This window comes from Caloenas nicobarica, chromosome 3, assembly GCF_036013445.1.
Source record: "Caloenas nicobarica isolate bCalNic1 chromosome 3, bCalNic1.hap1, whole genome shotgun sequence".
Classification (NCBI taxonomy): Eukaryota; Metazoa; Chordata; class Aves; order Columbiformes; family Columbidae; genus Caloenas; species Caloenas nicobarica.
Window position 1 is genome coordinate 47726365 of NC_088247.1, and position 113958 is coordinate 47840322.

The 113958-nt window shown below is 45.6% G+C and overlaps 1 protein-coding gene across 1 annotated transcript; it reads right to left on the bottom strand.

The window, feature by feature from the left end:
• Positions 1-25971: 25971 nt before the first annotated feature.
• On the bottom strand, positions 25972-69994 carry SCML4 (Scm polycomb group protein like 4). The gene is made up of 8 exons (XM_065632679.1): positions 69839-69994; positions 63053-63182; positions 60103-60303; positions 56700-56894; positions 55492-55494; positions 39460-39726; positions 31303-31448; positions 25972-26097 (listed from the first exon to the last, which is right to left on the bottom strand). Exons 1-8 carry the CDS (start codon positions 69992-69994, stop codon positions 25972-25974), a joined length of 1224 nt encoding a protein of 407 aa, XP_065488751.1.
• Between the last annotated feature and the right edge of the window lie 43964 nt (positions 69995-113958).

The following is a 113958-nucleotide window of genomic DNA, read 5'->3' on the forward strand; positions in this document are numbered from 1 at the left end:
ATCTCTAGTAAAATCACAAAGGAAGTGAGTGTAGATCTTTAAACAGCAGTTCCCGCATACTTCTTTGGGACTCTGTCTTTAAAAACTGCTGTAAAGTTTCTTTCTCTTTAGCTGTACTCCTGTTTTAAATATTATGACATGAAATTGAGTTTATTACAAATAATTAATTTTACTGTTAATTCACTTCATTAAAATTAATTAGCTAGATATCAGTAACTATTATCTTTGAGAGAGATAAAAAGAAAAAAATTAATTCATTAAATGGTATTCCAAATGGGTCAGATGGAACACTTTTCTGCACCTTTTTTCTACAGGAATCCTTTCCAAAAAGAGTACAAGAAAGATTTGGGGTGAAAAATGGTGATGCTGTTTCTTTGAAACCCCTTTATTTTCCAGATCTCACCCTGATTGCCTGTCCTGTCTGTGTCCATGACAGTCCCGTTAGCTTCATGGCTCTCCCTAACTTTTTCTGACTAAGGGGAGAAATGCGTCTGATCTTGCTCTGGGAGTGACGGTGGGGAAAATGATGTTGTGGCCACATTCATAAAGGTGTGTGCATGTTTGTGGACATTTCTAGGGGAGGCTCTGTCCCATACAGAAGACACCCTTCCTCAGCAGCTGTGAGTAGCTTCAGAGTGCTGGGACAGAGCAGGGCTAATGAATGGCCTGCTAATGCCCCATCCATGCTTGTGACAGTTAGTAAAGGCACCGGCGACAAGGTAGTTTATTACAGGATGAACGGTGTGTCAGAATACTAATAGGCCACTAAAAGGAGTGGGTTCCAGAGGAGTCACCTCATTGCTCAAGTGAGAGAGGGGACTATTCCCTCCGGCCCTTTCCTCAGAGGACTGTCACCTACAATGATCTGAATCCCACAGCCTCTTCTGAACTTCTGCTTAATTGGGAAAGTATTTCAGAGAAAAAAAAGAGCCAATCCTGCAAGCCACCAAGCTTCCCAAACCGCACTGAGCTTAAATTAAGCTCTGCTGAGTTTGGTTAGACTTGGAGGATTCAGCTGGTTAATGGTTAATTATTTATGTTGCCGAAGTAACCCCTACTAGTGACTGAGCCTCTCAGGGTCACAGAATGTCTAAAGAGTAGGACAAGGCAATCCTAGTGCCAAAGAGCCTGTTGGCACAATGGCAAGATGGATGGCATCCCCTGCACATAGACTGGCAAGGGAAAAGTAGGAAATAGTAAGTCCATGATGTTGTTGAGCTAGGCCTGCTTACCTGAACATAACTGTGGGAGGAATGAGTAACAAAGATGGGTAGCAAAATTGATGGGAAGTATGAACAGGCTTCCATGCAAAGAGAGGGGTCGAAGGATGAGGAAGAAAGTTGCACAAAATAATGGGATGCGAGAAGAGGTGAAATACCACTACTTGCACCTCACAATATGGAAATAAATTTAAAAACCTGTACAAGGATTTTTAAACATTCCGTATTAACCTGAGGATACTATCGCCACAGGACTTCAGAGCCAGAGGAATTTTTAAAACAATGACATATGTTTACAGAGGGAAGAACATTCAGAGTTCTGTTTTCCAGAGCACACGCCAGCTGTTAGCTGATAGTGACTGGCAAAACATCTGCATATATTTGTGGTCTTTGCGTCTTCTTCTGATGCTCCCACTGAGTGTTGATCAGGGAGATGTTACAGTCTGAAATGGACTTGGAGCTTCTAGGCAATTCTGCTGTGGCTAAGGCAACTACGTACGTGAGTGAAAATCAGATCAGTTCAGTCCTTTGACTATACAGTGGAAAACTCTGAACGTACACTCAGTTTTTGGCATTTTGTGAGCCTTGTGCACTTATTTTTAACCCATCAGTGCATTAAATGCAGGACACAAGAAAGAATGGCAGCGGCACAGTTATTCCCTTGTGTAATAGTAAAAACATCATATCCCGATAGGACTAAGTGTGTCAAGGACTACTCCATAGAAAAATGCTGTCTGCTATAGATCACTGGTTTAATAATGAAAAAGAAACACACTGAACCCTCGTTTTGGAAAAGCTAGTAAGTTTTACTGCAAAAGTGCCTGAAATACACTGAAAAAAATGTGTCCCAGTCAGATTTTTTCCGAAGAAACCTTGCAATCTTCACTTTTGCAAGAAACCCCACCAAAATAAATGGAACTATTCACTATTAAAGCTTATTAATGTAAGAGCACATTTACTTTACAGAAACCAGCTGCAAGAGTCCTCTCTTACCAAGCAAAGATTTATCTACCTAGCAAAGATTTATTGCTCTGAAGGTTGAAACATGTGCATATCTGTATATCCCTGTAATTACAGTATGTGTCCTTTCAAGTGCTTCATATATCTAGGTACTCTGAGTGGCCCGATAGCTGTATGTCAGAGAGATGTTGTGAGCTGATCCTTTAAGAGCCTTTGTGCTTAAATGTAACGTTTTCCAGGCACATACCATCACTGATGTTCCTGGTTTTAATATTAGTATAATCCTGGTCACAGGTAGGGTAGTTAAACAGTAGCCAGTCAGCCTTTTACAAATGATAACTGTTTTTTATTAGTAGTATTTAAAATTTCCCTCTAACCTCTGCCAGCAGCCCCAGCTGCTTGTTCCTAGCCCTCCTGGAAGCTTTTATTCCTGACTTGGGCTAGCTCTGCAGAAATTGCTGTGGCTGTTTGGTTCCTCCTGAGGGAGGAAGGGATTTGGAGAAGGAGAGGAGGCAGAAATGAGCAGTGAAGTGGGGGAGGCAGCAGCCTTGTGTCAAGCAACTTCTGACACAACAGAAACTTTCACTGCCACTGGTAGATTTGCCGTTAGATGAACATTTACCTGTTCTTTTCCATGCCTCAGTTGTGTTGGATGCAAAATCAACTGTTTGTCTGGCAAGCTATGGGGCCAGAAACCTCCCTCTTCTAAGGGGAGAGGAGGAAGAACACACAAACAGTTGTTTTTTACTACTTTCTTCCAAATCAATGATCCATTGCATTTACAGAGCAAAATTAGCAGCTGTCACCATGGGTCTGACTCACTCCTGACTGACAGACACCAAAAAATACATGTGTATTGATGTAGGTCAATACTCATCTGTTGATGAGACAGAGATGCAAGATGATGATAGAGATGCAAGAGTTACATGGATATACAGGTAATATATAGTACATGCACATATGAAAATATAACCAAACAACCTCAGACCTCAGTGAAGCTCAGGGGCCCAAGGGCCAAAAGGACAGTATTTCCTTCTGCTCTGCCTTTCATTAACATGGTCAGGAATTGCATCCATGGTTACCAGTCCAGTGACAAGATGGTAATTTGCCAGCTACCTGGTTTAAAAAAAACAGGCCTGCTTTTACTTTGGCCTCAATGGTTGCCCGAGGGCTGTGGTGTGTGTACAGATTGCTCTGTGCCTGCGTTGCAGCCCTTTTGTTCCAGAAAGCTGGCACAAAATTTCAGGTTCTGATGGTGGAGAGACCAGAAATTAGTGGCAGTGGCTACTCAGGCCTCCTTCAGCTCAGGACTGTGCCTGCCTACCCCAGCTTTGTAATGGCATCCCCTCTAGCTGTGATACTGTGGGTGACCTGCTGTGGTCCCTGAAGACTGGGCAACAGGACCCTGTGCAATGTGTGGGTAGAGAAATGACCCCCAAGAGAAGAAAAGGTTCTCAGCATCTTCATGGGGGAGCCCATCACTTGGGCACATTGGTGACAGGGGTCCTTCACCTCTCAGGCACTTCACCAGTAGGAAAGTGTGCTAGTTCTCTTCAGAGTCAGCCTTCAGGCCTCTTTTGAAATTAGGCACATTATAAGACAATTAGATGCATATTAAGAAAATAATGAAGAAAGCCCTTTTATTTGAAAACTTCAGGTTGAGCAGCATTGAAACACTGTAAAAGTCTAAACTGAAAACTAATTATTTTAAATGAGAAATAGTAATCCAACATCTAGGTTTTATCAGAATGAGACTCACAGGTAAGGGAGTCTCAAGCGACGGTGAGTAAAGCACTGAATGGGTTTTGCTCTCACTTGAAGCCACTGGAATAGTGTTGTAGAGTTTCAAGACCATATAGTTGGTGTGGATTGCCAGTGGGCTATAACCTAAAGCACATTTTGGCTCTACAAACCAGCCAACACAGCAGATGATACACTATGAGCCTTTCTCAGAAATGCCAGATGGGCATCTAGAGCAAATGCAGAGATTTTGGGGGCCAAGGGTGCTCCCAAAGGCTCTGCAGCCTTCTCCCCGCTCTGTGGGAGTGCTGGCCCCGACATGGTGCAGCTCTGTCTCCTTGGCTGTGGTGGGGGAAGCCCTGGTGCACCCTTTCCTGCTTGGCTGCCCCATGTGGGAGGCTGAGCTGGGAGCCGAGGGCTGTTTGTCTGGGTCTCCAGCCTTGCTGGGAGTCCAGAGGTTTAGCACACAACATCTCTGTCTCCTGTTGGGTGAGGCTGAGTGTCCTTTCCATGGAAACTTGGTGGGCAGTGGGATGGCAGGTCCAGGGAAGCTGTCCAGAGCAGCACTGCTGGTGCTTGAGGGGCACCAGACAGGATTTTCTGTGAATCAGGAATGCAGAAAGCTCTTGTCCTGGGCAAGTTGTCGTGGCATCTCGTCTCCAGACAAGTGGATGAAACCCTGGCCAGGAATAGCCTTCTGATTTACACATGTAAGCCCCTTCCAATATGGGGCATGTAGGTGAAAGCTTGACTGGTGCAGATTAACCTTGTGTCCAGGAAGCCTCCATCAGGTGGCTGCAAGGAGAAGACAGGTGCTGTCTCCCACCATTCTGGAGCCAGCACAACATGAAACATGAGGGTCACCAGGGTGTCCCTGCTACCGCCTGAGCACCCCTCTCCATTTTGGGGGGTTCAGCCTGCCTTGAAACCACGGTGAGGTCAGGAAAGGTCCTCACTGGGTTAATGCATCTACCCCAGCCTTACTTCAGGAAAGTTCTCATTAGGACTGGAGCACTGGTGACAGCTACAGCTAAGGCTGCCAAAGTGTTTCCATTATGTTATATGTCCCTGTTTTCACTTGGTTGCGACTATCCAAAAGTTTCACCTAGAAGGCTGAAATTTTCCAGGCCTCCTCTCTAGCTGGACGTGAAGGGCTTTTTGGAAAGTTGCAGGGGAAAAAGAAAAAAAACAGAGAGAAGAAAAAAAAATTGTTCTGCTCTTTTTGAAATGGCAACATCCAGGCAGAGGTGATAATTTAAGAAAACAAAAGTTAATAAAAGCAAACAGTACTATTGCAACCTCAGAAATTACTGACACTTTGAATTTTGGATGAATCTTCAAATAATTTTTGTATGTTAAGAGATCCAGCTGAGTTTTACTTGGACTTTTTGCTGTGTCCTTCACTTCGGCTCAGGGCGTCTTCATGGCAGCGCTGCCTGCCTTGCGCCGCTCAGCCCACAGCTCCCTCCTCCTGCTCCCTCTGCTCTCTGTCCACAGCTCCAGGCTTGACGATGTCTCTATGACATGAAACCCACCCTGAACCCACTGAGCAGGGGCCTGGGTGGTTCCTTTTACCAGCAGGACTCTTCCCCCAGTGCAACTTTGCTGTCAGCCTAGTGACTATTTTCGTCACCTGAGCATAGATCCGGTGAAATTTGGAGGCCTCTGCTGTGCTGGACTCTGCTGGGGTGGGTCTGGAAGTGGCAATTTCCTCCATGCAGACCTTCAATGCAAGTATCTGTTCTGAACCTGAGGTGGGCTGCAGACAGTAGGCTGTTAAACCACATGGCCACATAGCATGAAACTCTAGGTAATAGATTTTAAATGTAAAAATCAATTAGCATTAATAGAGTTTTTATTAGCACCCAATGTAGGTACTGTGATTTCTCTGGTAAGTGTGCAAAGCAGAGAAATCTGAAGCTAAATAAGCTGCAGCAATTAATCATGTTTTTAAATTCAGTTTACTTCTTAAACTGGAGAGTCTCTTCTCCAGATTGCTCATTTCAAATTGTTTCTGAGCTAAACAAGGGTTGCAATTCTAGGTATCTGCAGCTGGTGTATGGAGCTATACATTTGGCTTAAAATGAACCAGTTCACATTTGAAACCCCACGCTTCACAGCTCTCTGCAAAAGAAACAACCAGTCATCTCATTAACATTTCCAGTAACCACGAAAGGAAACCCAGAGTAATCCATTTGCTCTAATGGAGGTTGTTTTTTCTTCTTATATGACACATGTTTGCATCCTCTTTTGGGTAGTTTTTCTCTGAAGAAGACCGAAGCCCACTGCTGCCCATGGCTATTGGTGATACTTCTTGCACACAGGCAAGTAATGGGACATAGTTTCGACTGTGGAGGACCCATTCTCAGTCCCTGCTCATGACTGATGGTGGAGCCAACAAAAACACCCAAGTCAATAAAATCAAGACCAAGTTGAAACACTTCAAACTGGGTAATTGAAACACAGGAGACAGACAGCTTCATGTGTGGAAGCGGAAAATCAAGATATGGAAATCTGGGAAAGAAAAAGAATAGAGAAAAGCTCTTCTCTTCCTGCCTCCACCATCCCTGCAGTCCACTGTCACTGTTGTTTTCAGATGAGGGCTTTCTCCCAGCTCACGCTGGGCTTAACTGTCTCTGCTAACTACTCAGGAGGAGATTTGTAAACCATCCATTTCATAACAATACCCCAAACTGTAAGATATGGCTTTATGTGCCTGGTCACTGCACCAGATTCTGGCATCCCTTCAATTCGTGGGCATGTGAAGGCAGAGATCACCTGAAACTGCCTGATAGAAAACAGTACAGACAAGGGCTCATCTTAAATTTTGTGCCCCTCCTCCCTCCCCCAGGGCGGATGAAGTCTGCGTGCTGAGGGAGGTGCTCCATTTCAATCAGGGTTCACAGCCCTAAACTTTCTGGAAAGAAAGGCCAAACCCTGGTGGTTTAAAAGCTCAGTCTTTCTGAAAGATAACCTGCTGGCAGGTCTTTGATTTGTCAGGTTGATGGCTAGATGGCATGCTGAGGCGTGGAATAAGCCAGAATACATTTTCAGCCCCAATGAGATGATTAAAATCTACATCTCTCAGGAGAAAAATTTAAAAAAGCCTGGCAGACCAGGCCCTGAAGGTGAGATAAGCCAGAAAGATGCTTATTTTGTGTATCCTGCAAGTATGATTAAGGTGCAGAGTCCCACCCTCTTGAGGGCTTAGGATCTGCTGCCCATGCCCAAGACCAAGCTCTTAGGGTTTCCAGAGAACTACCCTGGTGACAGCTAATGTCCATATGTCATGTTTCTGTGGAGGTGGCATTAAAAGAAAACTCTGAGGATCACAGTTTGGGACCCTTGTCCCTAATGTAGAAGTAGATGTTCATGGCAATGGAGGCATCAGTCATAACAACAGCAAGGCCGGTTCCCTCACAGAGAAAGGTCGTTGTGTCAGCATCTCCATGGGTAAAACTTGAAGGGTCTCAGCATCCCTGACCTTCTACCCTCTGGTGTCAACTGATCTTAGGGCTAGCAGGGAGAAGGTCAAAAGGAGATAGACAGGGAGACACTGTCCCTTCGTCAGGAAGCCAAGCTGGAAAGAATTTCGCTGGCATGCGGCCGACTGAAGCTCTGTCAGTGCAACACATGGAGGCAGCGGTTTGGGGAAGGTGAACACCTCGTAGATCACCTCCAAGGTGCTCAGGGAAGACTTCAAATACAAACCAGGCTTATCTCCTGTCTCTCTGGGATGCACAGTTTGCTGTATGTGGCGGCAACTGCTCAGGGGCTGGGTGCAGACAGACATTTGTGTGTGTGTGTGTGTATGTATATATGTGTGTATATATATGGGTATATGGGTGTCTATATAAGACAACTTGTACTGCTTCGCTGTGCCTTGTTTTAAGCTTACGGCAGCTGAGACTTCAGAAAATAACGTGTAAAATTACTCATCAAGAGAAGAATTGTTATTAACTCTCCTTTGTGGGTGGTTGGACTGAGGCAAAGCTGAGGTAACGTGGCTGAGGGAACATCCTGGGTATCAGGAACAGAAAAATTAAGAACTGCAGTGGAGGTTGCTGGCCTGCTCTGAGGCCACATAGAGCCTTTCATGTTGTACAGGTGTGACAGAAAGTGAGTTCCCAGCTTTCTAGACCTGCTGCCTGGAACTCGAATTTCATGCCTGTCAATATTTCCCATTTTGATCCGGTTTCCTATCTACAGAGATCCTGAAAGAAGGATCCACCTGGAAGTAGATTTTTCTGGTGGAAAATACAAAGTTGCAAGAGAAGAACCAAGCCGGTCTAACTGGTGAGAGCGCAGAAAGGGACGTAATGATTAGAACAAGGTTAGCGGCGAAGTGAAGGAAAGATACAGAGGTGCAAGCGAAAGTGAGAAAATATGTGCAGAAAATGTAGAAAGTAGAGCACGGCCAAAAAATACAGAGTTCCACCCAACAGGAAACTGTACATAGCTCTAAGACATACCAGAGAAAGCAGAAGATGTGTTAACAGAAAGGCAAGCGATGAAGAAAACACCAGACATCACCAGCCGGCATCATCTTGACTGCGAAATTCACAGGCAAGTTTTTCAGTGCCAAGAAAACACAGCACCAGGGATTCAAAAGGCACTTTGGTATCAGGCTCCGACTTTCTGGTCCTGAGCCCTTCTCAACTTCTGACATGCGCCACTCGCCACAGAGAGGATACCATGGCACACATGACATATTTTGTATTCTCCTGGGCCGTATACGCTTTTTCTTCAAAACAACTGTTGTCTTTCAGCTTTTTACCCGTGAGGGAATAAGCTTCCCTTGGACCAAAGCGCAAGATTTCCTGTCTGCTGCCTGAACACCATTACACCATCTCTCCTTCCCCAGGGGGCCACAGCTCTGTGTATGCTCCAGAAAGGGTCTGCCCTGCAGATTTGGAAAAAAATGGGGTTTTGGTCCTGAGCACAACCCTAGTAGCACGAATAGGTCACCAGGGAAAACCCCCATCACCACCAATACTGAGGATTGCCTGCCCGCATCCCCCCTCGGCACAGAGGCTGAACGATGTGCTCCACAGTCAGAACAAAATCCACCAGGGTGAAGCGGGACCCATGGTCAGTGCTGCAGGGCTGGCATGTGTCCGTCTGGATGTGTGCATTTGTCTCTATGCAGAATTAAGAGTGCAGGGCAGAATCCCACTCTCACCAACAGCTGAGTAAGTCTGGAGATGCTGCTGGAGGTCATGGAGGGGTGCCAGATGTGTAGGCACTTTCATATGAAGTGGTCAGCAGAAGTGATGCTGATGCGTCCCTGCAAAGATCATTTGGCACTAGAGGAAAGAGCTTTGCCTAAAGCAGCTGAATTATGTATATCTGTCCCTGGAAATGTAGATAAAGAACATTTTATACTGGAAAAAAACCCTGCTATTGGTGCTTTTCATCTTCCATTTCCAAGCAACTGGCTGGATTCTGAATTGGCTGTGTATGGGACAAGGAAAGCAGTACAGAGGGGATTGGTAATCAAGGAGCGCCTCCAGTTTTCTAACCATAATAAAACACATTCTTGTGCTCTTGTTTGGACACTGATGGCAAAAATCCTGCTCTCTAGTGAGAGAGTTGGAATCCGGAATGACAATTGCATCAGTGGAAGGAAGCCAGGTTTGCAATGTGAGCAAAAGATTTGGCTGACAATCGTGATACAACTTTATAATGAAACTTTTTGGGTTGTTTGCTTTTTAATTTTGTCCTAAGTGACTGGGCCACATTCTGATTGCACTTACATTGCGCTATGTCTGACTTTAGGATGCCTTTCAGGCAGGAGCAGTGTGTCTGAGATCAAAACTCAGCCCTCTAGGTTTCCATTCCCCTCCTAAATCTAAATTTCAAGGTGGTAATAAATACTGGAACAAAAAAGATATGTAATTTTAGTGACAGAGAAGCAAATTGATGCTGAATGTATATGACAGTTTTTCAATTTTCCTGTTGTTTTTTCCTGATGGTGTTTTGTGCTAAACATTACATTTACAGATGCAAAATTTAAAGAACACTTTATCTTCAGCACTGAGAAAAATAACATGTAATTTGCAGCTTCAGCCAAGAGTGATAGCCTTATTAGTAATGGGAATTTACTGATTAACTGCTGTTAGCAAAACATCATCTTCAAACCCGTTAGTCTCAAACTGGCAGCCGCTCTGTCGGCAGGAGCTTTTTTATTTCATCTCCGGGGAGTTCTGTAGAAATATTTCTCATTTAAACAGCTTTAGCCTTGGCCTTTCAATAATTTTTATGGTCTCAACTAATAGGTTAACAATTAGTTAAGAGCAACTATCAGCTTAATGTCAAGTCATTCACAGGGAAAAGTTCAAGGAGAGAAGTAACGCTATTTCAAAAGATGGCTGATTTTCAAACAAAGAGCTCCCATCCATTTGAAAAGCCAGAGGGATAAAAATGAATGGAAGAGAGAAATGGAGAAATCGAAAACGGGGATGAAAAGCCAGGAGAGGGGTGCCGGGGAGGGCAGGGGGGCTGGTGGTGCATTGGGGGTTACCTGTGCTGCCGGCCCCCAGCCGCGCACGCCGGCATGGGCAGCGTGTGTTCACAGGGTGGCAGGGCTCAAATCCCTGCTGCAGCCACCCCGAAGTGCTGGGGCGGGGAGCCTGCACTGCCGGGGTTGCTGCTCTTCACCCATGCTTCAGGTCCCTCCAGTCAGTCCCAGTCTCTGCACAGTCATTGCTGGGTTTAGAGTATGTGCTTTACCCTCCCGCCTCCAGCATCTCATTCACTCAGACCATCACGGTCTCCTCTCACCTGCTTGTCCCACATTTTCTTGTCTCTGTTTTGTTTTGGTTTCTTTGTTTCGGAATTTTCCCATTTTGTTTACAATTCCTGTCCTTCCTATTTTCTCCCAGTCAAAAGGAATACCATTAGCCTTCCACCAGCTCCCAGTCTCTCATTTAGCTCCAGGCTTTTGTCCATTCTCCTACCACCCTGGCCCTTAGACTGAGTTTTCCACTCCTGCTCAGGTTGTGTCTTTCTTCTTGCTGCTCTCCAGGCACTAGCAGGGCACTGTGCAAGTCTAGAAAGGATATGTATGTTCTACCTCTTAGCTGCTGTGCCAGATGTCACAGTGGTCTGCACGCAGCTGGGAAGGAAAGTCCTACTCAGCTGGCAGTGACATGTGTGCAGTCAAGATGCCATTGCCAGATAGATGTGTTCATTAGAATGAGTTTCATTGCCAGAGCATGAATGGAGGTTGCTTTTTTCCCCCAAGAGCTCTCGCACAGACAGATCTTGGAATTATTTACAGGGTTGGAAAAGTGCGCATGGTTGCCTCCAGAGTGAATCCCTGTTAAACTGGAGCTCTCTAATCCTTCTCCTGGATGTGCAGAGTGAGTCACGGGCATGGGAAGCCACTCCTGTCTCCCAATAGCTTCTTCCAGCGTAATAACTCATCTTGCCTTAACATAATTTTTAACCAAAAGTTTTCATTAAGATACAGTCAAACAAAAGTCCTTCTCAGGCGTGTTCAGTGTAAATGAGCATGGCAAAGGTGGGCAGGGCTTTCCTTGCAGAGATCTGAACAGGCCAAAACACCCCTGGCATATTACACTCCCTTTTGTCTGATCGTACCGGATAAACAGTCTGTTCAGGGTGCTGCATGAAACTCCATCACCTGCCACATCCCTTCTCTTGGACCACAGGTTCCTGGCAGAGGTATGAGAGTAACAGCTGTATGAGCAAGGGAATGACTGCTCTTATACAGGGTGAGTTCTTACATGGGGGAGAACAGTCAGGCTACTGTTGCCATCACACCAAGTAATTAGGGGAAGAGAGGAGCCTGCTATATGTGCAGAACGATTATAAAGTGCATCCTTTTTTTTTTTTTTTTTTTTTGCTTTGCACTACCAGTTTTGGCAAATAGATTGTTCCTCTGTCTCTATAGGCATATATATATATTTATATATATATTTATATATACATGTCTATATATGCATATAGATATATATATTCATCTGTTCCCTGAGACCTAAATTCTGGTCTGTGAACTGTACAAGGCAGGAATGCTGGTGGCTTATTTCCATGCATGACTCCTTATGGAGCTGGGATGTGAGCGCCAACTGGGACCTTTAGACAGAATAGTAAATGAAACTGCAGCATGGTCCATGTTATTCAGTGGTCTTCAAGATCGATGCTGGCTTCCTGAAGTCCAGTCTATGCTATAGACTTCTTATAATCAAAGGAAGGAACTTTCTCCCTCCCCCCAGTATTTATTACAGACAGTGTCTGAGCTTCAAACCAAGGCGACAGAGAACTTCACAGACACATAAACCAACAATGAAGTTAAATCACTTCATCTCAGAAACCAGGCTCTAAATGACTTCAGACAGCTTCTAAATATATTCAGTCTGAAGGAAAACTTCCTCTGGCTTTAAAGTCTGGAGATACAAGAGCTGTCTGGCGAAAAAAAAAAGGCAAACTTCTCCTAGTCAGAAGAGCCGAAGTGCTGCGATCGGTTGTTTAGCCGCACAAGGGAGGTATACGGCTGAGGTCAGGCTTGATGTACGAACTGGGTCCTAACGCAGTGACCCACTGGGGATGTGAGCACTCATGCCAGGGGAGAGGATTCTGCAGTCGTCAGCAGGAACTGGCCCAGGACTTCATGCTTGACTTTGCTCAGCACCCAGGACATGCACTTTCCTGCTCTTTCTCCTGTCCCTTGCATGGAGGCAGAAGCGACAAGCCGCAGCTGGGGATGAACAGCAGATGGGTTGCTACATATCTCACAAGCTTTCATTTTTGGTCTTAGCGTGGGAAGGAACAGCATAAGGGGAAACAGCTTTAAAACATTTATTTAAAGTCTACCTTAAATTCAGAATTCATAAAGAGGTGCCAGAGTCAATGAAATCAAGGGGTGACCTGACCCCACTTTTCTTCAGTGAAGTCTCTTGGATATGTTCATCTACCTTTTCTCTGACATTAAGTTCTGCAGCTGATTTCTATCCGATTACAGCGAGCAATAAGAAGATAGCACCCAAAGACTATTATCCAGGGGTGTATTCTCATTTTCACTGACATGGATGGCAAATTGACTTCAAGGGAAACTTCATCATGCTGTAGTGTTGATAGCATCATAGAGGAAAGCATAATTAAAGGGCAAAAAAGAGGGGAATCATTCAATGCAATGTATTTCTTGGATAGCTAGACCCAACTCTACATTATAGGGAAAGCATTTCTTATTTTCTAGGGGAAGTTTTTTAATGGTAGTTGAGCTGAGGTTTTTTTGGCTCTTTTTCAGGCTTTTTATTGAGACATAGCTAGAGTATTCCACTGGCTACCAGCATGTAAAGTGGGCAGATCAACCTTGAAATATTATGGTCTTGGGAGAAATTTCGCTCTTGTTTTCTACCCAGTGTAAATCCAGAATAACAGTAATGACTTCAGCTGAGCCACTTCAGATTTACATCAGCATAAATGAGAGCAGGGTCTGCCCGTGCAGATGCAGCCTGGGGTATTAGGAGTCTGCCCATGTGTTGTATCCTGGCTTCAAATTGACACTCTACCCTTAATTCAGTGGAGAACCAAAGAAACTGTTTGCCCTACAAATAAGCACTGATGCTAATGTATTGCAGTGGGGATTTGTCAGCAGGCTGACACCTCAGTATCCATCTCGTATTTGCATAGCAGAGAAATGTGAATAAAAACGTGAGATTAGCTTTGCACTGGTCAGGATAGGAGGTAATTCTGGCATTAGCAGAGCTGCAGGCTCGACCATAGGGTATTTGGTATGTAAAATTGCTTTGTGTGTCTGTGAACACTGCAGGTGTGTAAAGACTGAGACCAGGCACTCATTTAAAAAATACCGTTTATTAGATAAAACATACATAGAACGAAGTAAATTCAATTCTTTATTAAAAATACAGAAATAATTTTGCAATAGTAAAAGAAAGTACTGTCTTTTCCTATGAAACGTAAATCTGAAGGTTTGGGACCTTTTTGCTTTATCACAGCTGGTCCCTTTCTATGCTACATTCTTAAACGTACTGCATCAAATTGTGAAACCCAAGCAAAAAGTCTGTTTTACAAAATTAAGAACGTTTAGACCAGTAACACTCAGTTTAATTAAGATGCAAACAGTAGCATACAGCACACGGAACAGGCAATATACAGCTATACATTAAAACATGCCTCTAAATAGTGACAGAGAATCCACTGGAAGGAATAAGTCACAAATAATAAAAAACAATGTCTGAAGAAATAAAAAAGGAATCACAGTTTGACACTACATTTTTTAAATGGTTGCGTATGTATCGAAACAGTGTACATATTATGAATTAATATCTTGGACCCACCCATACAGAACATGCTAAATCGATGGTTATTATTTTGCTTGGATGCGTGAATGTGTACGAGGGGTACAGATGGTGGGCGGGTGCATATCCGTGTGTGTACATCAGACCTGTGCGTACATACACATAGAAAGGCACACACCTCCACAGCTGAAGACAAATCACTTCAATAAAACCCTCTGAGACAGGGTGAGAGCAATACCAATACACTGTTTGTCATAATCATGCTGGTCCCGGGACTCCAGGCATTTTATTCGCATGTTATTCTCACCCGTAAGTTCCACATTCATTTTACCTCAGCCCTCCCTTGTTTGCATATTTGCAAAGTGAATACAAAACTATTCAATATAATACAATGTTCACTGTTGGAGATGATTTATTAGGGGAGGTTTTGATAGCTGAGAAACAGCAAAGTATTAAAGGATTTTCATTGCTTTTCCAATAAGTGGAACTAAGGGGCAGATGTCTTTTCCCTGATTATTGTTAGCATCATATGGTAACTCTGGCAAAATTGATAATATATCCTAAATGTCATCTTTAGTAAGAATTCTTGATCGAAAATGGAGAAAGCTTGCATTAAGAAAAGTCACAGGCATCTAAGCTGTTTCTATAACCCCAAATGGTTTAGCACCTCCTGACAACGACAGAAAAACAAAGTAATGCTGAAATATTGTGCTAAGTAAAATGAACAGACAGTAGAATGAACATTACATGAAAGAATTACTCAGGCTTCAGAGAACTAGAAATTAGCTAGATTCAGAAAAGCACCTTGAGCAACTTGAAATCCTGTGCAACCTACTCTAGGTGAATTTGCTTTAGCAGGTGGGTTGGTCTAGACGATCTCCAGAGGTCCCTTCCAACCCCAACCACTCTGTGATTCTGTGAAACAACGCTCAAGACTCCTTGCAGTGATACAAAGTGCGCCTGGCATCAAATGGCACACAACCACATCGCTGCATTGGGACCTTCAGGTGGTCACAGACTAAGATGCCTTTTTGTTTCTCTCTCATTGAAAGAAAGCAAAACAAAACAGTGCTAAGCCAAAGATGTGTAAAAGATGAATACAGAAGTCCTGACCAGTGGCTGTGACATCAGTACCCTCTCACTGACTTTGGTGGGGATGAGGGTGGTCTAGATTTATACCAGTGTCTGAAATGAAGCAGCCTAGGAAGGATTACACAGCAGGACATGATGGAAACACCCTGGAAAGCTGGATGGTGGTGAGTGCTGGGAATGGGGCAGGAGACATCATTGGAAGATGGTGGCAGATGCCCTGAGGGGAGCTGACACAGTCTTCTCTTTCCAAGGGGACACCCAGGCAGCATCACTCGTGTTGCAGCCCATGGGTCTGCTGCTAACAAATTTTATACTGCCAGTGAAATCAACCCAGCTGCCTTTTGTCATCAGGAAGAGAGCGGAAGCCTGGTGACACAAGCGTGGCAGCGCTGGCTGGAGTAAAACCAGGCAGAACGATGAAAACAAGTCAGACAGTCTGAGCCAAGGACTTCCAAAATACATCACCCTTATGTATACCTCACATCAAGACACAAGATCTAAGACTGAAGTCAGCACCATTCAAACCCATAATCTCACGACAGCACATTTTTATTGACAAAGAAACCTCATTATTTACATCCTGTTTTTAATACACACGCTGGCAGGTGAAGGAAGCCTGGTGAGCTAGTGTATGCAAGCTGATTTCTCAGTTTTGGGAGCAGTCACAGAGGAGAAGTCTGTGTCATGGGCTAGACAGGCTCCTGTTAGCTCCTGTGGGATTTGGAAAAGAGCAGTCACAGACGCATTTTTCTAATGATGTGAGATGTGGTGATGTTGCATCTATCAGTAGTAAGTGGTAGAGGTTATAATGAATTTGGGAGTGACAGAATGCAAGACGGTGCGAGTTTGAGCTCCTGATTGTAACCAAATTGTATTTCAGAGGCTTTTTTCTCTGACGGCAGATTTTATATATGCTTGAAAAAAATCAAAATAACTATATAGTCACTTGATATCTGATGTCCCTTGCAAAATGTCTGTTCCTAAGGTTGTACAGTACCAGGGAAGAGACATCATTCACCTTTCCAGGAGGGTGAGATTAATATACAGTAGATGTGTAAAAAAGATTGTAAAATACCTGCAAGATGTGAAGAAAGCAGCACTACTTATACAGCTGTTTCAGAAATTGAGGCTTATCTAGCAAATTACAGAACATTAAAAATCAAAGCTAACACACTTTTGAGCCCAACTAGCAATACAAAAACTGATAGCTGCACATACATCACAAAAGCCTCGTACATGCTTCACTAGCCTTGGAAGCTAATGCTGAGGAGCTGGAAGGGAGCTCAGAGCAGCATTAAAAAAAAAAAAAAAGTGTGAGCAGGAGTTGTGCTATTTTGTGGCCTGATTTAAGGCTGCCACTTTCCAGCTGGATAGAAACTGTTCTGCTCTCATCCTTCACACTGTTTGGAAACAGAGACCCAGAGCCAAAATCTGATCTCATTCCCACCGGTAGAAGTATGCAGTAGCCCCACAGAAGCTACAGTCATTACTCCAAACTCACGCTTGTGCATCCGTGTGTGAATCTGCCCTGCGTTATTGCACGTATTTTGGTATGAAGGATGATGCCGTAAACATTGCAGTGCCAGTTGCCATGTTGATTTTCTCACAACGCTTAATGCAGGCTTACAAGCCTGGCCTTCCCTCGCTGCTGGTTTTGTCTGTCCCACCACCACCTCCCAGCTGGCCAACACCATTTCGTTTCTTCCTCCAGCCAGGTGGAACTTTCCTACCTCCTGTTGTCCTTATCATTGGCAATGGGCAGCTCTTCTTTCCAACCAACTTTCTGATGCTGGCTGAAAGCAAGCTGGACCTTCTCCAGGTCTGGGGGAGTGACGCTGGTGGCTTTGTGCTCAGCACACATCGATGCTCGCACCTGCCTAATAGTGTGCCGTTCACAGGGCCAGGCCCGGTCCATGGGGCCTTAGCGTGCCTCAGCGACAGGGCAGGAGCCAAGGATTCGTTCCAGTGAGCGGTGTAACTGGGACTGTTCAAACCAATAAGCATTTAAGCAGCCTGAATATCAAGAGGCATCACAGGAAAAGGTGGAAGGCAGAGGGAAAAGCTGCACTCACCCTGTGTAAAAGTGCTAAGCCTTTAATGAGGTATTTATTGCAAATAGTCATCAGCCAACTAGTTTAAAACCATCTTCAAAAAATGCCTTTCATGCTGGTGAATGAAAGCAGTGGAACATTTTTTGTGTGAGATAAAGAGTATGTCAAAAAAAATACAGACAATCTAATTCAAAGATGTCAGTACGTGGTAGTCTTTGCTGCAGCAGAACTGGTACTAGACTTCCCTGTGAAGGGCACTCGATTGAAAGGAAAGAAAGAGTTGCAGAAAACTACAGAGAAAGAGAGAGGGGAAACAGAGAGAAATGGAAGAGCAGGGAAGAGCCACAGGGTAGAGAAGAAGTTGCAGCAGGGGTGAAGGAGACACATATGTGGTCACTGTAAGATGGAAAGGAAGGAAAAAAAGAGATGCTGCAAGCAAGGAAAAGAGGAGAAAAAATGGAAGTAACTACAGTGGAAGGATAGAAATGGAATGGGATGGAAGTTCCAGGGGAAAAGACTAGAGAGCAGAGGAAGACTAAGATGGAGAAGAATGAGGACACGGTGAAGGACTGACCTTCAAAGGCCCACTTAGCTGCTATTTTTCAGGTGCATAAGGAAGAAGTAGGCAAGGGCTGTGCGAGGAGTAAGTCAGATGTGGACAGCACAGGGGGAAAGGCTGGAATATGGTGAGAGCAGATGGTCTGGTGGGTAAGGCACTAGATTCAGACTAGGAGGTCTGGGTTCAAACTAGCTTCAATGAAGGTCAGGTTTAACAGTTTTGGGAAGGAGGCAGTACAGTTCATCTTCGTGGAAGTGTTGCTTCATTCTTCTCAGTGTTCTGCTATTTCCCTCTCACGTGGTTGTGGGAAATTCATGCCATCGACTTCTATCAGTTTTCAGCCTTCATCTGCAACAGGGAAGGAAAACTGCCTCTGGGAAACCCTTCTCCTTAGGTTGTCCCTTTTGCCTCATGAAGTTGTCAACTCTGTAGGGCAGGTTGAGTGTCTCATAGTTTGCCTGCAGAGCACCAGACACAATCTCTACATCTCGTAGTGACACAAATACTGATAGTGAGTTTTGATAACAGCAGCTGAATATGCTTGTATTTGAACTGTTAGTGTTGTCAGAGGGTAGCACAGATACTGATCTCATTTACACTGGTAAAAATGTGGAATAAATCTACCAAATCTCCAGCAGGGTCAGTGGAAGACTGGAAGTTAGATTGGCTTCTTGTAGCATATAGACTGGGTCAGCAAGAGAATTTCTTTACCACTAGGTTTCTGAGAGGCCTGGAATGAAAAGCCGGTGCATGTTGATCTGCTACACAGCTATGGCTAAAGGTGCTTTGTGAAGTCTTTGTACCACAAGAAGAAAGTTTTTCTCTAAATACTGACTCTTACCAAGCTGATCAGAAGCCTTCTGGATGCTACAGCACATTAGAAAAGCCATGAAGAAGACAGATTGGTGTTAGAGACAGTCATTTGGTTCCAGGGGAACCTGGACACATGGATCAATTCACAATCCTGCCACTGCAGCAAATGCTCAAGGCCATAAAACACATTACAGATCAGGAAACCATCAAAGTGAGGGATAAAATTAATCATGAGTCTTTCACTGGCTTAGATTCACTGCAATTCAGAAGTCATTTTTCTCCCCTTCTCCTCTGTTTCAGCTGAAAGACACTGAAAGCTGTGAAACTGCTCCACTCTGAAATGTCCTCATTCCCATAGTGCTTGGACTTCAGGTTTTTCCCATTACCCACTCTTTTAGAGATCTCCGACAATAGGAAATTGGTTGCCCATATGTCATGTTCAAAAAGAAAAGGACAGCATGATCCCAGTTGTATATAACACCAAGGGAAAACTCTGGGTAATGAAGACACACTCCTCTGTGCAGGGAAAGTTCAATATGAACCAGGAGACAGAGCACAAACTCCACGGGAACCGCAGCGAAGCCTGGGACTTGCCTGTTGTTGAAGCCCATCCTTCCTAGCTGCTCTGCCCTGCTCTCACTTTACTCACTTCACAGCCTGTGTGTACAGCCAAGAAAGCCTCTTTGAGCAACATACACGCTCACGCATTCTCCTGTCCAGCCTCAAATGCTGCTTTTTGGCAGCTGCCCATGGACCAAGAGGAGCAAGGCTCTGTAGTCAGAGATGGAGTCTCTTCTGGAGTTCTGCGAGCTATTCCTGTCCGAGTATGGCACTACCAAGAGACTCAGCCGTTTGAAGTATGATGAAGTGCCGTGGATGCTGACAGAGCCAAAAATTGTGGGTCACTGGGACTGATTTCGAAAAGTTGTATTTTTAAATTCCACCAAGGGCTTTGCCTCAGGAACGTGTGGAAATCTCCCGGTGAAGTCATGTTCAAATCGGGACGAGTTTCTGCCTAGTGGCACGGCTGAAATCCTCAGCGCGCAGGCTTTGGTTTGCTGCGAAGTGGAAAACCCAAACCAGCCTCCATGAGATTCGTTGCTAAAACACAGAGCTGACTGGAGAAGGTGTGGGGATCAGGTAGAGGTGCAGCTGGAAGAGCTCTCCACCAGGAAGCCAGCAGCTCTCCCGGGAGCAGGGGAGAGGGGCCTGGCCAGCGGCGGCTGTCTCCACACTTTGTAAGAGAGGATGAAATCGCTTGTTAGGCTCTAGTTACTATGGGACGTGGCTGAAGCTTGACCTGGTTTATGAGCCAAGCCCGGGTCTTATGAATTCAATAGAAAAACTTATGCAGACCTCAGTGGGACCTGGGTTTGGCCTGACATGCTTTATTTAGTATGTTGAGTGAGGGAAACATTTTTCTTTAGATTACGGTTGAAAGATTCTTGGGTTTCAGCTTAAGTCTTATGGTGGCAGTGTATTGCATACTCATATTTCTTTCTTTTTCTTTAATAAATCACATTTCTCCTACACTTAGCCTCTGACCAAAACCTGTCTGCTTGAACTGCAATAAACCTGGTCGGTCAGCGATGTCTCTGCTGCAAGCAATTCCTTCCAACTACACCATGCATCTGCCTCATGCATGTACCTCCTGACCTCTGGGTACCACACCTATACACATCCCTCCAGCTCCAGGCACCTGGAGGGGAGTGGAGGCTTCGGGAGCGAAGGGAGACAGAGACCGTAAATTCACGTTTGCACAGCCGTACTTCTGAAGCATGGGGATTTGCTGGAGCTGGGGCCAGAATGAGCAAGTTGTGCTAGAGTCTATCAGATTTGTGAAGTACAGATGTGATAATACCACTGCAACCACGAAAGAATTTACAACAGGAAGCGTTGCAGCTGTTGCTTATTAGCATTAGTACAAATTACACAAAGCAAATTGTTAGCAGACATGTTTCCATAATATTTAGCTCATGGCAGTGAATAAAAGTGATGCATTTTCAGGCAAAATTTTAGATTTCTGAGGGAATCAGTTTCCAGTTGTTCACGAAGGGAGCATGGATTAAACAGCCTTCTGCAAGTATTGCAAGGCATCAGAGGCAATGTGTGCAGCAACTTGCCTGCTTTCTGTGGCAAAGGTGTGCATATTTGGGACCATATTTCTTGGTGAGAAAAGGAAGATCTGTATGGCTCCGTATGGCTCCGTATGACCCAATTACCAGTGACGGGGAGCAATGGTGTGTGGACCCCGTTCTGGAGGTGCCACAGAGAGGTTCTGCACGAAGAAGTGCTTGGAAAAGGAGGGAAGCTCTTGCTGACCTGCCATTTCCCTGAATTTTTTGCCCCCAAACTGCTTATTGTGATTTATTTCCCTAGCAACCTCAAGCCTGTTGATGTGGAAGCAGCCTGTGCCAGCAGAGCAATCCCCTAACACAAGCTCAAGAGGGTGGATTTGGAGACAAAATCCTCACAAAAACAGACTGAATGTGCAGACTGAAGCTCTGGGGTGCGACCTGTGGACAACTGACGGCAAAATCCTCCAGACTGAAACCCTGGGCGTGACACCTCTCTCCAGCCAAACCAGTTTCAAACCAGTGTAGCAGCTGATTTTGGTCTTGCCATACCTCCTGCCCCGCTGGGCCAGCCAGCAGCAGGCAGCTCATTTGGGTACCTCCTCTGCCTCATTCCTTGCCCCATGGGGAAGAGTCGAGCAACCGGCCCTGGGGAGGGAGGCTGCAATGCAGAGAGGGGGAGTGCCTGTCAAGTATTTAATTTTAATTAATAAAAAGGAGGCATTTAATTATCTCCTCCCTCCCCAGTGCTAAGGCAGGACCAGTTGCATCCTGGCAGTCTGACCCCAGAGATGCTTCTCCATGGGGTGAGCTGGTTCCTGGAGAGGCCTGGGGGATCCCCCTCCTGATGTCTTTTTCCACATCGAAGCCTTTCGAAGAGAAAGAGAGAGAGAGAAAGAGAGGAGGAGGGGGAAAAAATGCACTAACTAATTAACTGAAGGTTTTAGGGTACGTTTTGGGGAGGTAAGAGCTGACAAATTCCTCCCTGAGTTTGTTCAGCCCCTGAACAATGCAACGGGGAAAGGGACGGCAGGAAGGGCCATGGGGTGTTTGTGCCAGGGCGAGAGGAAGGGCCACCCGTGGCTGCCAGAGTCGGGGCCAGGCTTTGGAGCTGCTCCCTCCCTAAAACCCAACACCTGCTCCCACGCTGTCCTTTCATCCTGCCTTGCCCAAGCAACACTGTTTGAACCAGAGGATGGTTTATCCTCCTGCCGCTAATCCAACGGAGGCATCTTTTCACGGCAAAACTTCAACAGTAATTTTCTTATTGTTTTGCTGATTATTGCTGGTTTTGCTAATGATGTTCTACTTTCACAGCCATCTTTTCTTTAAAGAGGAGGGAAGTGTAACTGATGAAGCCTGCTGACAACCTATAGAAATTCAGCGATCAGTTTAAGGGCAATAACAGCCCAGAGTGACGCTTTACATGCCAGTCCCAAGGGTTCCTGCCTCCATTAATCACTCTGAGCAAAAGCTGCCAGTGCCGCAAAGGCCGCCGTGCTCCTCAGCCCGCCAAGCAAGACAGTGGGTTTGGGGAGGTGGAGGCATTCCCAGAGGCATTTCTTGAAACTCAGTGAGGTCTGGCTGGGGAAGGAGGCGCTTGTCAGTGCGTGGGAAGAGGCCGTGGCAGCAGGTGGGTGGGAAAGCGGCGTGGCTGACTGTCGCAGCAGATGCTGGGCTGGTCAGCTGTGCTAGATGCAAGAAGATGGAATGCTTGGGACCACTGGCTCTGTGCTCCTAACACACTGCAGCCAGCACCTGGCCAAGGGAGAAGCTCTCCCCAAATCAGACTTTGACTGCTTGCTTTTTTTTTTTTTAAAATTACAGTATTGAAACTGCCTGAAGCAACCAAAGTGCCTTTCAATGCAGCTGTGAGTGCTTGGAAGTAGAGAAGAGGCATGTGTATTGCTTTTAAGGGTATGCGCATCCACCCACCTGTTGCGAACAGTTCAAAACCACAAGAGGGTTGGCTGCAGTCTGAAGCCAGAGCTATGAGGGGATTAGCAAGTGAAATAATTTGTACAAGCAATGTCTAAAGCAGCGGCTGATGGAGAAATGGCTGACATGCATGTTCTGGCTTTTCAGTGCTTGTTCTGAGGAAATGGCCTGACACCCTCAGCAGGGCAGAGCTGCTTAACTACCCTCACTGACAAGACTTTAAAGACAAAAATTAGTTATAATTGCAATATTACTACAGTAGTGTTTGCCTCTTAATTGCATTTCAGTGAAACAAACAAAACAAACAAAACCCACAAAACAAAAACAAAGGAAAACACCAAAACCAAAGACAAAACCAAATAAACAAAACCAAAAGCAAAACCATGCAGTGAGGAATTTTTGTTGTAAGCATAGGTGAGGTGCTCAGGGACATGGTTTATTGCCAGTGTTTGGTTAACGGTTGGACTCAATGATCTTGAGGGTGTCTTCCAACCAAAATGATTCTGTGATTCTATGATTCTACTTATATGTAAAATGAATTCACTAACTACCTCCCCTGTAAAAGCCAGAACGTTAAATATCATGACCTGGACAGTCCTGTCATACCTACAAGTGTTGGATCAAATGACTGTGTATGTCAAATACATACATGAAAACTATTTCAGCATATTAAATGCAGAAACATCGTTGCCACTAAGGAGTCTATAAATACTGCATTGTTATTATCATCTCTCTGAGCTGTAATGTCCAGAGTAGGACAGGTGGAGGGAAGGGGTGAGACACAGACCTGAATGAGAAGGATTCTTGCTCAGGAAAGTCTATAGCTGCAGTGGTTTTTTTCTTTCTCAGTCTGAGAACAAAATGTGAGGTTACAGATTCTCCAGGAAAATACAATAAAATGCAAAAATCTTCTTGGAACAAAAATGTTCCATTTCCAAAATGTCAAAATGATGTTTTGACATAACCAAAAGCTGTAGTTTCAGTTAAATAGAATTTTACATTAGAAAGTGACATGCATTTATGAAGAGTTTTGATTTTGACAAAGTGGGATTTTCCAGCATTGAAGCCATCTGATACATTCTAACCAGCTCTGACTACTGATATACTATAGCTAGGTGGGTTTCCAAGTGGAAGAATTAAAATCTCCTTTTGAAAAAATGAGAGGTTAACTAAGTTCAAAATTGGGGAGGCGGGGGGAGAAGATTGATTGAGAACTTTCTGAAGGTAGCATTACTAATACAGCAAGATTTTTACATGTTTTGGGGATCTTTGTGGGGAAAAGATTAATTTTTTAAAAGATGTATGAGTGAAAAATGAACTGTACAGGTTTGGTGTTGCTGCGAAGTCATCTCTGCCTCAACTAGACAGCTGACTGAACAGATTTTTATTCTCTACACCATGGACACAAAGTGATACAGGTGGGTGTTGCCTTCCAAGAATTGATATGTTTAGGGTTCAGTATATTACATCGCTGGGTAGTATATGACTATTCATTTAACACACTTGTTCAGCTGTTCCTATTAAAGATGTTTGAGCGTGCAGACAATTTGCTGAAAGCTGGTCAGCCTTGTAAAGGTCCAATCCTACAAATGTATGCAGGCAACTTTTTAAATTTGGGGGAGTAGTCCCCAAGAGTCTAGCGAAAGTCTTGTGGGATATGATTTCTCAGATTATTGAGGATTTTCAGGATTAGGTCTTGAACCAGTATCTTTTTATAGGACTTCTAGTCTAGCAATGTGCATCAAGTCGAATTTTATTCCATGAGGTATTTTTTGTTCTGCATAAACAGGATTGGACAGTATGACATCTTGCATATTATCAGGACCCCGCTTCTCAGTTCAGTTAACCTGTACGATTTATGAACACTTGCTCCTTGTCAGACACTAAGGGTTTAAACTGTATGGACATGTCCCTTTGTCATCCTCCTTTGTGAAGGATGAAAATGAGGGCATACCCTCGCCTCTAATCACCTCAGCCTGAGACCTGTCCTCTCCCAGCTGGCTACATGGAATAGCAGTGAGCACTTTTTGGGTTTGTGTAAAAGGCAGAAGAGCATTATTTTTAACCCACTTGAGAGGGAAAGCCCAGCACAGCTGCATATGTGCTGAAAGCCACAGCGCAATCAGGAACCAACCCTACAGCATCCACCCTGGACCTGACCGTGGTTGCAGAGATGTGCCCTGCATTGCCAGCTCTGCCTGGGGAACGCTCTCCCCCCCGGCTGCCTCGCTTTTTAAAAAAGCAAACAAAGCTAAACCCAGAAATTCTGCTTTTTCTTAGAGTGCCACAAGCTGTATGCCAGACAGACACGGCTCAGGGAAGGGAGCTGACAGCTGAGCACGCCAGACACTGTGGGAGCCATCCACCCCCTCTCCGGCGTGATGGGAAGCATCCTGTCAGAAACACTCGCTGCATTTGGGCTTTTCTTGAAGTAATTATCTGTAAACAGTGACGGGCTTATCCTGCTGGGAGCCTGCGATTCCTTGTCGGTGTTTATAGATGTGCTCGATAGGAGAGTCGTGATGGTCAAAGCTCATCAGACAGAAAGCACCATGGCACCAGAGCTCCAGCCTCAAGTCTGTTAGGGGTGCTCCCTCTAGTGGGAAGAAAGTACTTTAGCTGCAAAAAAAAAATCTTTTTCCTCCTTTTTTTTGAAACTTTCTCTTTTTTTCCTTTAAACTTTCTTTCTTTTTCTTTTGTTCCTCCTGTTTTGTTTTTTTTTTTTTAAGTGAAGAGTCAAGTTTTCCAGATAGTGCAAGACATGGGGCAGTTCCCATCAGACAACAAGTGACCAAACGCCATACTTTTCCAGCCCTTGAGTATTTGGTGGTGGAGCTGGAGCCCAGTCGGTGCAGATCTCCTCCAAAATGAACCCGTGGCAAGTGAGAGACTCTTTGTTAGTCTTCCAACAGTCCTCAGAGTATGCCATAACTGTGTTTGTTATTGATTTCCCACTTCTGATTACAAAAATAGGACTTACTATAATCATAATAATATTAATGATACAAAATAATTATAGTAATTATATACTTTTTGGCAAATTATTAACACATGGCAGCCCAAAAGACCCCATTGGATTAAAAAAAGGTGACGATGCACAAATGTTAAAAAAGAAAGAGTCTTTGTTTAAAAAGAGGGAAAAACAATCTGCAAATGAATGCATTTCTGTAAGGCAACGTGTTACCTTTCATTTTCCGTCTAGATTTAAGTCAGGTTCTGTTGTTGTTCAAGAAATTGTTAGAACTTGGCTTGCTTGAGCTTCTCAATGTGGTAACACAGTTTCAGCGCAGGTCCCAGTTTCAGCCCCAGGTATTTCATGATCATGTCACTTTTCAGCAGCAACAAAGCATTGCCATCAATCTCCTGGTTTCAAAAGAGAGAAAGAGAATCAAAATGTGTTAACCCCCTTCCAGTGCTTCGTCCTGACACATTAAACAAGGTGAATCAGAAACAGCATGTCTTTTAGAGCAGAGGTAGCTGAAATGTCCTGCATGGTGAAGTTTCATTTAAAAATTTGAAATCTGAGGTATGATTGAAAGAAACTCTAAAAGAGGGGTTAATCAAATAGTACATTTTATTCTTCAAGGAACTGTAAGGTTTGTCTAGGTTTTGAATTACTTTACCATTAAAACATGAATATTAAAAAAAAAAATTCGGGGTTACTCTAAGCCCAATGCTGAGAAAAGCCAGTCAGCCTTGAGAGAAAGGAGTGAGTGATGGAGGGAGGGAGAGGGCTGTGGCCTCATGAGCTGCTAATACTGCACCTCTGAATCTCAGTTCCAGCTTTGTCCCTGGTTATTGGCATGTTTCACATATTCCCGGTGCACTTATATCCAATGAGATATATATACACACACACGTTTCTTTTTCATAACGTAAAGATAGCGATAACTTGCTTATTTTATTACATTTACTAACAAAATTTGTTTGAATTTCATTTAACCTTCATGTAAGTCGAGGAAATTACCACCAAGTTCAGTTTTTTTATCCCAGACGTGTTGGCTTGAAAGTCTTCTGAAATCACGAAGTGAGCACAAAGTATGGTGGGTGCACAGTGAAATGGACTGTTTTACTATGGTCTGTAAAACACAGAAGCTTTCAGCTACACTGTCCTTCCTTGAATCCTGAGCTTGTCTGTTTTTTCCCAACTATATTAGTGATTCTGCTAAAAATTACTACCCCCTCCCCACGGTCTTCCACCACACTTACATACTCAGATCATCAGAGCTAAAACATAACGAGTGCTATATGTGTGTGCATAGGTACACACATATACACACATACTGATGCTGTATATGTCGTATTCTGGTTTTGATTGTCTGATCTTTCCTGTGTGATCTATTACCTCCTAATTAAGCAATACCATAGATCCTAATTTGCCCTGATCATTATTATTCCATTCAGTGGGTGATTTAGCTGATGAGCAGTTAAGGTCACTTTCTGATTAACTCAATCAATTAATGCTCTTCAATTTGCAGCCCCCACTCTATCCATAATAGAAACCCACTTCACCTTCCGTCTTTCCTTCCCATTATATTAAGGAAGCTAAGGGAAAGGAAGAAAGGAAGAAAGAAAGAAAGAGAGAGAGAGGGAGGGAGGGAGGGAGGAAAAGTATTACATACAATTAATATTTGCATAAAAAAGAAAACCAAACTCTTGGAACTGTGGTGCTATAGGGTAAAAACACTGTCAAGGGTTTGGTGCAGAGGCAGCTGTTTCTAAAGGTTGAGTTTGGTATTTTATTATTTCCTTTCTTATTACTGTGTAGGGGTCAAAATTAAACTCCATGACAAGAGTATGCCAAAGGGCACATTCATATCCAATTAAATATCCCATATTAGTAATGTCCCTGTGCAGATTGTTGGCTTGACTTCTGTGCAATATTACTGTGTCAGCCCTTTTAAAAAAATAATTTTTAAAAGAAGGATTCTATAGCATGGTCCGCAAATCTGCAATAGCCCACCAGAAGATCTTGAACCAGATCTGGAGCTGGCAAAATTCAGTGCCAACAATGCAATTAGCTTGTTTCACGTGAGTTGAGTTCTGACCCACTGCAAGTTAGAATGTTGCAGGAGATCATTGCTGTGCTCCTGCAAAGGGAGTGACACAGCAAATGTATGGGCCGTGAGGTCACGATACAGTGACTATAAACATACAGCTTCCACCTGCAAGAATGAGTATTATTGTGCTTGTGCTGGCTTCTTGAAGTACTTCTTCTGAGGATACTCTTCAAAAAAGCAGAGTAGCCCCGAAACAAGCCCTGTGCCATGCAACAAGAGTTGCACCTGGTGGTGAATGTCCCCCAGGGTGAGGCTTTTGATGAGAAAGATTAAAGTCCCCATCTTCATGGCTGTTTAGGAACTAAATTCTAAGTAAAATGGAAGACTTCAGGATCTATATTCTGCTAGGATATACATGTATATATATATATATACTTTCGTATTCTGCAGTCTCATGAACAGACACCAACCCTGGTAATGCCACCACCTGTGACAGGAGTGCAGCGAGTGGCAGCTCAGTGGTCAGTGCTCAAACGCTTGAGATGAAGAAGGTCTAGGGAAAGATGCACGCTCACAAGTCTGATGTCTAGCACTGGCAGAGACAGGTTTCTGTTTGAATAAATTGGATTAATTATGTTGAACTCAAAGGTTTTTGTCTCCTTCATACATGCATTTGCCAATCACTGGCCATTATTAAACTGTCAGACCATAACATCTCTTTAATCCCATCCATCTTGAGTTTTCCACCTGCTAATTCCCCGTGTAACTCGTCCCCTGCTCCATCTCCCTCCTTTCGTCTTTCTACTAAGTCTTTTTTGCTGAGAGAACATTGCATGAGGATTTCACTCAGTGTTGCTACAAGGTCCCTGCCAGGCCGATGGCTCCTTCACATGAAGCCAAAAGTTATGGGCTGGGCTTTTCTCAGCAGGTGCCTCTGCCGAGGGAGCAGGGAATCGCAGAGAGGAGGTAGTAGGCAGTTTCATGGTCTTTGGTGGACAACCTCAGGAGCCACCCGTACAGATCTCCTTGGGTGTCTTGGTAAGAAGAAAAGCTTGTGCTTCTGGTGGGAGAGCAGAGCAATGGTCATCCTGCAATGTGTTTGGCAGCTGTGGAGGATGGGGGTGCATCTCCTCACTGCACCCTGGGAGAACCAGCTTCGGGGACTGTGGTCAGCACCTAAACGCCTTAACATAGCAGTGGGAAAGAACACCACCTCCACACAGGATACCCCCACAGCCTTTTCCTCCTGGCAGTCCCACCACCCTCTCCCTTCCAGTGTCATAGCTCAGATGACTTGATTGCTAAAGCAACAATTTCAGGTGATAGCTGGGCCTGGTCAATGACAGTAAGTGCTTCTAAGTAAATTATGCACCTGCTTCATAGGAAGATTGAATATACAGGAAGATATGACTAAGGTTAATGGACTAATCACTTGTCTCTCACCCCTGGGGTCTCTGTGCTGATCCAGATGAGACTTGAAGGCTGAAAAATTGCAGGGACATATATAACTTGAAGGCGTAATTGAATTGAGTTGTGTGGCAATCTTACCCAAGATCTCACACCTACAGCATATTTTACAAGGAAACCAATGATAAGTAGAGCCCATGGGTGCTGGGTGTTCAACAAAGGATGACAGGGACAGTTTTTAGTGGCAATTCAGCTTGGTCTCCTTGGCCACAGAGCAGCTGCAGTATTGCGGCATGCTCCAGTGCAGCTGGCCCATGGCTGTCTGGGTCGTGTCACTGCCCTGATGCTAGATAAAAACACACTGGGCCATCCTTTGCTGCAAGTGGAAACTACGCAAAACTGGTGCTTTTGCACTGTCCATATTTACAAGATGAACTTCAAATGTTTCTCTTCTTTGGGATGTACCTGTGTGTCTCAGACCATGGCAATTCTCTCTCTCTTGCATGAAGGGTTTTCTCGTGATGCACAACCCCTTCTGATAGTCTCAAAAACTCAAGCTAAAGCAAGTTCCTTCAAATCTGAAGGTGGCTTGTTTATCTGCCTGGTTCCTCACATGGCCCACATAGGCCACGTTTTCTTTATCAGCTTATAAGGCAGATCTGACTGCTCTGCAGAAGAAGGGGAAAGTACACTGCCACCTGACCTACAACTGCAGATTTGGTCCTAGCACCACTGTGCTTGCTCTGCTGTCCTCATCCCACCGGCCTGTCTGCAGAATGGCAGATGGTCTCAATACCTGCTTAGGGTGAACAGGCATCAAGGCCTGTCTTCATCTTCACTTCATCTGCTCCTCAGCCACCTCCTCTCCTCTATCTGGAAACCCGGCATCCAGGGTGTAGCTGGAAGTCCATCACTTGTCTTCCTCAGCTCTTGTCCGCAGCCACACATTCCCACCTGTCCTCGCTGGCCCACAGGCAAGGAGTGGGACCTTGTGTTCAAGGCCCCTCTCTTGCTTTGTGACCTGATGTGCTGATCAAGAGTCAGGGCTGGGAAGCTCTTCTTGTTTAGACCTAGGTCCAGACACTTACATCCAAAGCTATGACCTCCAGCTGAACACAAGTGAGTCACTTTTAGGGTAAAACCCGTTTTCACAGCCAGACTGAATTGATCAAGGAGGGATGGAAGAGGAGGAGGAGGCTGCTAACAGATGCATTGGTGCCAACTCCATATGCAGCAGCAGAACAAGAAACTCCAGATCAGATGTGTGTTTACAGTCTTACCCTTTGAAATTAAGGATAATATAATTTTCACTGCTGGAGATTGCCTAGCAAAAGCAACTATCATATTCTTGAGTGAGTCAGCAGGTCCATTAAATTTGGTTATGTAGTTACATAATACTGAGGGGAAAAAGATTAAAAGCTTGACTGTTTTGGGTTTCTCTTACTAAATATCTAGTGACATATAAAATGCTCTTCAGAGAAGAATTATAGGTATCCTGGGAAAAAATTGTCATTGAGATGAGGCTTTTTTTGTGACAACGTGACATGAAAAATGAGCACCAGATTCTCTGTGCTTTCTCTTAGGCTTGGCATAGAAACAATTTATACTGGCATAATTGGGAACACATGGTGAGCATTTTCTCAAGACATTGTTAGGGTCTCCCCATTGTAGGAAGAATAGAATAGAATAGAATAGAATAGAATAGAATAGAATAGAATAGAATAGAATAGAATAGAATAGAATAGAATAGAATAGAATAGAATAGAATAGAATAGTTGAGTTGAAAGGGACCTACAACAATCATCTGGTGACTGTCTGACCACTTCAGGGCTGACCAAAAGTTAAAGCATGTTGTTAAGGGTATTGTCTAAATACCTCTTAAACACTGACAGGCCTGGGGCATTGACCACCTCTCCAGGAAGCCTGTTCCAGTGTTTGGACACTCTCTTGGGTGATAAGTGCACCTTTCTTTAGTGCAACCCCCCCAGCGGTGCTGAACACCTTGCCCAGCCATGCATTCAACCTGGCTGAGCACAAACACTGCCTATAGGAGCCAAATGCAGCTTAGGGTGGGTGTGTGGTGGGTACTGGCTGTCTCTTGGGAGTGCCCATGCACTTGGCTTAAATCATCCAGAAGCAGTAAGGGCAGCCTTCTACATACATGTTTTCTGAAGAGCTCCACGTGGGGACCTAAAGCGTGGGGGTCTGCATCCTTCACAAACCAAATCACGTCATCCACTGTCCAGGTCAAAGGATTCTTGCTTGATGGCCGAGCCACATCTTGTCGTTCTGGTGAAGGACTTGAGGCTATCGGTACAAAAAAGCCCACAACAGCTCGTTACAATGGCACACAGCAGTTTTCTTGGTTTGTGAGTGTGCAGTAGTACAGCAGCCTCATTGCGGCGTTGGATCTATGTGTGCAAGTATCAGCCTGAGAGGACGGGGTGGGGAGAGAAGGGGACTTGGAGCAGTTTCTGATCTGAGTGCTTATCGGGAGACATGATCCCAGCTGGCGAATTGCGTTAAAAAAAAAAAATGAAACCTTCAGGTTCCTGCTGAGGAGACAAAAATGTGCCAGCTACCAGGCTCTTAAACTGAGCTGCCCCTGCTGTCTGATCTGCAAGCAGCGGGGATCTTGGCTCAAGAAGACACCACCCTCCCACCTGGAGAGAAAGTGCTTCAGCACCAAACAAAGGACTTTGCCATTGAATGCGAAGCTTAGAGGATAAAATCAGGATTTAGCAAATAGTTTTCTTCCCTTCACATTCAGATATTCAGACTAATCTTAGAGCTTAAAGGACAGTTTCTAGTCAATACCTTCCTAATCTTAGGCTCTCACAAAACTGATGATCCCCAATTAATGCCCATTTGGAAAACTACTAAAACAAGCAAAGATGAACATTGCACATGTGACTTTTTAATGGTATAGGCCCTGGATGATTTAAGGTCACTTCAGCTTGCTGCAGCTTTAAATCAAGTGAATAAAGGCACGTTGGAATGAAAGTGCATTTATGTTTTTATTCTTAGTCTCCTCAGAATTATAAATCTCAGCCTCCACATGAATACAATTTGCACCTCCACTTATGCCGCTTCACTATTACAAGAACTATATTATGCTCGGTTACAGGAAAGCTGTTTAAATTTGTTTATATCCACACCAAGCAAACTTTGCATTAGCAGGCAGCAGCACACAGGTATATAAAATGTTGCTTGCCCTGATCTGCTAATTTCTTTCTAAGGCCCAGTTTTTAATGAGAGGTACAAATGGAAAGCAAGCAGGCACTACAGAGGACAGAAAAGGAAACAGAAGAGTGCAAGTAGAGGGAAACCACAGATACCTAAATAGGAGCCTGGAGAAACCCCAAGTAGCCAACAGGGCAATCAGAGCTGCTAAGCAGAGAAGGGCTGAGCTCTCCAGAGGAATACTGAGCTTATAAAGACAGAAGAAATGTATGATAACCCCCACGTGTGACTCAAAACATGATCCTAATGTGTAAGAACAAATGTAGTGGGCTGGGTTTGTGGCTTATGTAGATTGTCATTCCATTGACTTCAATAGAGCCATGCTGATTTATATTAGCTGAGGATCTGCCCATATATGCACAATAAAGGCTTTATGTGCATATTGGTCCTTTTTTTCTCGATGCCATGCTCGTCTTATGGTAGAATGTAATGAGGTATATTTTGCAGTTATGAAGGATGAACTCCAGTAAGCAGAAAGTGCTACGAATTTGCAAATCTGGTCGATGGGCTTCATAATGGGATGTGATGTAAATATCATGATAATTACACCCTCATTTGCTAAGTCGCTGCTCTGGATATAAAGGACAAGGAATAGCTGCAGGACCTCTTAATTAGACAGTGAAGGACTGGTGTTTGTATGGACTCAGGTGACCCTTGTCTCCTCTTACAAAATAAATGCAATACACAATGGTGCAGACATCATCTGGAGCCTTTGGCATGAAACGATGAAGACAAAGAGTGCAAAACAAGCAGGGTAATCTTGGCCAACCCCTGGATCATCAGTTACACCGAGTAACTTTGTCAGAGACAAGTGGGAGAACTGAGACTTGTCTTGGACGCAGAGGGGTGAGTATTTCTCCCCTGCCTGATCTGCCAATAATCTGGGTGTCAGCTGATGTGTGGAAATATTGAGCACCTTGGCATCTCAAACCAAAGGCAGGGAGAAAACCAGGGTTTTGTAAACCAGCTGGAAAATAGAGGGGGGAGAGAAACGTTTGGCCGTACCCAAAGGATTGCAGATGTTTCTATGCTGCTGCCATAATGTGGTCGAGGGAGAAGTTGTGCCCCTCCTGAGGATCACATTTTTTCCCTTAAATTTGAATGAATGTAATGGAAGCAGAGGGTCTTAGTCTGGGATTCACACTGGGCACAGAGAGAGCAGCCCATGGCCCAGTGATTCCTGCCTGCAACCTGCTGCTTCCAGAAATGCCAGGAAAGGGCAAAGGAGAATAGAGAGCTCTGAGAGCAGCTGGGAGTCTTCACAGGTATTGGAAATACCTGTAATGAAAGGAATGGGGCTGAGGAGAAAAGGTTGAAATGACAGGAGAATTCTATTCACTCCTTTGCAGTCTAGCGATCAATAGCATAAATCTGATTTTTTAAAGACAAATATATAAATGACCTTTCTGAAGAAACCACATGGCTAGAACTCTTCCAGACTCTAGCAGGTGAAGATAACCCTTTCAGATCCCAACCTGAGGTATAATATAATAATATAAAAACAAGAATTATGTGTAGATACTAACTCTTCAAAGATAGCTTCATTTTTATTTACCAACCTAGAGTCAAGTCCTGCTGCTTTTTCATGAATTAAGATTTGTTATTTTACTTGTGTGTAAAGGGCTACTTTAAATGTTGTTAGTAAAACTGGGATAAAACCACCTTGCAGACTACTATCTTGAACATATTTTGTAGCTGGTGAGTCCAGAAACAATCTGGTTTTCCACGTATTTTTAAAATGTATATTGTTGTTTAATTTACTCTGGTTTTTTGTATCATATTTTACATATTTAAGTGTAATTTCTCTATTTATAAAAGAAAATAAATCATTTCATGTATACACAAAAGCATAGGGTTTGTTTCAATAGCATCACTTTGCTGAGTGATTATATTAAGCACAAAAGTGTTTGATGGCAGCAGGGCAAGTACTATACATTTTTTCTTATCTGAAGGTATTCACACTTAACCTAAGAATTATATAAATGAGGAATTCTCATGTCCCCTGGGTATCCTATGCCATCCTGTCATCAGAATTAATCAAGATGATAATGAATACTCAGATTACAAAGAGATGGGAGTGCTCACCACCAATAATTATTTTTCGAGATCGTAATCTAGGTCAAATCCAATTTCCTGTTTTTGACAGGTGGCAAAAATTTGTCAAATTAATGGAATGGGATATGGAAATTTAAGTAATCGGAGAGAAGCGCTTCCCTCTCCTGCCTGAAGCAGTGTTGGAGAAGGAGGGTGAAGAGGTTCCTCTGCAGGGAAAGGTCTTGAGACATCCCAGATGAGACCATTGCCTGCACAGAAACAGCTGGAAATGCTGGGTCAGTGGCCAAAGCCCAGCAAAGTCAATGGAAAGACACGGTCTGTCTTGGTCTGAGCTCTCACCCCATGCAGGATTTTCTCTGTCCTCCACCTCTGGCCTCGGGACCTTCTCGAGAAGAAGGATGGAGAGAGAGAAAACCAACAGCCAAACGGCTGCAGAGCCGTGACAAGGAAATCAAATGCTAAAATGGCGTTAAACCTACGAATGAAGGAAAGATAAATAACAGAGTCCCTAAATATGTTCTTGGCAAACATACAGAGCCCAGAGGGAGTACGGTCATTGATAGATAAGAGTGGAAAGGGAGTGACAGATGAACTTTAATATTGCTGCAGGACTAAATGATTTCTTTACCTCCAGGGGAAGGGGTGGGAAAAAAAATTTAAAAGGTTCTCTGCTTGCAATGGAGCAGATAATAAGGAGCATCAGATCTACAGAAACTAAGCAGAAGTAGCGGAGCCTCAAAGGCACAGAGAAATGGGAATTGTTTTTTTTTTTTTTAAAAAAAACCCACCTCACACTGTATACAAGGACAGGAGGAAGGCTTTGTAGAAGACACTTATCCAAGGGCACATTGAGCAGGAAAAGAGGAGAGACATCAGAAAAGCAGACATGTGGGAGAACACAATTACAGGATATTTATGTGCATGGGGGGGTTTGATGAGCCACAGTCAGCAGAGAGTTCTGGAGAGAAGATTGGGCTCAGCAGGCCGGTTTGCACTGGCAGGCTCTTGCAGGAGATGCCGCCGTGCATCACCTGGCTGGTGGCCTCGGCCCCTTGGCACAGCAGGGTAGAGTCCCCGTCTCAGCAGCACGGTGGCTGCTCCCGCTGCCGGCGCGGCACACGCTGCGCGGGGCTGCAGCATCGCGGGCGCTCCTCCGTCCGCTGCAAAAGCAGCCCAGCGTCCAACTGTGGGAGAGGAAACTGTGGGCTGCCATTACATGTGTGTTGGGGCTTTTCTTTATTTGCCTTTCTTTTGTAGGGGTGTGTGTGGGGGGAAATAGGCAGCTCACCAAACTCATTGAACCTTTCAGGCTGTAAAAGCCCTCAAAAATTAACAGGCAGGCTGTGTTTGCTGAAGAATTGGTACCCAGCACTGAGCCCTGCAGTGCTGGCAGCAGCTCCTTGGTCAGTGCCCTGGGGAGGTGGGGGATTCAGCCCCCTCAGAGTGTTTGCAGTATTATTCTGGAAAAAGAGACACTTCAAACCCTGGGTCCCCAAATGTTTTCAGGAAATAAATGTATTTGCAACCAGGATTGCCTCTTTAACAAAGGCCCTCAGGTGATAATAATTAACTGCTAATATTGGGTAATAAAATCTACATAAAAATAACAAGCTACAGGGCAAGGTTAAGGTTATTATGTTGTGGTTGAATACGCAATTCTTCATACTTGGAATAAAGGCTTTGTTTGTTATGTAAGGAGGCTTGGAAAGGTTTATGATGTCCTTGACTATTCCTTCCCTGATTTAAGAGCTTCAATTTGGCAAATGATGACAGGAAAGTGCATGTTTATCTGTTAGCAGCCCCAACTGGCTTTCTGAAATGAGATTTTTTTTTTTTTTGGTATTTTTTTGGTTTGGAATTTTTTAGCATAATCACGGAGATTTAGGCATCAAGCTTCTGATCGCATTAATGAGAGCTTTGAGGTTTAATCTCATCCATTCCGCTTGAAAGACATGTTCTGCTATGCACTGAGATATTTTTTTATGGTTATGGTTTTTTCCACGATATTTGCCCACCATGATAAATAACGCAAGCTATTTTTCAAAAATATCCATAAATAAAGAGGATTGGTTTGAGGTTTCAGAGAGAAATTCTTCCTCTTTTTAATTAGTCCTGCTCATCCCTGCCTTGTAAGTATGCAAACTGAGGAGGATAAGAACAGAGATTAGCATGCACCACTTAATCATCTTTGCTCACTTATGATTCAGCAGCATATAAATTATCCCTAGAAAGGGGAAAAACACATGCAGAAGCATCATAGTGACAGTGCAGTTTCCAAAGACCTTTGCAAGCGAGATTTTGTGAAGACAGTAATGAAACTTCAGTGTGGCTGCACTTAAGCATGTGCAGAAAGATGTGCATTTTTAAAGTCTGAGATTGCCAGTAGAAGTGGAAGCAGCATGCTGGGTCAAAGTATGATGGCTGTGGAGAAATACAGTCTCTAACTTTCAGGAGAAGCAGGCAATCTTGAGCTGGCCAAACATCCCACAGGTCCCAGATGAGCTAGTCTTTGCAAGTGTCAAATGCATGTCACATAAAACATGCTCAGAAGTTTTGGGATGAGTCCTGTTACCTTGAACTGTCATATGTAGCAGCTTAATGTCACCTGTTACAGCTTCAAAGACAACCAAACATCTTGGGTGCCGGGTCAACAAGAAATATTTTCCTCTTTGCTCCTCAAAGTGCTTTAATATGTTTCAAGCTGGAGAAATATAGGAACCTGCAAAGCCTATCGCATGGCCACTGTATGACTTTTATGAGACAGGGAAACAGTGGTATTCACAGTCAGAAGCAAGAAGGGAAAGTAACTCAGATGAGCAAGCTCAAGGAACTCTGATTTTTTACACTTCAGTCCCTCGAACATAGATTCAAACCCCTGATACCAAGGCTTTTTTCCACACAACACATTTTTGTCACAGGAACTCTACCACAGTATTTTGTGGATGCTGAAGATGCACGAAGTATCCAATAAGCCATTGGGTAAGTTAGGGAAGAAAAATCTATGAAAGGTTACTAAATATGAATCCACCATTTCTGGTTCAGGAAACCCTCAAGCCACAAATTGCTGAAGGTGGGGAGGGTAGCGAGGACTTATCTCTGTCTTGGGGCTGTGCTGCTGTCTCACGCGGCAAACAGACCTCTGCTCTGTGCTGCTCTGACCCTGCCTGCGTACTACAAAGAGATAATGACTGATCCCAAGCAGAATGATAAAGATTTTCAAAGCGAGTAACAACATTGTTAAATCTTGGCTCCTCACAGCTGCCAGCTAAAGCTTGACGAAAAGGTTCCAGTTCTGCTAAGAGGCTCTAGGGAAGCAGTGGGAAAGGGGAAAATGAATCCTGTGCACAGTAAAGCCCCTTGTCCTCCCAGCACCTGATTATGCTGGCCCAAGAGGCACTGAACAAGATCTGAAAGAAAAGGCTCTTCGTTTCCTTTTCTTTGCAACTGAGGCCCTTGGTTCTTAGTGACAACCTTTTACAAGTTGTTAGCAGTAATGCATTTCTATGCTATCCACTGTGCTTTGAGTAATGCTGACTCTATAACTAAAGAAAATGATGAGAACCGAATGCTTATCTGTGCTCTGTATAATAGACTAACACAGGAGTAAACCAAGGAAATAAGTGTGTGAAAATAATAGCACAGTGAGGGATGGGTTTTGGTAGGTACTGAACATTTAGGAAGGCAAACTGAGATAAACAAAGAAATGCAGGGATAAATACTGATAATATGTATTTTGCAAGAATAATGTTCTAAAATATTAAAGAATGAAAGTTCAGAAACAGGAAATAATACAGGCATTGAGAAGGTGAGGGATCCGAAAGAATTATGCAAAGACGTGCAACTACTGGAAAGGGACTCTGGAATGACTACTGAGCAAGAATATGCGGAATCACTTGCAGTTTCCAGGGGAAATGCAAGGGCAGAAAAACAGTGTAATGAGCTAATGGTAGACAAAGGGGCTAGGGGAACCAGCAAGTCTTCTGCAAATATATCAGGATTAAAAAAAAAAAAAAAATACTAGAGTGACAGTAGATTCCATTAATAAATGAGGAAGGGAAAGAAATTAATGACTTAAAAATGTCTGAAACACTCAACTCCTTTGTTAAAACTATCCTCAAGATGAAAAATGCATAAATGAAGTTTGAATAATTAGTAAGGGGTGATGACACTGTTGGAATCACTACTGATAAAGACCTGTTAATGGAGAACTTAGAAAATGCAAAGGAAGACAGAGTTAACAGAAGTTCAGGGAATTAGCTAACCCGCTTGGTGAACCCAGCTCATTTCTAGAGGGGGGAAAAAAAAAAAAAAATCAACCCAGCAAACCTAACTCCTAGCAGGGTAACTGGACAAAAATACAAAGAGGGGGAAGATGAAGGATTATTGAATGCAGCGGTTCCCATGGCATCCCTTGAATTTGCAGATAAACTTCTTGTGACTTTGCTTCCTGAAGGATAAAAGAACCTTGAGCAGTAAGTTGGATGATTTCTGAAAATATATGTTTTGCTGGGCAGTCTTTTTCAAGCAAAATCTGGCCTGGTTCATGACTAAAGGGGCAGGATGGGCCATGCAGCTAGGAAGCAAACTCTTTTGCTGAAATGCTTTGAGGTAGGCACTAATATTTGGGCTTGCTCTGCATCATATCTTGTACACAGCTGGTATCATACAATTAATTGCTGTAGGCAGTATCATCTTTGGGAGGAATGCCTTACATATTAATATTTATATCTGCAAGTCGATAATAACAGTTGTGATTGCCACACAATTATACATAATACATATGTTTACATAATTAATAACAACATTAGAAAACGTTCACCTTTTTACTTAATGATGAACAGATTGATTTTGTGTTTACATAGATTGTTATTTCTCCTTCTAAATGGAAGTGTGTGTGGTCTGGATGGATGTCAATACAGACCCACCTCACTAGTTTTTCTGGGAATCTAGGAGTGAGTTAAGACTCCAGCATGGCACCAGCACAGCAACACACATTGCTAAATGGAAGATGTTACATTACCACTTCTGTTTCCTTCAAGATAGGTCCCATTCCTTGTTGGGCTGGAGGTCTGATGCCGCAGGCCAGTAGATGAGGACCCCCCTGAAGACACCTGGGCAGGACGATGGCTACAGGAGGAAGAGGAGACTCCAGCAGGACGTGCGTCTGTGGGACTCTGCAGCACGGCGTACACGGAGCCCATGCAACCAAAGGCAGAATCGGCAGGATCCACGCTGTACCTCTTCATGTTTGCAGGATCAACCAAGTAGTCCTCAGGTGTGGCCGTTTCTGCCCAGGAAACCAAGACACAAAAGAAACATCAGTAAAACAGAACAAATTTTAATTCAGCCCTTGAATAAATTTTTTTTTTTTTTTTCCAAAATCTCTTCTTTTTGGAAAAAAGTTTAACACCAGCTTTCTATGCAGACAGCTGGCTCCAGGCAGGATCCTTGCAGAGAACTAATAAATAATGAGAGGAAGCACAACCTCTCAGAAGTCAGTAGACTCACAGCAGGGAAACTATGGCTTGATGTGCCTCATCTGTGTCAGCTTATGGCAACGTTCTCTGTAAAGTCCTGAGCCACTGACTGGAGGGTCTCATTTGCCTCATGGTGCTGTCCAAATACCACCAAGACTGGAGGATTGTGCAGCTATTTTTTGCTCTGTCTTTCATTTAAAAACATGAAGGTTGGAAGAAAGAAGGCAGAGGAGGACAACAAGATAGGGAGTTTGTTGTGTTCATAGCACCTGGCAGCCAGTAGGAGGGAGTGAAGGCAATAAACCTTCTGGCTGCAATTACCGAAATTCATCAGAAAATATCCTCAGCTGCAGACATGCATCAGGCCTGGTATGCCACAAGGAGAAGAGAGTTGGTGACTGATGGGCACACCCAAGGTTTATCATGGGCAGAGGTGTATGAGGGAGTCATTCAGACCTGGCTCAAAAGTCAAAGCTCTTTCTCCTCCTCATTCCCACCACTCTTCTCCCTGCAAAACCAATCCTCCCCTCGCACAGCCCCAGGACCCTCTGCTCGACCACCCACCACCATCACCACCACCACTGGGATATAAGCAGAGCCCCTGGAAACCTCTCTGAGATCCAAACCTCCACATAAGCCCTAAAAATACTGGTAAACTGTGCCTCAGAGATTCCTGCTCCCACTGGGTGAAACAAGATGTTAACATCTGGCAGACAGGGAGCCTTCAGATTGGGAAAGTGCCTCTCATTGCCCCATGATGGTGCTTTTGAGCTGTTGAAAAGGCCACCTCTGCCTCCAGAGACATCTAAGCAGGGTGGAATTACCCCTGTGGTGTCGCACATCTCCTTCTCTGCCTGAGCAACACTCTCCTCCTAACATATTTCATAGCTTTATTGAGTAACAGGAAGAATTTATGCTGTAATTCATGGTACAAGACCCAAACCCCCATCACTAATAGATGTTGAGGCTGTATATAATAGAGTTTTCCTTTTGATTTACATTTTTACTCTTTTCCTTCGGAAAAAAAAAAAAAAAAAAGAAACCTTGGCAGCTGCATACAGTAGTTGATGTTAAACAAACATGATTTAGTTTGACAACTCAAATACTCAAGAGTTGTACCATGCCAGCATCCTGGCACAAACTTTTGTTAGATGATTGCCTGACTATTCATTCATTTACTGCTATCTTTTCAAACTTTCTCCCATTCTGGGCTGAGGCTGGACTCAACATACGGCAAACATCAGATCTGAAGGACAGCTGTAAATGCAAAATTTCCTCGCTTTTGGACACTTGCCTTTGCAACTGCAGGTAGTTCCTTTAGTAATGCTTTTCCCTGTTAGATAATTTGGATTCTTACAGCATGCTTTCAGGTATCCTGTTGCTTTCTGCCAGGGATTTCTGAGCTTGATTCTCACACAAATACAGATAGGGTGGAATTCAATTGAATTCAATGGAGCTCAGCTAACGTAACACTAGCATAAGAGAAATGGGAATCAGACACTCTGAACCTTTCTCCCTAACCTCCGACAGATGCCAAAATTGTGTAGCAATTGAGCTAAATACCTTGCTTTTCAGACTCCTCCCAATAAACCAAAGAAAATCCAATCAAGCCTTCTCATTCAAAGGAATTTAATTACTGTGTAGAACACTTGCAATAAAAGCCTCTTATGCACAGACAGCACTTTCTGCAGCATCCTGCCTGCACTGCATGGAATAATTATGCCTCTTGTGAATCATTACCTCTTTATTCTGGGAAAAGAATGCTCTTTTAATATGATTACAATATGAAGAAGACGCAGGCTATCAAAACAGCAAACAGCACATTAGAAGAGCCCTGCTAAATAAACGGCATACAGCTTTATTACTGTGGATATAAATGACTCCAAAATTTGTGAGCAGACACTAGGGATCTTTCGACTGATGACAGACTCTCTCAGTAGTCTGTGTGAAATTAGATGTGTGCGGGTGAAATCTCCCTGTGGCAAGACACCCATGAGTTGTGCGTGAGACTATGATGAAGAGCCAGACTCTGGCAGTTCTGTTCCTGACCCTGCCTAAGACTCTTTTCTTCCACATGTCTCTGCTTTGGGCTCCAAAGTGGGAGTAATGGTGCCTATTGCCATGGACCAGGCAGGAGTCTCCATTCATTACTGTTCAAAACATGCCCCGCTGGAAGGTGCTTTGGGAATCTGAAAAGTCATATTAATGTCTTCATTGAACAGGGGGGAGCAGGGATTGTCTCAAGCAGCGATGTTTCCAAGCAAGCCTTCTCAGAGCTCCTGATCTTCAAATTGACATGAGCAGTCAGTAGCTTACAAGAGCAACTCATCAGAGTCCCCTCCTCTTGACCAAAATAAGCTCATGTTGAAATACAGATAACAGTTAGATTAGGAAAAAGGAGACTGTGCATTCAAGTATGTGCGGTTACAGGTTTTTAACCATACAGTTGTAAAAGGTCCTGGTCAGCTTTTGTTTGCCTTGACGAGTGCGGGCTCCTTTGTAAAACTGCACGACCTGATGCACCTGGAGCAACCACGTCTCTGTGACCCCATGCCTTGCAATGGTCTGCCCACCCCCACGAGAGTCCTACATGTGGGAGGGAAGAGGCAAGCAAGTTCAGGGGACTTTCAGGGCACAGAGAGATCCATTGTGCCCCTGAGGGGTGACACAGTCCCTGGGCAGGAGGAGACATCTGCATTTCATGATCCCCCCTCCCAGGGACAGAGAAGGAGGTGAAGGTGACCAGGGACAGTCTATCTGGGTTCACCAAGTATCAGTCACACCTGACGAACCTGGTTGCCTGGATTTGTGGACAAAGGTAGAGCAGTGGATGTCATTAGCCCTGACTTCAGCAAGGCTTTCTACACTGTCTGCCACAATATTCTTGTATCCAAGTCAGAACATTATAGTTGAGATGAGTGAGAAACTGGTTGGATGATCAAGCTTAGTGGGTGGCAGTTAATGGGTTGTATGTAGGTCAGTAAAAAGTGGGGTACCACAGGGGTCTAACCTGGCATCCAGGTTTGGTCTCTGCCATACCAAACATGGACAAATGGGTGAGTTCAGCGGAGGGCCATCAAGATGGCTGGGGCCTGGAGCACTTGCCCTGCAAGGAGATGCTGGGGGAACAGGACTTGTTCAGCCTTGGGGAGAGGCAGCTTGGGGGGTAGGAACCTAAAAACAGCCCCACAGGACCCATGGGGAGGTCACCAAGAAGATGGAGCCAGGCTATGCACAGTGGCGCACAGCTGGAGAACAAGTGTCAACAGGCAAAAATCGAAGTGAAAACTTCAGACTGGATGCAAGGAGAAACCTTTTCCCCCTGAGGACAGTGTGGCAGTGGCAGAGGTTGCCCAGAGAGGTTGTGCATGCTCTGGCACTGGAGGTTTTCCAGACCCAACAGGACAAAGCCCTGAGCAACCTGGTCTGACCCATAGCTGACCCTACTTTGGGCAAAAGCTTGGACCAGAGACCTCCTGGGGTCCCTTCCCACCTGAATTGCACTCTGATCCTATTACCGACATGTCCTCCACTCCAAGAAGCAGCTGTAGAGATGGGGGAGGATGGTGGCAGGGCCTCATGTGAGGGGTCCAAGACCCCTCACAGTGGCACTGGAGGCAGCGGGAGAGACGGGCTCCATTGTCCAAAAACGAAAGACTGTGGAAGGTCTCTGTGTTCCTATTTCTCTAGCTCCTTGTTAGTTGGTACCACAGAGAAGCTGCATGAGTTGGGGCTCCACCAGTGATGTGTATGAATATATCTGCATTTTGTAAGCTCCCAGAAGGCCTTGTAAAGTGCACAGCTTCCACAGCTACTAATCCCACTTTGGCCAATTAGGGAAAAACATGTTTTCTAAGACAACAGAAGAAAACACAACTCTCTACTGAGGTTTAAAATGCAACAGTTTCATAAATCTGTAGCTTAGTCTTTCTGTATTCTGTCACACTTCTGTGTTTTATTTTCCAGGTAGTCAGCAGGGGGGCACACACTAGTGACAAATTAGTACACAATGTTTTAAAGCAGGATTTGTGAGAAAGCTGCTTTGAGCCTTTGCTTTGAACACAGTAGTCTCCGTTACAACTGTTCACCACCCGGAGATGTTCAAGCCATTTTGGCATAATCTTCCTTTCCATGAATGGTTCTCAAGCAACTGGATTGAAAAGTCCAAGGCTGTTACATCCAACACACCTTAAAATGCAGCCGAGGAAAGGAAAAAACCAACTGCTTTCCCAATTTAAAAATTCACATTTCTTTAGCTGAGTTTCTTTAAAGTAGCAGCCTGTATGGTTCCTAGCCAAATTATTGAGGATGGGTCACTTGAGAGTTAAAACAGCATGAGAACCTTCAGCTCACATCCCAGGTCTGCTGCAGATCTCTGGAGTGACCTTGGTCAGGTTATGCATCATCTCGAGACCCCAGTTCTCCAATAGGCTGAAGAAAAATATTTGGTTTGTCTCTCACCTCTTTTAACATGTTAAGTTCTTTGCCTCTGCAGTGTCTGTATGCTGCTACAGGGTGCCACATGGATGTGTACACTGCATATCTGAATGCAAAACACATACGGTGGACCTTTGGTAGCATCTGGGAATAGACACACTCCAGAAAGACAAAAAAATTATACCTCCCATTGTGCATTAGGAAAGCAAATAAAAATCAAGCAGGAAATGAGGAAGAGTGTATACCCAGGGAAGATGATCCTTAGCTGTAGTTTTCCTGAGCAGATCTAATCTCTCACTTTTTATTCTTTATCTTAAAAAAAACCCAAACAACCTTAATTTGCTAAAATCTCTCCTAGAGGTAAAAGCTCTTTCTGCACTCCAGGGGCACTCTCTAGCCTGCCTTCTCTCCTCTCCTCCCAGGCAAACACGTCTTGTGCCACTTTCCTCATCTGCTGCTGCTCCTGCATCACTTCTCGGGTCACAACCCTCTCTCCCTTTACTTGTCTCAGGCTCCCTTACCTTAAAGCCTCCACCTGCTCCTTCCTCCATCCTTCCCTGTCATCTCTTCCTACTGCTTCTTCCATCATATTCCCAGCATCTTAACTTTGCTTTAACATTGCTTTTGCACACCAGCAGCATCACCCTTTTCCAATTTTGTCAGCTGTTTTCCCATCTCCCGTTATTCCTTCCTCCTTCACCACTGACCTGCACAGCCATTTCTTCCCCAGGCTGTTCCCCTCCCACCCACCTCACACCCTCACTCATCCAGCTTTCCCTTTCCTGATACCCCCACGCCTTTCTCTGGGTTTGTCCCCAAATTGCCGCTTGGACAGCAGTGCCCAAGGTCAGGGCAGTGAACTGAGACCAGGGTCCGTGTTCCCAGTTAACAGGCCGTGTCCTGCACAGCCATGGAGTGGCTGCACCTGGGTGAAGGTTGCACAGGGCACCAATGGAAACCCACACACTGATCCCCAAACGAGGGAGACCCTCTTTTACACACCAGTAGCTTCCCAGGACATCTGTTCTTCCTTCTAGGCCACTACTTTTATGTCATTTCATAAACTTTTACTCCAGCACCTGCAATGCTCTATCATTTGTATATGCTCTAATTAAACTCCCCATTAACTTCTTTTCCCCACAGTCAGTATGGATTTCTTTTTCTTTCTTTCTTTCTTTCTTTCTTTCTTTCTTTCTTTCTTTCTTTCTTTCTTTCTTTCTTTCTTTCTTTCTTTCTTTCTTTCTTTCTTTCTTTCTTTCTTTCTCTTTCTTTCTTTCTTTCTCTTTCTTTCTTTCTTTCTTTCTTTCTCTTTCTTTCTTTCTTTCTTTCTTTCTTTCTTTCTTTCTTTCTTTCTTTCTTTCTTTCTTCCTTCCTTCCTTTCTTTCTTCCTTTCTTCCTTCCTTTCTTCCTTCCTTTCTTCCTTCCTTTCTTTCTTCCTTTCTTTCTTCCTTCCTTCCTTCCTTCCTTTCTTTCTTTCTTTCTTTCTTTCTTTCTTTCTTTCTTTCTTTCTTTCTTTCTTTCTTTCTTTCTTTCTTTCTTTCTTTCTTTCTTTCTTTCTTTCTTTCTTTCTTTTTCTTCCTTCCTTCTCTTTCTTTCTGCTCATTCTGTCATTCTCTCTTTCTTTCTTTCATTCTCTCGTTCTCTCGTTCTCTCTTTCTTTCTCTCTCTCGTTCTCTCTTTCTTTCTCTCTTTTCCCTGCCCCTATTCTTCCTTTTTTTGTATCATCCCCTATTCCTCCTATCATTTAGTGATGGGCTTTGCCCCCTGACCCTTCCCTCTACCTTTTTAAGTGCTACCATATATTTTCTATAATGGGTTGACCATATGTGAACTCCATATTTTAAGCTGCATGATATCATAGCTTTCTCAGACCTCATCTCCCCACCCCAGACAGGGCCAGCCTCTTCTCATCTCCCAGTCATTTCGAGAGGAGCCAGCCACAGTGTCAAAATCCTGTTGAGACACTCCTTGCACGGTTTTATCTTCACCTATATTTTATAGTTCCCGAACCTGGTTCCAGCTCCTCACACAAGGATGGCATCTGCCCTATCTGGGAGGCCGTGTGGAGGGAGTGGAAGGGGACAGTTCTAAGCAGCTGTAGAGATGAGAAACCCTGTATCTCAGCCTTCATGGAAGGAAAAAGAAAAGTTGGGAAACACAAAAAGCAAATGCAGAGATGCAGAAGGAAATTCTTCAGGTGAATTTAACCATCAGTTTGCTCTACTGTAGGCCAGAGGAAGGGAGCAGAGAGATCTAAAGACTATTTAAGAGTGTGAAAGATATGCCTTGGTTCTGAACTTCTATCTTCTGTTATAACATCAGCTCTTAAAAGATTAAAAAATAGCTTTGTCTGCCAAACAGCCTCACGCATTTCTGTCCAGTCAGAAACAGACCATGGACCTTATCTTGTAGCTTGAGCCTGCACGCATTTATCTAAAGATAAGAGCTTCCTATGATGGATTAAGACTTTCCAGCTCTGCCTGCTGTGATTTACTCTGGGATTACAGCACCGGCCCATTTCTTTTAGTTCTATCGCCTGTCCAGACATGCAGTACAACGAAAATATGATGTCACCCCTTAGCAGGCATTTCTACACCGTGTCAACACCGCTCTCTGGTGCATGCATCTGCACCCCACATGCCTGGGCAAGGACTGGACCTTTTCCACACCAGCCCGTGTCCTTGGCTGGACGAGGAAAACGTTACAGGGAACGGCATTTGGTTTGTGGCAGCGGAGCTGAGCTGCTCGCTGCTCGCCAAGGCGGGGTGGCACGGAGACATGTCCCTGAGGAGCCACAGCATCCCTGAGGCTGCTGCAGAAAGGCAGCGAGCGAGCAGGCAGCCCAGGGCATCCGCCGACAGCGGGTCAGGGCTGTCACGCCTGCGTTGTTTGGTCTACAGGATAACTTTTGCATGGGTTATAGGAACACACAGGGAAAGGGAGACACTAGTCAGTCAGAACAGGAAAATGTAAATAAGCCTCATCCACTTGTGAATGTAGGTTTTATGAACGCTGAAACCATGGCAATAAAACCTGCAGTGAATTCTCCAGGGTTTAGTCGGAGGCTTTACTGCACCACGTACCATGTCGTTGTGTCCTAGCTGCTAAAAAATATTTTGCGGTAACTGAAATGCCAAATTCCCCAATGGGAAGCTGCCAGTCAGTTAACATCAAGAATCTAAATTTTTAGAGAATTTTCCAAAATCCAATGTTGTCCTGATTACAAGGACTTCAGCATAGGCAATTTTTTTTTCATTACTTAAACAATTTCCCTTGAGTATTTGCAGCCCAGACAACAGCCACATTGTGTTTAATGCAGTAGAACCAGGGAATTAAACCAGCTGGGAACAGATCAACATGGTTTTATTGTCGAAACTGAGTAAAAAGGTAGAGTAAATTCACAAGCTAGCTGCTGACAAATATATTAGATTCAATAATAAAAGGTGCTCGTGTGTATAAATAACCCATGGAGGATTTTTTTTTAAGTGCTTGGGGATGATTGAGTAAATGTCTTGTGTTGCAACGGAGAGGTTTTAGTACTATCTTACAGTGTAGGCAAATTGTTTTGGTACTGCATCCCCACGAGTGAAGGCAAAGGGATTTCAGTGACATAGGGATCCAGCCTTTAGAAAAAGTCTTCTTTTGGCCTCTTCCTCCTGATTTCAGACCCGCTCCTCCTTTCTTTTCCCTTCTCCCTTGCCTTTATGTTACACCAAATTGTACATCACGAAAAGGAGATTTATCGGGGTTGTATAATTTTGTGTCTTAGCACAGCAATAGTTCTGCACTGGCAGAGGGAGACGGGAAAGGCTGCAATCGATCTTTTCTGTCTCCAGCTTCTAGCAGTACCTAGAGGAGATTTTCTATCCAGGTAGTTTATAATGTACTCTGTATGCTTATAAATCAACATTGATAAAAGTCACAAAAAGCTGTGTATAGAATAGACTAGATGAAAATGACTGTGTTATTTGAAAATTTCAAGGTGTAACACACTGGGATTCTCTGCAGCTGAAGTACTTAGTGCATTTTGTTCTGCTACCACCATGATGAATTTCCCTGAATTATTTTGCTTAGTTCTGGCTTAAAATATTTAACAGAAATTTTTTTTTAATTGAAAAACGAACCATTTCAGACACAAGAAGTGAGATGTCTAGAGCAAAATGCAGTAACTGCAAAATAAGCTGCATTTGCCCATTAACTAATCTCATGCAGGAGTTTGGTAGAGCACATATAAAACTTGAGTGTGTGCATGTGTTTATAGGTAGGTATAACATCTTTTATAAAGCCTTTGCTTCATTTCTCCCTGGCCAGTGCTGCAGGTCAGATGGACTTTCTGATACTTCTTCTGGGGTTTCTTCTGCCGTATAAATACAACCTAGCTGAGCCCTAAAGCCTTAGTTTCCCTTCACAGATCCTTTATTTTCCTGCCTTCTCTGCTGCTGCTTCTGACATCCCTGGCCTATCTTTGTCCCAGCAGCTGGCAGCTCACCAATTTCCCTTTCTCAGGTCTTTTTATCCCCTCATCTCCCCATGACCCTACAGAGCCAGTTTCCCTTCACACCGGTGTGCTGCACCGTGCCGTGCCGTGCCGTGCTGCCGGGAAGCTGGTCTTGCCCCAAGACCCCATCCCAGAACTCACCCCCAGCCTCACTGCATTTTCTTTAACTTCGGCTTCTCTGCTGAAGTCCAGCAACCCACTGCCACCTTTTTGTTTAAATCACTTTTGTAACCTTACCTCTCCCATGAAGAAACCCACCACAAAGAACCTGTTTTCCCCAAATCTCCATTAGCAGCTTATTTTCAGTGACACGTGGGGACATATTTCTCTTGCCCAGCTGCTGATGGTGCAACTCCTCACCTTCACCCTGACTTTTCCCATAGCTGCCCATGGCCAGCACTGTCCCAGCACAGGCACCAAATTGCACATCGCCAACAGTTTGCTTCTGTTACTCTCTTAATTGCTTTAATCTCCTGCTCTGCACTCATTTTGCCAACAGATAAATGTTCTTCCGGCAGATGCTGTGTGTTACTACTTTCCGAAAGGCACTTTGATGTACTCTGTATAATTACTGCAAACAAATAAATCCTAAGAAGCTGGGGAGCACTGTTGATTAAACAGGGGCCAAGATTTTTCAAGAAAAAAATTGTTGTTTTATCTTTGTGGAACTGGAAATGCCATTGTGTGTGGGTTTCCATTTATTTCATAGTGAACTGGAAAAGGATGGAGAGAAACAGAAGGTAGATAAAGACAGATAAGCGAGGAACAGCCTTTTAATCTAAAGGCTAAAAAAAGAGAGTAGCGTGGGGGAGGAGAAAAACTGAGCTGAAAAACTGAAGAACATCTAAGCAAAAATCAGTAACATCCCCTGAAAAAAAAAATCTGAATATACTTCGAAACCTGTCAAATGGAAATAGCTTAAACACAAGAATCCCTTTTCCCCCCTTCTAGCTGGCTCTGCTTGCTCCCATGGAGGTGCAAGCCCAGGTCCTGCTGCAGGCACCACAAATCAGGCAGTCCCAGAAACAAGGGCCCTCTCGTCCAGACTCACAAAACACGAGCAGGCGTTCATCTCTCTTGCAAAACATTTCTTCTTTTGTCTTTTACTTAGCAAGTGCTGGCTTTGCTAACTCTCATAGCCTCCTCCACTGCCACAGCCAGTCTTTCTATTACTCTGGCTGCGACAGCAATCCAGCAGCAAGAAGCTGCACATCTGATTGCCCACAGCTTTCAGAGGCTATCAGAGCCTACACTGACACAAGTGATGCTATCTAATGTGGCTTGAGCTGGCACAAGGTAAGGATCCTCAGGATCATCTTTTTCCCCCCTTGCATCTATGAAAAATCTGGTGAGTTGTGCTGGTTAATGCATGCAGCACTTGGATAGGGGGTGGGTTTTTCATCATCAGTTCTGGCCTGTGGCCTGCTGATCTGACTACTTGAAATGTGGGTATATTGGATCACAGGTATTTGTACCAATATTTTAGAAGTTTAGGAATGGAAATTCCTGTTTCGACTTTAATTTAGGCTATTTAAAATCAAAGCCCAGACTCCTAACTTAAGACATCTCCTAAAGGAATCATATAGCTCTATGGAAAAGTCTTAACCAGCTAAAACAAAGTTAAAGCTAAAACTGAAGCTAAAACAGAGTTACAATAACATGATTTACCTGACTGGGACTCTAAAAGAGTGTCCATGCTTCTTCCACGTGACTGCACATGTAAAGCTTGAATTAAATGCTTATACCCAGGGGTATTTTTTTTCTGTAGTGGAAACGATCTCATCTATCATGCTTCATGCATTTATGCCCATCACTTCGTCCCCTTTCCTTACGCATACCCTTTGATATGGAAAAATAAATAATCTTTTTTCCTTATTTAAAATCCATTTCATAGCTTAGCTCTCTCTTCTAACTCCTGTGGCTGCAGCCCAGGCAATCTCCAGCACTGTCAGTGCCATGGCTCAGCACATCTGGGGCTGAAGGACAGAAGAGCCTTTGGGCTTCTCCTCATCCACCTCTGAAGGCAGAGTTCCCACCCCCAGGGGAAAGCTTTTCAAAAGGGATGGATTTTCTTGCACCCCCTCAAGACCGTGGAGGTAAAACAGCCCAGCAGAACATGGCGAGGAGGGTTTCCCTGGGGCTGACGGCTGGAGGGAGGTCTGCTTATAGCTCCGCTGCTCAGCATCCATAAGGAGATGCAATTTCATAAATTTAAAGGAATAGAAAGGGACTCTTTCTTCATTTAGGGGTCAGCAAACAGTAATCACACAGCTTAAACGTCAGAAGGGTCAATTTATCAAATTCTGCAAATTCTAGAGTTCAGGCAAATTATATCACAGGTAAATTTCTTCTCTCCCATCCATCTCTCATTTTTCTTCCTGCCAGGATTTGTCCTTTAGTGTCTATTTCGTTAGTTTCTTCTGGTCTAGGTTTAAAGGGCAATGAATGCTAAAGCCTCTACTACCATCCTCACAAACCCCCCCCAACAGGAGCATTGCTTTACTCTCTCTTTTCTTTCACCCTCCTGTGTTTACTTCTTACTCCTGGTACCATCTGAAACTGTTACTGTCCGTCCCTGGGTTTCCAAATGTCAACATGCAGCTCCAGCTGCAGTTGCCTGTCTTTCTTGCTCTGCGACGTGAGTTTCCACCCTGGCCATCTCATTTCAGGAAACAAGTCCTGGGGACGGTGCTCCAGCTGCAGGCAGGACCTCAGTGTGGAGGTGCTCGGTGGGATGTCCTGGCCTGGGGCCAGCTGGGTCAGGTCTGGAGAAGGAGGAGGCACCCAGCCTGCTGATGGATGTACAGACACGCAAGGAAGGAAGGAAAGTAGGAAGGAAGGAAGGAAGGAAAAAATGCCTGCAGCCAACCTACCCCAAAGCCCCAAAGACCAGACAAACATTTTATATTACACTTTACTGTGGCTGGATGGCTCATGCAGTTCCTCTGCTCCCTTTTTAAGAGTGACCTTAATATTTTATTTATTGTTTAAAGGATAATGTGCATGGTAGAGCAATATATGAGGCAATAAATGGCCTTTGCAGGTAATTAAATGCTGAAGAGAGCCGAAGCTACTGATAGCCGTAAAAGCCATTTATTCTGAGTGTGCTGAGAAGCCAGGAACACTGTTCCTCATAGCATGCAACAAGACAAGATTAAACAAGCCACAGTACTAGAAAGGGGAAAGACAACATTTTCCTTGCCCTCTCAGGGCCTGAAATTTCTGAGCTACTGTTTATTTGGTGCTTGAAACAGAAAATATTGATTGTAATAATATGTGGGTTTCTATCATGTTATTCTTTTTTTCCTAGCTGTTTTAGAAGGACTTTGCACATTGTGGTAAGAATTATTTCCCTCCTTGAACAGATGCTGAAATAAAGGCACAGCAGGGAAGGGTGACTTGCCCACACGATCAATGGGGAAGTCTCTGACAAAAGTGTCTTATCTACCAGTCACACTCTTACAGTGCATCACTACAGCGCTTCTCACACCCGTATATAGGGACACTGATGTAGCATAGGATACCTCTATCTCCTGCTGTGTTTCTGCTCCATGTGGGGCCCTACCTCCAGCCGCTGCCACGAGAAGAGGTGCTGTTCTCCTGTCGACAGTGGTAGGGGACACCATATGGTATCTAGGCATACAAGTTTGGCTTGGACATGAGGAGACAAACAAGGCTGGGAATCTTATTCGCAGACCTTCCTGTATTCCCTCATGATAAGGACACATATAGGGTGGCCACAGGAGTCCTTGCATAGAGAAAGATTCACTGCAGCTACACACAGCCATGCTTTGCACAGAGCACAGCAATTGTGTGACAGCACAAAAAAACCCCAAACCCAACGTTCAGGACAGAAAGAGAAAAGAAAGGATTGGCTGAAAGGGGAAAGAAGAAGATACTCTTTAAGTTTGATGCTTCCCACAGAAGAGAAACTACTTCAATTTCTGTATCCACCATCAGGTTCGTAAGAAGTTTTATAGCAAACATGCTTTCCTCTGAAAAATAACAGTCTAACGTTGGATGTGTGCATGTCAACAGTATGTAGGCATTCCAGAAATGTCCCTTTCCCATGCTCACATCCAAGCCTCTGTTAGCTCAGCATGGAAAGACTAATGAAAGCTGAATGCAGAGGGTGTGGATGGAGGCACTTCATAGTATCTCTGTTGGCTTCCCATCCATGTAGCCTCTGACACACTTCACAGGATTTTCTGCAAACTTCACCCAGATCTTGCCATCGTTTTAGTTCAAACTGCACTACCACTCTCATGGAAAATTCTGGGGTGCACATCCAGAGGTCCTTTGAACCCAGGTCCTGTGGGGACAGGTAACATCTCAGGATTTGCTGTAATGCAGACCTGAAGCTGGGCACTTCCAATATAACATCCTGGGAGTCATCCCACAGCTGTTCCTCACAAATTGCTCTCACGGGCCAGAAGTCCCCTCAAAGCTGAGAAAGACCCATGGGGTCTGTCCCCTGACGTGCCAAGAAAAGGCAGTGAAGCCACTGATACTGGGAGAAGGCTGGAGGGGGACCCTCGCCCCACATATGGGGCCGCTGGGTGCTGGTGCGAGAGGCATTGGCAGGGCAGGCAGAGCGCAGGGGCTTAGGTGCAGGGAGGGTGATGCACAACCAGCAAGGCTCACTGCAGAGGCCAGTGCTGGGTACAGCCTGGTGCGTGCATACGTACTTCTTAGACACATAAAACAGACGTCGTAAGTGATATATGCATATATCAACAAATCCCACCTGGCCTGTACGCAGCCATTAGCATCTGGCAGTTTGCTGTGAGCACAGGTGAATAATGGCTATGGGGCATGTGCTTCGGGGCAAGGTTAAAAGGTGACTCCTGTATGGTGTAAGTGGATTAATATGACTGGACATGATGCCGGCTTCTCCTCTCACTTCTGCCAGTGTAAATCAAGAGTAACTGCACCAAAGTCAATACATGTGTTAAAGTAATTGGTACACAGGGGCTGAAAAGCACGTGATTTTAAAAGAAAGAATATCTCGATTACAAGCTGTAGAACAGAAACAATGAAAAATATGGCTGCTTTGCATGGCTTCCTGTGGTGCTTTATTAAGGCCCTGCTCCTTCCATGCAAGCTCTACCCCAACAGGCGCCCTTGAAGACCTGGCAAAGAGAGAGCTCCTGCTGTCCTCCTTATTATTGCCACTACAGGGAAACCCCATCTCTGTTCTGTCTAGCAGAGGTCCCCTCTGTGCTGACCTTGCTGCAGAGAAGTGCTGACTCCCGGGGAGATGGAAGGAGATTTAGGCAATGCAACATTAAACATAGACTCAGTGGCTCAAGCCCCAGTGCCTAAAACTGGAGTTATTCCGCTGGTGCCGATGGAGATGTTGAATACAGCCTGACGTGATGAACAGGAACATTATGTATCTGTCTGGCTCAGGCTGAGCGCAGCGTGAAAGATGTGAAGCCATCATTCCAGTTCTTCTGCTGCACAGCCACGGACGGACAGCTGAGCTGGGGACAAGCTGCCCTGGGAAAGGGGCAGCTTTTCCACCCTCTCCAAAATTCCACATCTCAAGGGCTTTATGTGGCAGAGTTGACTTCTCCTTCTGTGCCTTTGTGTGTGCTCTGGGGCCAAGCAGTAATCTAGTAGGTGGGTTTTCCAAACAATTACCTGGCTGCACTGAAACCAGCTCCCGACTCCAGCCTGCACCCTGGGGCACACAGTGATGCAGACAGTGGGGTCACTGGACAAGATGCTGAGCTCCCCCCTAAACACCCCCAGGCCCATGAACAGGCTTTGTCATAGCAACCTGGCTTCACCAAATTTGGTACACCAGGTTGGGGGTCAGTAGAGTGCTGAAAGCGTCCTCACATCCTTTCTCACTGCATTTCTCTTAGTCTTTGGTGGAAGGAGAGTCCCATTTTGGGGCTGCCAGCTCAGAGAGCCACCTGAGCACCCAGCCGCTCTGGAAATGGCACCGCTCATCACAGCCTCCCTCACTACAGGACCAGGTGGCTCCTCCATCACCTCTCCCACATCCCCACTTCAACAGGGAAGCACCCAAATCTCTGCAGGTCATGCTGACCCACCCTGTGGCTCTCTGCCCAGCAGGCCAGTGGCTATCAGACCCTGGGGTGAGCAAACTGGAGCCTAGTAGGGGAGTTTTAACCTCATGTATAACCTCTGCCCTCAGCTGTTTCACAGCTCACATTCTCCACTGTACCACAGTGCTGCTGGTGATGGAGACGTAAAATCCCCAAGAGCCACTGCCTCTTCCCCCATCACACTCCCAGGCAGAGGGGAGTAGAGCCCAGGCCAGAACCAGCCCTGGCCAGTCCAGGCTGCCCACCCCATGCTGCATCCAGGGGGGCTATTAGTTGCCCCCCAGCAATGGGAGTGCCAGGGAAGAGAAGCCTTCCAAACATCCACGTCTCCTGTCTTGTCTGGGGAAAAATAATTCCTCAGTGACTGAGCGGAGCCAGTAGGAATGGTGTCAGGGACATCTGCGTTGAAATTATGTAGGAAGGGAGAGTGTAAGAGCCACTGTAAAAACTCCAGTTTTGGATTTGCCTCCCATCACAAACAGCCTTGCTGTGGAAAAGTAAATGCAAATGTATATGCAAATTAAAATGCGAACGCAAATGCCAGGCCTCCTGGGCTGCACTCACTCAGTGTTACAGAAATCTCTTGACCTCTCAGAAACATTCAGGTTGCTGCAAAGGTCCTAGTCCAGAGGAAAAGAACCGTTGCTTTTCAGACTGGGTTCCTGCTGTTCATCCCCCATGTGTAAACATGGCGACTGGATTTCTTTGCATGAAAAGGCAATTTCTGCACTGTATGCACAGCCCTCTCCTGGCTTTGGTGTGCAAAGCACACACGGTCTTCCTGGCAAACAAGCAGTTCATGGATCGCAATTGTAGACACTAAAACACCTTTCTTTCAGCTTCCAGCATGTATCTGCTATTAACCTGAATGCATGAGAGACAGTGTGCTCCCCAAACACCCACAGGGTGGTTAATAAAAGAGAAGGAAAAATCATTTAAGTCAGGAGGAAGCCTGCAGGTAAAGTGGAGGTTCAGCGCCATAACTTTGCATCTTTCTTTTTTTCTAAACTAATTTTTGCAATGTCCATAGTTAGTGCCCCAGGGCAGCTTCTCAGCCACCGATTGCAAATGGGGGCTGCAGACATGTCCCAGGTGCACGGGGGCTGCACGGGACCATCACCCCATCACAGCACGTTGGGGTGTGGGCAAGGAGAAAGTCCAGGTGTACCATCCATCCACCTGGGAGCCTGGTGCTGCTCAGGACAGGTGCCCATCTGGACCACCGCCATCCTACCGCCATCCTTGGGTGCATCTTCCTCTCACCACAGCCCCTAGAGGCTTCATCTCACATGGTCAAGCACTAAACAAGAGACCTTGCTGGTGCCCACAGGCATTTTAATCTAGGAGAAATTTCTCCTCTACCTTCCCATCTGCCTGAAACTTAAGGAACTTAATCACTTTGAGGCTTCTACCCCAGGGCAAGGTACCCTTGAGGAGGCCAAAAGTTATGGGAGAAAATTGACAGAAACATGGACAATGTGATCATAGGAGCCTTGTTTCCTTAGGAAAAGAGATAAAAGAACAAATAGATATAGAACAATAAGAAAATTACCCTTATTGCTACCAGGGCTCCCCAACACAGTGGTTCTCACCCAGAAATCTCCTCTATAGCCACTGAGAAAAATACTGCAAGTCAGCTCACTGCCGCCCTCTGGAAAGGTCCCACAGAGACCTGCAGTTCTTTAGCATATACAGTACAGGACCAAAAAAAGACAGTCATTTCTTCAGCCCTATTAAATCTTGAGCCCAAGCTGATCAAGCAGCCTACCTGCCTCCATTCGTCTGTTTTCATACACCTCTGGGCTTTCCGGCGTGGTGTTGTACTGCTGGAAAGGCTGGTTGCTGAAGAGATTGTCACACAAGAGGCTGCGACAGAGCTTCTTCAGGAAACGCAGGACATACCCAATGCTGTTCACTACCAGCAGGCTCAGGAGATGCTGCTTCCCCTCAAAAAAAGCTGAAACTGGAAAGCAAGCAGGAGTAATTCAGTACCTGGGGACACACAGCAGGAGGAAGAATGAGAGCAGGGGAAAAGATTTCACACAGGTATTTGTATGTCTTAAATTTTTTTATATAATTACCCCATCTGAAGGATAAAACAAACTGGAGGAGCTTAAGGAGCTGAGTTTGTGTGACCCTGATCACCTTCCCCCTGGAGCGCTGAAAGATGCCGACTGGCATGGCCAGCAGTGCAAGGATTTCTAATTTATGCATCCAACTGAGAACTGTATTGTATGATTGGAAGGAGGCAATTATGATACCCTGGTCTAAGGAAGGGGAAAGAAAACGATCTGCCAATGATGGGCTATTAGGCTGACTTCAGCAATACCCAAGGTTTTAAAAGATAATGGGGAGACAAGAATTAAAGACATGGCTGTGAATGAATAAAAGGTACCAGGGCTGTATTGGAGAGAGGCCTACCAGGTTCACAATGGATCTTTTTTTACTGGCTTAATTGCATTTATAGGCAAAGGAAGGTGGGCAGTTGTGGTCTACTTGGAATCCAGTAAATATGAAAAATCTTTCATTAAACTGGAAATGATTGCATATGAAAGGTGGGTCAGGAGATGATGACAGGTTCTCCTGGCAGGAGACCCCAGACACTGGAGAGGAACCAGCAGTGGTGCATGCTGGCACAAAAAGGATTTTGTCGATGCTGTAAGCTAGGAGGCATTGCCAATGGAGAAGGAGACTGGGAGATTGCATAGAAAAGATTGGCTGATCTTGAGCTCTGCAAGGATAAAAATGGGGGCGATCCATAATTTTTTGAAGAAGCTCAACATGACCTGATGGGAGGAGAAATTACACGACAGGCTCATCAGATATCCACGAGCCATCAAGGTGACACCGTGATGGAAAAGTCAGGTATATTTCAAGGAGGTATTGAACAAAGGATTTCCAGGAGGGACAGGGGAGTGTCCATTCTGCTATATAAAGTCCTGGTGAAACCTGGGCTGGATTGATGGGCACTATTCTGGTCATCCCAGCCCCAGAAGGCTAAATTCACACTTGAAGAGGTGCACAGGCAGGCCACAGCAATGTTCAGGGAACAGAGAGTTTCTCTGTGGCACTGTAGCCATCACCATCTCTGCTACGTGGGGCTGTGGGAAGACACTTGCGCTTCTTTCCCTAATCCAGTGATCTTCCTCCCAATGTAGAGAGACCTGAAAGAAACTGTGTGTTTCAGTCTAGCAGGTGAGGAGTCTCCAGAAATACATCTTAGATTGAACTCAAGGGTGAGAGCAGAGCAATTAAAATTCCTGGACAAAGCTATCAGGGAATATGTATAGCCAGGAATCAAAAAGGGCATAGGACCCAGCCATGAGAGAGTTGGAGGAGTCATAACAGGCCCACCAGGATCAGTTGTAGCAGGACACATTCAGATATCAATAGGTTTGCAAGGAGGACTACATGATATAGCTGCCTGAACTCTACCACCTGGAAGGTTTTTTCCAGTCCTACAGCATCTAGTCACTACTAACGAGTATAAATTGCAATTTTAGGCTTATACTCTTTGAGATAACTTCAGAGATTTACTGCTGGCCTGAGCTGCTCTAAAGGATCATGCTCCACAACCGGATGAGCATCTGTGAGCCAAGCCATGGGAAGACTGGAAAGCCCACAACAAAATCTGTCTGTGCTGCTGCTGGGCTGGGAGTGAGCTGCAATTTCAGAGCCACACCATGACTAGGAGGCCATCCACCCCTCCTTGATGATTAGAATAGGCATGAAGTTAGGAGCAATGTTGACCAGGAGCTTTTAGCTCAGGTACCTGAAGCTGAGCCAGCTCAGATGAACTGACCAAGGGGTTTGGCAGGCTTGGTGCACAACGTGACTCTCCTGCTTCTAATGAAAGTCATATATGCAACACAGAACCAGGAAAAAATGAAGCCTTGCATTAAATTGCTTCAGTCTTGTGTTTCTGTGAACAAATCTGGATCATTCTTAGAGTATTTCTGGTGTCCCTTAGGGAAGACACACCTGTGACTAGAGAGAAATAGAGGAAAGGGAGGAAGCAGGATTTATATGCTGCACAGAGGGCCAGAGCCTGGTCTCCCACACAAGAGGGTCCCAATGGCACAGCTGAGCTGCTGTGGTCCCTGCGAAACTGATTGGACTTGCGGTCCTTGGCTTCATGTTCATGCCTGACTCATCTATGGCAGCTCATTGGAGACCATTGTTTCCGTATTCTCATCATTGTTTCATTCCCACTGCATCCCCATGTGTTAAACAACATAGTGACACAGAACTCTTGCTGTGATTAAAAGAAAAGTTCATGTTCAGTCTGAGAGCCGGGCCGGGGGATTCAGAATGGGACATGGGAGACTCGTCAGGACACAGCAAGAGGTGTCACTGCAGGAAGATGACGAGCTCCTAGGAAGCTCCCTCTGATCTCTGATTCTCTCTTATATATTTGTATAGCCCTGCCATATGGAGAACTGACACAGGGCTTTTGCAATTCCTACAGCTGAGAGCTGTTTTGGCTCGTGAACTGCAGGCAGAGGACACACCAGCAGCTGTACTCTGTGCGAGTTTTCCTTTAGACAAACATGTGGTGGCAATGTGTGGCACAAAGCAGGCTTGCAATGCTGCTCGTCCTTGTATGGCTGCATGAACAACTGTGCTCACATGTCTGGCCTCAGCAGTTTCAAAGACCAGCAAGCACAGGACTCTGCGGCTGGTCCTGCTCCTCCCCTGAGTCACTGCTGCAGTACTCCTTACCCATACCCTTTCATCTGACACCAAGCCAACTCCTGCAGCAGCTCATTTCACAAAGGCAATGAGGAGGGAAAAAGGGCACAGACTGAAACATAGGAGGTTCCATCTGAATATGAAGAGAAACTACTTGGAGGGTGCCAGAGCTCTGGAACAGGCTGCCCAGAGAGGTTGTGGAGTCTCTTTCTCTGGAGACATTCAAGACCCTCCTGGACACATTCCTGTGTGATCTGCTCTCAGTGAACCTGCTTTAGCAGGTGGGTTGGACTAGATGGTCTCCAGAGGTCTCTTCCAACCCCAAGCATTCTATGATTCAGTGTGATTCTGTGGTGTTCGAAGCTGGTTGCCAGCCTGCTGATGTGAAGGGGACAGCTTGGACAGTCCCGGATTGAGGATCAGGTTAAGATTTCAAGCACTTCCCAACTGGCCACAAACCCCTTACAAAAATGCTTTACCTGACACCATCTCGCCTCCGTAGCCCTGCCTGATGAGGGAGAAGACCGCCTTTTGCTGGAGGGCGCAGTCGATGCAAGCCTGCACAGCCTGCTGCAGGGCCGCCGCCGGTCGCTCTGGCCCAAAGTGCTCTGGGAGCTGCTGCACTTTTTTTCTGTCCAGGTACGGCCCCAGGTTTGCTTGTTTGTTGACATAAATGCAGACTGTAGACACAAAATCCCAACAAGGTTGTTACGAAATGTCCCTGAGAGCACCCTAGCAAATGCTAGCTGTATACACTTCTATTTATTTTGCAAGCTCTTCCCGGTGAATTGCTGCCATTTGCGATGGCACAGCCAGGCTTCCCCGCACTGATCACCAATGGCCTAAGTGAAGTGAGCTTTGCTCTGTGTCACAGGTGAGGATAAAGCTACAGGCAACTCAAGAAGCTCCCGTGTGCCTGGGGTCTGCTGTCTTGCGGACTACCTTGTCCGTGCAGCTGGTGACCAAAAAATATGCCCAAGGAGTGCGGGACAGTGACTAGCAGGGGTGACCTTACAGCAACGGGTAACTCCAGCCTGAGGCATGTTTTGGCTTTGTTTGTTTGTTTGTTTTCCCTATGTGTTTTTAAACTGGTTTGTTGAGAGGCCCTCTGAGAAGCACTGCTCTGAGGTGAATTTTGGGGGACTTTGTTTTCTTGCCACTTCTGACCTTGACAGGACGAGAGGAAATAGCCTCAAGTTGTGCTGGGGGTGGGTTAGATTGGATATTAGGAAAAATTTCTTCACAGCAAGGGTTGTCAGGTGTTGGAATAGGCTGCTAAGGGAAGAGGTGGAATCACCATCCCCGGACGTGTTTAAAAGATGCGTAGATCTTAGGGACATGGTTTAGTGCCAGTGTTATGTTAATGGCTGGACTCCATGACCTTGAGGGTCTCTTGCAACCAAAATGATTCTGTGATAAATGCAGCTGTAATTTCTGGAGGGTTGTGCTGTGCTGAGCTGCACAGTGCAATGGCAGAGACTCTGGTCTTTGGGAGTTTCCTGACCCTCTGTGTCCAACCCAGCACTCTGCAAACTGCATCAGCTCAAGGCGTGCAGTGCCATTTGGGACCACAGGTGCACCGCTGAGCCACACAGGGGTTCGGTGAGGGATGCCCCAGCCTCTCCACAGCCAAGACCTGCGTGCCCCTTCTCACATGCCATTGCCTGCAAAGGCAGTTTTTCTACATGCCATCAGGCCTGCTGACATTAGCCAAAAAAATCAGTGTTCTCTTCTCACTGTCATGAACTTATTTTAAGCTTGGCTGAGACTAACTGCTTCTTGGAGGAAGCGGAGATAACGCTCTGGTAACTAGGGGCGACTAAGACACAGCCTAAAGTCAGGCTAAAGTGAGACATATTATAATAGCTGGCTGAGTGTGCCTGAGCTGTCATCTCTCAGACAATATAACATTATCCTCTGACAGAAATCAGATATGTGACAAAAAAACCCCATCAAGCAGAGTGGAGGACATGATGACAGCTGTGTAAAGCTGCAAATAATTTACAGTTTGCATCACCGTAATGAAAATCTAGTGCGACTGTCACAGCACACTCTGTTACCCCATCCCTCACTGAACAGCAGAAGGGGCTCCAGCAGTATATCCTGGGTAAACAGGAGGATAATAGCAATCATACTTATCATTATGTAGCACTTTACACCTTCCAAGTGCCAAACAAACAAAGGGGTAACACAACTAAAGACAGCAGCAGCATGCATGAATTGCAGGGGGCTGTCAGGGCACAGGTTTCCTGGTGTGCCACCGTGCCAAACCTTGCCAAATCTGCAGGATGTGGGTTCTGCCATGACAAGCCACCAGTTTTGTCCAGGGTTCCGCTGCAGGAGGGACCCTGCAGCCTGCAGGCAGCATGCTGGGTCCCTCGCTTGGGAATGGGGTCACCTACGGTCCTTTCAGCGCAGACAGGGAGGTAAAAGTTGGCTTGAGCCTGCCTCGACCTCCTGCAAGCCCTGCTCTGGTGGGAGCCTGTTGAGAAGGTGCTGGTGGCACGGTGATGGGCAGATGGACGTGCAGGACATTGCATCTGCAGAGCCCAAAACGGCCCACGGAGCATCCACCTCTGCAGCCCCCCAGTGACCTTTTCCTCCTCCAAAAGCGGCCCCAGGCACACTTCTCAGGGCAGTGCTTTGAAACACCACTTGGCTAATGTTTGCCAAGCGCTTTGCAGTCTTTGCATGTGAAGGGATAAATGAGAATAAAATATATTATTATTGTAATCGTCGCTACGTTTAGTATCATTCTGCTACCAGAGCAGATGGAAAACTTCTCCTCTGTGCATCCCAGCTAAGAAATAATGGGATTTATGTGTTGTGTTTAGATTCTAATGTTATCTAATCCATTTCTCTGCTGAAATCTCAGGGTAAATCAACTGTCTTGTTGATTTTTTTCTTATTTACATCAGTTTAAAAGCACTTGCCTATGTTATTTCTGGTAATACAAGCAAAAAAAAGAATAAGCCCATGTTTTCCCTGCCTACGGTCAGAAATGACCAGGTCTGTTGCTGTGATAAGGCATTGGAGTTTATGTGCTGGTAACCCTGCCTACAGTCAGACCATGGCTCCTCTGTCCTCCTTCAACCCACAGCTGTAACAGATGCTTCATGTTCACAGCAGGGTTTAGTCAGGCCATTGCAACACCTTTGATGGGGCCAGTGTTGAGTATAAAATGGCCGCATTCATGGGTTGTTGATGTCTGCATTTCAAGAGGAATGTATCTGACACCTCCACTAAACTTGACCCATGGCAGTGGTAATATAATCTTACAGGACACCTCTGTTCTTTGCCACTGGTGGTCAGTCTAATCTGCAAACACCCCATTTTCATGAGCTCCGCCTGTTCTGGAAAGCACAACATCTGGCTGTCAGCCCCTGGTTCCTGCTAACCCCTTGGCCCAGGAGCACCGGACACTGGTACCTGTGAGAGCCTGTGGGGTGGCTGAGTTGGGTATCGTAGCTGCATCCTGGGGGATTGAACTAATATCTGGCTCCGGTGTGCTTCTCGGTGGAGAGACCGCTAAGGGAGTCATCAGGACACGAGACTTCAGCTGCAAAAAATAATCGGTTGGGTAATGAAAGTATATGCAAGATATTCCAATTTTGTCCGGGTATGTCACTCCCTGTGGACTCCCACTCATTAGCAATCTGCTGTTGCATCACTTTCTCCAGGCCGGGAGCATCCGTTCTACTCCCGGGAGGATACCGGATTCTGAAGCCTGACTGATTCGCAGCAGACAGCAATGCCTTAAGTTATGGGATGCAAATATTATGCCACCCACGGGTAGTTATTTACACCTGAGCAAATTGGGTCTAACAGTCTAACAAATCAGTGCAATGGCATTTTATGGCCCATTTCGTGTGGGTGTAAACAATTCTCCGCAACTCAGAAACACGAGGTCTTTAACTACATCATAATTTAGGGCCAAATTCTGCTCTTGGTTACAGGGGTGTAAATCTTGTGTAAATCCAGTGGCACCAAGAGGCTACTTTGGGCTGACACCCATGTAAATAAGCTCAGACCGTGGTCCATAGTGTGTTGTTAGCAGGTTGTAAATACAAACTGCTGCACTGTTGCACCCAGTAATCTTCATGACCTGCAGCCCAGCTTGGAGAAGTAAAATTTATAGTGCAATATCACTGTGTCTTTATGCTGCCAGTACCTGGTAACATCTCACGTGTCAAGTGATGATCAGGTCCTCATAATTATAAAGGGCTGATGTGATGGATGTGACCTGAAGGTACCACTTTCACTTTTTCTTTGGCAATGAAGGGAAGTGGGGGCAAAGCAGAACACCAAGCACATAGCTGGCGGGTTTATATATTTACATATATTGCACTGAGCTGTTCTTCTGGCAGGTGATTTTGTTGTTGTTTTTCAGCAGCCAAAGGTAAAAATGCTATAAGTGACAAGCGTAAGAATGAAAAGGATTTTTTAGCCCTGTTACATTTGTGGAGTATTACTTCTCTCAGAAATAATGTATAAGGTATACTTTAGGTAGAAATGAAGCCAGACCACTACCTACGAACTAAGCATTGAGCAAGTAGTCTTGGAGAGTAGAAGTCATTTTGGATAAGGATTCATTTTGTCCATGGCTATGATTACAACTGTCTAAAATAATGGCCACCATTTCAGTGTAATGGTAAAAACAGGAAGCTGGGGAAGGGAGAGGGAAGGCTGTTGGACTTGGTGCCATTCAAGTGAGTTTTTAGTCTCTGAATCTTCAGGAGTTTGGATCATTCCTCAGTTACTGGCTTATCCCAGTTCCCGGCTTATCCCAGCTCCCTTTCCAGCCCTTGAACCTTGTACACCACCTGAGTGTGCGCTGCCCCACCAGCACCACCAGCCCGGTGGAGGTGGGACAGTTCTCAGGAGAACCCCTTCTCCGCCTGTTCCCCAGCTCTTAGAGACCCAGGCAGGCTCGTGTTCAAGAGCGAATGAACAGAGGGCAAGACTTGTGTAAACTCTCTAGCTTGGAAGCCACTTCTTGGTAGTTTGCTGTTCTAGCAAACAGTTTACTGCGGACTAAATTGCAGCAGTATGTGCTCTGCAGCCTCTGGGTACATATAAATGCCATTTTGTTAGGGGTAGCAGAGAATGTGCCTTCATTAGATCAAAGTAAAATAATGCCTGATTACAAGAGACAGTACACTAGCAAACACGGCTTAAATACCTCCTGGCCACTGAAACTCTGAGTAGTCCCTGAATATCACTAAGTGTAAATCTCAAAGTATTTAATTTTAAAATGTCTTTTCTTGGACTGATTCTCCTCTATCAAAAAGCCAACCCAACAAACCAGCTGACTGACTGAGAGCTCGGCAGTAGAGAGTGCATACACATGAAAGTGAAAAGAAATACTGAAGAAGAGAGAGAGAAAAGGAGACAGGGAAAAATCTGTCAGAGCACTTTGGGAAATCCTTGTGGTAAGGCATTCAAATCAGCTTTTGAATGTCAAACGTCATAAATTTTAATATGCATAGCATGAGATATAAAAGGCAATGTTTTCTTTAAAACAAGATGTACAACCGACCGCCTGACTCTTATGAACTTTCTACCATGGAAAAGAGATCAGAGAAAGCTGATCAGGGATTTAGGGTAGGAAATAAGTGTGCCTACTTCACCAAAGTCACAGTGCATTAGATGCAGAGAGAACATGGGCTTTTTTGCCATTGATGCTGACTATTGGCTTGTCTGAGTACACAGTGGCCATGGATGGGGAGGACCCTGTTGAGTCCTGGAGTTTCTGTTATGAGTTGCACACCCCTTCGGAGCAGTCAGGATTAATCTAGCTGGTATTTCTGTCATCTCACACCAAAAAAAAAGTGAAAGAGGGGGAAGAACATTTCCCAGATAGCTTTTTTTTTTTCCTCTTCTGAACAAGTTCTCTGCCAGCTTGTATAACAAAATACACAGAAAAAAAAAAAAAAAAAAAAAAAAAGATGAACCACAATGCAAACCTTGGCTGTACTTTTCTTAAACCAGTTAGATCACAGGTCCTCATGTTTATGGCTCCTAGTTCCTTTGTGTTGGTTCTCACTTGTCCTGACAGCACATTTGCTAGAAAATGCTGCGTTTCAACCCATCCTTGCAGACCTGTGTCCTTCCAGCCAGGAGTACAGAGGACTTCCTGGCCATGAAAACTCTTGCTGCTGGAGAGACAATCACCTCCAGCCCCTGCAGATGTGCATGCAGATGTGCACCAAGATGAGTGGAGCTTCCAAGTACATGTTTGGGGCTCCTTGGCTATACCTCGCGCTCTCTGTGCATTTGGCTGTGGGTAAGGAGGCTCAGCACGAGAAAGCCAGGGCTCAGCTCAGTCGCCAGGGCAGAGAATGGTCAGCACCGTGCTGGCAAAGGCAAAACACAGCCCAAGGTCTCCTTCGCCTTTTCTTCTTGTGCCATGCAATAGCTTTCTTCTGCACAGCAAATGATGCAGGCGAGTCTGCCCACAGCCTCCTACATCCACTCAGTGTTCTGCAGCGAATGAGGCAGGTAAACTTAAGAGGAGCATGTGTAACCTTGAAGTCCAAGGCTGTACCACAGGACAGGTGAATAACCAGGGCACTTTAAGGTTGTCTGTGCAATCTCAGTCCCAGTGTGTCCAAATCCTGACTGCTTATTTGTCATCATTAAAAGTGACTTCTAAGGCAGCAGGAGAACCTATGCCCTGTAATGGAAAATGTCAGTCCAGGCACCATCCTGTGCTAGGCAACTCTCACTGCCCACCCACCTGCCAAGGAGCTTGTGAGGTCCCAGCTGACAACTAACCCTGGCCTGGTGCCACCTCCCCAGATGGGAGCTGCTGCAGTAGCACAGGAGAACAAACTGCCCTTGGGGTGCTCGGATGGGGCCATTGCTTTGTTCCTCTCTGGGAGGGATGCGGTGGTCTTTGCTGCAGCGCTGCCCCACAGGCATGTTGCTCCGATGTCCTCTAATACTGCAAATCCTACCACGATGCGAACAAAGCCTTCCTTCCTGTGGGCTTTCTAGGCAGCTCTTCGGGGCTGCCCCTCACTGACAGCCAGAGAAATAAAACCGATCCATCTACTAACCTCTCCCCCGGCTGCCAGAATAGGCTTTTTTTTTCCTAGAGATTAAGACAGTTAGAATATTGTGTTTAGGGAAAATGTAACATTTTATGGCAAATAGCTTCACATCAGGTACAAAACAGTTTCTGGAAAAACAGCTGATGAAATTTTATAACCAAAGCTGTGAAAAAATAAACAGGGTAGCAAGGAAAAGGACTTTGCCTGGTGGTGAAGCATGATGAAATGTCATTTTAGGAAGACATAGATATTTACTTTAATATCAATGAAAACAGGCAATGGGTCATCTGGCTATAAAGAGCATGTGATTACAAATGTCTGTTATTCACATCTTGGTCAAAATAAATTTAAATCCAGGCTGTAAATTCCTAGTTTGCTAAAAATTCAGAAGTATTTTTCCATCTGTTCTGTAATAATTCAGCTATCTGGTTGCTATAAAGAATTTGGTCCTCAGCCATTTGGGCAGGGAGTAATTTTTTAAAATGCATTTAAGTCTCATGGTATCCGAAAGTCATGCAATTAGCGAGCTAATTAAATCGAGCTAGAGTTCCCCATCAAAAATTGTAATCTTTGACTCACACTAGGGAAGTGTTTTTGATGGAGAGGGGTTCACTTCAGCTGAGCGCAGAGCATACAAAGGCGCCTCACAGAAAATGTTGCTTCAGTGTACAAATCCTATAGCGCAAATAAACAGAACCAGATGCCTCGGATGCTGCAGCTCATGAGTGTCAGCTCCAGAAACTTAAGCCATCGGTTATAAAAGGATGTCTTTTTACTCACAGCCACTCATGGAGAAATAACATCATCCCAGATTCACTGCTGAAGAAGGGATGCTGTCACCTCCTTACTGAAACCCTGGGGATGGGGATGGGGAGGAGGAGTGTATGGTACCCAGTGGGGGGAAAAGCTTGCCTTTGGAAAAGGAGGAGGCAACAGCAATCAACTGCTCGGCCACCTAGGTCCAAAGTGCAATGTTACTGCAGCATTTTAGAAAATTTAACTCTCCCTTTTCTTCTTCCCCCTTCTTCTTCCCCCACTTACAAATATGTGGCGACTGGTGAAAGGCTTTTTCACAGGTGGATGGGTGCATTTGGGGTGGAACAAAACACATTCCCCAGCAATTTCTATTTTTTTTTTCAAATTACAAATCAAATGTAAATGCAGGAATAAGAAATGGGGGTCAGCAAGACAAGCAGGGGCAGATGGGCTGGGGTCTGCTGAATCTCTGCATAAAGGTCATTGTGATATTTGGCAGATCATCTAATCATCTCAGGGACTCAATTTCACCGAATCTCCAAAGTAGTATTATCCCAGACTTGGATGGTTTTGTTCTAAAGAGCCTATAAGTGACTCTGTGTTGCTTATAATAATTTAAATTATTGGTAATAACAAGTAACTCAAGTAAACCAATTCAGATGTTTCTGTCCCAGAGTTTTAACCTAATACTGAAGAGAAAAAATAAGAAGTGTTTACATATTGCACATTTTACAAAACACTGGAGTATTTGCCCCAGTGTTAGCTCAGACATGCAGCTCTATTTTGGACTACTGCTTTAAAATTCTGCAGTAATTCCAAGGGGGATACCTGAGCCTGCTGTCAGGTTGGCTCTGCTCGGCTGCTGCTGTTAGATCATTCATGTTACCAAAGCTAAAGCTTTTCAGAAGAAATGGGAAACTGCAGCTGGAACTGTTTCTCAGCCATGAAAGATCTGTTTTCAGTACATGCTGAAACACACTTCAGAATGTGCCTCCATAGCAGAAAGGGGTATGAATGAAGCAGGGAGAGCAGAGAGAGACAGGAGAGGAGGCAGAAGATGAGGAGAACTCATTAAGGGCTGAGGTACTGATGGCTACTGCATTAGGTGTTGTCCAGAGGGATGCAGAGGAGCAGGGGGTTCTAGAAATGGGATGCAGAGGGACGGTGAGGAGGGCTTGCCTGGAAAAGAGAGAGGAGGGAAGATGGAGGTTGGAGGATAGAAGAAGAAGGTCTGGCAGGTGGTGAAAAGGAGGGAAGGCAACAAGAAGCATAGCCTGCTCCAGACAAAGCCCAAACCCAAGGAGCTGAGACGTGGTCCCTGCGCACGGCACCCAGCCCATGGGGCTTTGCTGCCTCCCGTGAGCCGGGAGAGACCCGGGGAAGAGCCGGGCAGCACCCGGGGCTGAGCCCTGCTCCGGGGAAGGCTGGGGCAGGCCCTGTGCATGCACCGTCCCTGTTACTCACATGTCTGTTTTAACATCAGGAACTTAAGCAGCAATTATTTTTTAACAGTCAGCAATTTTCCCTCCTTCTGTAATGGACTGCATGTCTGTACCCCTTCCTATTAAAAACAAGGAACAGGCACAGCAAACACATATGGCACCCCTAGCCAGCTGCGGACAGAGATGGAGAGAATAACCGAGCAATCTACCAACAACAAGACCCCTCACTACAATGAAGCTTGTTTTCACTCCCCAGATTAAATTCCCCTCCCCTCAGCATCACAGTCCCATTTTTGCCCGGTCTGAGGCGCAACTGTCGCCCTGCTCCTACCAGCGCTGAGCCCACCGGGGGGGGACACAGCTCCAGCCCACCAGCTGCGCGTGAAGGGCTGAAGGTACTCAGGGTTTCTTTCTTTCTTCAGCCCTGCCTGCCCACCAAGGTCGCATTGAGAACTGGGCATGATTTTCCCCCCAGGTGAGCAGAAAAATAATCAAAACTGCCTTTCCCTCAGTAGGGGAAATCTCATTATTTTCTAAAACGTCCCTTTTTATTTTCCTTTGGAAATTAGCTTTATTTTCTCCTTTTATTCCCACTCCCCTATATTCCTTTCCTTTTCATTTTTTTTCATTTCTAATAACTGTTAGTGAGAGAGAAGAAAAACATGACAAATGAGAAAGAGACACTTTCCAGAAGGTGCGCAGACATCTCACACAACGTTGTGGGAAACAAGTTATTTTCAAACAGTGCAAATTACAATACTGTAGACTTTAAAAAAATAGATTCCCTCTATTTTGCACCAGTTCCAGTAGAAGGCAAACTGGCTTCTCTTACTTTTCTTTACATTGCTCTGCCCCACGCTTGCACAATTTTGCCTCCATTCCTGCATTTCACCTGAAATTCTGCAGAAAATGCAATAAAACCAGCAGGAGGTGGAGAAGGAGTGTGAGAATCAAGTGTCTACCTTGTACCCAGGTTTTCTCCCTCTCTTCTTTGGGATCTTGGCAACCGGCAAAGCGCCAGCTGGTGCCGAGTAGAGGTTGTGAATGGCCACTTTGATGGGTGCCGGCTGGAGCGGGGGCCGCCCCCTCTTCCTCCCCACCATTCTGGGGGACTGCATCTCCCCGGGGACCGGGCTGGGGGGCAGGTGGCTCATCTTCCTGAGAAGGGAGAGAAAAAAAAGGAAGAAAAAAAAAAAAAGAGCTTTTTATTTATTTTTCATTTTAGGTTTTTCGTCCAAAGGCAGTTTTCTCATGCTGCCATTTTCCCTATTACCATTGATCACAAAGCAGCAAGAAACACTCCACAGATGTGCACTCCTGGGGGGGATTCACCTGACCACAGCTGGCTCAGCTTCTCCACAGTGGGACAAAACCCTTGTCATGCTCGTTTCTCTCCACTGACCATGAATGCAGTACAGGGAGCTGGTCCAGGTGGAGAGGTCTCTATTGCAGATGTCTAATAGGCGAACCCCACAACAGCCACCTTAACCTTGCATCCTGCAGGTAGGCGTGATGAAGGCACCAGCTTGCACCCATCAGTCAGTGCCTGTTTTCAGAAGGGGCTTGGAGGAGATGACCTCCTGAGGTCCCTGCCAACCTGATTTTTTTCCCTGAATTCTGTGGTTCTGCAAATCCTCCCTCACCTCAGAAGTGCTACCAATACCAAAATGGACTTTGCTTCATGTGCAGCACTCCTGAGCAGAGAGGCTGAACTGGACCACAAGGCTGCCAGCACTAGGTAGAAACCTTAGAAGAGAATTGCCAAACATTTACTCTCTGCAGTTTTATAGCATCTATTACCATGCATGTTAGTAGTGGGCTTTTGGATGTACTCCCTCAAAAGCTGTTACTTCACCACAACTACATGCAGCTGATGAAGTTGAGCAGGGGTAATGGAGTGGAATGTGCTCCATTTTCCTCTGTCCGGGTTTTAATAAAGAAAACAAATATACAGCCATACACATAGTACCAAGGGAATATAGAGCATTCTTCACAGCTTCTGGCAAGGGTCACGTGCTAACAAAGGTCAATAAAAATAAAAAAAATCATAAAAATAAAATAAAATTTAAAAAATAATAAAACAAAACAAAAAAAACAACACACACAACTGCAAAAATACATTTTCAAATGTTGGTTTGTTCAGGCACTTGCTTTCCTGCACGTGGGCAGAATACTAGTCCCAGTCCTGCCTGCATGCATTGCTAGACATAAGGGTCTAAGTAATTCTCATGCTTTTATGATAAGCCTTGTGATGGCTGACGTTTTCAATTTCATGCTCCCTCAGGCCAGTGATAACAGAAGGCTCTCTGCTCTCTGTTTTTACAGAGCAGACTTCCAGCCCTCTCAGCTACAGAGAAAAGCCTAAAGATATGGTCCAAGAGCATCCTCTAAGCTCAGAAAACATAGTGCAAGTAAATCTTTATTTATTACTATAAGCAACTGCAACTTTTTACAAAATCTACAAACTGTAAAATCTATAAATTTCTCACTACACTTCAAATCTCACAATTTCAGAACCCAATGTGATTGGACTGATCAGAGCTGACATTGCTGAGAATGAAATCGGGTTTGCTCACCCACATATTGGGAAGGGTATCTCTTGATAGGAGCCTCTGGTGACAAGTGTCTGCAGCTGGCGGCTTCTCTGCTTCAAAGGCAAGTATGTTTTACCTAGTTAAAAGTTTGTTAGCATGACTGACTAACAAGCGACTCACTTCTCTGGTGTTATCTAGTCAGTAGTTTACATGGTCTGCTGTAGGCTAAGAAAAATAGAGAGCTCTCAGCCTTATTCTCCAGTAAATGCATTTCTTTGCAATATATTAAAAACTGGGTGTTTGTTGGGATTTGTTTGTTTTGTTTTGTTTTGGTTTGTTTGTTTCTTTTTTGTGGTTTTTTTGGGGGGGAGGGGGCTATTTGTTGTTTTTTGTGGTTTGTATTTTTTTTTAAACACTAGAGGTATCTGCTCAGTTGAGACAGATCCATTATGGATGGTAGGACATATATTGACTATAAAATTTCCAGTCTTCAGCATCAGCTGCCTAAAACTCTCTTGCAAACGCTGAATGTCTAACATCAGATCGGAGCACACCTGCAGTGCCTAATTCAACATGTTGTCTGGGGCCGCTGTGGTTACACTCTCTAGGCATGCTCAACCAGCTTGGGAACCAGTGGAAAGGCTGCCATAGTACTCTGATTTTTCCCAAATAGAAGCCTTGTGTGACTGCAGAGAGTGTACTTTCAGGGTTAAGACCATGATGCTTGTCACAGCAGGAGTCAAATGGAAAAGCTCTGTCTATCCTGAGCATCACCACTTTCCTTCTGTCTTCAGTGGTATGCATTTTCCTCCCTGTTGTGCTTTCTGAGGGACTCCCTCCTTTGTCTCTTCCACCTCCCAAAATAAGATGTCCCCAAGATGTTATATTACAGGCTGGCTGTGGGCAGGGAGTTCAGCAGGGAAGGGAAATGCAAGGATTACACTGGATTTGGCACAAGACCTCACTATTAAAGCCTAGTGCCTCAGGCTTTGCATCTTGGTCTGCTTTAAACAAAGCCTGGCAATGTGAACTTTCACAGAGGAGCTTGGCAGAGGCTGAGGAGGACAAGCCCAGCCCAGGTCTGCTCCCTGCCTGGGGAAGAGCAGTGGTTCCCATGGCAGGGGCCACTGGTGGGCACGAAGCTGTGAGACAGGAGGTATGGACCTGCATCAAACACCACACTGCGTTGCCTTTATTGTATTCTCCTTTGATGGTAGAGGTAGGTGGTGGCACCTCAGAAACTTTGAGGGTTAACAGCTCCCAAAGCAAAAGGGCCGCTGACCTGAAGCACTTCTCTGAAATGCTGCTTTCTTTCGCAACTGGTAAGGTATGAAACACATGGCAGTCAGGAAACACACTAAATATTAGCTATCACAATTTTTTTGTCCTCTATCTCTGCTTCTGAGACTTGCAAAACTGTGCTTTGGCATAAACCTCTTAAAACTCCTTGCCACATGTGCCAGCACACAAGACCCAACTGGACTGTGTACAAGATAACCTCAATGTAATGTGTTTGAATTGATACAGCAAAGACAAGAAGTCAACTGCGGTATAAAAGCTGTTGTTATTACACTTAATTACAAGCCCAGCTGTGACATGATTCACCTTTCTTGTATGCCAAGGGAAATGAAGGGTGCCTTTGGTGGCATTTACTCTGTTACGCTGCTGCAGATCCTGGAAGGCAAGTATCCACCCCAACAGTGCAGGAAGACAGTAGACAAGCAAAAACTGCCTCTATCATGCAGAGGTGATGGCATGACCTCCTCTTACAGCCAAGAGAAAGCTCTTGGACAGGCTGGAAAAACATGCAGTCAAATTGTGGGTCAGCCAGAGAGCCTGGAGCAACACAAGGGCTTGTCTGACCACTCCCCCAACGAAGTCAAGGTGTTAGCTCAGAAGTTCTTTCCTGGGGCAGCTCTGATCGCTGCCACAGCCTGGGCTTGACCCACAGCTCAGCTGCTGGAAAGCTTGTTGGCTTCAAGGCAAGTTAAGAGAGCTTGATGCAATTTAAGGGCAAATTCAAGGAAGCAAATTACAGGCTACTAACAAAGGCACCTCCTCAGTTCAGGAAATCACTGTGGTACAAATAGCCCAGGACAGTCTTTTGGGAGGGAAATCAGCGTATGTTTGCCCTGCCCTTGTACTTTTCCTAAGGCGCTGCTTCGGATGGCTGAGCATGGTGCAACTTCAGCCTGACCTGGGCCTATCAGTTTCCTACTGTTAGCATAAAAATAGCAGCAGGACACTGCTTTACATTCATGGCTTCTCACCACTTAATGCAGGGCCAGACACAGAGTAACCTTTCCTTACATCTTTCTCAAACGTTGTCATCTGGAAATTTAATTTCCAACCCTGCCTTCCACATTACCCCATCAGATCCCATAGAGGGGGTAGCTGGGAGACACCTGTCCCCACCACAACGCCCAGGCGAGGGCTGTAGAAGGATGAAGTCTTCTCCCTCCGGGCAGCAAAGGTTCTGCTGTGACTTCAGAGGACCCCGAGGAGCACCATGTGCATGGCACTCTGCCCCCATGGAAGGCCAGAGCTGGAGAGAAGAAAAACATGCCCTAGACCAACCCTGGCGACCTGTAGGGTGTTTCTAACAGCCTGTACTTTGAATTGTGCTTGCCTTGCATCATGTGTTCATGACCTGGTGAGACCACATCTGGAATATTGTGTCCAGTTCTGGGCCTCTCAGCTCGAGAAGGACAGGGAACTGCTGGAGAGAGTCCAGCACAGGGCCACAAAGATGATGAAGGGAGTGGAGCATCTCCCGTATGAAGAAAGGCTGAGGGAGCTGGGGCTGAGACTGAGGGGTGAGCTCATTAATGTTTATGAATATATAAAGGGTGAGTGTCACGAGGATGGCGCCAGGCTCTTCTCGGTGACAACCAACAGTAAGACAAGGGGTTCCACTTAAATTTGAGAAGAAACTTCTTCTCAGTGAGGGTGACGGAACACTGGAACAGGCTGCCCAGGGAGGTTGTGGAGTCTCCTTCTCTGGAGACATTCAAAACCCGCCTGGACGCCTTCCTGTGTAACCTCACATGGGTGTTCCTGCTCCGGCGGGGGGATTGGACTGGATGATCTTTTGAGGTCCCTTCCAATCCCTAACATGCTGTGATTCTGTGATTCTGTGATGTGTTGGTGCATATGCTGCATGATTAGCAACACAACTGACTGTGCTGGCAACTGTAGCTGATAGTGCAGGTGGCTACAGTGCGTTTCCACCCAAGCTGAGTATTTTTGATGGACTTCAAAGACCCATTCTTAGTAAAAATTAATGCCTGCCATAAATGCAGCTTTTAACCTGCACTCCAGTAACTGCAAGGGATGAAGGCAAAAATATCACATTAAATTTTATATTGGTAATTTCAGAGTATGATCATTTAAACTTGGTTTACACCAGGTTTCATGCAAACCTGTGCCTGGACTGGGATTAAACAAGCTATTCATGCCTTAAGCCTAAGGAAGTTGCAAAAGCGCAGTGGAGCAGAAAACGTGCCTGTTTCACAGCAGCTGAAGAATGCCCTGCACTCCCGGTACAGCCACGGGTCCCAGCTGCAGAAGGACTCTGACCCAGGAGTCCCTGCCAGCACTTGCAGCCCTGCCTCCAATTCTTGCCTCCTGCAGAGCTTCATGTCTCCTAGATCTACATACCCAACAGGCGTATGTGGGAAAGATATGAACTTCTTGTAATCTTGTCTGTCTTTCCTTCAGCTGTTGTTCAGGAAAGCACACTCTGTGGGGAAATACCATGTTATTAAATGCGAGGGAGGGGATACTTTTCAGCCAGTAACAGGACTATTTTCCCCTCCTTCTCTGTGCACAGCAGGGCAGCCCTTTGACCGTGACCACTCGGTGGTGACGGCCTGCGGAGCAGGTGAGCAAAATGAGAAGCATAGCCTGATCTGGAAGCAAAGCTTTACACCTACGTGCTCCTCTTGGGTGGTATTCTGGGACATGAGGCGTTACACATCTCTTTGTCATGAACACCAAAGCAGCACCACATATTACATAAAAGGTAAGTGTTTAGTGAAGCAGGCAGTAGGAATTTTTGCTAATAAAAGCATTGAACCAGTGTTCTCTGCATGTCTGGATGTGACTGTCTAATGACATTGTATGGAGAGCACCCATCTCACCATTGCTTGAAGAAAGGTCAGGATAATTTTCAGCCACAGAATGAAGTTTTTCTATGGCAATTTGCAAAGCTCCACTCCTTCCTTTCCTATTGCTTTGGGGATTGAAGTGAGAAGAAGACACTTCTCTGAGGGACTCTCTTGCCCATTTTGACCCCAGGAAGCCAATTTCCACATAAAACCTTTGAGACCGTCCAGCCAACAGGATTTGAGTAGAAAGGCCCGTTTTCCCAGATCAATAATTAAAGAAACAAACACCACAAGTATCTGTGGTAGCTATGAGAACCAAGAACGGCGCTTAACCCACCTAATTTCAAACCTCGGTTCATCAATCAGTGTAGGTGCTTCTGGTCATTTCAGATGTGATCTCTCTTACACCCTGTGCCACGTCTGCCAGAATGTCTTGGGCACCTCAGGTCTCCTCAGGTGGCACTAGGTGACTATTTTAGGCAACCAGATTTAGTTATAGAAAAAAAATCCGTAACGAATTAAGACACCTAAATGCCTACATTCACACCCTTACACAGATGTCTCTCCATGTGTGCTTGATGTCTGGCCTCCCGTGGTGTCAGTGGAGATCTAGTCAACGAGGCTGACAGTGTGCAGTCATTCAGCTGCCCAGACACAGGCGTACTTTATGGTGGGCTCCGTGGCTCCAGGGTCCACTGACCAGGTGCAAGGTGACTATCACGGAGTCTGTCCCTTCCTTGTAGACACCTTTATCTAGGTGTCTTAACCCAGAGTTAATCCCATTTGGGACCCGATATTACAATGAGGTTGATGTTGTTAAACATGATATATACATGTTTCTTCCGTTTATAAAGTAAGCCCAGGAACACAAGATCAGATCTAGATATCTGCAATGGCCAGGTGAATCCCACCCTTGGCCACTTACGCCTATCTACAGTGGCCAGTTATGTCTTATCCTGTGTTCAGGATATTTCTAGTTACCAGTACATTGGACTGCAGAAGAAATCATTGCCTTTTTGGAAGTGGAAACTCAGGCTTCACAGGTTAGAAAGACTTGAGATTCTTTGGCCTGTCCCAGACTCCCTGCAAAGTCCCGAGTGAGGAACTTGCTACTCTTCCAGTGTCTCACTTCTCCCACATGTCCCACAGCACCCACTCGGGGAGGCAGGAGGAGAACCAGGCATGTGAAGTGACATGCTCAGGACAAGGCCAGATAATGGCAGGGTCCAGGCTCCTTCTGTTCCTGTCACTGATGTCCCAACCACCGCCACATGCTGCTTCTCAAGGAAAAGTGGGCAAAATATTTCAGTACCTCTAACTTGGACAAAAGAATATGTTTCATTTCTTAGTTCCTAGAACAGCTGAATTTTGCCATCTCTCTCGTGTTTTAAACATTCGCACAAGTAGTTCAGAAAAGGCTGCAGAAAATACAGACACCTTTTTCTTCTGCTTGGAGCCGCTCCCAAGGAGGCTGATCCTTAGGTATTCAAAAGAGGTATTTGTAAGGACTCCCTACACGGAGCAGTGCTCCAGCAAAGCCTGTAAGCGGATACAAGGAAGAGTGAATGTGTTTTTGTTCTGGGACGGATTTTGAACAAGCCATAATCTTCTGTTAGAGCTGGTAGTCATACATCATTTTCTCCCTGCAGCACAGCGGAGATTTAACTTTCCTTGATAGAACTGAAAGTAGTAGTAACATCCCAAACAGCATACATCAGCATCCATCACTGCACAGACTCTGTCTACCTTGCCCTAGAACCACCACGTCAGCCAGAGAGACTATGGGAGAGAGAAATGCGAGGGCGAGATAAGCAAGTTTTACTTCAGTGTCGTCATTCTGTGTCTGAGCCACAGAAGAGGTGGTGTGCATTTTTTCAGCCTACTTTCCTGCAGAGTAAGGGTTCATATATTCACAAGCCCGTGCTCTCCTTCACTCGCCATATGACTTCTAGACTCATTGACTTGTTTCAAAGAGACCTGATGGAGGGACAAGAGCAAGGGGCATGAAGGTTTGCAGGTGCGGTGGAAATGTGTAACAGACAGAGGTGTTTGGCCACCTGTCTTATGAGATAGTGAGAGCAGAAGATACAATACAAAAGTTCCTATGCTGGGAAAAGCTCTTATCAGACCTGACACTCTCTCAGATACCAGAATCAGGCAGCTACAGGGCAAAAAGCTACAAAAAAACCAAGCATCCTTCTCTCCTCTGCTTAGGAAACTCCCTCCTGGGGCTGTTCTTTTAATTGCTCCATGTTTGTCCTCTGCTTCATGGGGACCAAAGGAGGTGCAGCGGTCAGTTTGGAGGTGGCTAGCACACTGCTGTTGGCCATCCACATCTCTGGAAACAGCACATTTCTCTTTGCAGCTAGTTTCAGCCCGTCTTACTTACACATCTCCAGCTGCAGAATATGCTGCAGGTTACACTGCAAGAGCAATCTCATGGTGCTTTATTAAATAATTTGCCGAAGAATCCAAATCAAACTGGGTTCAAATAAGAAAATACCTTTTTACTCTCGCAAACATGTCCCCGTGCAGCAGAAACCCAGCAACATTTCTGCCACGGGTGCTCTGCCGGCTGCTCCAGGCTCACGAGTGGCAGAGCCCGTTCAGAAGGGGCCCTGCAGCAGACTTGCTCTTCAGCTGCTGGCAGCAGGTCCTGCGGAGCTGTGGTTGATATTTTCAGTCACTGCCTTGTGATGGGAAAGGACCAGGCATCACACAAGCAGTGTCTGGTGCTGTACCCTGCCCTCCAGTCCTTTTCATAGTCTGGGTTTCTTACTGAAGGAGCAGGGAGCTGGTAGGAAATAGCACAGGATTTTTCAAAATCCAGACAAAAAGTGTTGATGCTGTCTCCTCCTTTCCTTGTTACTAAAGGTAAAAGAAAGGAAAAATGGTTCCCAGTGTCATCTTACAGCCTGATAAGTATATTATATTTTAAGTTAAATTCACAGCAGCAGTGACAGTGCTGTCCTTGAGGAGGTGTTCTTTTGAAGGATAGCACCCTGGTGACAGCAGGTGGAGAAGTAGCTGCGTGCCCCCTCTCACTCAGGTTTGCTTAATGAGCCAGAAGAACTTGAAAACTCTGGCGAGAATGGGACCCCCAGGAGCAGCCCAGCCCATCCTTGCCTCCTGATCTTACCTTTCTTCATTTGGCATGACGTTTTTGTTGCAGACAAATAGCCTGTGGCGGGGAATTGAGGAAACGAAACTTTATGGAAACTGCGTGAGCATGGGCAGAGCACCAAAGGAAAGATGTGGAAAATGGATGCGACAAGGCCATGTGAGTGGCAGGGGTTGCTCTGCTGAGGTGGTCAAGACAAATGTGCACAAAAAACATGAAAAAACAAAGGCAGTTCGTTCCTTCTCTTTTATGTGGAGCTACTAGCACCACTTCTGATATTGCAGAGAAACAAGAAGAAAAGCAGCACCTGGACTCAGTCTCCCACCTCCAGGAGCTGCAGGAGAGGGTGGAGTTCCTCTGGCAGGTCTTCACCTCAGACTGTGGTTTATCATTTGCAAGACAAGGTGCCAGCAAAACAACTTGAGTCCCTCCCCTCACTACCCCGAGGCCTCCTGCCTCAGCATCAGGGTATGCAGAGGTGCCATTTCAGTTTTCTATAAAAAGTCTCTTAAAATCCCCTGTCCTGAAATCCTGAGGATGGTAAAATGTAGTGTGCTGTTGAAGGAGCAGTCCAGGAGCTGTGCAAAACTCCCTCTGCAAGCCCGGAGAGGCAGGGTGGAAAGCTGAGGCTGTGAGCTGAGTGTTCTAAGTTTGGTATTTATTGCAAAAGCAGTTACTCCTGCAGACTTGCAATCTCGGGATTACCATTTGCCAAGCATCCCTCACCTTCCCCACCTCATCTGAGAGTCCTTCTGTCGGTGCTGACAGGCTGCAGGTTTCCGAAGGAGGTAGGTCCTCTCCCCCATTGCATCTGCAGGCTGTTACACTCCTGCTCAGGAGGCTGACAGGACACTGCATCCCCCACCAGCATCCCTCTGGGTGTAGGGAGGTGTAATGGAGGGTTGCTACCTTTCCAGGTTGCAATCAGCTGAAGATATGTCCCGTGGGCTCTCCACCTGCTTCCTCGCTGCCCTGCCTCTGGCCATCTGCAGTCCAGGACCAAGTGACTTTTCCAGTGACCGAGAGGGCTGTAATGCAGAGCACATCGCTCTTTTCTCCCTGAAATACCAGATGCAATTTCCAACACCAAGATTCTCTAGCCTCAGTTTCCCCAGCTCAAACTCTGAATGCTGGAGATGCAAAGATAGCCAGGATGTCTGTTATTAATTAATAACATGACACTGGAACAAATCTTTCTATAAATACATGAATGTTTGTAGCCCTGATAGAGCTTCAGCCCATAAAACTGAGGCTGTGATTCTGAACCGGCAATTAAATTTAAGTTGGTCCTGTTTCACATATTTCGCCACGTGATTGCTAGTTGAGACGCCCTTGTTTCTGATCACACACACTTGGCCAGTGTAATTTACAGGTTGCTTTCCAGAAGTCCCCTCCTGCCATTAGCTTTGTTACCAGGGAACTTGTGCGGTTAACAAGCTAACCCTCCTTGAACTACAGGCACACAAAGCAATGTCTTATTTATCTACAGCCTTCAGACCAGCAAAGAAAGCACCAACTTCTCTTTTGAATGCAGCTACTTTCTTTCTCATCTCCTGTGTCTCGGGGAGAAGCCAGATGCTTTCATCACTGATAAGCCACAGATCCTTTCTGTTCTCTGTTAAATTTTCAGGGGCAAAGATTCGGAACAAATGAATGGGAAATGAGCAACATTTATATTATGGCCATTTCAGTTCTCCAGCTGAGTATGTAATTGGCTGATACTCGTATCTTTCCCCCCTCACTTGCCTGGCAGTACTCTGTCCTCTTGTTTTATAACTGCTTGCCTTTTTCCTTCCCCATTTTTCTATAGTTTTTACGTTTATAGGATACATTAAATCAGTGTCTGCCATAAATGGACAAGACTCACAAAGCTGCTACCTCACTTTAAAGAAGGATCCAAATATCTAGATAATTTCCCTGAACTGCTTCCAGTGTTTTCTTGAACCAGAAAAAAAAAAAAAAAACACAAACAAAAAACCAACAAAAAAACCCCCAAACAAACAAAAAAAACCCACCTCAAAACCAACAACAAAAACCAAAACCAAACTCCAAACAAATGAACAAAAAAACTCAAACCAACAACCCACATTTGTATGTAGTAGGAAGAAGGAGCAGGTACCTAACTTGGAGAAGGTCAATGTATTCAAGTCAGATGGTGGGAGATGGGCAGGGAAAAGAGCAATGACACCACATTTCTCATTTTTCTAGAGCCTATGTGCCCTCTCACCACAGAGAATCCCTCCAGGGTGCATTTGGGACAAGACAAGTTGAGAAGAGGTTTTGTACACATTTCTATGGAGGTGATGGAGGAGAGCAAAGAGAAATAGGCAGTAGGAGAGTCTCACCAATGTGATACAAACAAGCAGATGTGCAAGGATTTGGGATGCTTGTCCCACTTGCCTGGTGCACACTGCAATGCGGGCTGGCTGGGAGTTTTTGGGAAAAAAAAAAGTGTATAAAATTCTCATTTTTTGGTGACCATTTTGCAGTAAAGAGCAAGGCGCAACAAAACTTTTGTTGGAGAGCAGGAAAAGAGGCTGTGTCAGGGTGGGAGAGCTGGAAAGCAGCAGAAGAGGCAGACTCACTCCCTGCCTGGGGTGCTCTGTTGTGACGAGATGGCCCCTTGATGACAGGCTGTTACCCAATGTGAGGTCCGAGCCTCTCATCATCTGCTGTCACGGCTCTCCTGTGTTGTGTGTGTTCATCACAGGGCAGCTCCATCTCGACCTCACATGCTGGACATGAGGGCACTGGCTCAGTGATCTTCTCCCATGCACCTTGAAATGGCTGTGATTTAAACCCAGGGCAGGATGAGAAAGAACTTTCCACCCCCAAAACACTGGCAGGACAGCAATCTGCTTCCCACCAACTCTGGCTATGGTGCCCCAACCCCAGCCTTTCTCCAACGCCTGCCATGCCAGGGCCAAACCGGGCTGCATGACCTGGGCTGATCCCTGAAACCATCTGGAATTAGCAGAAGAGTCACTAGCACAAAAAATTGAGTCAAGTTGAAAAATTCCCTGTCTTCCCCAGATCCAGTGGACCTCCAGTGGTTTAATAAGAAATACAAGCTGACTTTATAGCAGAAAAGGGAAAATTGTCATGATGAGCAGCTTGAGGTGGTCTGGATGTTTTCCGCTGGCATTTATTGCCTCCTGTGCTACTCTAGGCGTTTCATTATGGCTTTACCTACTATCACCCTCAATTACTTTGCCAAGTAAATACTTTCTTAACACAGAGACAGCCCCTGTTCTGGCTACAACTGCCATCATTTCCCTACCTTTCTTGAGCCCACAATAAAACTTTTGTGCTTCCTTCCTTGCCAAATTATGTCTACTGCATTAAATCACCGGGGTTAATATGCCAATTTCGAAAAAGAGGTGGGACGCCCCCCTTCCCCATTAAAATGTGCTCTCCAGGCAGTCTGAGCACTGAAGAAGCAGTCCACTACTTCTCCTCTCATACATAAACGAAATCCCAGCAGTGTGTTGGGGAACCCCGGTGCGGGGCTCAGCAGCCGTGTCTGGTCCCCCTGCTCCTGCATCACCCCATGCTCTGGCTCCCTTTCTGTCACCATTAATATTCAGCCCCTGACTCCAGGATGATTTCTGTCCAACACCAACACGCTTGGCTGGATTGTGCATACCAGTTGATCCACCTACCACAGATATCAGTCCCAGGAAATAAATTAACCCTCTAAATCTGGAGAAGTGATTTTGCGAAAGTCAATAGGGAAATATCTTTTCTTAGGCAGAGGGCAAGAATTTCATGCATTTCTCACATAAAGTTATCCTTATTCCTTAGGGACCTGCTACACTTTTATATTACATTTTGAGAAATAACACTTATAAAAGATTCATCCTTTTTTGGAATAAACTGGAGTAGCTCTTATGTTTCTGTCTTTAAAGACTTCAGGGGCCACAGCTTCTGAAGAGGCTCAAAGTTTTCACTTCCACAGACAGGAGACATGCTTATATTCAAACTCCATTTTAACACTGTAATTGGACAACATAAATAAAAGGATATTAATTTAATCATTAAGTTCAGGAACAAGAAAAGCATGTGCATAACTTGCTAGAGTCTGCCGTGTTACCCAGGACTGCTTGGAAATGAGACAGTCACCCCACTGCCACTGCTTCAGAAGAAAAACTGTGGTGCCTGAGTGACCATGGGGCAGGCTGGCAGAGGTTGGTGACTGTTCCAGGCCACCCACTGTGATTTCCCCCTGGTTGACCCTGCTTTGGGAAGGTGAGCTCTGGCTGCTCACAGGCTCACTGTCTGCATGGACGCCGAGTCTGCCTTTGGGGACAGCTGCAGGTGGCTCTCAAGACGCAGAGCAGACACATCTGGAATAAAAACATGCTGGGAAACTGCAAAATATCCCGGACGTGTGACTGAACCGTGGGAACACCATGAGGCCAGTTAGCAACGTTTGACTCACTGTGACTAGAGAGCAAAGCTTTGCAAACTGGGACTGGTTACTAAAGCATGCAGCGCCCAAGAGTAAAGTTTGCTCCCATTAATCTGTAATTAATTTTCTAAATAAACCTATAACCTTCACTTTTCAGAGCTGTTTTGATCGATTTCCAACGAACCACCATTTCCTGTTTTCTAGGTGACTTTTACATTGTGTTTGGCAACAACCCTGTTTTCATCCCCTAGAAACTCAATACTCAGAACAAAACCACTCCAGCTGGCTTGTGTGTCATCGCCTGCATACCTTGGGCAAAATTTTGCAAAATTGTACTGATTAAATGTCTGCTTTTGCTGTTCTTCAAAAAAACACATCCTAGATGAAAGGTCCCACGGAATGAATTTTCAGTCAGTTTGTGCTTGCAGGTGCTGGTCAGGAGAAGACACACTTCCAAATCAGCTCCGAGGGCAACTAATGGAAAGCTTTCAGGCATGTTATGGGAACTAGTCACAAAGTTGGGCCTCTATCTAATTCTGACACTAACTGGTGAGAGCAACACTGAGCACCAGCAGAAGGCATATACTCTCTTGCAGTCCAGTTTAAGCCTCCAAAACAGCACTCTGTGGGACCACAGAGGAGCTCATTTTGTGTACTCACTCCCTGCACACGGTGATTTTTTCCCCACAGCACATTGAGTTGTTTACTGGTTCTCGAGATGTCATTATTTTCAGTTTTTTCTGTGTCTGTATCACAAAATTGGCAAGAGATTTCTAGCAGAGAATGGCAATGTCTTTCATTCCTGGCTACATTTTTTCTAACTAATTGGGACAACAATTCGAGCAGCCAAGACAACTCGTCACAGCTCTATGGAAATACCTGGGCCTGCCGAAGAAGAAATGTCTCCATACACAGACTGAGGCACACAGCAACCTGAGCCTGACAACAGCCACCCACTGCCTCATATTCTGGTTTAGCACAGAGGTTTTCATGCTCAGTGGCAGTGGGGACTCCAGAAGATGCTCAGTGTCTGAGGAATGTCCCAGTATGTGAATCACTAGCGAAGTCCTCTGCAGAATCGTTTCAAAATTGTTCAACACAATGTTTCGGCTTTTAATCCCTTTCTTCTGCCAGTGAGAAAGCACAAATGATTATGAAACAGATAAAATATCTGCAGGTCACAGTTTACTCTGCTTGCCCCTGCGCAGGGGATGGGGACATAGGACAGAAGTAAGTCATCCTAGTTTTGATTTGTGTGTGTGACCACATCGCTCAGGGAGACATTATGAGCTCTTTGGGGCAGTACAGTGTTTGAGACAATTAGTATGTATGTCTCCATGAAATCTCTGTGAAATTGCAAAGGAAAGAAAACAACAGATTGAAATGCTCCTTGTAACTCTCTTGGAAATCCAAGGCAGTCTCTAAATGCCAGTGGATTAGGTGTGTTTCAGATACCCACAGCAGAACAGGCAAAGTGCCCCACTGCAAGCTCCTTCCTCTGCACCTTAAGGCCTGAAGTCAGATTTACTCTCTTGTGTTATAATTGACATGGGATACAACACCATCAATATCATCATTATGCATCAAATTCTTTATCTGAAACCATTTTCTCCAATTGGAATTTATCCTGTTTTCCCCCTAAGCTTTCTTTGCTCCTTTATCATCTCTGAGAACAGATGATTTTAACATATTTCACTCAGAGAGATCTCCCACCCTTGCAAGGAGCCTGTGAGGGGCCGTGGCGTGGTGCCATCCACAGCACATGATGAATGGAGCCTCCTGAATACCTGGAGGGATTTCAGACTTTATTTATTTCATTTGCCTTCCACCTTCCTCTAGTTTTGCATTCCCTTATGGACCACGCTCTCCTGGCCTTCCCAGAGCGTCCTTTCTCTCCTGATGCTTTAACACCCCTATGTTGACCAGCCTGAGCTGCCCTCTCCAGGAATCACCAGGCAGCAGTACCATAGTGTCAAGCTTTTCATTGTCCCAAAATTAGCATAAAAACTGTCACACTGACTGTGAGTGTAGGCAAATGTGACCTTTTCAGAGGCTGACTTTATTTATTTATTCTATTGCCATTTATTTCTCTGCTGCCAAAAAAAAAAAAAAAAGTAATGCACTGTCTCCCAGACTTACTAACAATAATCATTAAAATCTCTGACTAGCAACACTTCCTAATCAAACAGTAATTAAGGCTGAAGTCGCAGCATGGGACACAGGCTGGGCACACAGCAAGACCGTAATTTCCAGTTCCAGTTCCTCTGCACTTTTACTCGACTGTTAAAGCACCAGGCATGAGACCTCTGTATCTGTACAGCTTAATATTAATGAGTTAAGGAGAGCACCCCAGATTTCAAATTAATTAGAGTAAGTCACCTACCAGAAGCCTCAGTCAGTCCTGCTCTCCCCATTTCGCAGAGGAGGATGTTCCTGAGTGCCTCTCTCCAGACTGCACACCCCACCACCCCTTGTTTTCTCCTCAGCATGCAGCAGTCTCCTGCCTACCATGGTAAATAAATACCTGCATCATAGAATCATAGAATTGTTTAGGTTGAAAAAGACCTTTAAGATCATTGAGTCTGACTGTTAACCTAACACTGCCAAGTCCACCACTAAACATCAGCCCTTCCCTGGGCAGACCCTCTTGCTCCACACAATCTAAGCTGACAGAGAGACAAAAGCCTTGGCACGAGGTTGAAGGTAGCTCACCTGAACAGATCTTTTCTTTTTGGCAATGACAAGTAATTGAGTTTCTTTGCCAGCTCAGCATCGGTCCCTGTTGTCAACAGAGACTGCCACTTGCTAAGTGTGTAAAAAAAATTGGTAAGGATAAAAGATCAATCATAATTGTTGCCATATTGTCTCCCAGTTTAATAACTTCATTTAATTAGAAATCATAGGTAGAAAGCATTGGCAGGTAAATTTAATATAAGTTGTGAAACACCTGAGACTGCAGGAATTTTACCATCTCTAATATTCTTGCTAATAAAAAATGCCTCTGAAGTTGAAGTTTTCTCCCAGGAGTCTCCCCCACTTCCACACAGCTCAAAACCAACCATCCCAGAGGACCAGCATGGGCCACCAGCACATCTTTATGTCTGCTCCAGGGTGCCCTGACATGCAGGAGCTCCTGAATGCTCATGTAGCAAAGGCACAAACCTGTGGCTATGCAGGGACAGGCTGAGATGTGGCTACCCATTCAGCTGAGCTGCACGGAGCAAACACCCCAGCACCCAAGAGCCTTGCGGCAGCAAAACTGCATTTTTGCTGATGTAGGTTTTCTCAGCTGTCTCTGGGATAAGGGACAATAAGGTGCTGGGTACCCCGACAGGCTGGTGAGGATGTCACGCTGCCTAACGTGATGCCGGGTAATGAGCCCATCTCCAGCATCAGACGGAGATTTGGAGAGATAGCTGTGGCTGTGTGGGAAGCAGGCTGGAATAGTAACATTGTGATTGGTCCCATTACCCTAATCACTTGATTTCTTGTTTCAGAGCAAATTTACCTTCATCTAGTCAGTTGTAAAGAACAGAAGAGTTACATTTTCTTTAGCATCACCCAAAAAGCCCGTATTCTGAGAGGGAAGGATATTTGCACAGGCTTAACTTCAGTGGCCTAGTACAACTACAGCAATCCCACAAGGAACAAAACACGTTAATGCGTGTTAAATAAATGAAATCAAGGAAAAAGCAACAAATGGTAAATATCCCTGGACTATCAGAGCTGCTAGGTGCCTCCTGAGCAGTAGGGCAGCTGTGCCATATGCACCCATGCGAGGGTAAAGATACCGCTGGAGCTTGTTCTCTTAACACGAGGTTTTCGTTGTTCACTTGCCTGGCTACTGTCTTCTCTGGTCAACAGGAAAAAGAAGATGCTCAGCACTGCACAGGGCTTTGTTGCTGAGCAGGGAGGGTCAGCGGGGAGGACAGCATGGCCAGAAAGGTGGGAGCATCTTTTTCACCTCACTGCTCTCGCCCAGTCAAGGCATCCAATGGGACAGCAACCACAGCCAAGGTTTGGCCACCCAGTCCCAGTCATGACCAGTAAGCCATGAGCAGGGCTTCCCATCCCAGCCCCAGGTCAATACACACACCCATGGAAATGAAGCAGAGGTTCCCAGGAGATGAGCTGGACCCAGGGAGCTGTAGAAAGGGCAAATTCAGATTAAAACACACCTCTGAGAAATAGCATGGCTCCACCTCACTGGGACTTGAGGATTTTCAGTTTCAGCACCATAGGCTCCCTCTAACATTCATTGTGAAGCTTGGTCAAAGCCATCAGAGCCCTGGAACAGGCTGCCCCGAGAGGGTGTGGAGTCTCCTGCTCTGGAGACATTCAAACCCCACCTGGACACATTCCTGTGTGATCTGCTCTAGGTGAACCTGCTTTAGCAGGTGGGTTGGACTAGATGATCTCCAGAGGTCCCTTCCAACCCAAATCATTCTGTGATTCTGTGATCTCGCTTCACTTTGGTTTTGCTGGGAAGCTGTAAAGAAGCCCCAGTGCCCAGCCCAAAATCAGACACACAGCTGCAAATAAATAAATCGCTGCTCTTCTCAGCTCAGCAACTCTGGGGAGCAGGCAGGACTGAGTGGCAGGTCAGTAACAAAAAGACTCTCACCCCAGGGCAGGCTGATGGCACCCAGCTTCAGCCTTGACTGTGGACCCTTCCAGCCCCTGGTGGTGCAGAGGGGTTTGAGCTGAGCTGGGGGCCAGTGCAGCAGGGCTTGCACCCGCTGCTGCCTTTCGACCAGATCAGAGAGGTGAAAAATAGACATGCAGAGGGAGAGCAGAGCTGGTTTCTCCCTGGAGCACACCTTGCCCATGTCTGCAGCCTCAGCAGCCCCTGGGGTTCCAGGCTGCCAGCAGCAAAGTTTCCAGCATTGTAGGGGGGACGTCCTTTTTTTTTTTGGGAAAGGAGACATAATACGCCATGTGCATGGGTAGAGCTCAGCCACGCTGCTTGTTGGCCTGCATGAACGTGGCCTCCCAGCCGAGAGAGTAAATGTCAGGAGAGCCAAGCCCAATGAAACCAGAAAGGTCACAGCACCCCCTCCTGAAAGGCAGCAGCATCGGGGCATGCAGCAGGGCCTTCAGGTGGGAAACAGGGAGCTCCTTGCCCAGCTGCACCAGGAACTTACGAGGGACAGAGAAACCTGTCTTCTCCCAGCTCTTGCATCCCACCCAGCAGAACTGACCCCCACTCCCTCCCATGGGACACTACTTCAGCAAAGATTCAACCCTGCAAAAATTTTCTGTCATGTCCCACTGAAGTGTAAGGGACTGCAGCCACCTCCAAACATGTGCCAGCTCAGATGTGATGCAGCACCCTACATGAGCAGCACCCTCCCTTCCCCCATTTTAGGGAAAACTGATTGATTATCAGCACCAGAGCAGTGGTTTAGATTGTTAGGCATCCTTTTGAATGACTAAACAGCAGTGAGTAATATGTATTTACATAGATTATGGTCGATTCCCCCATTGGAAGGCAATTTGTGTAGATAACTTCCATTAACGTTAAAGGGAGTCATTCACATAAATCCTCAGCACATTAATGGCCGACTAGCCTCCTCTGTGTAGTATTTCGTGTTGCTGCATTTAGTGAGCGCAATATAAATGTGGCCAACTTAATATGCAAATAAATTCAAGTATTTACTGAGCCATAAGAGACAGTTACTAGGCACATCTCTCATTCATCGTTTATAGGGAAATAGATGGAGGCTGCCAAATGAAATCAGGAGATAAATGCTATGAAAATTTTTTTAAGGCAACAGGGAGGTATGGAGTCTCCACATATACATAAATAATGATGATAAACAGTTTCTTAAAGACATCTTCTCTTTATTTTTACTCTGTGAATGTTTACTACACATCTGCACCGAAGATCTATTTGTTGCATTGCTGTTCATTGCTGGTGGCACCGGAGTCCCTCCCGTTCCCCAGGGACAGAGCAGAGCCCTGCACCATCCCTACTCACCCAACGCCCCCTTGGCAGCTGCCCAGCTGCAGGAAGGGAACATGCTCACCTTGAAAAGGTGGGCCACCCACTGCAACTCTCTCTTTTCCTGGCAGCAAAATGTGAGCACTTCCTCTAGTGGCATCTGGTGCAGAAAAGGGGAGGGAGATCTTTTGCACCACTTCTTCTCATGTGTGCTCACATGAGAAGCTTCACTTGACATTTGCAAGAGAAGAGCCCTCACCAGGTCTGTGTGCTTTTCCAAGGCAGAGGAAAGTCATCTTCTATGGTAAACAGATCTTAAAATTGCACGAGAAATGGTATGACTTAAGTCCTCCTTCAGTTCCCTGTGTAAGATTTTTAAGATACTATGCCAAATAGATGTGTGCTCCACAAGACATTTCTTCCTAGTGGTAATAAATTAAATAACACTGATTCACTTGTTTACTCTTTCAGATGGAAAACAAGGAAAAATCCTCTATCTCTATTGCACCATTCACAGGATGGTTCCTATGCTCATAGATGTATGCAGATAAATCTATTGAAAGGCCTTATCTACCATTAAACTCCACACCACTTTGCTGTGCTGCATCCCTATTGAATGCCCCAGGGCTTTTCCATAGGAGTCACCATAAACCCCTGAGGTCTTTCCAGCACCCCCATGTTAGCCCTGGGCTGGTGCATCTGCCCAAGCTGGAGGGTGCAGGGATGAGGGCGTGCGGGCATCTCCTGCAGCACCGGGTGCAAGCCAAGACGGAGCAGCCAGCAGCACCACCGTGCTTGCCTGGCTGCCTGGCAGGATGTCCAGGTGTGGAGGCACCTCAGTCACAGACAAAAATGATAGCAGAGACAAAAACTACCAAGCAATCTCTGTCTTTATGGGGAATCACCTCTTGTAATGCTACCCTTTGGGTTTTTCCTCAGCTAAGACCCCAGAGCTCCCCTTTCCTGTCTTCAGTGACTGCCTCGCCTTTCAAAATCTCTTCTGTGCAAGTACTGTCTCCGGCCAGGTCTGAAGCCTCCCCCAAATCTTTTCTCTCTCCCCTGAGACATATTTCTCTCCCCACAGTGCCTGCAGGTGCAGATGGCTGCAAACCTCCGATGAAGACTTTGGAAATCAGACCATTTTACACACCAACTCTATAAAATGGAGCCCTCACCCAAAACCTGCTTGTGCCCGTCCCGGCACCTCCATTGCCTCCCCGAGAGAGCCTCCGCCACCCCTCACAGGGGGCAGAGGTGGCCTCAAGGGTCAGGTGTGCCCACTCTGCCCCAAATCCAGGCCACGCTGTGGGGCCAGGCAGCAGCGGGAGGTACTCAGGGAACAGGCGGGCACCCGAGAGACTGATTTTGTGGCAAGGAGACAGGAGGTGGCAACAGGGCACCCAGCAAACAGGACAAGTGGAGGTCCCTTATTCCCAACTTTCCTCTCTCCCGCCTTGATAGACTTGCAGTGTTTGAGTGACACATTGCCTCCAACCGTGAGTTTATAGAGTGCCTAACCGTTCACTGAAGGTCCTCAGGATGATGATGACCATAATTCTCAATAAATCTGTCTGTGCCACAAGACAAGGCCTCAGGTTAAAAACTTACCTGTCTGTGGCGTCCTCGCTGACAGGCGGGCAGGAAGAAACCATTGGGGACCGATGCTGCTTAGAAGCTTTCATATCACCAAGGGCTTCTCCTGTCTTATGGGGATGTGGCAGCTTCCTCCTGCTAGTGGAAGGAGGCAAATATACACCTCCACCTAGAGACCCTCGCACCAACAGCTGCCTGCAAGCTGGCCTGCTCAACTCGGGGACATCTCAGGGTGGCGTCTTTCTCCAGGGAGATGTTTTGGGAGGTCTTTCCTTGTAGGACATTGTTATTGCAGCCTGCAGGTAGCCCTGTCAGCTGTGGGGAAACCGAATCTCAGGACTCTGCTCAGCAAGGCTTGGGGTATGGGGATAGCGCATCCTCACCTACTATTAAATCTAAATCAGTTTTGAATGCAAAAGCACTCACAGTTACCTTCTGTGTTGAAACATCAGGTGCATGACACCTGCAGGAAGATGAGGTGAAAGAAGAAAGCTTCTCGTACCTTCTCTGCACCTCCCGCCAAGTAAAACACGCCGTATTTTTTGGTACCTTGCTCACATCACTGACATACAAGTGGAAACATGCCCTGGTGAGACCTCATCTGGAATATTGTGCCCAGTTCTGGGCCCCTCAGTTCAAGAAGGACAGGGAACTGCTGGAGAGAGTCCAGCGCAGGGCCACAAAGATGATGAAGGGAGTGGAGCATCTCCCTTGTGAGGAAAGGCTGAGGGAGCTGGGGCTCTTTAGCTTGGAGAAGAGGAGACTGAGGGTTGACCTCATCAATGTTTATAAATATATAAAGGGTGGGTGTCACGAGGATGGAGCCAGGCTCTTCTCGGTGACAACCAACAGTAAGACAAGGGGTAATGGGTTCAAGCTGGAACACAAGAGGTTCCACTTAAATTTGAGAAGAAACTTCTTCTCAGTGAGGGTGACGGAACACTGGAACAGGCTGCCCAGGGAGGTTGTGGATTCTCCTTCTCTGGAGACATTCAAAACCCGCCTGGACGCCTTCTTGTGTAACCTCATCTAGGTGTTCCTGCCCTGGCAGGAGGATTGGACTAGATGATCTTTCGAGGTCCCTTCCAATCCCTAACATTCTGTGATTCTGTGATTCTGTGAAAGATAGAGGCAAGCATCAGGAAAAAGTATTTATATAACAGAGAGGCACGGCAGCTCCCACAGTTCGGTCCCTCGGCAAAATGTGCATGCACACGTGCTGCTCCCACCCAAGGAGCAAGTCAAAGAGAAATATAGCTGATTTTCTACAACTTACTTGTGCTGCTTGACATCATGGAGATTGTTGCAAGCATCAAGTTGCACCGGATCGCACAGGAGTCGCCTGTGGCCGCATGTGCTGTGGGATTAGCCCTTGGCAGCTCTCCTTGGGAATGAAACAAGAGCAACAGCTGACCCCTGTGGGTGCTTCTGTCAATTTGACATTTTGAATGCCGAGAGTGCACTGGCATCCATACACGGGCCAGGTAAGAGGAGCAGGAAAATAGGGGCATGTTCCTGGCCTCACTGCTGACCAGGGATGGAAAGAAAACCCTGTCCCTTGCATCCTACACCCAAACTGAACAGAGCAACAACCTCAAACAGGAGGAGAGCAAAAGGCTGGCATTTATAGCACCATTTCTCCTGTACAATGAGAATCACCTTTAAAGATGGGGTCAGGATAAACTGCAGGGCAAGAGCAAACTGTTCAGTTCAAGAGGAATTATTCATCCTTCAGCAGAACATAATTACACATCCAGACTCTCTCTGGGTAATTCTTTACTCTGGCCAAATTTACACTAGTTCCTAAAGGGAGCAGTCAATCTTAATGAATGACTTACAGTTTCATCATCTTTATAAGGCTTTATTTAAAAAAAAATCAGAAGTTCAGATCTTTAATTAGTAAATTTTAACCCCACCTTTACTAGACATCACTCTTTGTTTTGTCAATTCTTTCATTCTCATCAATAGGAAAACTTGGTGCAAAGAAGCTAGCTTAGATTGTAAATTATTTTCAATTTTATTACTCAATAGCAAATTGAGCCAGTACCTTTAATGCACACATATATCATGATTCTGTTTGGCAGAACAGTGTGTAATCCCCCAATACACAATTTTGAATGAGGTCTTTTAAGGCACAGCAAAACAAAAGACAAAATTTTGCTTCCTTTGCACAGGAAACCAATTCCTTGTGAGGCAACTTGTTATGACAGAATTAATATACATAATTCAATTTTACCTTTAAGGTGAGCCTGGAATATTTTTCTTTGCATAAGCAAACCAATTATTTGTCCATTCTCACTGCAGGAAGCCTGGTGGTGACTGTCACCTACTAAATACTATAGCTGCTGTTAATGGTCAGCTGGAGAACTCAACTGGAAGTATTTTATGTAAATAAAGCTGACTCCTCCTTTGCACCATTTTAAAGCTGCAGGGAAAGAAGTATAGCAGGATTTTAGGGAATTGGGATATTTTTTCTCATTGCTATGGTTTTCTTTTAAAAAATACCATGATGCCATTGAGTATACTTTATGAAAGTAAACTAAATCCCCCTGAAGATAACAGGGCTTTGCTGACTTCAGCATTATCAAATAAAAAGATTTTGCTTCATTCAATTTTTAACAGAAATTATGGCTATCTAATTCTAACCAACTATTTCCTGATGGCCTTCCTTACCTGAACCATCCTTTCATGCCTTGTATTTCTTTGCCAGGCTTGTGTGTGTTCCCTGCCATTTGCAGGAGGGGAGCATACCTTGGTCTCTAGTTTCATAGAATCATAGAACAGTTTGGATTGGAAGGGACCTTCAAAGATCACCTGGTCCACACCCCCTGCAATGAGCAGGGACATCTTCAACCAGATCAGGTTGCTCAGAGCCCCGTCCAGCCTGGCCTTGAATGTTTCCAGGGATGGGGCATCTACCCCCTCTCTGGGCAACCTGTTCCAGTAGTTTAGAGTGCTCCAGATGTTTCTGAGCTAATGCCAGGAATATCGGCTAGTCTTAGTGACGTCAGTTCAATCTGCAGCTGGAAAGAAGCCCCTGGGTACCCCTGGTCAGAGCCCAGTGAGAAGTGGTTACGCTGGGGAATCAGCTAAATCACTCCCTTTTCTACTGTGGGGTTTGGGTCAGCTCCCACCAGACCTGGGCACTGGGGAAACCTGCAAGGGTGCTGACTGGTCCCAGCGTGGCCAGGGATGAGGAGGATGGATGCGTTCCCACTGAGGGGAGCCCACGTCCCAGCAGCGAGCCCCTCACTCGCCTGCCTTGTCCCGGCGGGCATGGGTGAGGGAGTGGGCAGGAGCCCAGCTGGCAGGGCTTGCCTGTCTCCTGTTCTCAGGCTGTGAAGGATCAACTGTCCCACACCCTGCTTCCTAGCTTCACCCTACCACCTGTGCCGTCTCTTGCTTTTTTCCTTTTTTTTTTGTGTTATCTTAAATTCGAGGGAGGTAACACACCAGGAAGACGTCTGTGTAAGGTCACATCTCAGCCTCCAGAATCTTGGAGTGTCACCCATGTACCATGATGGGGTGCTCTATGGTCTTTCTCTCTTAAACTCTTTCTTTTTAATATGTATTGTAAAAAACAAAACAAAACAAATTTTTGCATCAAGCACAGAGCTAAGGGAATGGCTGAGGGAAAAGCATCCTGCTGCAATTTCTTCTTTCTAGGTACCATAGCCACCATGAAGCACCTGTATAGTCATGTGTGCCCAGCAGGTGAGAAACCTCAGGGCAAGGCACTGATTGCCCAAGAAAGAAAATTGCCTGTTTCTACCCACTCTTTTCCACAAAACATAGGAAAGTACTTGTCAAACATTTCCAATAAACAAAATAACAGAAATATCGGAGTTACTGTGCTGCATCAACAAGACATTTATCAAGGTATACCCTCTGTACAGTTTCTGATCTAATTCAGCACATGTAATTTTTCTGTTGGTAGAATTTTTTTCTGTCCCTCTTCCACTCTCTATCATTAAAAAACTCATGCCTCTGCCAGGCTGTCTAATCAGAAAAACACATGCATCAGTTAAATAACTTTTATGATGGGGCAGAGGGACTCTTCCTTACTGGGAAAATCAGTGTGACATCTGAATTAAAATAAAAAGCCACCTGCAGCTGAAGAGGACTGGGAGACACCTCATCTCAATACAATCACAAAACCTAAACTTGCAAATCTCCAAGCCATATCCTCGGCTTGTGTCAGATGAGGATAGAGCGAAGGAAGTTTAGGTGGTATGACACCGGCTGATTGAGCCCACTGTGCTTAGCTGGACCACGGACTGACAGCAAAGGGTGGTGGAGGATGCTGTAAGTACTCCTGTAGCACACAGACACTTTTTAGACTCCAGCCCAGCTCCTGCAAATAACAACATCCCTGCGCTTTCCAAGTATTCGCTACTTAACTCCTCTTTACATGCTTTACATTTTGCATCATGTCTTTATTCAATATGAAAAGCCCTTGGTCTGTCCTTGAGCAAAGTGTCTTCAGAAGCCTCTTGAAACAAACCCAGGATTAGACAGCAATCCCCCTCCGAGCAGAGAACACAACTTTCCTTCCGCAGCTTGCCAGATTAACTTTATGCTCCTGCCACAAGCCTCACATGCACCAAAACCAAAAGCAACTTCTTTCCACCAGACCGCTGCCACCAGACGAACCTGAGGCAAAGAAACCAACACCTGCAGCCATTCACCAGCTATGGAAAGAGAAATGGTGCCCAGATCTCAGAGGCTGAGTTACTCACTGAACCACGCTGGGCTTCACTCTCCGTCAGCGAGCGATGGGCTGGGGTGGCGGCGGAGGCTCCGGGAGTCAGGGAGGGGTGGCAGGGTTAGCCAGGCAGCGCAGGTATCCCATCCCCCTGCTCTGTCCTCTCGCTAAGTTACCTTCAAAACACCTGAAAAAACAAACGTAGACAACTCTGCTAAAGTCTGCTCCTCGGCAACTCTCATAAGCTAGATGCCTGCTACTCTCAAAGGAAAAACCTGGCATATAAAGAGTATCGCTCCCTTCAGTATTCAGTTAAGGATAAAAATTCAACTTAGCATCTGGTTTGAAGATACGAGGAGATTATAATTAAACTAATTGGCCTATGAACTATAGTAAACCCCCAAATCTGTGCTATAGATACTGCCTGCTATGTATATTGCAAAACAAGTTGCTTTTAAAATGGAAGAGGCATTTTGGTCTATGAACTATATTAAACCCCCAAATCTGTGCTATAGATACTGCCTTCTATGTATATTACAAAACAAGTTGCTTTTAAAATGGAAGAGGCATTTACCTGGCAGCAAAAAAAAATCCCTGCTTGGATTCAGGTTAGGAAAAGCCCGAAGCCGCTCTGCATGCCGAGTGCTCTGTAGTCAGAAGTCTTCATCAACTAGTGCGCGCACACACATACACACACGCTGCCACTGCCGCGCAGCACAAGCCAGCAGCACGCACAGATCTGCTGCCCCCTCCTCCCCAAACCTGCTCCCAGGGCTGAGGAAGGGTGTGCTTTTGGTGAAGAGAGCCTCCAGCTGAGGAGCTGCAAAGTTACCGTGCAGACAAGCAGGAGAACTGCTCCAACGAGGCTGAATGACAAACACCAGGCAGAGAAGAAGAAGCATGCTTTCCCCTTACCTATTGCTTAGGTTAAAACACTGAGAGGTGTCTTTAAAGAGCCCGGGCACTGGGACCCAGAGGGCAGAGGACTTTCAGCACAGTCACACAGACTCCGGCAAAAGCCATCTTCTCCCTGTCTCTTAGCACAGTGCGAGTCTCCAGCAGCTCAGCTCTCCAGCTGCAAACATCTCATTAGACTAATGCATTCAGCACAGGCAGAAAACTCGATTTACCATAGCTACAGCAATGAATTTCCATTACGATGACAGCTTCAACCACATCATGTCCGGAAAAGCAGCCAACCACTGCCTTTTAAAGAACACACACGTTTTACACACAGAAAACGAGGCCTGCGTGTCGGCTTTTCTTTCTCTCCACAGCTACACCGAGAAAAAAATGCCATTTCTTTTTATTTCAGAAACTCTACAAGCTGAAAGGTAAAGGCATTTGGATTTTTATTTTACTTCTTTTTTTCCCCTCCCCAAATAGCAGTATCTTTTACAAAAATGTGCACTGGGCTGCGATGAGCAGAAGGGGTGTTCGCAACATTTCTGGCTTCGCTACCCCTCCTCTGTTGCCAAGGAAACTGGACTGTAGCATCAGCCCTTTGTCCCACTCCTGCAGCAGCCCGGACGATGCTGAGCTTACATGATGCCACAGATGCGAAGGACTAGTCACTTCATTTTGGATAATTTATGTGGAAATAAGGGGAGTAATGCTTGGCATCCTTTTGCCAGTGACCCTAGGTGTGCATGTATGGTGTTGTTTGTGCACGCACACACATGCCCCTGTACACAAACACACAGAGCTGGCTGTGTGGATAATATTACAGGTATGGCCAGGCAACGTTATCCGTAATATGCAGAAATATTATTTCTGGCAGCCATGCCATGGCATGCAGGAGTGGCTTTTCATCACATTTCCAGTCACTCATCACAGAAGGCACCAAGTCTTCCCTTACTTAGCACACACAAGCAGCTCTTACTAACAAGAAAAAAAAAATCTGTAACACATATAATAAATAATGATCATAATAATCCTGCCATGCTCTATAGACTGTGCTAGATCAAATTATCCCAGCAAAGGGAGTTGTCACAGTTGTTTGTGAGTGTTGCACAGCTCCCCACTGCCCACTTCACATGCTCACTTATATTGTTACTCAGTATTCATCACAAACCAAAATGTTCTCCTCACCTCTCTTTGCTTCCACGCCTGTGAATGCCTCATCAGATGGGCTTGCAGCTGTGGTCACTGGTTCTGCTGGTTTTGTTGTCCCTACACAGTGGTTTTGTGCTAGCCTGGCTTTACATGTTTTAAGGGAGTTATTTCGACTTGTCATCACAGAAGATGAGATGAGATGAGCATTAGGCTTGTTCTGTTTACATAGGAAGAAGAGGAAAATGGTCCAGGTTCTGGACCATTCATAACAAGAACAGCCAGGGCTTTGCTGGTGCCCTTCCCTGACAGTGGGGAGGAGAGAAAGCACCTGCCCACCAGCGACTGCAAGCAAGGTGAGATGCTCGAGCTCACACCACCTGGCCCTTGCAAGCAGAATAAGGGCGAGAGGATGGCCAGGGTGTCTATTTCCTTCTCAAAATCATGGCTACAGAAAAACTTTGTACATTTAAAGAAAAAATGGAAGAAGTTGGGTAGATCCAGGAGAAACAAAGTGGCGTTTTTCTTCTTTTTTTTTTTGTTTTGTTTTTTTATTTTGTTTTGGTTTTGCTTGCATTGCTATAAATTTGTAGGTGTGAAAAAATGTATTATCAGCACAGAATTGGAACAACTGTTTTCGGTCTTCTAGCACTCACGTGAAACCCATGGTACTTGCAAACACGCTGGGTGAGGAGGTACCCAAATTCTTCTCAACCCAGTCTTCATCCTGGCAAAGTCCTGTAATCCCCTGTTTTCTTTCTCTCTTTTTTTTTTTTTTCTTAAGTTGAGGTCAGTGGGACAGCACTCATGGATTTCTATAGAAGAATAAAATGGAGGGAACTAGAGCACCATGCAAATTCCAGTTTTAAGTTCCTTAATAGGATAAATGGGGAAAAGTAATAGTGATTAAGAAAAGTCATGACAGGATCTTTTAAAAAGCGTGCCTTCTCTTTTAAGCTGTTTAAAATTTTGAGCAGGAGTCTTAGCCATCCCTGCCGTTCCACATCGCCTCAGCAGATGTGTCGCTGCTGTGGCTTGTCGCACCCGGTGCTGTTGGTTGTGTCACACCACGTTACTGATGGCATCTAGCACAGGCGGGCTGGCACAACAGCATGGCTCAGAGGCACCAGCTGCGGCCTCTTGCCAAAAAATACGATATTAATACAATGCAACACAATAGCAAAGTGTTGGGGAAGGGATTGGAACTTTTTCTTCTTTGCTGCTGTTGTTGTTAATGCTACACATAATTTTGCAGGCCTCAAACCAGCCAAATCCCCAGTTTGCTCAGTGAAGGATTGCAGAGTTCTTTGGACTATGCTCTTTACAGGGCTTATTTGACAGCCTTGAATTTAGAGTTTAATTTAAAGAGGCTTGAATTTTGGTTTAAAACATACAGCTGGTCTGTAGGGCAGCTTAACTTACAGCCAAAAGCAAGGGAAGATGAAATAGCATCGGGGGAACAGTTCGAACCATTTACATCTGCTATGAAGACAAATGCAGGGCTCATTTCCAGATCTTGGGCACCACAAGAGAAAAGTGCAGGGCAAAGGGAGATGAGCCAGAGGTGAGGGCAAGAGTAAAGTTTTCCCAGTTATCATAGAACCATAGAATGTCCTGAGTTGGAAGGGACCCATAAGGATCACCAAGTCCAACTCCTGCCCCTGCATAGGACAACCCCAAAATTCACACCATGTGTCTGAGGGCATTGGCAAAATGTTTCTTGAATATTGTCAGACTTGGGTTCACGGGAGCAATCTGTTTGCTTGCTCAGTGCATGCACACACAAGAGATGGGCACCACATGAGCAGCCATGGTCACGTACCAATGTGCTTCAGCCTCAGACTGGCCCTTCCAGCCCAGGGCTTGCCCACGCCACTCTCCCACATGCAGGGAGAGTCGTGCTTGATTGCGGGGTGACAGGGTGAGATGGAAGAGGTGGGGGAGCTTTAAATCCCTGCCCAAGTAAATCTGGCCACCAAACAATACAAACCCAGTTGAGCAAAGCAATTGATCATTTCATTTCCAAATAGAAATGAAGAAGGTGACAAAGCTTGGGGAAAAAAAAATGAGGTCCTGTTTGCCTGAGGCCCTGGGTGTCAGCTAGCATCAAAAACGCTAGAACACTTTCCTCTGTAGGCACAGGGTTTGCAAATGAAGATGACACTGCAGATGAATATGAACGATCTCTGCACAGACAGGCAGGCAATAGGAGAGCAAGGAGCCTGACTGAAGTTTCCTGCCTCCTGTCACTGCTTGCCTGACTATTTGAGCCACAGGACACCATCAAACTCCAATTTTTTGGTTTTTTTTTTTAATACGGATCTTTATCATTTTGTCCTTCAATCCCCCTCTGGGCTCTTTTCATCAGTGTCCAGATATTTGTCTTTCACCTATATTTGTACTGATTATTTTTCAACACTTCTCTCCGCGTTTTGTCCTCACAGCCTCCTCTGAGCAGGAACAGACCCCAGACATGGGAGTGAAGATTTTGTGGCAGGTCGTGGCACAGCGAAGGGCAGAGGGCCAGGGCTTTAATGACCAGCAGGGAGTCAGCCTGACATTCAGGGTTTGGACACGAATTTTTCAGTGCTGGTTTAGCCCTCTAGTTCACCTGGTCACCTGAGTACAAGGGCTTTGTTTGCCTGCCTCCAGACTTGGTGGGTATTTTTCTGTGCCATTGATACAAATTTTACCTTAATTTTACCCTTGGCCATTTGAAGCCACATCTGAAATACCAACAGCCACACCAAAGCCCTGCTCTGCTGTCTGCTGTGGGCTCCTCTTTTACTAGCAGCGTTGGTTGGGGTCACTCATGCCCATTACCACCCATGCGGATATGGGAAACATGTATGGGAACAGCCCTGATCCCTAGGGTAGTCTCTGTCATCTCCCAAAGATGCCCTGAAAGACTCTCAAAGAGGGACTGACCCACAACCTCTTGCTGAGCTTCCCAAGGCATTTTGGATGGAGGACAAGCCCCATCATAGTTTGGGCTCTCCTAGTGAGGCACAAGCATCCCAGAGGGCTGCCACCCATGCAGAAGTGTGCCAGGTCCTGACCTCATGCCATCGACCCTCCCCAGCCACCAGCTTCCCGGCACACTCAGCCTGTATCCCTGTGCCAGGCGAGATGGCACACAGTGCTCCTCTGATCTCCATCCACCACCAACATGAATAAACTCCCACAGATTGTCATTTTATTTCAAGCATTACCCTATAATTTAAATAATTCAATTCTTTAAACAATTACATTCAATTACGTCCAGTTTTTCCGTGAAATCAGAAAGCATTCAGGGTGAGTAAGAAAGGAAATTAAATATCCTGAAACAGCCTAGGCGCGTGCAGCCCTACCTGCTATTTGGGCAGAAGATGAGCAGGCCAGAGCGGGGCTTGGAGCTCTTCTTTCTGCCACCAGCAAATGCCTGGCTGTGGGGGTGATGTTCACACTATCAGTCACCACTGCACAAAAGGCAGCAGCGGGTCTTTGGGGGCAGCTGCCTGCCTGTGTGTGATTTTTCCCTGCATCTTTATTAGGCATTTCAGTTTAACAAGATTTTTACCTATAAATCTTTCCGGATGCTGAATCAATCTTGTGAGAGCCTCCTGACCCTCCTCAACCCCCCCGTGCTTGCAAAGACATAGTTGGTTAAGGTATGATGTGGTTTGGTTTAAGGGACTGAATTTATACAATTACCTTAATTACAAGAGCACTATCATCTTTCAAGCAGGCGCATCTCCAGGGAGGACAGCTGCTGAGAAGTCATTTAGACATGTGAGCCTTTGAAAACAGGGGTGAGAGGGACTGTGACCCCAGCCACCGCCACCACCGCTCCCCACTCGCACCCCGGCTCCTTCCCCAGAGCCCGGCGGAGGGGGCGAGGTGGAAAGGCAGCGCTCGGGTGAGCGGGACACCCCCACACCACCCACCAGCCATCCCCTGCCCAGCCCGTCCCTGGAGGTCACCTTTCCTTTAGGCAGGTTGCTACACGTGAATGAAGCCACGGTGACTTACTGATGTGCTCCAGCAGCTTGCTCAGGAGGCTGAGCTGAAAATTAAGCCCGTGCCTGAGCGTGCTGCAGAAAGGGCCAAGGGAAAGTCCCAAATAGAAGCCTGGCAGCAGCCTGAATGGGCAAGGGGTGGCAGGGCAGGGTTCCCATCCTGCTCAGACCCCCACCCAGCCCAGCCCACACCCACCGGCTGCCCCACAGCCCGCTTTGCCCTGGTGGGGGCTCTGGAGCGGCTCTGCCTCCCCCGTCCCCTGGAGCAGCAGCCCCTGCAAGGTCACCCAACCACCTCCCCACCCTGACTCGCCGCTCACTTGAGGACATGATTATTTCCCAAATCACTAAACATCAGGAGCAGCTTTGTAATTTGCTTGGTTCTTTATTACATTTATTGATTTTAAAATATTTTAACGGCTCGTTTATTGCTGCGTTAAAGAGCTCGGAAAGGCAATAAAGTCATGCGGCATCCTTAGTGATAAAAGAAATAATCCTTCGAGCTGCAGAAATCATGCCTTGTGCCTTCTCCCTTCCCCTCTGAGCTTCTTTCAAGCAAAAAACCCAAGAGCGACAGTACCCAAAAGGCTGAGTGCCTGGGCAAAATCACCACACCCAAAGCAGGAAGGCAGAATAAGGTATAATAAGTCACAGCCAAAACTCCGGAGCACCAAAGCAACCTGCTGCAGCTAAGAAAGAAAGAAACCTTATTCATTCCCCTTAGTTAAGGTGCTTGACATACATAATCATTTTTAATGTGTTTCCTTATACAACTGAGGTAACAGACCATGGACTTTGTCCAGCGTCAGCAGTGATGCTAAAACAGTGATGCACCTCCAGGTCCAGCACAAGGAGGTCGCATTGGTACCAGCTGTGGTGTGCCACACTAACTTGCTTATCTGCAAACATCTTCTAATGAAAGTCTCTTGAGATGCAGCATTCCGTGATCTGCTAGGGCAGAGCTGAAGCAGACAGGCTGCCAGGCTCCTGCCCCACATGTGTCCCCTGTGCCTGCTGCAGACGCGTGGTGCTGCCCCAGAGTGGCACCTGTGTTCCTCGGAGAGGCAGCTCTGGTGCTGGCATATGGAAAAGCTGTGAGGTGTAGGGGAAAGGGTCTTAACTCTCCTCTCTAGCCCCCAGACCCTCTTTCAGCCTTGTGCATGTCACCCTGGGGGGTGACAGCCTCGCTGGTCAGCACCTGGGTGCAGCTGGAGGCTTCACCCGTGGTGTCAGCAACCCCACAAACCCTCCTGTGAACAGGGAGAAGTGGCATAGGGATGGCCCCTCAGGGACACAGTGCCAGCCTTATAGAGTCATAGAACAATTTTGGTTGGAAAAGACTTTAAAGATCATCAAGTCCAAGTGTTAAACTAACACTGCCGAGTCCACCTCTAAGCCATGTCCATAAGAGCCTCATCTACATGTCTTTTAAACACCTCCAGGGATGGCGACTCAACTCGGGCAGCCTGTTCCAGTGCCTGTCAGCCCTTTCCATGAAGATTTTTTCCTGATATCTAATCTAAACCTCCCCTGGTACAACTTGAGGCCATTTCCTCTTGTCCTATCACTTGCTACTTGTGAGAAGAGACCAACCCCCTCCATGCTACAACCTCCTTTCGGGTAGTTGCAGACAGCGATCAGGTCTCCCCTCAGCCCCTTTTCTCCAGGCTGAACAGCCCCAGCTCCCTCAGCTGCTCCTCATCAGACTTGTGCTCCAGACCCCTCACCAGTTTTGTTGCCCTTCTCTGAACTCTTTCCAGCACCTCAATGTCTCTCCTGTAGTGAGGGGCCCAAAACTGAGCACAGTATTGTTCTGCATTGGCAAATGTCGCTGTACAGCTGACAAAGCTCCCACTGGCTCCAGAATCAGCATATCCAGAGGCCGTTCCCAGAACAGGCACACTGCCGTGACACGGCACAGCCCAGCGTCTTCATTCAGCGCTAACGCAGCACATACTGGGCAGAGGGGCTTGCTCCAGGAACACTGAAATGGATGGCAATTACAGCATCTCGTTCCATGCAAAGATGAAGAAATGGTTAGGTTTCATCATTGCATGACTTTCTGCTGTTAATTACATGAGAAGTGCCTGACAAGGGTAAGGCACTGAAAGGCTGAATTAGAAACTCTTTGTTGAGTACGCAACAGAACTGTTATTTGTGAGGCGACGCACTGAAACATCAGCTTTTTCTTGTAAGAACTGCAATAATGCACAGACAAGAAGGTTTTCATGCAGCCAGTGTATTTTCCTTTCCCACAGGTACTGTACCTGGTACCAGGCACAGCCAGCACCGTGCTCCCCTCGGGCCAGCCAGGGCAGACCCAGGGGTGCCCTTGCAGCAGAAGCAGCCCATTTTCCTCCCATGCCTGCAGCACAGGACATGACATGAAAAAGTACGTCTCCTCGCAGCAATGCCACTGGACAGAGCAGGGAGCTTGGGTGCAATTTGGGGGTGTGTTATACAGCAGCTCATACCTTGCAGAATCCCAGAGGCTTGCACACCGCTTTCACAGGGAAAAATTCAATTGTCTTTTTACCATCATGGAAAGCAAAATGGTTTAAACAGCACTAGGGTACCTTTCCTAAAATGTTATCTTTCCTAAATGGGTTTTCCCCTGATCCTGGGAAGTTTCCAGGAGCTGATTCACCAGCATTCTTATCTCTCAAGTTTTGGCTTTTGTTTAGTAAGGGACTGTGAGCTGGGAAGTGTTGTAATCATTCAGGAAGAGACTGGACAATGCCCTCAGACACATGGTATGAACTGTGGGGTTGTCCTGTGCAGGGACACGAGTTGGACTCGATGGTCCTTGTGGGTCCCTTCCAACTCAAGACATTCTATGATAAATGAAAATGATCTACTTTAAAACAAATATAATATCATAGTACAATGAGTTCAATTAATAGCTCAATGAAATGAAAAGAGAAGCAGGTATCTAAACATTTCCTATTTTGAACATCTTCCTCAAATAACTTGGCTCAAATAGCATGACTTTCTGCAGTAGAGATAACCAGGTATGGGCATTAATTTTTAAAAAAATCCTTCAGATGAGTGGTTTTGTTTCTTGGATTACTCTGCTGGTTTTAAAGTCATTTCTAGCCCAGGGCATCCCCAGGCACTTAACCAATTAAATAGCTCCAGCCCGGTGGCAGCCAGCAGCTCCCTGCTCAGCAGCAGGAGACAGCGGCCAGCAAACCCCATTCCTATGCGAGGTACCACCAGATTTTGTTAATTGACTCCCCTGTAGCACACGAGCAGCATAGATGCTCATGCTCTGCCCCCCTGCCTGCCTAGCCCTGCCTTACAGACCCAAAACCTGAGCTGCTGGGCTTGCTGCAGGGATGTGATTAAAAGAGAAGGAATGGTGAGCTGTTGTTTGGCAGAAGGGGTATCAAAGGGGCTCTTCTCCCTCCTCAGTAGCCACCATAGTGAATGCCATGCCCTGTGTGGGCCCTTTTCGCTTGGGCCAGGGCAGGATCACACTCTCTCCAGCTTCCACCTCTCCCCCCTTGGCCTCAGAACACTGCTCTGGCACTGGGAAAGCAGATGTTATTCCCATTCTGGAAAATACAGCACTCCTGAGAGCATGTTAGTAGAGAAAGCACGGGGGAAATAGCGCTGAAGACGCTAGGCAGGGTGGTGATAGCGGCCGATGCATGTCACACCTGAGGGTGATGAAGGCCGAGAAAGCCATTCCCAGCCAAGGGATCAGTCCAAAATTTTGGTCTCCAAACACTAATGACTGCAGCAGGGAGGAAATTACGCTTCCACCCCACATAGTCCCCAGCAGCCTCTGCAGGGCCAAGCCACAGAGAAAGCCCCTCTGCCCCAGCCTGAACACTTGCTTGCACACCAGGCATGGGGGGAGACAAGGAGCGACGGTGCCATCTCCTGACTTCTGCAAGAGGAGCACTCCGTCTCACCAGCTGGAGCGGGCTCAGCTGCCACCCTCAAGCAAAAGTCATTGGTGAGAAACCCATTAATATCAATTGCATATAATAAAATTTTATAGAAATGTCCAAGTCCAGTAGATTAGATTTTTTCCATAGCTAAAAGAGCAGTAAAGATATCTGTCTCTACATAAGCTATGTTTGCATACTCCTTTTCCTTAATTCAACAGAAAAAATAAAATCAGTCACTATCCAAATTCACTGTAATTATCTTTTTTCTCTTGGCAAGCGATATTTTTAGTCAATACGCATGCATAGTCATACTACAGCATAGCTATTTTTTAAATTACATATGCCAGAGTAGTTTATAGATTTTAATTAGCCGGGGAGTTGGATAGCCATCAGCAGTCAGGAGCTGTATGTTGTTTGTATATAAACTCAGTAGAGAAACTTCCCCGCACAGCATCTGCTTGTACGACCGAGGAGGGGCAGACCCTCTCCGGCAGCCAAACCCTGGCACAGTTTAGAGCCTGCTGAACAGCAATCGCGATCCGAGGGCTCAAACACCACGGCCCTTCAGCTGGAGGAAAGAAGGGGTGCCTGGGTGGAAGAGGGCACTTCAGTGATGAGTGTGGATTTGGGGACCTAAATGCAGCGCTCCACTTACCAAAGACCTGAAGGATGGGCATGAGAGATGGGTGTCCCTCCTCTGTCAGTTTAGCAAAATGCCACGTCCGACACTGGTCGCGGGGGCCAGTTTCTGCCCGGGGCACGCCGTGCATATCCCCGAACTGGAGCCAATACACAGACACTTCTCCATAAACACGTCAGAGATCGGTGATGGCTGTGAGAGACACGGGGAGCCGCCAGCACACCCAGGAGCAGAGCCCCGGAGCAGGGCTGTCCTGCTGCTGGGCTGAAATGCAGCTGTGCAGCCACCCAGGCAGCCGTGGCACGTACACACACATTTGCCTTGCTAACAAGCAGACGCCAGCTACATCTCTTGGACAAACAACACTTTAAACAAACAAAGAAAAAATACCAGCAGAGATCAGAAATACATCACAGTTTCATAATTCATTTAGCTTCTGAGGGTCATCTATATCTGGATTTTTTTTTTTTTTTTTTAATCAGTGGTGGGGCAAGTACTTCACTGTAGTTTAGCCCCAAAGTAACCCAAAGTTTCGTGAAATCCAGAATCTCAGGACATGCTCTGTTGTCATTCATCCACATGTAAATCTGCAATGATTTGTCAGATCCTGTCACAGGTGAACAATTAGTTGACCTAGCAAAGGAGGTGTAAACTTTACTGCTCCATGCCAGAGACGGGACAAATGTTCTTTCTGGCTGTGGAATAGCTGACAACAGGAAAAAAAAAAAAAGAAAAAAGAAAAAAAGAAAAAATAAAAAAAGAGAAAAAAAAAAGAGAACCAAAACATACTTCCCAGTCATTATCTGAGCTAGCTGATTAATTGCTCACATACTAAACTTCAGAAGTCATATTGTCATTATAATAAAAGTCATCTAATTTTAGTGGTGATATTTTTAAAATAAAAGGCTTGATTTTAGGGTTTCCATGTATTTTCTCTACTATTTTGACACTTCCATCATTTTTGAGGCTGGCATGATGTGCATACCAAAAAACCTTGCCTGTGTCTAACAAGCTGAATTATTCTATTATTGTCTAGCCTACAACCTTGCATCTACAGAGACCTGGATTACAAAGGCTGGTGTCAGCCTTCGCGTTGGTTCCGTTGTAATATTTAACACTCCGCACTTACATAAAAATTCAAAGCAGCGTTGCAATTAATTGCTGTCGCTCCTACGAGTCTCCCTGGCTCACATTTGACCGAGAGGGCCACCCTTTCCTTTCAAGAGATGCCGGCGTTTGAACAATATAGTTCTATTTTTTTTTGTTGTTTTAATTGGCTTTTAGCAGCGAGCGCGGGAGTCGCGGCGCTGGGGAGGGCTGGCCGGGCAGCGTGGGGGCAGCTCGCGCTGACCTGCGGCTGCTGCCTGGCACTGACGTCCCGCTGGCATCTCGCTCCAGGCACCTCCAGCAATGGCCTTTTGGAGGAAAAGGTTGGAGACACAGCAGGCTGGCTTCAGCGTTAATGCTGCAAGGGAGCAATGGACTGGACAAACTAAGTTGCTTTCATCAGAAAAAAAGAAGAAAGAAAAAAAAAAATCCCCTCTACTCCACTCTGGTGAGACCCCCACCTGGAGTCCTGTGTCCAGCTCTGGAGCCCTCAGCGCAGGAAAGACATGGATCTGTTGGAGAGGGGCCAGAGGAGGCCCCCAAGATGATCAGAGGGCTGGAACAGCTCTGCTGTGAGGACAGGCTGAGAGAGCTGGGATTGTTCAGCCTGGAGAAGAGAAGGTTCTGGGGAGACCTTATTGTGGCCTTTCAGTACTTGAAAGGGGCAGAAGAAAGACGGAGACGGACTTTTTAGCAGGACCTATTGTGACATGACAAGGGTAATGGTTTTAAACTAAAAGAGAGGAGATTCAGGCTAGACATGAGGATGTAATTTTTTACAATGAGGGTGGTGAAACACTGGCCCAGGTTGCCCAGAGAGGTGGTTGATGCCCCATCCCTGGAGACATTCAAGGCCAGGCTGGACAGGGCTCTGAGCAACCTGATCTGGTTGAGGATGTCCCTGCTCATTGCAGGGGGTTGGACTAGACAACCTTTGAAGGTCCCTTCCAACCCCAACTATTCTATGATTCAATAATACCAACTATTTATCTTTTAAGCCCTCTGCTTCTGTTGAGTTTATGATGCAGATGGTCGCCCTGGCCTCGCCACCCACCCCTCTCTTGGTTTAGTGCTTGGCTGGTCTCCTTGCTTCCAGAGTGCTCGATGCAGCACCTTGTCTGTTGCTGTGTGCCCAGCAGACACTGTGGTGTCACCACAGTGAGGACAAAGTCATGGGATGAGGAGCGGCACCACCCAACCATCCCCCACCAACACCCTCTTTCTGAAAGCGACAGTCTCCTAGGTGGTAGGGGCCCATCGTCCTGACTTCCACAGGTACCAGGCGAAAATACCTATGTGAGAAGAGGTTCATTACTCGTCCAAAACAGCCTGACCCCCTACACTGGGAGCCAGGGGCAGATGGTCTCTTGGGGGGACAGGCAGGGGGACAAGCAGATGACATGGGCCACTTGCACCCCACTGCAAGGTCTGGCCCCGGCTGCCCTGCCGGATTGCCTCTAAGTCTTATAAGCTTGCTGAGAGATGGGCCAGACATTTTAAAGGCAGGTTTTGCCATGAAATGGAGGGCATGTGCATAGAAGTCTCAGTATTGTAAATCCCCAGTAACTTGTAGTGTACATACTATATATTAAATGTGAATTTGAATGTAAAATATAATGAGACAGCTTCTCATCATCTGAATGAACTATTCAGCTCTGATTGCAATGAAGGAGGTAAAAAAAAAAAAAAAAAGGAATCAAATACACCTAACAAATCTACATCAGCAGGGAACCATAAAAAGATACAACCGAGATAAAACCTTACGTGAGGAAGTTAACTGTGAAGAGTAAATCCTCATAGCTTTAGGCAGAAGTACCTGTGGGCAGCAGTGCCTTCTGCCACGTGACATTTAAGAGAAGTTAACGATGTAAGTGAGGTTGCTCAGATTGTCTTGTGATGGGAAACTGCCACCCCTGTGCTGTTCATGGGACCCAGAGAGCAATGGGCTCTTCTGCATCTGAATTGATCTGAAGGGACCTGCACAGCTGGGCAGCCCGGATGGATCAAATGCCTCGTGCAAAATGAAGCAGGAACGATCAGGTTTCATCTGTTCTTTTCAAGTGACCAAAGTGATTGTCACCTGGGCCTCCAAATCTCACCACCCTGTCATAGACAGTGTATATTTTACAGCCATTATAACCTAATCTCAGCTAATGTGATTTACACATAGTAATTAATGGAGCTTCAGCTGTAAGGAAATTAGTCATTCAATTGGAGTTTAATTTACTGCACACGCATACATTAGAAAGCACAAATTCCATAGTTTTGATCTGGGCACGGAGTAAGCCTTGTGTGCTGGGAAGGAAAAAATAAAACACCCAATAAACAATACACCACTGGCCTTCCACAGCTCCCACTCTCTTGAGGGGCCTCCTTGGTGGGAGGATGGCACACAAATAAATCCAGGCATCTCTATGCGGATGCCTGGAGGTACGAAGGCAAAAACCCTGCTGTCCCTGCTATCCCATTTCCCAGCTGTGGGAAACATCAGCCTGGAGTACCGGTGAGTACAGCCTGATCTCTGCATATGTTTGGGGTGTGTATCCATTGGAGAGAGCAGAGTGGGTTGATCAGGTATGATGGTACAGGGCATAAAGTCTACAAAAGATGCTGTATCTGTGGCATATATGTGAACGACTCCAGTGCTGGAAAACCTTGCCTAAAAGCCAGGATAACCTTTCACAGTAAGGACAGCGTTTCGTTTTCAGCCACCTGAAGTTAAAGCTGGCTCCATTCCAGCCTGGCCTTTGGAGCATCTAATAACTGTGCCCAAGCAAAATCTAAATCAACACCTGGGTGATCCTCACTGGCCTATGTGGGACTGGAAATGCCCCAGTGGCATCGGGACCCCCCTGGCTTTGGGGCTGCCCTGCAGGAGATGCCTGCAAGATGTTCAGCTTTTCTAGGGTTTCTCCCCAAAATGCCTCTGGCTTTGTGCCACGATTCACCTAGCTGTGTTTCCTTCATGAAAGGAAAAGCACTCATATCTTATTCTAAAGGTGGACAAATTGAAAGCAAATGCAGTAAATTAAAAACAAATGCAGTTTCCTTTGTGCTATTAAATTCCACACATGCGATGTAACTGTAATATCTTCCCTGTTTAATAATTAGAGCGTTGTCCTGGTTTCAACTGGCACAGAGCTGATTCTTTTTTCTTAATAGCTGGTGTAGTGCTGTGTTTTGGATTTAGAATTAGAATGACGTTGATAACACACTGACGTTTTAGCTGTTTCTAAGTAGTCAAGGACTTTTCAGCTTCTCGCACCGTGCCAGGTGCACAAACAGCTGTGAGGGGGCACAGCCAGGACGGCTGACCCAAACTGACCAAAGGGATATTCCATACCATATGGCATCAGGCTCAGTATACAATGCTGGGGAAGAAGAAGGAAGGGAGGGGCGTTCAGAGTGGTGGCGTTTGTCTTCCCAAGTAACCATTACATGTGATAGAGCCCGACTTTCCTGGAGATGGCTGAACACTCGCCTGCCCATGGGAAGTGAGGAATGAATCCCTTGTTTTGCTTTGCTTGTGTGTATAGCTTTTGCTTTACTTATTAAACTGTCTTTATCTCAACCCACAAGTTTTCTCGCTTTTACCCTTCCAATTCTCTCCCCCCATCCCACCGGGGAAGAGTGAGCAAGCAGCTGGGTGGTGCTTAGTTTCCAGCTGGGCTTAAGCCATGACAAGCATATATCTGGAAGGCTTATACACAGTGAAAGGTTGAAAATGCTTCCTGGTTCGGCACACATTTGAAATAAAATTCTAGGTAGTGTATATGCAATTTGGCTTAAATATGTTATCATTAGCTTTACAATCTATTGTGCTAATCAGATTCGTTAATAGGTTTAGTTGCCAGTAATAGTTCTGTTATTTAACTGAATGATAAATATAAATAATTTTGGTAGAAAATTATTTCTACCACCTAAATAGCATCCTTGTGGGCTCAAGTTGCATCTCGAAACAAAACATTGACATGAAAGAAAGTGCAAGCCATGAACATCACTCAGCTGTACAGCGTGTACAAATTTGGTATTCTGTCTAGAGTTCAATACTGAACACGAGTCACTCGAAGTTCTCTCTTCTGTTTGTTCCCCGATTTGCTAAGGCTCCAACATAGTGCAGCCAACAACGCACCTGCTCACCTTACTGAACAGAAGTGAGTTTAAGCCCAGGCTCTACCTCTAACCCAGCACTCGAGGGCTCTACCAAGTCTTCGACAACCCATAAGAAAAGAGAGCGCCATCGCCCTGTGCGTATTTTAAAGACAATACTGCCAGGGGTTTTTAAAATGTGTCTCTGCACAGAATGTAAAACTCGAGTGACCACGGCATGCTGCGGATTCTGCGAGGCACCCCAGGTGCCCCATAGATCAGCTCTTCCAGGCATGGGCATCCTCAGGGTAGAACCGCTTACATATCTCACTTCACAGAACTTAAAATACAGCTGAACTGGAGATACCTTCACAATGTCCGCCTTATGCAAATGCTTTTCCAAAAACTAATGCAAAGCAACTTTAAAGGTTCAAAATGGGCTCATTAGCACCCCAGTTCCTGCTACAAAAGAAAGCTCTGCCTTTCTTTCTCTGACAGATTTTTATTTTTAAATAATAATAAAAACAATTTAAATAACTCCAATCTTAAAATGGGTTTCCTTCAGCAGTTTTTTAAATTAAGAGTCAACAAGGTGTTTGGGGGAAAAAACCCCCACAGATAAACAGATACAAAAATAGGGAGAATGCACTGGCAACTAAACCTAGAATTTGTTTAAAAGAAAAGAAACAGAGAAAAGAAACGTCCATCTATGCCTTCCTCCTCCAGAAAGCAGGAAGACAAAACCAAACCTACCGCTCAAAATACACCAGGTATCCCCTGGAAGAAAATCCCAGGGTTTCCTGAATAAATCCGTGCCCCTGCCTCCCTCTGCTGAGTACGGCGCGAACTGCACCTGCTCACTTGGAAAAGCACCTTCCTCTCTATAGTTTTGGGATTTTTGCACTGACAAGACTTTTGCAACTTAGAGTTTATCAGTTTTTCGCAGAACTGTAACTTTGCAGTCATCCTGCAGCAGATTAAGAAAAAAAGTGAAGTTTCCTTTAATATTAATCAACCACTTGGCAACATTTTGGGAGGGCAGAAGGGTTAACACATTTTACACAAACAAAAAACCAAAAAAATCCCATTTTTATAACTTGTTCCTTCTACTTCAAATTTATCCTGTATTTCAACAAGCAGTGCTTACCTGTTCCAAATGTAATTCATGGTACTTCCATCTGGTAACCACAAGCTTCCAAGCTGGGCCAGGAGGAGCAGGGCCAGTTGCACCACATCCAATTTCTTCCCTTTCCAAGTGGCTTCTGCAAGTTCTGAAGGTACTTGGAGCATCTCTGCTGGGGTGGACAGTCAGCTGTGCACATACCTACTCAGATCCAGAACAAAAGGCTACCAGCGGGAATATGACAGTGGAAGCGCAAAAATGAATTTATTCACACTGAAATAGTCCTGGATGCTTCCAAATGACACTGGGGTCACTATTGAACAGGGGGTGCAGCAGAAAAGTAGATTTTGCTTCTAGAACTTTTTTTACTCTTTAGTTACTCTTCCAGAGTTTCAGAAGAGTGAGGTGTAAATTCAGTTGAATTAATTCCTAAACCCCATCAAAAAGCAAGACACATATAACAGCAAACACAAAATGTTGGCTCTTCCTGTATATTTTTACCCATCCTGGTAACTCTTATTTGAGACAGCTATTGAATCTTTGAATGACAAACCAACTTGTTCTTCAAGAAATGGTTATTAATGGTCACATCACATGACAGACGAACTAACAGTTCAGTAATATAGTAACACTCTTACTAAGAGTTGAGCATTTGCAGTTGGTGGGTTTAATTGCATGAAGCCCTTAAATACATCCCGAGCCTCATTTTTGCATCTGTCTTGGAAGGTGTTGCAAGATGGTGCACAACTATATAGCTGACATTTTGAGGAGGGAAAACATCAGCATGCCTTCTTTACATTGTGACTGTCGCCAATACCACTGCAATTCTTTTCCTTGCATCTTCTATTAAGTTACACTGACTACACAGGAGACCCACATTTGATGAACTATTCGATTTAGCCTTTGTTAGCTCAATAAAATGATCTTTGTTTTGCAGGGTTTCAGTGTAAAGCTGTCAGCTACAATCTTTAAGAAAATAATTCAATGTTCACACCAGGGACATGTTTGGTTGGTTTTTTTAATCACTTCAATGCATTTACATCTTTCAAGTATATACCTCAGGTTTTAATACTAAAATTCAGGTATCAGGAGTCAGAGCACTCTCCATTCCCCATGCTCTTATTATCAATTATATGTCCTAACTATGATCACTTCCCAGCTTCAACAACTGCAGCAGTTCACTATGAATTGTGGCAGAATTAATTCAAGTTTAGCCTTCATTTTGCCTACTTCATAAAAAGGAGTTCAGGGACTCTTTCTCAAGCATTTCTCTCATCTGTGCAGCATTTGGCTTGAACGCCTATGGAATGCAACTAGTGCTTATTGTTATTTCTCTACTGTATTTTGCAAATAGAAACTGGAGTTAAAAGGTGTCAAGTGTACAAACCATCTAATGTAAACCTAGTCTCCATTCTTGAGTTTGAACATCTGACATTGCTTATGCTTTACAAGAGTTTTCCCTGGATTATATGCACTTCAGAAGCACTTTGAAAGATAACCGTGATCTCCTTTAGAACAGTTTCACATTTTATTTGCAACTATTGCAATTACAAAGAATATAATGACATAAATTTGCATTTAAAGTGGCAACCCTTTCTGATAAACAAGGTCACAAATTAGTGTGCAACTATTCTGGCTTCAGGCAATTTTCATAGGATGGAAACTTTCCTGCATGATAATTTGTCTGAAATATAGAAATATATAGAAATATAGAAATACACCTTTTAATCGCTTTCATTTGCTTTGTTTAGAGGAAA

Bases quoted from the DNA above. Each gene is read 5' to 3' on its own strand.
- SCML4 (XM_065632679.1), bottom strand. From the start codon at position 69,994: ATGCAGTCCCCCAGAATGGTGGGGAGGAAGAGGGGGCGGCCCCCGCTC. The intron at 60,304-63,052 runs GTACCAGTGTCC...TTGTGTCTACAG, and splicing joins CACCCCACAGGCTCTCACAG to TCTGCATTTATGTCAACAAA. The intron at 56,895-60,102 runs GTAAAGCATTTT...CTTGCTTTCCAG, and splicing joins CGGAGGCGAGATGGTGTCAG to TTTCAGCTTTTTTTGAGGGG.